This window comes from Amblyraja radiata, chromosome 1 (assembly GCF_010909765.2).
Source record: "Amblyraja radiata isolate CabotCenter1 chromosome 1, sAmbRad1.1.pri, whole genome shotgun sequence".
Taxonomy (NCBI): Eukaryota; Metazoa; Chordata; class Chondrichthyes; order Rajiformes; family Rajidae; genus Amblyraja; species Amblyraja radiata.
In genome coordinates, this window is record NC_045956.1 from 183,799,740 (window position 1) to 183,943,918 (window position 144,179).

The following is a 144,179-nucleotide window of genomic DNA, read 5'->3' on the forward strand; positions in this document are numbered from 1 at the left end:
GGCTGTGGAGGCCAAAGTGGATGTATTTAAGGCAGAGATAGATAGATTCTTGATTAGTACGGGTGTCAGGGGTTATGGGGAGCAGGCAGGAGAATGGGGTTAGGAGGGGAAGATAGATCAGCCATGATTGAATGGCGGAGTAGACTTGATGGGCCGAATGGCCTAATTCTACTCCTGTCACTCATGACCTTATGACTTCAGCGAGACTTGGTTCGATATAAATGTTGCATGAAAAACTACTGCTTGATACTCATTTTATTATGTTCTCTTGATGGTGTATTTATCAGACTGAAAATCACCTCTGCGTTTACCAGACACGAAATCACCGCTACTAACAGGTGGGTGTTCAAGGATTAATGGACACAGTGCAAACAATAGAGGGTATTAACACCATTGTGTTTGTACTCTGCAAGTGAAGGAATGCTGCCCTTTAATGCAAGAGGGATTAGTGTACTAAACTCTTGTTACGAGCGTAGAGGACTTTAGCCAGGCCACACCCCGAGCGATGCGCAGTTTTGGTTTTCTTATTTATGGACGGGAACGCTTGCATTGAAGCTCTTGGAAGGCTTACCAGGTCTGAGTCCTCAAGTTAAGAGATAACACTGTCGTTTATTAGTACGGGTGTCAGGGGTTATGGGGAGAATGGGGTTAGGAGGGAGAGATATATCAGACATGACTGAATGGTGGAGCAGACTTGATGGGCCGAATGGCCCAATTTTGCTTCTATCACTTCTGAACTTTCGGAAGAGGGGATCTTATTGAGATGTTAATAGACAATAGGTGCAGGAAGAGTAGGCTATTCGGTCCTTCGAGCCAGCACCGCCATTCAATGTTACAATGGCGGGACTGTCATATGCTGAGAGAATGGAGCGGCTGGGCTTGTACACTCTGGAGTTTAGAAGGATGAGAGGGAATCTCATTGAAACATATAAGATTGTTAAGGGCTTGGACACACTAGAGGCAGGAAACATGTTCCCGATGTTGGGGGAGTCCAGAACCAGGGGCCACAGTTTAAGAATAAGGAGTAAGCCATTTAGAACGGAGACGAGGAAACACGTTTTCTCACAGAGTGGAGAGTCTGTGGAATTCTCTGCCTCAGAGGGCGGTGGAGGCCGGTTCTCTGGATGCTTTCAAGAGAGAGCTAGATAGCAGAGTCAGGGGATATGGGGAGAAGGCAGGAACGGGGTACTGATTGGGGATGATCAGCCATGATCACATTGAATGGCGGTGCTGGCTCGAAGGGCCGAATGGCCTACTCCTGCACCTGTTGTCTATTGTCAATGTGATCATGGCTGATCATCCACAATCAGTACCCCGTTCCTGCCTTCTCCCCATATCCTTTAACTCCACTATCCCTAAGAACTCTATCTAACTCTTGAAAGCATCCACTGCCCTCTGAGGCAGAGAAGATATTAAGGTTCGTAGGGTCTTGACAAAGCTAAATGCTAAGAGGATGCTCTGCCTTGCGGACGAATGTAGAAGTTCTTTTTCACAATAAGGTGAGGAGAAGAATGTTCTACTTTCAGAGGGTAGTGGAATTTTATACTTCTCTGCCTCAGAGCTGTAGAGGCTAAGGCACTGAATCTATTCGAGGCTGTGACATAAGATACGGCAGATGCTGGAATCCTGAGCCAAAAGACATTTAGCAAGGTACATGGACAGGAAAGGTTGAGAAGGATATGGGCCAAACGCAGGCAGCTGGGACTAGTGTAGATGGGGCATCTTGGTCGGCGTGGGCAAGTTCCATCATAGAGTCTGTCTCCATGCTGTATGAGTTTCAAAAACAGAGTGCTGGAGGAGTTCAGCGGGTCAGGCAGCATCTGTGGAGGGAAATGGATGGGTGAGGCTTTGGGTTGAGATCTCTCTTCAGTCTTCAGCCAAAAGGTTGTCAGTCTATTCCCTCCATGGATGCTGCCTGACCTACTGAACTTCTTCCGGCACTTCTTTAGACTTTACAGCGCAAACATGGGCCCTTCGGCCCATCAAGTCCACACCAACCAGCGATCACACTAACACTATCCTACACACTAGGGTCAATTCACAATTTTACCTGAAGCCAATTAACTTACAAACCTGTACGTCTTTGGAGTGCGGGAGGAAACCGGACTACCCGGAGAAAACCCACGCAGGTCACTATTTTTTTCAGGTTCCTCCCTTGCCGGAGATGTGATTAATTTTTGGATCACATTCTCCCGGCTCTGCAGCCTACCATCACTGGAGCTGGAAGCCTCCTCGGACTGTCGTGAGCCCCACCGCGGGGCGTGGACTTAACATCGGAGCTGATCCCTACCACCGCGGCCACCGCGGAATCAACACCAAGGGCTCGCAGGCTCGGGTGAGGCCGAGTCGGGAGCTCCAACGTCACGGAAGGTTCACTAGCCCCGACGCGAGGTTCGATCGCCTGGCGCGGGGGAGCTGACATCCCCCCCCAATGCAGGAGCTGATCGCCTCGACGCGGAGGGCCCGAACGCCGCCGGCTACGGTAGTCAAGATCGTTCATCAACGGGGGCTCGAGGCCCACGCCCGAGGAAGAACTAAGGGAAGTTCTTTATTTCGCCTTCCATCACAGTGAGAAATGTGCAGGAATCACTGCGATGGATGTTCATGTTAAAATGTGTTTTTAAGTGATCTGTTGCTTTTAATTGTATGACTGACCTGGCCAGTGAAATTCCTCGTATGTTGCAAAACATACTTGCCGAATAAAGTGTGATTCTGATTCTGATTCTTTCCAGAGGTGCTGCCTGACTGCCTGAGTTACTCCAGCATTTTGGGTCTATCTTCGAATGGCCTGTTTCCTTCCTCTACAGCTTCATGACTCTATAACTGCTCCTGCCCCTTCAGTGGCTGAGTGAGGCACGGTGTCGTCTGATGACCATCAAAGTGGGAACTCACCCCAAGGACGTGGCGTTCTGAACAGTTTAAGAACATATAGTCAAATTTTACATGTATCTGTCTGCACGGAGTTTATTGGGCACTGAGCCACATAAAATGAGCTTAAGAAATATAAAATCAATAAATATAACACAGCTGAAAATGCACAGCGGGTCTGTCAGCATCTAAATAAGAGAGATTTTAATATTTTCGTGCAGATCAATTCTCATATCAAATTAGTAGGTTAGGTTAGAAAATGTAGAAACAAAGAACTGCGCATGCTGGAATCTTGCGTGGAACACAAAGTTACTCAGCGGGTCAGGCAGCATCTCTGGAGGACATGGATAGGCGATGTTTGGTGTCGAGACCCTTGGTCTCCAAAATTGCAGTTTTGGTCTCCAAAATTGTGTGGAGTTTTGGTCTCCAAATTTGAGGAAGGACATTCTTGCTATTGAGGGCGTGCAGCGTAGGTTCACAAGGCTAATTCCCGGGATGGCGGGACTGTCATATGCTGAGAGAATGGAGCGGCTGGGCTTGTACACTCTGGAATTCAAAAGGATGAGAGGGAATCTTATTGAGACATGCAAGATTATTAATGGTTTGGACACGCTAGAGGCAGGAAACATGTTCCCAATGTTGGAGGAGTCCAGAATCAGGGGCCACAGATTAAGAATAAGGAGTAAGCCATTTAGAACGGAGATGGGGGAAACACTTTTTTCACGGAGAGTTGTGAATCTGTGGAATTCTCTGTCTCGGAGGGCGGTGGAGGCAGGTTCTCTAGATACTTTCAAGAGAGAGCTAGATTTGGCTCTTAAAGATAGCTAAAGGAGTCAGGGGATATGGGGAGAAGGCAGGAACGGGGTACTGATTGGGTGATGATCAGCCATGATCACTTTGAATGGCGGTGCTGGCTCGAAGGGCTGAATGGCCTACTCCTGCACCAATTGTCTACTGTCTATTCTTCAGAGAGTCAGGAGAAAGGGAAACTAGAGGTATGAAAACGTACAGAGCAATTCAGAGCTGGCACCGAAGAGCCAGAAGAGGTGGAGCCCTCAGATTATGAGCCCCACCTTTCCTGGGTCAACGCGGGCTCCATCCATCCTTGGGTATCGGTGCCGGCTCTGATTTCATACCTCTAGTTTCCAGCTCCCCTGACTCTCACTGAAGAAGGGTCTCGACATGAAACTTCACCTCTTCACCTATAGTGAGTCTGTGGAATTCTCTGCCTCAGAAGGCAGTGGAGGCCAATTCTCTGGATGCTTTCAAGAGAGAGTTTGATAGGGCTCCTAAAGATAGCGGAGTCAGGTGATATAGGGAGAAGGCGGGAACGGATGGTCAGCCATGATCACATTGAAAATGCGGTGCTGGCTCGAAGGGCCGAATGGCCTACTCTTGCACCTATTGTCTATTGTCCTTTTCTCCACAGATGCTGCTTGACCCGCTGAGTTACTCCAGCATTTTGTGTCTATCTCCTGACCCTAAATGTCATCTATCCATGTCCTCTAGAGATGCTGCCTGGCCCACTGCTTTCTCCAGCAGTTTTTGCTCTAGCGTGCCAGTAATATAAGAACCCAACATTTTGCAATGATGCTCATACATACACCTGCTGTGATTCTAGCATTTCCAGTTTCCTTCTTAAGTTGCCTTTGGAGTAATGGGGCTGTCCCACTGTGCGAGTTCATTCAAGAGCTCTCCCGAGTTAAAAAAAAAAAATCAAACTCGTGGTAAGCACGTAGAATGAACGTAGCGGGTACGTCGGAGCTCGGGGACGTCTCTTAGCGGCTCGTAACGCTAACGGCAGGTACTCGGGAAACGCGGTAAGCTCGGGAAGACTCGTGAAGATTTTTCAACATGTTGACAAATGTCCACGAGAGCCCCGAGTACCTACGAGTGGCCATTACCGTAAATCTCCGAGTTCGAATCAGGGCAAACTCGGGAGAACTCTTTGAATGAACTCGTACAGTGGGACAGGGCTTTCACTCGGGAAACGTAAAGGGACACAGCGAAGGATGACTTATCTGTGACACCAAAACACTTCCAAACAAAATGTGGTCAGCGGATATCCTGCAGACAGAATCAACGTCTTTTTTGGTTGGATGAGGGACCTCCATCGATGGCTGTGAAGCGGTGGACGGTCTTCGAGGGAAACAAGCGCGTAAACTCAGGCATCCTTCACTTGGCACGCTTCAAGGTCTGGCCCCAGGTCCACAGCTCCTCAACGACCTGCCGGCAGAGATGGCCATGTTCGTAAGTCAAAGGAGCAGAATTAGGCCATTCGGCCCATCGTCCACTCCACCATAGAGAGGAATACTGCAGGTCTGAAGAAGGTTCTCGAACCCGAAACGTTACCTATTTCCTTCGCTCCATAGATCCTGCCTCACCCGCTGAGTTTCTCCAGCATTTTTGTCCACACACACACACACGTGTACACACACACACACACACACACACAGGCACACACACACACGCACACACACAGACACACACACACACACACACACATAGATCTATATATATATTACAAAAACTTTCATCTTGTCTGTGTGTGCGCGTGCATGTGATTCGTGGCCTGAATTACGCCAAAATGGCACAGGATAGCGCTACAATTGTTGGACCACCTTACACCACTGTCCTGTGGTGTGTTGTATCAAGTTTCGTTCAGGTTGATGGTATATTTTACAAGTTATTCACATTTAAAACTTTAAAAGTTTGACTTTTGACTTATCTTCTCAGTGTCAAAAATCAAAATCCAATTGCTGGCCCTGCCCGCAACAATGTTGCAATCACAGAACACCGAGTCCTGGCAGCAAGTTTTTAAAGTTTAAAACGAGGAGGGGGAGGGAGTGCTGGGGGAAGCAGGGGAAGTGCAATTCTTGTTTAAAGTCCTGGCAGCAAGTGCAATTGCACTTTTTAAAAAAGTTTATAAAGAGGGAGTCTGAAGAGGAAGGGGAGGGAGTACCGGGGGATAAGGGGAAATGAGCCACCCCTGCGCAGTTGGGGCTATGGGTGAGTGGTGGAATATTGCGTTGGGGGAATGGGTTGCGTTGGGGGAACGGGTGAGTGGTGGAATATTGCATTGGGGGAACGAGTTGTGTTGGGGGACCAGGCTTCCCGTGTGACAGGGACCCAACGAGTCCCACTTGGTATATAAAATGCACGCACACACACACACACACACACATATATTAATCCATACACATACAAACACACACTCACATACATACAAATAAAAAACACCAAAATGCACTCTGTCCAGCTGAAAATCATCTTTCCCATAGTAAATTCAGTTTGATTTGACTTGAGTTGCCTTTGCCTAGTGTGTTTGATCCACCTTTGGAAACAAACAATGAAAGCTAAACAATTGTGTACTGAAAATAAGACCTGGGAATTCTCTTCACATTTGAATTTAAGGACCAATGTCGGCCCCTGCTCGTGGGACCCGGCGGACCGCGGCCTGCAGGGGGAGCCGCAGAGCCGGCCCCTGGTCGTCCCCTGAAGACCAGAGACCATGAGGATGGAGTCAATGACGACGGACACGAGGGGCGAGGCCGGTGGGAGAGGAGAGGGAACCGGGGTCTGGCCCTTCCCGCCCTCGAGGTCGGCTCCCACCCTTCGGGGAACAAAGGTGGGCGGGCGAGGAGAGGACAGGGACGTGAGTTCACTGGTCGATCCACACGTCCAAGGAAGGTGACGGCTGGAGGCCCCGCAGCAGCCTGGGGCTCGCCTGGATCGGGCACCGCTCGTAACAACTGGAGCACGGTCTGGACTTGGATAATGGCGCCAGAACATGGCGCCTCTTGCAAGCAGGATGAGTGGTCTATTTCTTTATACTTTGCTTATCGAGGATGTGGTTAGGTATGGCAACAATGTACAGCTGCTCCCCGATTTACGATGCTTCGACTTGCGATATTTCGACGTTACGATCGGCAAACGCTCAACCACGGCAGCAAGCCGCACGTCGCGTCCGATCACGTGATCGCAACGTATTAAATGCGTTTTCGACGCGTTATTTTCGGTTTACGATGGGTTTATCGGTACGTAACCCCATCGCAGGTCGAGGAGCAGCTGCACTGGATGTTTGTAAGAAGAGAGTTTGTAAGCGGCTGCACATGTGAATAAAAGCAACATTGAAGTGGTCAATTTCTCCCTTCCCACCCAAACCACCCCCTCTCCTGGCACTTTCCCTTGGAACTGCAGGAAATTGCTACACTTGTTGCTTTACCTCCCCCTTTGACTCCATTCAAGGACCCAAGCAGTCTTTCCAGGTGCGGCACAGGTTCACCTGCACCTCCTCCAACCTCATCTATTGCATTCGCTGCTCTAGGTGTCAACTGCTCTACATCGGTGAGACCAAGCGCAGGCTTGGCGATCGCTTCGCCCAACACCTCCGCTCGGTTCTCAATAACCAACCTGATCTCCCGGAGGCTCAGCACTTCAACTCCCCCTCCCATTCCATATCTGACCTCTCTGTTCTGGGCCTCCTCCATGGCCAGAGTGAGTCCCACTATAAATTGGAGGAGCAGCACCTCATATTTTGCTTGGGTAGTTTACACCCCAGCGGTATGAACATTGACTTCTCCAATTTCAGGTAGTCCTTGCTTTCTCCCTCCTTCCCCTCCCCTTCCCAGCTCTCCCACAGCCCACTGTCTCCGCCTCTTCCTTTCTTCTTCCCGCCCCCCCACCCCCACCTCCACATCAGTCTGAAGAAGGGTCTCGACCCGAAACGTCGCCTATTTCCTTAGCTCCATAGATGCTGCCTCACCCGCTGAGCTTCTCCAGCATTTTTGTCTACCATTGAAGTATTGAAGTTACTTACTTTTTGATCTTCGAATCGGAACGAGCTTTTTACAAAGTTTTGAAACTTCTGCATGGTCTTCGGTAGGTGCTGCCCCTGGAAAGCAACATCAAACCAGGTCCGTGACACACGGAACACAACAAAGATCATAAGGCATCGGAGCAGAACTAGGCCATTCAGCCCATCTAGTCTATTCTGCCATTTAATCATGAACCATCCTTCTAACAACTAGAGCAGTCCTGAGCTACTATCCACCTCATTGGAGATTCTAGGACTATCTTTGATTGAACTTTACTGGACTTCATCTTGCACTAAATGTCAAATTATAAAAGGACTTGACAAGCTAGATGCAGGAAAAATGTTCCCAATGTTGGCCGTGTCCAGAACCAGGGGCCACAGTCTTAGAATAAAGGGGAGGCCATTTAAGACTGAGGCGAGAAAAAACTTTTTCACCCAGAGAGTTGTGAATTTGTGGAATTCCCTGCCACAGAGGGCAGTGGAGGCCAAGTCACTGGATGGATTTAAGAGAGAGTTAGATAGAGCTCTGGGGGCTAGTGGAGTCAGGGGATATGGGGAGAAGGCAGGCACGGATTATTGATTGGGGACGATCAGCCATGATCACAATGAATGGCGGTGCTGGCTCGAAGGGCCGAATGTCCTCCTCCTGCACCTATTTTCTATGTTTCTATGTTTCTATGACGGTGCGCACTTTCAAGCTTCTGTACACTCTGCAAGATGGCAGCAGGGAGAAGAACATGTGCCTCCAGTAATGTCTGAAGAAGGGTCCCAACCCGAAACGTTGTCTATCTTTTATCCCCACAGATGCTGACAATGATCAATAGGTAGACAAAAGTGCTGGAGAAACTCAGCGGGTGCGGCAGCATCTATGGAGCGAAGGGAATAGGCAACGTTTCGGGCCAAAACCTTCAGACAATAGGGACAGTCTTGGCAGTCGAACCCAATTTCTATTTTTCTATGAGACAAGAGAGTTTTATTGTCATGTGTCCCAGATAGGACAATGAAATTCTTGCTTGCTGCAGCACAACAGAATATGTAAACATAATACAGAACAGGAGATAAACTTTCAGTATGTCTACATACCATATATATACACAATAAATAAACAGATAAAGTGCAAAAGGCTGTTATTGTTCAGAGTTTGTTTGATGTCGTGTTTAGTAGCCTGATGGCTGTGGGGAAGTAGCTGTTCCTGAATCTGGATGTTCCAAATTCCAAGCTCCTGTATCTTCTTCAGACTGAAGAAGGGTCTCGACCTGAAACGTCACCCATTCCTTCTCTCCAGAGATGCTGCCTGTCCCACTGAGTTACTCCAGCATTTTGTGTCTACCTTTGATTTACACCAGCACCTGCAGTTCTTCCCTAAACTAAACTGATGTTCCAGCTCTTGACATGTAGACTTCTAGGCCAAGCCAATACAGATGCTTTGTCCACATCTGTACATGTGACAATTAAACCAAACTTAAGGATGTTAAAGGTTGCGGAGTCAGGGGTTATGGGAAGTGCAGCGTAGGTTGAGGGAGTGCAGCGTAGGTTTACAAGTTTAATACCGGGATGGCGGGACTGTCATATGCTGAGAGAATAGAGCGGCTGGGCTTGTACACTCTGGAGTTTAGTAGGATGAGAGGCAATCTTATTGAAACATATAAAATTATTAAGGGTTTGTTCAAGTGTTCAAGTGAATTTATTGTCATGTGTCCCTGTATAGGACAATGAAATATATAGACACGCTAGTGGCAGGAAACATGAACCGGGGGACACAGTTTAAGAATAAGGAGTAAGACATTTAGACGGAGATGAGGAAACACTTTTTCTCACAGAGAGTGGTGAGTCTGTGGAATTCTCTGCCTCAGGGGGGTGGTGGAGGCCGGTTCTCTGGATGCTTTCAAGAGAGAGTTAGATAGGGCTCTTAAAGATAGCGGAGTAAGGGGATATGGGGAGAAGGCAGGAACGGGGTACTGATTGGGGATGATCAGCCATGATCACATTGAATGGCGGTGCTGGCTCGATGGGCCGAGTGGCCTACTCCTGCACCTATTGTCTATTGTCAAACTCAACTGGAGTCAACGCAACAACTCACTCAACTGCAAATGCGGAATTACCACGAACAGCAGCATGAGCCAGGTAACACCTGAAACGTTGCCATGGGAGAGATGGAGGAATGGGCGAAGACTGCGGGAAGTTTTTTCAGCAGAAGGCCATGGACAGGTCACACAGTAGGTGGTGGAGCAGAGGTGCGGCAAACAGGAGCACCGAGAAAGAGGGAGGCTGATTTGGAAAAAGGTTGACCGGGAAAGTAGTGGAGCATTTGGGATGGGTGCAGGCAACTGGGAAAAGTGGGATGGGGAGGAGGGAGAAAGGCCTGGAAAAGGGTGGGGTGACGTGAGCGTGGAGTGGTAATAGACAATAGACAATAGGTGCAGGAGTAGGCCATTTGGCCCTTCGAGCCAGCACCGCCATTCAATGTGATCATGGCTGAGATCATGGTGGGAGAAAACGGGGAAGGAAGAGGGGTATCGGTAAAAGTTGGGGAGGGAAATCGGGAAAGGAGGGGGTGGGGAAATTTGTAATGGGGGGGGGAAGGGGGAGGATAATGGGACAGGAGAACGGGAAAGGAGAGGGGAATCGGAAAAGGGGGATAGGGTGATTGGGCAAGGGGGAGGGAGACAGAAAGAGAGAGGGAGGGAGATTAGGAAAGGAGGAGGATGGAGAGCGGGTAATGGGGAGCGAGAATTGGAAGAGCAAATATGTAAGGAGATTGCAGATATTAGTAGTAAGCACAAGGTAGTGATTGTGGGAGATTTCAACTTTCCACACATAGACTGGGAAACACATTCTGTAAATGGGCTGGATGGTTTGGAGTTTGTAAAATGTGTGCAGGATAGTTTTTTGCAGCAATACATAGAAGTACCTACTAGAGAAGGGGCAGTGCTGGACCTCCTGTTAGGAAATGAGACAGGTCAGGTGGCGGAGGTATGTGGTGGGGAACAGTTCGGGTCCAGTGATCACAATACCATTAGTTTCAATATAATTATGGAGAGGGTCAGAACTGGACCTAGGGTTGAGATTTTTGATTGGAGAAAGGCTAACTTTGAGGAGATGCGAAATGATTTAAAAGGAGTGAATTGGGACATTTTGTTTTATGGGAAGGATGTAGAAGAGAAATGGAGGACATTTAAAGGGGAAATTTTAAGAGTACAGAATCTTTATGTCCCTGTTCAGTTGAAAGGAAATAGTAAAAATTGGAAAGAGCCCTGGTTTTCAAGGGAAATTGGACACTTGGTTCGGAAAAAGAGAGAGATCTACAATAATTGTAGGCAGCATGGAGTGAATGAGGTGCTTGAGGAGTATAAAGAATGTAAAAAGAATCTTAAGAAAGAAATTAGAAAAGCTAAAAGAAGATATGAGGTTGCTTTGGCAAGTAAGGTGAAAGTAAATCCAAAGGGTTTCTACAGCTATATTAATAGCAAAAGGATAATGAGGGATAAAATTGGTCCATTAGAGAGTCAGAGTGGACAGCTATCTGCAGAGCCAAAAGAGATGGGGGAGATATTGAACAATTTCTTTTCTTCGGTATTCACCAAGGAGAAGGATATTGAATTATGTGAGGTAAGGGAAACAAGTAGAGTAGCTATGGAAACTATGAGATTCAAAGAAGAGGAAGTACTGACACTTTTGAAAAATATAAAAGTGGATAAGTCTCCAGGTCCTGACAGGATATTCCCTAGGACATTGAGGGAAGTTAGCGTAGAAATAGCAGGGGCTATGACAGAAATATTTCAATTGTCATTAGAAACGGGAATAGTGCCGGAGGATTGGCGTACTGCGCATGTTGTTCCATTGTTTCAAAAGGGTTCTAAGAGTAAATCTAGCAATTATAGACCTGTTAGTTTGACGTCAGTGGTGGGCAAATTAATGGAAAGGATACTTAGAGATAATATATATAAGCATCTGGATAAACAGGGTCTGATTAGGAACAGTCAACATGGATTTGTGCCTGGAAGGTCATGTTTGACTAAACTTCTTGAATTTTTTGTAGAGGTTACTCGGGAAATTGATGAGGTTAAAGCAGTGGATGTTGTCTATATGGACTTCAGTAAGGCCTTTGACAAGGTTCCTCATGGAAGGTTGGTTAAAAAGGTTAAATTGTTGGGTATTAATGGTGGAGTAGCAAGATGGATTCAACAGTGGCTGAATGGGAGATGCCAGAGAGTAATGGTGGATGGTTGTTTGTCAGGTTGGAGGCCAGTGACTAGTGGGGTGCCACAGGGATCTGTGTTGGGTCCACTGTTGTTTGTCATGTACATCAATGATCTGGATGATGGTGTGATAAATTGGATTAGTAAGTATGCAGATGATACTAAGATAGGTGGTGTTGTGGATAATGAAGTAGATTTTCAAAGTCTACAGAGAGATTTAGGCCATTTGGAAGCGTGGGCTGAAAGATGGCAGATGGAGTTTAATGCTGATAAGTGTGAGGTGCTGCATCTTGGCAGGACAAATCAAAATAGGACGTACATGGTAAATGATAGTGAGTTAAGGAATGCAGTTGAACAGAGGGATCTAGGAATATCTGTGCACAGTTCCTTGAAGGTGGAATCTCATGTAGATAGGGTGGTAAAGAAAGCTTTTGGTGTGCTGGCCTTTATAAATCAGAGCATTGAGTATAGAAGTTGGGATGTAATATTAAAATTGTACAAGGCATTGGTGAGGCCAATTCTGGAGTATGGTGTACAATTTTGGTCGCCTAATTATAGGAAGGATGTCAACAAAATAGAGAGAGTACAGAGGAGATTTACTAGAATGTTACCTGGGTTTCAGCAACTAAGTTACAGAGAAAGGTTGAACAAGTTAGGTCTTTATTCTTTGGAAGGTTAACCTTGAAGAAGGTTAAGGGGGGACTTGATAGAGGTCTTTAAAATGATGAGAGGGATAGACAGTTGACGTGGATAAGCTTTTCCTATTGAGAGTAGGGAAGCTTCAAACAAGAGGACATGACTTGAGAATTAAGGGACAGAAGTTTAGGGGTAACATGAGGGGGAACCTCTTTACTCAGAGAGTGGTGGCTTTGTGGAATGAGCTTCCAGTGGAAGTGGTGGAGGCAGGTTCGATTTTATCATTTAAAAATAAATTGGATAAGTATATGGACGGGAAGGGAATGGAGGGTTATGGTCTGAGTGCAGGTATATGGGACTAGGGAAGAATAAGTGTTCGGCACGGTCTAGAAGGGCCGAGATGGCCTGTTTCCGTGCTGTAATTGTTATATGGTTATATGGTAAGGAGAGGGAGAGAAATTGGGAAAGAGGGGGATGGAAAGCGGGAAAGGAGAGGGACTAAGATTGGGTAAGGAGATGGCGGCAGAGTGGGATAAGAGCGGGAGGAAGAGTGGGAAGGGGAGGTTGATTGGGAAAGGGGCGGAGAACTGTGGAGATTGGGAAAGGAGAAGGATGCAGATTGGGAAAGGAGGGGCAGTGGGGAACCGGGAAAGGAGGGGGGAAACCAGGAAAGGGGATTGGGGAGGGAGACCGGGGGAGCAGAGGATGTGGGTGAAAAATGTGAAAGTCTGTATGGTTGGCACAGATGCGGCATTACCAGAAATAGTTAACGCACAGAGTCTCAGGATTGCCCAGACTGTGGGATTCGAGAACCCTGCAGTTGTACAGGGCCCTAGTGAGACCACACCGGGAGTATTGTGCGCAGTTTTGGTCCCCTAAGTTGAGGAAGGACATTCTTGCTATTGAGGGAGTGCAGCGTAGGTTTACAAGGTTAATTCCAGGGATGGCGGGACTGTCATATGCTGAGAGAATGGAGCGGCTGGGCTTGTACACTGGAGTTTAGAACGATGAGAGGATATCTTATTGAAACATATAAGATTGTTAAGGGCTTGGACACGCTAGAGGCTGGAAACATGTTCCCGATGTTGGGAGAGTCCAGAACCAGGGGCCACAGTTTAAGAATAAGGGGTAAGCCATTTAGAACGGAGACGAGGAAACACCTTTTCTCACAGAGAGTTGTGAGTCTGTGGAATTCTCTGCCTCAGAGGGCGATGGAGGCAGGTTCTCTGGATGCTTTCAAGAGAGAGCTAGATAGGGCTCTTAAAAATAGTGGACTCAGGGGATATGGGGAGAAGGCAGGAACGGGGTACTGATTGGGGATGATCAGCCATGATCACATTGAATGGCAAGTGCTGATTCGAAGGGCCGAATGGCCTACTCCTGCACCTATTGTCTATTGACATCGGTTTAAGGTGAGAGGGGTGGGTGTATAGAATGAGCTGCCAGAGGAGGTAGTTGGGGCAGGGACTTTCACAACGTTTAAGAAATGTAGACAGATCTCAGTATATGGATAGGACAGGTTTAGTGGGATATGGATCAAATGCAGGCAGGTGGGACTAGTGTAGATGGGACATGTTGGTCTGTGTGTGGGTAAATTGGGCTGAAGGGCCTGTTTCTGTGCAGAATGACTCCGTGACTTGATATGAGGACGGACAAACCTGTCCTGGAGGCATCTGCACTCAAAGTGGAGCCTGCAAGCATCATAAAGAATCGGTCAGCTGGGCTTGTATACTCTGGATTTTAGAAGGATGAGAGGGTATCTTATAGAAACATATACAATTCTTAAGGTAGACAAAAGTGCTGGAGAAACTCAGCGGGTGCAGCAGCATCTGTGGAGCGAAAGAAATAGGCAACGTTTCGGGCCAAAACCCTTCTTCTTATACAATTCTTAAGGGATTGGACAGGAAAACCAGAACCAGGGGTCACAGTTTAGGAATAAGGGGTAGGCCATTTGGGACTGAGATGAGGAAAAACTTTTTCACCCAGAGAGTCGTGAATCTGTGGAATTCTCTGTCACAGAAGGCAGTGGAGGCCAATTCACTGGATGTTTACAAGACAGTTAGATATAGCTCTTAGGGTTAATGGAATCAATGGATTTGGTGGGAAAAGCAGGAACGGGGTACTGATTCTGGATGATCAGCCATGATCATATTGAATGGCGGTGCTGGCTTGAAGGGTCGATGGCCTACTCCTGCACCTACTTTCTATGTTTCTATGATTAAACTGGAACGGGTACAAATCCTGCTCACCAAAATATAAAGAAATGGCATTCCATTAAAGGCCACTCTTGAATAATATGGGGAGTTACCTTTTGAACAATGGTCTTCATTTTGGTTTTAATATCATCTACTGTGATTTCAGTCTTGGACGTTTTCACGGGCTTTAATTTGTCTTCTCGCTTTTTTGTGTTTTTTCCCGGAGTCTGCAACACAGAAAAATGTAACCAATATCATCCTTGCCCACAGACTGTTTAGGCCACATGTCAGTATAAACTCTGTCCTCTCCTGCTCCATCATCATTGCAGAACAGAACATTTTTTACACCTCCATAAAATATACCACCACATTTGGTTCAGTTTAGAGACACAGCGTGGGAACAGGCCATTCAGACCCACTGAGTCCGTGCCGACCAGCAATCACCCTGTAGAGAATATGCTGAGAATGTAGTGTGTACAAAGTGGTTCATTGGAGAGAATTATGGACTTAGCCCAGACCAATCCACAAACCAACCTCCCTTCCACTGACTCCCAACAACATTTCACACTGCCACGGTGGCGCAGCGGTAGAGTTGCTGCCTTATGCCCCTGTCCCACTTAGGAAACCTGAACGGAAACCTCTGGAGACTTTGCGCCCCACCCAAGGTTTCCGTGCGGTTCCCGGAGGTAGCAGGTGGTTGCCGGAGGTTGCAGGTAGTGGAAGCAGGTAGGGTAGACTGACAAAAACCTCCGGGAACCGCACGGAAACCTTGGGTGGGGTACAAAGTCTCCAGAGGTTTCCGTTCAGGTTTGCTAAGTGGGTCAGGGGCATAACAGAGAATGCAGCGCCGGAGACCCGGGTTCGATCCCGACTATGGGTGCTGCCTGTACAGAGTTTGTACGTTCTACCCGTGACCTGCGTGGGTTTTCTCCGAGATCTTCGGTATCCTACCACATTCCAAAGACGTACAGGTTTGTAGGTTCATTGGCTTGGTAAACATAGAAAGATAGAAAATAGATGCAGGAGGAGGCCATTCAACCCTTCGAGCCAGCACCGCCATTCATTGTGATCATGGCTGATTGTCCCCTATCAATAACCCGTGCCTGCCTTCTCCCCATATCCCTTGACTCCACTAGCCCCTAGAGCTCTATCTAACTCTCTCTTAAATTCATCCAGGTATAAATGTTTAAAAAAATATTATCCCTATTGGGTGTAGAATAGTGTTAATGTGCGGGGATCGCTGGTCAGCGCGGACCCGGTGGGCCGGAGGGCCTATTTCCGCGCTGTATCTCTAAACTAAAGGCTACCAACATAATCAAGGACACCGGTCACTCCCTCTTCTTCCCTCTCTCATCCGGCAAGAGGTACAGAAGAGTGAAAATGCACACTTCCAGATTCAGGGACAGTTTCTTCCCAGCTGTTAATAGGCAACTGAACCATCCTCCTTAGTTCATAAGTGATACAAGCAGTATGAGGCCGTTCGGCCCATCATGCCTACCCCGCCATTCAATCATGGCTGATCTATCTCTCCCTCCCAACCCCAACTCAGAGACCTACCCACCAGCAGAAACTTTCTTGAGCAAAACATAAAGTGCTGGAGCAACTCCAGTAACAGTGGTGCAGCGGTAGAGTTGCTCTATAACAGGGCCAGAGACCTGGGTTCGATCCTGACTACGGGTGCTGTCTGTACGGAGTTTGTACGTTCTCCGGGTTTGTTTTCCTCCGGGTGCTCCCATTTTCTCCCATACTCCAAAGACGTACAGGTTGGTAGATATTGTAAATTTCCCCTAGTGTGCAGGATAGTTGCAAGTATACGGGGATTAAGAAGGAACTGCAGATGCTGGAAAATCGAAGGTAGACAAAAGTGCTGGAGATACTCAGCGGGTGAAGCAGCATCTATGGAGAGAAGGAAATAGGTAACGAAACGTTGCCTATTTCCTTCGCTCCATAGATGCTGCTGCACCCGCTGAGTTTCTCCAGCACTTTTGACTACTATACGGGGATTGTTGATCGGCGCGGACTCGGTGGGACGAAGGGCCTGATTCCGCACTGTATCTCTAAACTATACTGAACCCAGCAGGTCAGGGAGCAGCTATCGAAGCAATCGACAGACGACATTTCGTGTTGGGACCCTTCTTCAGACCGACCTGAAACATTGCCAGTCAATACCGGCCACAGATGCTGCCTGGCCCGCTGAGTTACTCCTGAAGAAGGGTCTCGACCCCAAACGTCACCTCTTCCTTCGTTCCATAGATGCTGCCTCACCCGCTGAGTTCCTCCAGCATTTTTCATCTACCTTCGATTTTTCAAGCATCTGCAGTTCTTTCTTAAACGCTGAGTTACTCCGGCGCTTTGTGCTTGGCCCAGGATTCCCAAAAGCCTGCAGTTCCTCATGTCCCCCTGAACCTGGGTCACTGGAGTTGTGAGGCAGAAGCTCCTCGAACCCAACAAACCCCGAATGCAACTGAGTTTTGTTCAATGCTCCTTTCACCTTTGATACCTCCTGAAATACTGCTCTTTGTTCCTCATGCCGGCTATTCCATTATAATTTAGTTTTTTTTAATTTAAATTAATGAGAAACGGCCGGGCAGTTCACTGCGGCTTACGTTGTGCCTGACCCAACAAGAACTCTCTTCACTCGAAACCAAAAAGGACAAAAGACATTCCATTCCCTAATATGGCCATCACTCACCTGAACGGGTGAATTAATGACACTTTCTCTTTTTTTCTCTCTCAAAAAAATAGGAAAGTAATGGAGAGCCTTGAGAATTAACAACTCCGGGAAGACAAAAAAAAAATCCAGTTGAAAATGAATGCCTCGCATCAGTCTTACATCAGTCAGATCAAAGACAATGTTATTATAGGATACAGAAACCACATTCAAATCCCTCGGAAAGGTAGGTGGCTTAGAGCCAGAACGGGTAGATTTGGAGCCTTCAAAGAATCGTGACGTGGGGACAACACAAATTGTTTTTTTGTGCTTTTCCACCAGGTTTTAAGCCCCTTTGCAATGCCTCCTTGCCTTTGTTTTTCCGGCACTCCGGCACGCAGAAGATGTGTGGAGGGCCGAGGGGAATTCACTTTGCAGATCCACTGCTCAGTTCAGTTCCCTGTCACCTGTACCGGGGCACGGTGAAAAGCTTTTGTTGCATGCTCGCCAGCCAGTGGGAAAATTACAATCGACCCGTTTACAGTGTACACACCATACACACCATTTTGGTCTCCTAATCTGAGGAAAGACATTCTTGCCATAGAGGGTGTACAGAGTACAGAGTACAGAGAAGGTTCACCAGACTGATTCCTGGGATGTCAGGACTTTCATATGAAGAAAGACTGGATAGACTCGGTTTGTACTCGCTAGAATTTAGAAGATTGAGGGGGGATCTTATAGAAACTTACAAAATTCTTAAGGGGTTTGACAGGCTAGATGCAGGAAGATTGTTCCCGATGTTGGGGAAGTACAGAACAAGGGGTCACAGTTTAAGGATAAGGGGGAAATATTTTAGGACCGAGATGAGGAAAACTTTTTTCACACAGAGAGTGGTGAATCTGTGGAATTCTCTCCCGCAGAAGGTAGTTGAGGCCAGTTCATTGGCTATATTTAAGAGGGAGTTAGATGTAGCCCTTGTGGCTAAAGGGATCAGGGGGTATGGAGAGAAGGCAGGTACAGGATACTGAGTTGGATGATCAGCCATGATCATATTGAATGGCGGTGCAGGCTCGAAGGGCCGAATGGCCTACTCCTGCATCTATTTTCTATGTTTCTATAAGGGAATTAAGATTAATGCAAGGTAAAGCCAGCAAAGTCCGATCAAACGCAGTCCAAGGGCCACTAAAGGGGTGGATGGTAGTTCAGGAAAAGCTCTCTGGTTGTGGTAGGATTGTTCAGGTGCCCGATAACAGCTGGGAAGAAACTGTCCCCTATATCTAAAGGGGAGGGAATATTCAGGTGAGATGGGCCAGTGAACAGTCACAGACTTCTTCTGGGCAACCCCTTGGTTTCTTCATGCTATCCCACACACGCACGGGACAATTTACAATTTTACCGAAGCCAATTAATCGACAAACCTGCACGTCTTTGGAATGAAGAGATGCCCTTATTGAGATATATTAGATTCTAAGGTATCTTGACAAAGTGAAGTGTAGGAAGAAATTGCAGATGCTGGTTTAAACCAAAGTTAGACACAAAAAGCTGGAGTAACTCAGCGGGACAGGCAGCATCTCTGGCGAGAAGGAATGGGCGACGTTATGGGTCGAGACGTCAGTCTGGAGAAGGGTCTGGACCCGAAACGTCACCCATTCCTTCTCTCAAGAGATGCTTAGTTACTCCAGCTTTTTATATCTATCTAACTTATTTTAACCTTACTCACCTAACTCTGGGTGAAAAAGATTCCTTTCTGATCCCCTCCGAATCACTTACCCCTTACACCAAATCTATGTTCTCCAGTTTTATCCATGTCTGAAAAAGAAAATAGATCCCTACAATCTGCCTTATCTACAGTATATATATATATATTTATCACTGTTCACAAGTTCGATTGTCAGGTCGGGGGGAGTTCCCCCCCGCCACGGGTACCATGTAATCCCGTGCTACCCGCTCCATGGTCGGATAGTCGGCGACTAAACCGTCTTCCCCACCTGGTTTGCCAGGTGAGGAGGGGGCTGTGGACCCCCAGCAGGACCAAAAACAAGACCTGTCTAGCGAGCCGACGGCCATCCACACTTCAGTAGAAGTTGTGATCACTGTCGTACACGGCATTGTAAGGAATGATGATAAAGCACACACACACCAACATCCTAGACTTCCAGCGGCGGAAGTCCGCAGGAACTGGAGGACAGAGATGTGTGGTGCGTCCGTCACCGTTCCCGTCGGAAACCAGCGCCACTGCCTCGCTAATGTTTTCAACGGTGATGAATGAATGAATGAATGCACAAGTTCTAATTCATAGGAGGAGAATTAGGCCATTCGGCCTATCGAGTCTACGCCGCCATTCAATCATGGCTGATCTATCTCTCCCTCTTAACCCCATTCTCCTGCCTTCTCCAGATAACCCCTGACACCCGTACTAATCAAGTACCGGTCACCTTAACAAATATCCACTGACTTGGCCTCCACAGCCGTCTGTGACAATAGAAACATATAAAATAGGTGAAGGAGTAGGCCATTCGGCCCTTCGAGCCTGCACCGCCATTCAATATGATCATGGCTGATCATCCAACTCAGTATCCTGTACCTGCCTTCTCTCCATATCCCCTGATCCCTTTAGCCACAAGGGCCACATCTAACTCCCTCTTAAATATAGCCAATGAACTGGCCTCAACGACCTTCTGTGGCAGAGAATTCCACAGATTCACCACTCTCTGTGTGAAAAATGTTTTTCTCATCTTGGTCCTGGAGTTAGTTCCACAGATTCACCACCCTCTGACTAAAGAAATTTCCCCTCATCTCTTTCCTGAAGGTATTTCCTTTGGAAAGTATTTGATGCAGGTACATTTAAAAGACAACAACATTTAAAAGACATATGGACTACTACATGGATAGGAAAGGTTTAGAGGGATATGGGGCAAATGTGGGTAAATGTGACCAGCTTAGATGGGCTATCTAGGTTGGCACGGACTGAGTGAGCTGGGATAAAAGTGGCCTCTCTCCATGTTGTATGACTCGATGGATCTTGATCTCTTCCTGTCCAGTGAAAAAAGACGCAGCCTCTCCAGTCCCTCTTCACCACTGAAACACCCCAGCCCAGACAATGTCCTGCTGAATTTCCCCTGCACCCTCTCAAACGCTATCAGGTCCTTTCTATAGTGGGATGACTAAAACCATATGCAGGGGCGGCAGGCTGACTACGGGGTGCTGTATGTACGACTTTGTAGTGCGGGAGTAGCGGTACAACTGCTGCCTCACAGCGCCGGTGACCCGGGTTCGATCCTGACTACAGGTGCTGACTGTACCTCCTCCCCGTGACCTGCGTGGGTTCTCTCCTGGACCTTCGGTTTCCCCCCGCACTCCAAAGTCGTACAGGTCAGTCGGTTAATTGGCTTTTATATAAATGTAAATTGTCTCTAGTGTGTGTAGGACAATAGACAATAGGTGCAGGAGTAGGCCATTCGGCCCTTCAAGCCAGCACCGCCATTCTATGTGATCATGGCTGATCATCCCCAATCGGTACCCCGTTCCTGCCTTCTCCCCATATTCCCTCACTCTGCTATCTTCAAGAGCCCTATTTAGCTCTCTCTTGAAAGTATCCAGAGAACTGGCCTCCACCGCCCTCCGAGGCAAAGAATTCCACAGACTAGTCCACAGAGAGTGGTCCACAGACCACAGATAGTGTTAGTGTGCGGGGATCACCGGTCGGTGCAGACTTGGTGGGCCAAGGGGCCTGTTTCCACGCTGTACCTTTAAACTAAACTAAAAACGGCCAGGAACAGCCTTAAAAGGGACTTTCTTTAGCACCTTCCATTGAGAATGTTCCAGTGAGCAGTTGGAGGTTGTTCCAGCGTTAAAACATGGTAACGGAGTAGTGAACAAACTCTCACAAACGGATAACGATCAGACTGAATGATAAGGATCGGATAATATGATTTTATGGGAAGTGTTTGAAGCTCTTAAAAGCTGCTGTGTTATTAAATGATTTAGCAATGATTCTTGAAGAATGAAGGTCCTTGTACATCAGTCACTGAAAGTAAAGGGCCTTCCCCACTGTACGAAGTAAATCAAGAGTTCTCCCGAGTTTTCCCCTGATTCAAACTCGGAGAGTGTCCGTAGCGGGTACGTAGGAGTTTGTGGATGTCCCGTAGCGGCTCGTACGAGTAACGGTAGGTATTTGGGAAATCCGGTAAACTCGTGACGTTTTTTCAACACTGTGAAAAATGTCCACGAGTAAAAAAATACTCGTGATGAAAAAAATTGTTACTTTTTACTCGTACGAGCCGCTACGTGACACATCCACGAGCTACTACGGTCCCGCTACGGACAGTCTCAGAGTTCGAATCAGGGGAAAACTCGGGAGAACTCTTGAATTACCTTGTCAGTCGTACAGACCCTTAAGCATGCAGGTACAGCAAGCAGTGAAGAAAGCTATTGGCATACTATCCTCCTTTATATACTTGGCTATCTTACCTACGAGTCTGAAGGGTCTCGACCCGAAACGTCACCTATTCCTTCGCTCCATAGGTGCTGCCACTCCCGCTGAGTTTCTCCAGCATGTATGTCTACCTAGCAATGATTCTTTGTCATTGCCAAATCAGTCTGCTCCTACCCCGCGTCCACCAGCGGTCCCTGAACACTACCACTATCCGACACACACGTGGGACAATTTACAATTTTACCGAAGCCAATTAACCGACAAACCTGCACGCCTTTGGGGTGTGGGAGGAAACGCGGAGAAAACCCACGCAGGTCACGGGGAGAACGAACAAACTCCGTGCAGACAGCACCCGCAGTCAGGATCGATTCCGGGTCTCCGGCGCTGTGAGGCAGCAACTCTACCACTGCGCCTCCACCGTTCCTGTCCTTGCAGTCCCTGTTAACATTTCCGATTTCTATTTGGTACAAAACAAAGTAGGCCTGCAGAAGATTTTATACTGCAATGATCCAATTCAATGATTCAATAATATGTTATTGCCGCATGTAACTCGGCACAGTGTGAAATGCTCTGTTTCGCATACAACCCGGTAAAATCACACAGCGGACCTCACCATGGCAGTACACAAGAGTCACCATGTTTCTGGCACTAACAAAGTTGCAAAAGATGTAACAAAGATGCAATATCTTCAAACAGATGCTCCCCGATTTACGATGCTTCGACTTACGATATTGCCATTGCGCAAACGCTGGGCAACGGCAGCGAGCTGCAGCTCACCTCCGGCCACGTGATCAAATTATATTAAATGCGCTTTGGACTTGCGATATTTTCTTTTTTACGATGGGCTTATTGGAACGTAACCCCATCATAGGTCGAGGAGCAGCTGTACGTCAATAGGTTTATTATTTCCCGGGATGGCGGGACTGTCATATGCTGAGAGAATGGAGCAGCTGGGCTTGTACACTCTGGAGTTTAGAAGGATGAGAGGACATCTCATTGAAACATATAAGATTATTAAGGGTTTGGACACGCTAGAGGCAGGAAACATGTTCCCGATGTTGGGGGAGTCCAGAACCAGGGGCCACAGTTTAAGAATAAGGGGTAAGCCATTTAGAATGGAGACGAGGAAACACTTTTTCACACAGAGAGTGGTGAGTCTGTGGAATTTTCTGCCTAAGAGGGCAGTGGAGGCAGGTTCTCTGGATGCTTTCAAGAGAGAGCTAGATAGGGCTCTTGAAGATAGCGGAGTCAGGGGATATGGGGAGAAGGCAGGAACGGGGTACTGATTGGGGATGATCAGCCATGATCACATTGAATGGTGGTGCTGGCTCGAAGGGCCGAATGGCCTACTCCTGCACATATTGTCTATTGAACACACCTAGACCACCTCCTATCTACCTGCGCCCAATCCCTATCCCTCCTTCCCCTGCTTCTGTTGGTACCCATCCAAAAGTCACTTCAATGGCACTATCATATCGTATCTGCCTCCACCACCAACCCTGGCAGTGCGTTCCAGGCACCCACCGCCCGCTGTGTAAAAAAAAAAAAAGGTTGCCCTGCACATCTCCTTTAACACACACTATTCCACTGGCTCTGAAAGACAACCTTACACCCCCCTGTAGCAAGACTAACCAGGCAGTCACGCTCTGATTACTACATAGTTATTAGGGCAAGAGACATCTGAACACTGTGGTTAAAGAACTAAAAGAAGCATTATTCCGCAATTTGTCTCGCATAATCATTCCAAACTTAATTACATGATGCTAAAGGCTGGAATTCATTTCATGTGGTAAAAGGCTAAATACTGTGATGTAAACCCATGTAAGTTGTAATTCAATACAGTTGATTCTTGGTCAGCCAATAACCCGTTTGCCATGAGGATTTCTCCTCATCAAGAAACAAAACAGGTGACTTAACAGGGGATTTGAAACTACACCAGCAGATCGCATGTGGTTGTAAAATACTTGACAACTTCTTTGCTAATCTGTTTTAGCTGCAGTGGTAAAAGGGAAACGTAAATAAACAACTGGGAAAATGCCAAGATCAGCAGCGAGGGATATTCAGGTGGAATGTGAAAGGTGTGAGCGGGCAGCTTTGTGTTTGTTTCGTTTGAGAGATACAGCATGGATATAGGCCCTTCGGCCCGCCAGGTCCATGCAGACCATCGATGTTATATGGTTCTATGTTATCCCACTCTCACATCCACTTCATAGTTTAGCTTCTTATTGTCATGTGTACCGAGGTACAGGGAAAAGCTTTTGTTGTGTTCTCACCACTCAAAGGAAATGACTGTACTCGCTAGAATTTAGAAGATTGAGGGGGGATCTTATAGAAACTTACAAAATTCTTAAGGGGTTGGACAGGCTAGATGCAGGAAGACTGTTCCCGGTGTTGGGGAAGTCCAGAACAATGGGTCACAGTTTAAGGATAAGAGGGAAGTCTATTAGGACCGAGATGAGAAAAACATTTTTCACACAGAGAGCGGTGAATCTGTGGAATTCTCTGCCACAGAAGGTAGTTGAGGCCAGTTCATTGGCTATATTTAAGAGGGAGATAGATGTGGCCCTTGTGGCTAAAGGGATCAGGGGGTATGGAGAGAAGGCAGGGATGGGATACAGAGTTGGATGATCAGCCATGATCATATTGAATGGCGGTGCAGGCTCGAAGGGCCAAATGGCCTACTCCTGCACCTATTTTCTATGTTTCTATGTTTCTACAAGGAATTAGATAGGGCGGCACGGTGGCGCAGCGGGTTAAGCTGCTGCCTTACAGCGCCAGAGACCCGGGTTCGATCCTGACGACCGGTGCTGTAGGTACGGAGTTTGTACGTTATCCCCGTGACCGCGTGGATTTTTTCCTGCATAAAGGGCCTGTCCCACTTTGGCGTCATTTGCGTGACATCATTTAGGTGTCACGATGCACGCGTTGCGATGCGCGCATGGTGTGCATTACGCGTGCATGACGCGTGGTGACGTAGGTAGTAGCCCCAGGATTTTGGGATGTACAAAATCTTCGCGCGCCATCTGCGTGACGCGCAAATGACGCCCAGGTTGGACAGGCCCTTCAGTTTCCCCCCCACACTCCCAAGACGTCCAGGTTTGTAAGCTAATTGGCTCTGGTATAATTGCAAATTGTCCCTAGTGTATAGTGAACAGGGTGATCGAGGCTTGTCGAGGCGGACTTGGTGGGCCGAAGGGCCTGTTTCCATGCTGTATGTCTAAAGTCTAAAGTAAATCAAGCTGTCCACAGAGTACAGATAAAGAATAACATTCAGTGCAAGATAAATTCTGATGGAGTCTGATTAAAGATAGTTAAAAGTCTCCCATGAGATGGCAGGTCAGGACCACACTCTAGCTGGTGAGAGGAGCGTTCAGTTGCCTGGTGACAGCTGGGAAGAAACTGGCCCTGAATCTGGAGGTGTGTGTTTTCACACTTCAGTACCTCATGCCTGATGGGAGAGGGGAGAAGAGGGATTTTCTACACACTAAGGGCAATTTAAATAGGCCAATTAACCTATAAACCCACATGTGTTTGGGATGTGGGGGGAATACTGGAGCACCCGGAGGAAGCCCACACGGCCACAGAGAAAACATGGGGAACACAGGGAGACGAGGGATTAAAGGGCCTGTCCCATTTTGCGATTTTTTTCGGCGACTGCCAAGTTGTACGACACTCCGCGTCACCGTCACGTCAATCTACAAAACTCTGCGTCACCACAACACAAGAAGGTTACACCGAAGTATAATAATCACATTGGAAATGAACTTTTCTACAATAAATCTAGGGACCAATAACTTTTTAACGGATAAGTTGGCGCTTTATATACCCGCGTCACCGGCCGTCTCCCGCAGGGCAGCGTACGTTAGCGTGTGACAGGGCGCACGACATGATAAGGCACCCAGATGTCGCCTGAAGATGCTGAACTTTCCAAAATCCAGGGGCGACAGGGAGACACCGCGCGTCACTACATGCGTCACGCCGCGTCACGCCCCGACCACGCCGCGACAACCTCTTTTCAGGCTGTCGCCGAAAATGTCGCCCAAGTGGGACAGGCCCTTAACACTGCTTGGGGCTGGAGACTCGTAGAGGGCAGATTTCTATTACCGAAGGGCAACAGTGATGTTGTACATGCCTTCATTGGTCAGAGCATTGAATATGAGTCAGGAATTTATGTTGCAGCTCGATAAGACTTTGGTCGGGCCTTATTTGCAGTGTTGCCTACAGTTCTGGTTGGTCGCCCCATTATAGGAAGGATCTGAAGGCCAGCACCGCCATTCAATGTGATCATGGCTGATCATCCCCAATCGTGCCTTCTCCCCATATCCCCTGACTCTGCTATTTTTAAGAGCCCTATCTAGCTCTCTGGTGGAATCTTACGTTGAGGAACGTGTGCCGTTGGGGGCCCAGGCCTCCCAGCGGGGGCTATGGGTGAATGGTGGAATATTGCATTGGGGGAAAGGGTTGCGTTGGGGGAACAGGTGAGTGGTGGAATCTTACGTTGGGGAACGTGTGGCGTTGGGGGACCAGGCTTCACGTGTGACAGGGACCAACGGATCTTTGAAATATATAAGGGCCTTTAGGGCTTGGACAAACTAGAGGCAGGAAACATGTTCCTGATGTTGGGGGAGTCCAGAACCATGGGCCACAGTTTAAGAATAAGGAGTAAACCATTTAGAATGGAGACGAGGAAACACTTTTTCTCACAGAGAGTGGTGAGTCTGTGGAATTCTCTGCCTCAGAGGGCGGTGGAGGCAGGTTCTCTGGATGCTTTCAAGAGAGAGTTAGATAGGGCTCTTAAAGATAGCGGAGTCAGGGGATATGGGGAGAAGGCAGGAACGGGGTACTGATTGGGGATGATCAGCCATGATCACATTGAATGGCTCGAAGGGTCGAATGGCCTACTCCTGCACCGATTGTCTATTGTCTATATGATCACGGATCATAAAATCAGTACCCCGTTCCATCCTTTTCCCCATATCCCTTGATTCCCTTAGCCCTAAGAGCTAAATCTAACTCTCTTTTGACAACATCCAGTGAGTTGGCCTCCACTGCCTACTGTGGCAGAGAATTCCACAGATTCACAACTCTCTGGATGATGAAGTTTTTCCCCATCTCAGTCCTAAATGGCCTACCCCTTATTCTTAAACTGTGACCCCTGGTTCTGAACTCCCCCAACATCGGGAATATTTTTCTTGCACCTAGCCTGTCCAATCCTTAAATAATTTTATATGTTTCTACAAGATCCCCTTTCATCCCTCTAATATCTAGTAAATACAAGCCAAGTCGACCCATTCTTTCATCATATCCCTGGAATGAACCTGATGAACCTACGCTGCACTCCCTCAATAGCAATAACGTCCTTCCTCAAATTAAGAGACCAAAACTGCACACAATACTCCAGGTGCGGTCTCACCAGAGCCCTGTACAACCGCAGTAAGACCTCCTTGCTCCTAAACTCAAATCCTCTTGCAATGAAGGCCAACATGCCATTAGCTTTCTTCACCGCCTGCTGTACCTGCATGCTTACTATCAGTGACTGATGTACAAGCACACTCAGGTCTTGTTGCACCTCCCCTTTTCCTAATCTGACACCATTCAGATAATAATCTGCCTTCTTGTTCTTGCCACCAAATCATAATCATAATCATACTTTATTAGCCAAGTATGTTTTGCAACATTCAAGGAATTTGTTTTTCCCTACAGTCGTACCAATAAAAAGCAACAAAACACACAGCATTAGTGCAAAAAACAACAAGAAGCTGGTCAAACTGGTTAAACGAGCTAGCTCAGTGCTGGAGGGGAGAGTAGGCTCTGGGATGGATGTGCTTGAGAGGCGTATGAGGCACAAGGTGCAGGTCATCCTGAAAAACCCCGGGCATCCCCTCCATATAATTCTGGAGAGTCAAAAGAGCACTCGGAACAACAACCGGCTCCTCTCCCTGCCCTGTAGTACGGAGCGGTTCAGGAGATCCTTCACCCCTGCAGCCATTAGATTTTATAATTCGGACCGCTAGGCTGTAGGGGGATGCATTTTGCAATTTTTAATTTTTAATTGTTAATTATTGGTCTTTTTAAGTATTTATTGCTCTCAGGTAGTGTCCACATTGTATTCTATGTATTTTCTGTCTGCGTTCGTTTTGAATCTGTGGGTTTGTTGGTTGGGGGCTTCTGGACATCTGAATTTCCCTGAGGGGATCAATAAAGTATTTATTATTATTATTATTATTATTATTATAATTATTAAAATACATTTTCACATAAACATCCACCACAGTGACTCCTCCACATTCCTCACTGTGATGGAAGGCGAAAAAAAAAGTTCAATATCTTCCCTTCTTTGTTTTCTCGTGTTGGGGGCCTCGGGCCTTCCGTTGACGGGATGATCTTGGCTCCCGTAGCAGGCGGACGGGCCCTCCAAGTCGGGGCGATCAAGCTCCCGCATCAGGGGGATCTCACCTCCCCTGCGTCGGGGGATCGGACCCCGGGTCGGGGCTAGACAAGGGATCGCAGGCTCCGATGGTAAGTCCATGGCCCAGCGGTGGGGCTCAATGTCAGTCTTGAGCAAGGCCACCAGCCCCATGATGATAGGCCGCAGAGAGCGACCGGAGATACAATCCGGAAAACAATCGCATCTCCGGCAAGGTAATAGATTGAAACAAAGTTTCCCCCAACCCCCGACCCACCCCACGTAAAACAAACCAGAGAACATTAACACATACTTTTAAAACAAACTAAAAATAACAAAAAGACGAAAAGACAGACAGACTGTTGGCGAGGCTGCCATCGCTGACGGCGCCACCCGGTGGTCACCCTCACATTTATCTACATTGCACTGCATCTGCCATGCATCTGCCCACTCACCCAACCTGTCCAAGTCACCCTGCATCCTCATAACATCCTCATCGCAGCTCACACTGCCACCCAGCTTTGTGTCATCCGCAAACGTGGAGATGTCACATTTAATTCCCTCGTCAAAATCGTTAATATATATTGTAAATAACGGCGGTCCCAGCACCGAGCCTTGCGGCACCCCACTAGTCACTGCCTGCCATTCTGAAAAGGACCTGTTAATTCATACTCTTTGCTTCCTGTCTGCCAACCAGTTCTCTATCCACGTCAGCACTCTACCCCCAATACCCTGTGCTTTAATTTTGCCCACTGATCTCTTGTGTGTGACCTTGTCAAAGGCTTTTTGAAAATCCAGATACACCACATCCACTGGCTCTCCCTTCTTCATTTATCCATTAGGGATGGGTGATCAATGATGAATTACCAGTGATACCCAGATCCGAACATTGAATTAAAATAAAACTGAACAATCGTCACTGGGAATTCCATACCACCGGACACCAACAATTTTCATCCAGCGCAAGGATCACTGTGTGCTGAATATCTCACTTTAGTTAAGTTTATTGTCACGTGTACCGAGGTATAGTGAAAAACTTTTGTTGCGTGCTATCCAGTCAGTGGGAAACACAATACATGATTACAGTCGAGCCATTCACAGTGTGCAGATACATGTTAAGGGAATAACGTTTAGTGCAAGGTAAAGTCAGCAAAGTCCGATCAAGGATAGACCTCCAGTTTAAATTCCATTTGGAATATTTTGGAGGACCAAGAAACCAAGAACCAAGAACCAAGAGGGTCTCCAATGAGGTAGATAGTAGTTCAGGACGGCTCGCTGGTTGTGGTAGGATGGTTCAGTTGCCTGGTGGGCGGCGCGACTCTTGTCAGCAGCGGCCTCTGCAGTCCGTCTGTCTTTTATTGTTTTCTGTCTTGTTTCTATGTAGTTTTTATTGTTTTTTTTGTCGGGGTATGTGTGTGGGGGTGGGGTGGGGTGGGGGAACTTTAAGGTCTTTCCCCTGCACGGGAGACCCAACCTTTTCTTTGTCGGGTCTCCGTTGTCGTTGGGGCTGCAACGTTGAGCGGCCTCCAACAGGAAGACCTGGGGCTCCAGTCGCGGAGCTGCGGATTTACTCACCATCACGGAGCTGGCCAAGTCCGGAGCGGGTGGAGCTGTGGTGGAGCGCTGCTGTGACCCGACACCCGGAGATTCGGAAGCTTCAACCGCAGGTCTGTGGACAGTAATACCGGGAGCCCGCGGGTCCCTGGTGGGAGACCGCTTTCGGGGCTTCCGCAACGGCGACTTCTCCCGCCCGAGTTGCGGGGTTGAAGATTACCTGGAGCGGGGCCTACATCACCGCCCCGCGCAGCTTGGAATGGCCGTGGGACTTTGTGAGCGCCCGCCGGGGCTCCAACACCAAGACCCGGTGCGTGGCCTTGCATCACCCGGCGTGGCTTTAATGGCTGCGGGACATTTAACATCGCGCGCCGGGGGCTTTGACTCTGTCTTTGACTCTGACATGGGGGGGAGAGGGGAGTGCAGGGGAGAGATATGTTTTTTTTGCCTTCCTTCACAGCGAGGAGAAGATGCGCTGTGAAGGATGTTTGTGTAAATTGTGTTGGGTCTTGGGTCTTTTTTGTTTTGTATGTATGGCTGCAGAAACGGCATTTTGTTTGGACCTCAACGGGGTCCAAATGACAAATAAATGTATTGTATTGTATTGATAACAGCTGGGAAGAAACTGTCCCTGAATGGGAGCTAGTTAACTGCAGGTATTGTCACAGCGTTTCGAAAATATCTGCAACTCCAGTCACTGCGAGCGGTTACCCGATCAAGAGAGTTGTGAGTGTGGAATTCTCTGCCTCAGAGGGCGGTGGAGGCCGGTGCTATTGGATACAATAGACAATAGACAATAGGTGCAGGAGTAGGCCATTCGGCCCTTCGAGCCAGCACTGCCATTCAATGTGATCATGGCTGATCATCCCCAATCAGTACCCCGTTCCTGCCTTCTCCCCATATCCCCTGACTCCGCTATCTTTAAGAGCCCTATCTAGCTCTCTCTTGAAAGTATCCAGACAACCTGCCTCCACCGCCCTCTGAGGCAGAGAATTCCACAGACTCACAACTCTCTGTGAGAAAAAGTGTTTCCTCGTCTCCGTTCTAAATGGCTTACCCCTTATTCTTAAACTGTGGATCCTGGTTCTGGACTCCCCCAACATCGGGAACATGTTTCCTGCCTCCAGCGTGTCCAAACCCTTAACAATCTTATATGTTTCAATAAGATGCCCTCTCATCCTTCTAAACTCCAGAGTGTACAAGCCCAGCTGCTCCATTCTCTCAGCATATAACAGTCCCGCCATCCCGGGAATTAACCTTGTAAACCTAGGCTGCAAGAAGCCCCTCAATAGCAAGAATGTCCTTCCTAAAATTAGGGGACCAAAACTGCACACAATACTCCAGGTGTGGACTCACTCGGGGTCTGTGCAACAGCAAGAGAGAGCTAGATAGGGCTCTTAACGATAGCGGAGTCAGGGGATATGGGGAGAAGGCAGGAATGGGGTACTGATTGGGGATGATCAGCCATGATCACATTGAATGGCGGTGCTGGCTCGAAGGGCCGAATGGCCTACTCCTGCACCTATTGTCTATGTTTCTATGATTCAGGATAGCAATACGGCTTGTGGGGGGGTTGGTGAAGGAGGAAGAACCTACAAAGAGCAGCCTTTCGTGGACAGATCTGCAGACAGAGACAGCGCTTGTGATTTGCAGTCGGAAGCAGATGTTTGCTGATTATGGGTGTACACTTTAAGATAATGACAGGACAGCGTGTGTACAGTGGGGGCATTCTGCTGCTCCAAGAGACAGCAGGTTCCCGTTCCCACAGCTTTGAAAATTAACCTCCTCTCCTTTTATTTCAAAGCTGCCGATTGCTGGGCAAGATGAGGAAACAAAATCATCCAGGTAAATGAAAGGTGTTGACGCATCCCAAGCGATTTCTCACCGTTCATTTCATCCGCACTGCTGAAACCAGACAGCAATCAGAAAGCCCCCGCCTACTTAAATCAACGGTGAGAAATCCTTGGGATGCATCAAGTAGGTAGAGGGTATGAAGAAAAGATGAGGTACGAAGGTGAGTTAGCCAAGAATATAAAGGAGGATAGTAAAAGCTTCTTTAGGTATGTGAAGAGGCAAAAAATTGATGTTTGGGAAAAGATATAATAGGAATTTGAGGCAAGGAGCAGGAGTAGGCCATTCGGCCCTTCAAGCCTGCACCGCCATTCAATATGATCATGGCTGATCATCCAACTCAGTATTCTTCATACACATGTCAGGGGGGGAAGGGAATCATATATTTTTTTCCCCCGCCACCCCCCCCCCCGACATCAGTCTGAAGAAGGGTCTCGACCTGAAAAGTCGCCTATTCCTTCTCTCCATAGATGCTGCCTCACCTGCTGGGTTCCTCCAGCATTTATGTCTACCTTCGATTCTTCAAGCATCTGCAGTTCTTTCTTAAACAGGAATATGAGGGGTAACTCAAGGACCAGAGGGCATCGGTCCAAGGTGAAGGGAGAAAGATTTAATAGGAATCCGAGGGGTGACTTTTTCCCACAACGGGTGGTGGGTGTATGGAACGAGCTGCAAGAGGTGGTAGTTGAGGCTGGGACTATCCCAACGTTTAAGGAACAATAGACAATAGACAATAGGTGCAGGAGTAGGCCATTCGGCCCTTCGAGCCAGCACCGCCATTCAATGTGATCATGGCTGATCATCCCCAATCAGTACCCCGTTACTGCCTTCTCCCCATATCCCCTGACTCCGCTATTTTTAAGAGCCCTACCTAGCCCTCTCTTGAAAACATCCAGAGAACCTGCCTCCACTGCCCTCTGAGGCAGAGAATTCCACAGACTCACCACTCTCTGTAAGAAAAAGTGTTTCCTCGTCTCCGTTCTAAATGGCTTACTCCTTATTCTTAACAGTTAGACATGTACATGGATAGGACAGGTTTGGAGGGATATGGGCCAAATGCACGCAGGTGGAATTATGCAGCTAAGATGTTGGACGATGTAGGCTAGATGGGCTGAAGGGCCTGTTTCCACATTGTATCACTCTATGACTGGGCAAACCGACTTCAATGTAAACGTTTAAGAAGGTACTGCAGATGCTGTAAAATCGAAGGTAGATAAAAATTCTGGAGAAATTCAGTGGGTGAGGCAGCAGCTACGCGAAGGTAGACAAAAATGCTGGAGAAACTCAGAAATCTGAAGAAGGATCTCGACCCAAAACGTCGCCTATTTCCTTCGCTCCATAGATGCTGCCTCACCCGCTGAGTTTCTCCAGCATTTTTGTCTATCTTCAGCCTTTAAAGAGAGGGAGCTCTTTTTTTTAAATGTCAAGTTTAGATAGAGTTAGATAGAGGTCTTAAATATAGCGGAGTCAGGAGATATGGGGAAAAGGCAGGAACGGGGTACTGATTGGGGATGATCAGCCATGATCACATTGAATGGCGGTGCTGGCTCAAAGGACCAAATGGCCTACTCCTGCACCTATTGTCTATTGTCTATTATTAAATTGGCCTTTCACACATACCAAACTCCCTTCCATTGACTCCATCTACACTTCATGCTCAGAATTAAAGGGCGCTCTTTTAGAAAGGAGGTGAGGAGGAACATTTTTAGTTAGAGGGTAGTTAATCTGTGGAACTCATTGCCACAGAGGACTGCGGAGGTTTTATGTGTCATTCCTAACTGTCACTGTATATCGTTGTCACTTGTGGGTGGAGCACCAAGGCAAATTCCTTGTATGTGAATACTTGGCCAATAAGCTTATTCATTCATTCATTCTCTTCCAGTTTTCTCCCTCCTACTACAATTAATCTGAAGAAGGGTCGCAACCCAAAACGTCACCAATCCGTGTTCTCCAGAGATGGAATGGAATGCTTTTAATTGTCATTCAAACAACTTGGTTTGAATGAAATTGCATTTTCTACAGTTTTTACATTACAAAAAAAACCCAAGACCAACACTTAACACAGTTTACATAAACATCCATCACAGTGAATCTCCAACAACTCCTCAATGTGATGGAAGGCAAAGTCTTATCTCTTCCCTTTGTTCTTCTCCCGCGGTCTCTGCCATGATTGAATGGCGCAGTAGGTGCTGAATGTGCAGTACCACAGCATCACAAAATGCCCATCCTAATATGATGGGAACCCCTCACTCCCTAGGCTTGGACTCATAGAGTAATACAACGTGGAAACAGGCCCTTCTGCCCCAACTTGCCCATATAAACCAACATGTCCCATCTACACCAGTCTCACATTGGCCCATATCCCTCTAAACCTGACCTATCCATGTACCTGTCTAATTGTTTCTTAAACATTGCAATAGTCCCTGCCTTAGCTACTTCCTCTGGCAGCTCGCTCCATACACCCGCCACCCTTGGAATGCAAATGTTACCCCTCTGATTCCTATGAAATCTTTCCCTCTTCACCTTAAACCTAAGTCCTCTGGTTCTCGATTCCCCTGTTCTTGGCAAGAGACTCTGTGCATCTTCCACATCTATTCCTCTCATGGTTTTATACACCTCTATAAGATCACCCCTCATCCTCCTGCCCTCCAAAGAATAGTCCTAACCTGCTTACCTTGCCCCTATAGCTCAGGCCCTCGAGTCCTGGCAACATCATCATAAATCTTCTCCGCACCCTTTCCAGCTTGACAACATCTTTCCAATAACATGGTGCCCGGAACTGAACACAATACTCTAAATGCGGCCTCACCAACATCTTATGCAACTGCAACATGACCTCCCAAATTGTATAGTCAATGCACTGACTGATGAAGGCCAATGTGCCAAAAGCCCTTTTGTCCACCCTATCTACCTGTGACTAATGGGTGAGTCCAGGACCAGAGGTCATCGTCTCAGAATTAAAAGGCGTTCCTTTGGGAAGGAGGTGAGGAGGAATTTCTTTGGTCAGAGGGTGGTGAATTTGTGAAATTCTTTGCCACAGAAGGCGGTGGAGGCCGTTGATGGATATTTTTAAGGCAGAGAAAGATAGATTCTGGATAAACTGTACACTGCAAGGGCCAGGAAGCGAGCGGGTATGATCACCGTCTCGCCCTGGCCACAATCTTTATAGATTCTTGAAAGATACATTACTACGGGTGTCCAGGGTTATAGGGAGAAGGCAGGAGAATGGGGTTAGGAGGGAGAGATAGATCAGCCATGATTGAATGGCGCAGTAGACTTGATGGGTCGAATGGCCTCATAATGCACCGATCACATGACTTATGGCGCCACCTTCAAGCAACTGTGCACCTCTACTCCTAGATCCCTCTGCTCTACAACACTCCCCAGAGCCCTACCATTCAGAGTGTAGGATCCTGCCCATGTTAGACTTCCCAACATACTATGTACTACCTCCGACAAATATATCTTTGTACCTGTCGACCCACAATTGAAGTGGTCGAGGCACAAAACATTCCCAGCCGATCCAACATTCTTTACTTAAATCCGACTGTCCACTCTCAGTTTAGGCGGATCAGGCCACTAATCAGCGGATTCAGAAGAGGTACTGCAAAGCATCTTTCTGGGATTAGGGGCGAGCAGACAAAATAACTGTGAAGAATGCGAGATGAAAAGGGAAGGAAACTGCAGTTTGGTTTTGCATTTCAGTTTCAGCCACAGCTGGAAAGGGAGGAGGTATTCTGGTCGGCGCTGACCCCTGCAGGTCTTGGGGCTGGAGTTAAGCCAGCCTCCTGGTACCTTGATTAAAGGGACACTCTCACAAAAATAGCAGAGTCAGGGGATATGGGGAGAAGGCAGGAACGGGGTACTGATTGGGGATGATCAGCCTTGATCACATTGAATGGCGGTGCTGGCTCGAAGGGCCGAATGGCCTACTCCTGCACCTATTGTCTATTGTCTGTTCATTTCCCCCTCCCCCCCCCCCCCAAGCAGCCACTGGATCTAGGGTGGCACGGTGGCGCAGCGGTAGAGTTGCTGCCTCACAGCACCAGAGACCCGGGTTGGATTCTGACTACGGGTGCTGTCTGTACGGAGTTTGTACGTTCACTTCGTGACCTGCGTGGGTTTGCTCCGGTTTTCCTTCCGCATTCCAAAGACGTGCAGGTTTGCAGGCTAATTGGCTTTGGTGAAATTGTAAATTATCCCCAGTGTTGGTAGGATAGTGGTAGTGTGCGAGGATCACTGGGCGGGGAGGACTCGGAGGGCCGAAGGGCCTGTTTCCGCGCTATCTCTCTAAACAAAATCTGTGGGGGAATGAAATGCCGATATTTTGGGTTATAGACGATAGACAATAGACAATAGGTGCAGGAGTAGGCCATTCGGCCCTTTGAGCCAGCACCGCCATTCAATGTGATCATGGCTGATCATCCCCAATCAGTACCCCGTTCCTGCCTTCTCCCCATATCCCCTGACTCCGCTATTTTTAAGAGCCCTATCTAGCTCTCTCTTGAAAGTATCCAGAGAACCGGCCTCCACCGCCCTCTGAGGCAGAGAATTCCACAAGACTTACAACTCTCAGTGAGAAAAACCATCTAAATGGCTTGCACCTTATTCTTAAACTGTGGCCCCTGGTTCTGGACTCCCCCAACATCGGGAACATGTTTCCTGCCTCTAGCGTGTCCAAGCCCTTATTAATCTTATATGTTTCAATAAGATTATTATTGCTTCATGGTTCGTGGGCTGATCCAGTGGAAGGCTACAGATGGAGGCACTGCAGGAGCCTGGGGCTTACCTCTATCGGGAGGCGCTCCAGTAGTTTTTGGTCTTTGGAAATGGCTGCAAAACATGGCTGAGCCGCCATGTGTAAATATGCAAACAGAATTTCACTGAGCAGCTAGTTGCCCATGTGTCAAATAAAGTGCCATTGAATCAAGCGCCATTAAATAGGTCAGGTTTATTATAGTCACATGTACCCAAGGGGCAGTAAAAAGCTTTGCTTTGCATGCTATCCAAACACATCAGATGCACCATATATAGATAGAAACATAGACAATAGGTGCAGGAGTAGGCCATTCGGCCCTTCGAGCCTGCACCGCCATTCAATGTGATTATGGCTGATCATCCAACTCAGTATCCTGTACCTGCCTTCTCTCTATACCCCTGATCCCTTTAGCCACAAGGGCCACATCTAACTCCCTCTTAAATATAGCCAATGAACTGCCCTCAACTACCTTCTGTTGCAGAGAATTCCACAGATTCACCACTCACTGTGTAAAAAAAGATTTTCTCATCTCGGTCCTAAAAGACTTCCCCCTTATCCTTAAACTGTGACCCCTTGTTCTGGACTTCCCCAACATCGGGAACAATCTTCCTGCATCTAGCCTGTCCAACCCCTTAAGAATTTTGTAAGTTTCTATAAGATCCCCCCTCAATCTTCTAAATTCTAGCGAGTACAAGCCGAGTCTATCCATTCTTTCTTCATATGAAAGTCCTGCCATCCCAGGAAACAGTCTGGTGAACCTTCTCTGTGCTCCCTCTATGGGATACAATCAGTTCGAACTCAAATACGATAGGTTCAGCGAAGGGGGAGATACAGGGTGCAGCATATAGTTGTCAGCATTGTAGCGCTCCAGTTCCAGAGACAAAATCCAATGTCCGCAATGGGGTGGAGGTGAATCGAACACGACCCCAGCCTGGAGGGACGCCTGTTCAGAAGCCTGATAACATCAGGGAAAAAAGTCCCTGAGTCTGACGGTGTGCAGTTTCAAGCTTCTGTACCGTCTGCCAGATGGCAGTAGGGAGAAGAACATGTGCCTCCAGTAATGTCTGAAGAAGGGTCCCGACCCGAAACGTTGACTATCTTTTACCCCCACAGATGCTGACTTAATGATCAATAGGGACAGTCTTGGCAGTCGAACCCAATGCCCTCTTCAGTGTTCTTTTGTCGTGTGCTCATATCCATTCCAAATCCATTGGAATGTGGAATTCTCTGCCTCAGAGGGTGGTGGAGGCAGGTTCTCTGGATGCTTTCAAGAGAGAGCTAGATAGGGCTCTTAAAAATAGCGGAGTCAGGGGATATGGGGAGAAGGGGTACTGATTGTGGATGATCAGCCATGATCACATTGAATGGCGGTGCTGGCTCGAAGGGCCGAATGGCCTCCTCCTGCACCTATTGTCTATTGTCTATGAACAGTGCCGCATGGGCAGGTACTCTGGCTATTATCATCCTTATTCCAAGCACACCGAAGACACAGAAGTTTCATTTATACTGTGGCTTTGATAGAGTGTCATAAAGTCATACAGCGTGGAAACCGGCCCTTCGACCCAACTTGCCCACGCCGACCAACATGTCCCATCTACACCCGTCCCACCTGTCTGCGTTTAGCCCATATCCCTCTAAACCTACCCTATTCATGTACCTGTCTAAATTTATTGAATGTTGCCGATAGTACCTGCCGCAACTACCTCCTCCAGGCAGCTTGGTCCATACACCCGCCATGCTTTGTGTGAAAAAGTTAGTGTTCAAAAATAATAGGAGCAGAAATAGGTCATTCAGCCCATCGAGTCCAACAAATCTATCTTTCCCTCTTAACCCCATTCTCCTGCCTTCTCCCCATAACCCCTGACAGATGTACAAATCAAGAATCTATCCATCTCTGCCTTAAATATATCTATTGACGGCCTCCAGAGCCTTCTGTGGCAATGAAGAAGCCAGTCTGAAGAAGGGTTTCGTCCCGAAACGTTGCCTATTTCCTTCGCTCCATAGATGCTGCTGCACCCGCTGAGTTTCTCCAGCATTTTTGTCTACCTTCGATTTTCCAGCATCTGCAGTTCCTTCTTAAACACTCTGTAGCAATGATTCCCATTGACTAAAGAAATTAACTTGTCCACAGTCACCCCTCAGGCTCCTATTAAATCTTTGCTCCCTTATCTCAAACCTCTGTTTTCTGCTTCTCGATTCCTTACTCTGGGCATCTACCCGATCTATTCCTCTCATGATTTTGTGCGCATCCATAAGATCACCTTTCATGCTCCTTGTATATAACCAACTCAGCACAAGGAATCTGGCTGGTCTGGGTAATTATGCTAGATGGTCTCATCTCTACATCATACGTGAGATAAAACGATACGGATCTCCAAGGAGATGCCTGTGAGCTTTTAGCCAGCACTGCTTCCCAGCACAAAATCTTATCATGTCTTTCTGACATCTACGACCAAGTCCATTTCTAAACACAGCTGGCTAATTCCTTTCATTAATTCCTTTTCGTTGTTTAGGTGCCTCAGGCAGAAATCTTCTGAAGCTACAGGTATAATTTGTGTCTTCAGCTTTTTCCCAGCAGGTGACCAGCACAGTTGAGGGCCTGTCCCACTTTCACGACCTAATTCACGACCTCTGCCGAGTTTGCCCTTGTCTCATACTCGCAGCATGGTCGTCACAAGGTCATAGGAGGTCGTAGGTGGGTCGTAGCAGGTCGTGATGCTCGTCGTAGGTACTCGTGGCATCAGGTCGGTCGGGGCGTTTTTTCTAGCCTGATGAAAAATGTCCACGGGTAAAAAAGGTTGTTGATTAGGTCGTGAAAGTGGGGCAGGCCCTTTACATGTGGATAAATGGAGATCTTGAAGATAGACACAAAAAGCTGGAGTAACTCAGCGGGTCAGGCAGCATCTCTGGAGAGAAGGAATGGGTGATGTTTTTGGGTTGAGACCCTTCTTGGGGAGTGGAGTCAGGGGAGGGGGCGGAACAGAGATAGAATGTAGTCAGAGACAGTAAAGGGCCTGTCCTACCAGCATGTGATTGCATGCGTCTAGCGCGACCAAACGGAAGCGGAGTTCGCGCTAAGTGCGCGGTAAGTACGCGCTAAGTTCGCGCGTGATGTAATTTACATCAAACTCACCAATCAGCTGGGCAGGAGGCGGGCCGACTGAATTTGGACGTCGCACGGCGTCGAGCGGTGACGTCATCACGCAACGCCACGCTGGGCGGTAACGTCATCGTGCAACGCCACGCGCTAGGCATACACCGTCAAGACGCTGCGTACGACGTCAAGACGCTGTGTACGCCCTCAATGCACCTGCGGGCCGACAGGCTGTTGGCGCGCGGAATTTTCGAACAGTGAAAGATTTTCGGAGCCCCGTGCGATGTCGAGACCAGCCCCGCACAACACCGTACACCTCCGCCGATCGAAGTGGGACCGGCCCCGCGAGGCCGTACGCCTCAAGCGACCACGTTTGGTCGCGCTAGACGCATGCAGTCGCATGCTGGTGGGACAGGCCCTTAAGACTAGTGGGAGAACTGGGAAGGGGGGAGGGGATGGAGAGAGAAAACAAGGGGTGTCCGATGTTGGAGAAGTCAAGGTTCGTACCGTGTATAGTTCTGGTCACCGCACAAGAAGGATCTGATTGTATTATGATCGCGTGCAGAAGGGATTCACCAGGATGTTGATACAAGGAACTGTAGATACTGGAATCTAGAGTAAAACACAAAGTGCTGGAGGAACTCAGCGGGTCAGGCAGCAACCACGGGAGGAAATGAATCGGCGACCCTTGGGACCCTTCTTCGCCTGTCCATTCCCGCCCCAGATGCTGCCCGACCGGCTGAGTTCCTCCAGCACTTTGTGTTTTATTTTACCAGGATCTTCATAAGTTCATGTGATAGGAGCAGAATCAGGCCATTTGGCCCATCATGTCTACTCTACCATTCAATCATGGCTGATCTATCTTTCCCTCTCAACCCCATTTTCCTGCCTTCTCCCCATAACCCCTTACATCCGTACTAATCAAGTATCTGTCAATCTCTGCCTTAAAAATATCCACTGACTTGGCCTCCATAGGCTTCTGTGGCAATGAATTCCACAGATTCATTACCCACTCACTTAAGAAATTCCACCTTATCTTGCCTAGAAGGGAGGATTTTTTATGTAGAGATTCAATGGGCTTGGTTTACTCTCATTGGAACATCAGAGGCTCAGGTGTGGCCTTGCAGAGGCAATATGAGGAACATAGATAGCAGAGATTGCTAAAAACGTTTTCTGAGGGTGGGTGAGTCTAAAACTAGAGGCAGCATCTATGGAGCGAAGGAACAGGTGACGTTTCGCTCCATAGATGTTGCCTCACCCGCTGAGTTTCTCCAGCATTTTTGTCTCCCTTCGATTTTTCCAGCATTTGCAGTTCTTTCTTAAACACTACCACTGCACCACAGAGAGCATATTAACGTATGGCATCTCTGTGTGGCATCTCAGCTGCACGGAGGCGGAGAGGAGAGCTCTTCAGCGCGTCGTCCACAGAGCGCAGAAGATTATTGGGACACAGCTACCAGCCTTGGAGGGCATCTACCACACACGGTGCCTCAGGAAGGCCGTCAGCATCCACAAAGACTCCTCACACCCTTGTAATGGACTGTTCGAACTACTTCCCTCCGGCAGACGTTACAAGGCCTTCTACGCCCGCACCTCCAGACTCAGGAACAGCTTCATTCCCAGAGTTATAGCAGCTCTGAACCGGCCCTGCTGAGTGCCCCCCCCCCCCCCCTGGACTGTCTCCCTCGGATGGTCACGTCGCACATCGACACGACACAGACACATTTGCACTTTAGACTGTTTTGACTGTTTTACTGGAGGTTTTTTTAAATCATGTTTCTCTGGATATCTAAATTTTATTAGTTGTTTAAGTTATGACATCGGATGGAAGCTGCATACCAAATCTCGTTGCACTTATGTGCAATGACAATAAAATATATTATTATTATATTATTATTATTATTATTATTATTATTATTATTATTATTATTATTATTATTATTATTATTATTATTATTATTATTATTATTATTATAGGTTTCAGGTGAGAGGAGAGAAATTTGATGGAGATTGAGAGGCAAGTTTTCCAACAGAGGATAGTGGTAATATCACGACGAGCTACAGGAAGATGTGGTGGAGGTAGATAGAATATTATAACGTTCAAAAGACATCTGTACAGGTACATGTGTAGAAATGTGTACCTTTGAGACAGGGCAAATGGGATGAAGATGGGGCATCGTGGCCGGCCGGATTGGATGTGTTGGGTCGTGGGACTTGTTCTATGCAGTTATATCCCCTGACTCTAAATGGTATTTGGACAGGTGCTTGGACAAGAGACAGATAAGGGTGCAAATGTGTGCAAATGTGCTGGCTCCATGGTCGGCATGGACGACGAAGGCCGAAGGGCCTGTTTCTGTTCTGTACAACTCTACAACTCGAAACCAGATACAGAAGGTAATCAGGTAGTGAGCTTCAATCCCTTTCACTCTTTCACAGTCTGATGCATGATACACTCCTCGCTTTGACTTTTCATGGGGCTGCCTTTTTTTACATGCACCTTGTTCTTTCAAGACACATCATCACCAATTTACACCCATCCTACAATTTATTCTCCCCACATTCCCCTCAATCCCCGCAGCTTCTACACTTCACCCACACGCTCGTAAGATCATAAGATAGGAGCAGTGATAGGAGCAGAATTAGGCCATTCGGCTCATCAAGTCCACTCCGCCATTCAATCATGGCTGATCTATCTCTCCCTCCTAACCCCATTGTCCTGCCTTCACATAACCCGACACCCGTACTAATCAAGAATTTATCAATCTCTACTTTAAAAATATCCATTCACAGCCTCCGCAGAATTCTACAGCAATGAATTGCAGATTCACCACCCTCTGACTAAATAAATTCCTCCTCATCTTTCTAAAGATATTTAGAGAGATGAGGAGACATTTCTGAGGATATTACTGTGAGGATATTATTCTGAGGCTGCAAGAGGGCCAGGGCTAGGAACTGAATATTCAGGGTTATACGTCCTATCGAAAAGACAGATAGGTGAGCAGAGGGGGTGAGGCGGCTCTGTTGGTAAAGAATGAAATTCAGTCCCTAGCGAGGGGTGACATAGTCAGAAGATGTAGGGTCATTGTGGATTGAACTGAGAAATTGCAATGTTAAAAATACCCTAATGGGAGTTATCTGCATGCCCCCCAAACTGCAGCCTGGATATAGGGTGCAAGTTGCATCAGGAGTTAAAATTGGCAGGTACACAAAAATGCTGGAGAAACTCAGCGGGTGCAGCAGCATCTATGGAGCAAAGGAAATAAGCAACGTTTCGGGCCGAAACCTAAAATTGGCATGTCGCAAAGGTAATGCTACGGTTGTTATGGTAGATTTCAACATGCAGGTAAACTCTGAAAATCAGGTGGGTACTGGACCCCAAGAAAGGGAGTTTGTGGAGTGCCTCCAAAATAGATTCTTAGAGCAGCGAGTACTGGAGCCTACCAGGGAGAAGGCAATTCTGGATGTAGTGTTGTGTAATGAACCGGATTTGATAAGGGAACTCAAGGTAAAGGAACCATTACGAGGCAGTGACCATAATATGATACGTTTTAATCTACAATTTGAGAGTGAGAAGGTAAAATCGGAAGTGTCCATGCTACAGTTGAACAATGGGGACTATGGAGGCATGAGGGTGGAGCTGACCAAAGTTGACTGGAACGGGACCCTGGCAGGGATGATGGGGGAACAGCAATGACAGGTATTTCTGGGAATAATACAGAAGATGCAGGATTATTTCAATCCAAAGAGGAAGAAAGATTCTAAGGGGAGGAAGAGGTGACCGTGGCTGACAAGGGAAGTCAAGAACAGTATAAGAATAAAAGGGAAGACGTATAACATAGCAAAGATGAGCGGGAAGCCAGAGGATTGGGACACATTTAAAGAACAACAGAAGGTAACTAAAAAGGCAATACGGGGAGAAGGTGAGCTAGCCAAGAATATAAAGGAGGGTAGTAAAAGCTTCTTTAGGTATGTGAAGAGGAAAAAATTAGTTAAGTCAAATGTGGGTCCCTTGAAGACAGAAACAGGTGCATTTATTATGGGGAGCAAGGAAATGGCAGAGGAGTTGAACAGGTACTTTGGATCCGTCTTCACTAAAGAGGACACAAACAATCTCTCAGATGTACTAGTGGCCAGAGGACCTAGGGTGACGGAGGAACTGAAGGAAATTCACATTAGGCAGGAAATGGTGTTGGGTAGACTGATGGACTGAAGGCTGATAAATCCCCAGGGCCTGATGGTCTGCATCCCAGGATACATAAGGCGATGGCTCCAGAAATCGTGGATGCATTGGTGATCATTTTCCAGTGTATTATAGATTCAGGATCAGTTCCTGTGGATTGGAGGGTGGCTAATGTTATCCCACTTTTCAAGAAAGGAAGGAGAGAGAAAGCAGGGAATTATAGACCAGTTAGCTCTGTGCTGGGACCGCAGCTATTTACAATATACATTAATGATTTAGATGAAGGAATTAAAAGTAAGAAGAACAAATTTGCAGATGACACAAAGCTGGGTGGAAGTGTAAAAACGCACACCTCCAGATTCAGGGACAGTTTCTTCCCAGCTGTTATCCGGCTGTTATCCTACCACAACTAGATTGCAGTCCTGAACAACCATCTATCTCATTGGACGAAGGAATTAAATGTAACATCTCCAAGTTTGTGGATGACACAAAGCTGAGTGGCAATGTGAACTGTGAGGAGGATGCTATGAGGCTGCAGGGTGACTTGGATAGGTTGAGTGAGTGGGCAGATGCATGGCAGATGCAGTATAATGTGGATAAATGTGAGGTTATCCACTTTGGTGGCAAAAACAAGAAGGCAGATTATTATTTGAATGACGTCAGATTAGGAAAAGAGGAGGTGCAACGAGACCTGGGTGTACTTGTACATCAGTCACTGAAAGTAAGCTTGCAGGTAGTGAAGAAAGCAAATGGCATACTGGTCTTCATAGCAAGAGGATTTGAGTATAGGAGCAAGGAGGTCCCTGAACAGCCAGTACGGGCCCAGTGCCAACAAACGCTCATCTTATGTTAACCTACTCATTCCTGGGACCGTTCTCGCAAACCTCCTCTGGATCCTCTCCAGAGCCATCACATTCCTCCCTTGATTTTGGACCAGAACTGCTCACAATACTCTGAATGCGGTCTGACCAGCTCCTTATAAAGCCTCAGCATGACATCACTGTTAGAGCACTCACTCTGCTGCAGGTTAAACTTGAGATGTGCTTTCCCGACCCTTATTAACCTTTCGGTAAGCATTGCTGGGTCTCCGTGACTTGTGCATAGTTTGATATGCGGCTGGGGTTGTGATGACCTGCAATCACTCACCGCCGCTCACTGATACCCTGCTCTTGTTCACAAAGATGGGGCTGATCAGCCCAGTTGGGATCAGTCAAGGTGATTCCAAAGATTCAATTATACTTTATTGTCACATGTACCAAGGTACGATAAAATGCTTTGTTTCACATTCAACTTGGTAAAATCATAGCGTTTCAATAGACAATAGGTGCAGGAGTATTCCATTTGGCCCTTCGAGCCAGCACCGCCATTCAATGTGATCATGGTTGATCATCCCCAATCAGTACCCCGTCCCTGCCTTCTCCCCATATCCCGACTCCGCTATTTTTAAGAGCCATATCTAGCTCCATCTTGAAAGCATCCAGAGAACCTGCCTCCACCGCTCTCTGAGGCAGAGAATTCCACAGACTCACCACTCTCTGTGAGAAAAAATGTTTCTTCGTCTCCGTTTAAATGGCTTACTGCTTATTCTTAAACTGTGGCCCCTGGTTCTGGACCCCCCCCCCCAACATCGGGAACATGTTACCTGCCTCTAGTGTGTCCAAGCCCTTAACAATCTTATATGTGTCAATGAGCTCCAGAGTGTACAAGCCCAGCTGCTCCATTCTCTCAGCATATGACAGTCCCGCCATCCTGGGAATTAACCTTGTAAACCTACGCTGCACTCCCTCAATAGCAAGAATGTCTTTCCTCAAATTAGGAGACCAAAACTGCACACAATACTCCAGGTGTGGTCTCACTAGGGCTCTATACAACTGCTTAAGGACCTCTTTGCTCCTATATTCGGATTCTTCTTGTTATAAAGGGTGGGCCTGTATTCACTACTGTTTAGGATAAGGGGGGACCTCATTGAAACTTGCCGATTAGTGAAAGGCCTGGACAGAGAGGACGTGGACGTGGACGTCTAGGACCAGAGGGCACAGCCTCAGAATAAACTGCACCCAGAGAAAGCAAACTTTAAGAAACAATTAAACAGGTACGAATATAGCGCAGTGGGTTGAATATAGGGCAGGTTTGGAGGGATATAGGCCAAAAGCAGGCAGACGGGGCATGTTAGTTGGTGTGGGCAAGTTGGGCTGAAGGGCCTGTTTCCACATTGCACAACTCTATGGCTCTATAACTCTATGTACAGGTTATGGTGACCTGAACTGCATTCAGCTCCTTGATACACGTCTTTCTTACGCAGCTGAGGGAAATACTGTAATTTTATTTTTACCCCATTTCTAAATAATTTAAAATATGTGGAAATGAACAGGAGCAACTATGCTATATGTGCCCTCCCTCCCGAACAAAACCAAGTCTGTAGGCCTATCTACTTCAAAAGGGGGCTGTAATGGTAAGATGTCAGAATAAACAAGCCTGCAATTTATCTTCTTGTTTTTTGGTTTAATACTGTCCTTCCAAGTTATGGTAATTGGCCTTTTCCTCTGAGGCTTTCATGTGGCTTAAAGGGATTTCTGAAGAGTCGACACGTGATTCAGCCTTCAGACAGATTCCCACCGCTTCTCACACACACAATGAAAAACACTTGTCCAACTGGGATTAAGCACCGGATGACAGTGGCAAACCGGCAAAGCATTTTGCCGTGACTTAATGGCACCTTGCAATAGCCACAGCAGCGACTGGTGCATCGTGGCTTGGTTCGGCAACTTGAGCGCCCTGGAGAGGAAAAGACTACAAAAAGTAGTAAACATTGCCCAGTCCATCATCGGCTCTGACCTCCCCATCATCGAGGGGATCTATCACAGTCGCTGCCTCAAAAAGGCTTGCAGTATCATCAAGGACCTACACCATCCTGGCCACACACTCATCTCCCCGCTACCTTCAGGTAGAAGGTACAGGAGCCTGAAGACTGCAACGACCAGTTTCAGGAATAGCTGCTTCCCCACAGCCATCAGGATATTAAACTTGGCTCGGACAAAACTCTGAACATTAATAGCCCATTATCTGTTATTTGCACTTTATCAGTTTATTTATTCATGTATTGGTATATGGACACACTGATCTGTTTTGTAGTCAATGCCTACTATGTTCTGTTGTGCTGAAGCAAAGCAAGAATTTCATTGTCCTATCAGGGACACATGACAATAAACTCACTTGAACTTGAAGAATGAAAACAAAGGCCAAAGACCGGTTGAATTTTATGAGTCGGAAGGAATTGCAGATGCTGGTTTAAACCGGAGATCGACACAAAAAGATGGAGTGATTCAGCGGGTCAGGCAGCATCTCTGGAGAGAAGGAATCAGGTTGCTAAACACTTTAACTCCCCCTCCCATTCCCACACTGACCTTTCTGTCCTGGGCCTCCTCCAATGTCAGAGTGAGGCCCAGCGCAAATTGGAGGAGCAGCACCTCATATTTCGCTTGGGCAGCTTACAACACCTGTCCCTATGCCTACTCCTTGACTCCGTCCAAGGACCCCAACAGTCTTTTCAGGTGAGGCAGATGTTCACTTGCATCTCCCCCAAATCTCATCTACTGTATCTGTTGCTCCAGGTGTAGACTCCTATATATCAGCAAGACCAAGCGCAGGCTCGGCGATCGTTTCGCTGAACACCTCCGCTCAGTCCGCCTAAACCTACCTGATCTCCCGGTTGCTAAACACTTTAACTTCCCCTCCCATCCCCACACTGACCTCTCTGTCCTGGGCCTCCTCCATTGTCAGAGTGAGGCCCAGGGCAAATTGGAGGAACAGCACCTCATATTTCGCTTGGGCAGCTTACACCCCAGCGGTATGAACATTGACTTCTCTAACTTCAAGTAACGCTTGCTTTCCCTCTCTCTCCATCTCCCACCCTATTTACCCGACTAGTTTCACTGGCCTTCTGATTAATTTATTGATTGTATGCCTCCTTGTCACATTCCCCTCAGCTAAACATTCCACATTTCCGTATCATCGTCTGCTTTGATCTGTTGTTTTCACGCCTTACTCTTCCACATCTCTATGCCTCCCTCTCCCCAACTCTCAGTATGAAGAAGGGTCTCAACCTAAGTTGACATTCCCTGCATATCCATGCGCCTCTACAAAAGCCTCTGAAATACCACTATTAGAGTCATGGAGTGATGCAGTGTGGAAACAGGCCCTTCGGCCCAACTCGCCCACACTGGCCAACAATGTCCCAGCTGTACTAGTCCCACTTGCATGCACTTGGTCCATATCCCTCCAAATCTGTCCTATCCATGTACCTGTTTCTTAAACGATGGGATAGTCCCAGCCTCACCACTCTCTGTGAGAAAAAGTGTTTCCTCGTCTCCGTTCTAAATGGCTTACTCCTTATTCTTAAACTGTGGCCCCTGGTTCTGGACTCCCCCAACATCGGGAACATGTTTCCTGCCTCTAGTGTGTCCAAACCCTTAACAATCTTATATGTTTCAATGAGATTCCCTCTCATCCTTCTAAACTCCAGAGTGTACAAGCCCAGCTGCTCCATTCTCTCAGCATATGACAGTCCCGCCACCCCAAGAATTAACCTTGTAAACCTACGCTGCACTCTCTCAATAGCAAGAATGTCCTTCCTCAAATTAGGGGACCAAAACTGCACACAATACTCCAGGTGTGGTCTCACTAGGGCTCTGTATAACTGCAGGACCTCTTTGCTCCTATATTTGATTCCTCTTGTTATAAAGGCCAACGTGCCATTCGCTTTCTTCACTGCCTGCTGTACCTGCATGCTTACTTTCATAGACTGATGTACAAGGACCCCCAGATCCCATTTTACTTCCCCTTTTCCCTGTCCTCCTTTTTTCATCTGTGGTTGGGGCCATGAACCCTCCGTAGTCACAGATGTACAGGCCCTCTCGTCGGGATGATCCAAACTCCGACGTCGGGACGGCTGACCACACTCCGCGGCCTGGAGTGCCTGAATCGGCCACCCTCCCACCGGAGACCGCGACTTCAGGATGTTATAGGCCGCAAGGGATCCCAGGCCCAGTCACGCCCGCGGCTAGAAGTTCCGCAGACCACATCCGCACGACACTAAAGTCACCAGGCCCGCGATCGGAGCACTCCTTTCTGGCGATCCGGGCCCGGCCCCGGGAAAGGCCACTCCAATCCAAGCTGCCAATGTTGGGACTTCACAGGATACAAGAGCAACGACGGCACAGTGCCGCAGCGGTAGAATTGCTGCCTTACAGTGCCCGGGTTCGATCCTGACTATGGATGCTGCCTGCACGGATTTTGTACGTTTTCCCTGTGACCGCGTGTTTTCTCCAGGTGCTCCGCTTTCCTCCCACACTCCAAAGACGTACATGTTTGTAGGTTAATTGGCTTCAGTAAAATTGTAAATTGTCCCTAGTGTGTAGGGATGATCATTGGTCAGAACGGACTTGGTGGGCCTAAGGGCCTGTTTCCGCACTGTATCTCTAAACTTAAGGGCCTGTCCCATTTGGGCGTCATTTGCGCGTAATTTAGGCGACATGATTTACGCGTCATGACACACGACGCGTGCTTCGTGACGCACGCATGGTGCGTGGTGACGTAGGCAGTGAATTGCGGTCGCGCGCGGCGCCCCAGGATTTTGGAATATTCAAAATCTTCGCGTGCCATCTGCGTGACGCGCAAATGATGCCCAAGTGGGACAGGCCCTTAAAACTAAACCTGATTCCTACACTCAATGCCCCGACAAATGAAGGCAAGCATACCATGTGCCTATCTATTGTGTCACTTTCAGGGAGTTATGGACTTGGATCATATAACCATATAACAATTACAGCACGGAAACAGGCCATCTCGGCCCTACAAGTCCGTGCCGAACAATTATTTTCCCAAGATCCCAAGAGCCTTCTGCATTTCGATGCTGTTAAGGGTCTTGCCATTAATTGTATATTTTCCTCATACATTCGACCTCCCAAGGAACATTTCACACTTGCTTGGATTAAACTTCATTGAGAAGGTAGCGTTGAGTTTGAACTGAGAAGTTAAACGTCAATGAGAACAGTACAGAGCAAGAACAGGCCCTTCGGCCCACAATGTCAATGTCGAACATGATGCCAAGACCATCACATATCTACCTGCGCAAAACCCATAACCATTTAGAGGCAACACGTTGGCGCAGCAGTAGAGTTGCTGCCTTGCATCACCAGAGATCCGGGTCCGATCCTGACTCGGGGCCCTGTCTGCACGGAGTTTGTACGTTCTTCCCGTGACCACATGGGTTTTCCATGGGTGCTCCAGTTTCCTCCCATAATCCAAAGACGTGAGGGTTTGTAGGTTAATTGGCTTCGGTAAAAATAGTACCTCGCATGTAGGATAGTGATAGTGTACGGGATGATCGCTGGTCAGCGCGGACTCGGTGGGCTGCAGTGACTGTTTCCGCGCTGTATCTCTAAGCTGAACTAAATATCCCTTCATTTCTAAAAGTCTTTTACAAGTCATTAACATATCTGCTTCAATCGTGAATAAATTATAATCATGTCACAAATTATAACCATGAATAAATTACAATATTACTGATATCTATTAATTGTACAAAATCATGAGAGGAATAGGTCGGGTGGACGTACAGAGTCTCTTGAACAGAGTCGGGGAATCAAGAACCAGAGGACATAGGTTTAAGGTGAGGAGGGAAAGATTCGATAGGAAACTGAGGGGCAACTTTTTCACAGAGAGGATGATAGTAGCAATGTTACAAAATTTTGAGATTTTAAAAATCAAGTCTGTAATTTATCCCATCAGATAAAGCATAAAAATAAGTTTAATTTGACACCTAATTCACTTTCATATCTCAAGTATTTAAAAAGTTATGGCCATTTTCATACTCGGAAATGAGCATCTTGTTCCCTATTGATTTTCTATGGACATAACAAAAAAGTTGTGATCGTGAACAGTCAAAAGCCCATAACTTTCTTAAAAATTAAGAGAACTGAATGAAATTTTCAGTTATCATAGATTGAAGCATTCTGAAACAAATATAAAATAATCTTACTTGGATGACCTGAAATTAAAGCATATAATTAGTTAGTTACCTAATTGTAGCTAATTTCAGACTTCAATTACTAGATCTAAACATCTATCCATTTCTTAATAAATGATTAACATTTTTAAATAGCCTAAATGTCCAAATAATATTCACAAATAATTCACAATAAAACATGATTTTTAAATCTCATTTACATTAATTTATAGGCCAAATGGAAGGAATTCAGTGTTCAATTGCTGTAAATAAATGCCCATTTAAATCAGCTTTCCAGTGGGTCCCTGTGGAACGCGCTGGTTTAGAACGTTCACATTGCGGTAGATTTGTGCCCTCAAATGCCCAGAAAAATACTGCGCGATATAATGGGGCCAAATTGAGCTACTCGCAATAGTAAACTTTGTATAACGGGATCTTTAGAAGCCCTTTTTAATGTAAAAATATACAACCTTCCTTCTGCTATCTGCTTTATGAGACCCTTCGGTTGCTGGCGGTCGCGGGTTTAGAGATTGATTTTTAAACTACTATAACTATTATTCAAGGCCTTTAAACCTAATAATAGCTTTTGCGACGGGGTCTTCCAGCGATTTTTCGTTAATAATTAACTAGGCTGAACATCTTCGATTTGAACAGCCTAGAGAAAATCGCGTTTTAAACCCGCCCCCTCTAAACGGCGCCAAAATCGCGCACACCCGTAGCGGCAGATTTTCAAAGACGCTTCAGGTAGGCTTTGCAACATACCTAATGATAGGTGTATGGAACGAGCTGCTGGAGGAGGTAGTTGAGGAAGGGACTATCGCAATGTTTAAGAAACAGGTACATGGATAGGACAAGTTTAGAGGGATATGGGCCAAACGCAGGCAGGTGGGACTCATGTAGATGGGACATGTTGGTCGGCGTGGACAAATTGGGCCAAAGGGCCTGTTTCCACGCTGTAAGACTGACTATGTATTATTTATTATATACTTTTAATATATTAGATAATAGACAATTGGTGCAGGAATGGGCCATTCGGCCCTTCAAGCCAGCACCGCCATTCAATGTGATCATAGCTGATCATCCACAATCAGTTCCCCCCGTTACTGCCTTGTCCCCATATCCCATAACTCCGTTATCCCTAAGAGCCCTATCTAATTCTCTCTTGAAAGCATCCAGAGGATCAGCCTCCACTGCCCTCCGAGGCAGAGAATTCCACGTTATTATAGCATTAACGGGCCGATGAAGCTGCAGCAAATAAGAAATGTATTTTTCCATTGCCGGTACATAAGAGAATTAACCACTCTTGATGTTGTACAGTCTAGAGAATCACACACAGGCCAGGCTAGGTCAGGATAGTTAATTGTCCTTTTCTGAAGGTCGCTTCGTGAACCAGCCTGATTTTTGCAGCACAGTCATTGTTTTCAAGTTCAAGTTCCAGTTAACATTTATTGCCACTGTCGCCGTACAGCCATACAAATAAAAAGAACACAACACACGATAGAATTCAGCATGAACATCCCCACACAGCGGAATCAACGTTTCCCACTGTGAGGGAAGGCAGATTTATTTGATGACTTGAATTTCAATTCCTCAGTTGGTAGGCTGTGGGCCGAGCATCAAAAATGTGTCTAGACATCGGTTTTCGTGACCCACGTCAAGGAACTACATGAAATGTTCCACAGATTTAGATGAAATATAATTGAGAAGGAAGTCATAACTCGTCATTGCCAAAAGTTGCACATTCATTAATTAAACTAATTAGAAAATGAGATTGGGAAAGTAAGCACCATCTAGTGGCCAATGCCCATATTACACCATGGGCAGCCTATTTCCGTGTTGCAGTTCATTTAAACTATATATTATTATACCAATATATATATATATATATATATATATATATATATGACGTAAATATGACTGTAATCATATATAATTAAGTATAATTATATTATATAAAAATAATATCATGAATATAATTGTGATTGTTTTTTTAATGACACTATGGGGTGTGAATCTATTGACCAATGGTTCAGGACTCTGGGTATTGACTCAGTAACCTGATTCCATGTTACCCTGCCCACTGTTGTTATGCAGGAAATACTTCAGCCAGGATTCAAAATCAATGGCAGGATAATCCATTTGCGTTAGTCTTACGTAGAACAGAACAGCAAGGGAGCGAGTCGCACGACCCACCACATCTACATCTGCGCCTCCATTTAACAAATCCCATCTGCCTGCACATGGTCTATACCAAGGTTCCCGACCAGCAACGTCACCTATTCCTTTTCTGAGTTTGAGATTGGTTTTCCCCCGGTGTTGGGGGAGCCCAGAGCCAGGGGCCACAGTTTAAGAATAAGTGGTAGGCCATTTAGAACGGAGATGAGGAAACACTTTTTCATCGGGAGAGTTGTGAATCTGTGGAATTTTCTGCCTCAAAAGACAGTGGAGGTCAATTCTCTGGATGCTTTCAAGAGAGAGTTCGATAGAGCTCTTAACGATAGCGGAGTCACGGGACAGCACCCGTAGTCAGGATCGAACCCGGGTCTCTGGCGCTGTGAGGCAGCGACTCTACCTCTGCGCCACCGAGCAGTCCTCTATAATACGTTCAGTCTTTTACTGAGTAGCCTCCGAAATAATGATATGCTGGGATTTCCATTGCTTTCAAGACAGAGCTAGATAGGGCTCTTAAAAATAGCGGAGTCAGGGGATATGGGGAGAAGGCAGGAACGGGGTATTGATTGGGGATGATCAGCCATGATCACATTGAATGGCGGTGCTCGCTCGGAGGGCCGAATGGCCTACTCCTGCACCTATTGCCTATTGTCAGATCTTCGAGGTACAGTGAAAAGCTTTTATTGCGTGCCAACCAGCGAGCGGATTGTAATGCATGATTACAATCGAGCCGCCCACAGTGTACAGATACATGATAAAGGGAATAACGTGAATAACGTTTAGTGCAAGATAAAGCCAGCAAAGTCCGATCAAAGTTAGTCCGAGGGTCTCCAGTGAGATTGATAGTAGATCAGGGCTGCTCTCTATTTGTGGTAGGATGGTTCAGTTGCCTGATTACAGCGGGAAAGAAACTGTCCCTGAATCTGGAGGTGTGCTTTTTGCCCGATGGGAGAGGGGAGAATAAGGAGGGCCAGTGGTCACTGGAAGTGTCTTGAGAGTAGTCAGGTTTAACGTTGAAGAAGTACTGCAGGTACTGTCGTGTTTGAAGGCAGACAAATCTCCAGGGCCTGATCAGATATATCCAAGGATGTTGTGGGAAACTAGAGAGGAAATTGCGGGAGCCCTGGTTGAAATTTACGAGTCGTCCTTAAATACAGGAGAGGTGCCGGAAGATTGGAGGGTGGCAAATGTTGTGCCTCTTTTCAAGAAGGGCTGCAGGGATAATGCTGGGAACTGGAGGCCAGTGAGCTTAACATCTGTAGTTGGTAAGTTACTGGAGAGTATTGTGAGGGATAGGATATACAGGCATTTGGATGGGCAAGGGCTGATTAGGGACAGTCAGCATGGTTTTGTACGTGGGAGGCCGTGTCTCACAAATCTGATTGAGTTTTTTGAAGACGTGACCAAAAAGGTTGAAGAGGGCAGAGCTGTAGATGCTGTGCACATGGACATCAGTAAGGCGTTCAACAAGGTTCCGCATGGTAGGCTGCTCTGGAAGGTTAGATCGCATGGGATCCAAGGAGAGATAGCTGAATGGATAGCAAATTGGCTCCATGGAAGGAAGCAGAGGGTGATGGTGGAAGGTTGCTTCTCAGACTGGAGGCCTGTGACTAGTGGTGTGCCTCAGGGTTCGGTGCTGGGCCCGTTACTGTTTGTCATCTACATCAATGACTTGGATGAGAACATACAGGGCAAGATTAGCAAGTTTGCTGATGATACAAAAGTGAGTGGTTTTGCAGATAGTGAAGATGGTTGTGAACGATTGCAGCAGGATCTGGATCGATTGGCCGGATGGGCGGAGGAATGGTTGATGGAATTTAATACAGACAAATGTGAGGTGTTGCATTTTGGGACGTCGAACAAGGGCAGGACCTACACAGTAAATGGTAGGCCTCTGGGTGTAGAGCAGAGGGATCTAGGAGTACAGGTGCATGGTTTCTTGAAGGTTGAGTCGCAGGTAGATAAGGTGGTCAAAAAGGCTTTTGGCACTTTGGCCTTCATCAGTCAGAGTATTGAGTATAGAAGTTGGGAGGTCATGTTGCAGTTGGTGAGACCGTATTTAGGATATTGTGTTCAGTTCTGGGCACCATGTTATAGGAAACACATTGTCAAACTTGAAAGAGTTCAGAAAAGATTTACGAGGATTTTGCCAGGACTAGAGGGTGTGAGCTAAACTGAGAGGTTGAGCAGGCTGGATCTCTATTCCCTGGAGCGCAGGAGGATGAGGGGTGATCTTATAGAGGTGTATAAAATCATGAGAGGAATAGATCGGGTAGATGCAGAGAGTCTCTTGCCCAGAGTAGGGGAATCGAGGACCAGAGGACATAGGTTCAAGGTGAAGGGGAAAAGATTTAATAGGAATCCGAGGGGTAACTTTTTCACACAAAGGGTGGTGGGTGTATGGAACAAGCTGCCAAAGGAGGTAGTTGAGGCTGGGACTATCCCATCATTTAAGAAAAAGTTGGACAGGTACATGGATAGGACAGGTTTGGAGGGATATGGACCTCGTGTAGGCAAGTGGGACTAGTGTAGCTGGGACATTGTTGGCCGATGTGGGCGAGTTGGGCCGAAGGGCCTGTTTCCACACTCTATCACTCTATGACTAGGACTTCGGACCAACTTTTCCACGCCGATCAAGATGCCCCAACTACGCTAGTCCCACCTGTTTGCGTTTGGCCATATCCTTCTAAACCTTTTGACCATATCCGTGTACCTGCGCAAATGTCTATTAAATGTTGTGATAGTACCTTCTTCAACTATCTCTTCTGGCAGCTCGTTCCACATACCCACCACCCACTGTGAGGAAAAATGTTGTCCCTCGGCTTCCTATTAAATCATTCCCCCCCCCCCTCACCTTAAACCTATGTCCTCTGGTTCATGATTCCCCTACTCTGGGCAAGAGACTCAAGACTCAAAAAAAAATTTCACCCAGAGCGTTGTGAATTTGTGGAATTCCCTACCACAGAGGGCAGTGGAGGCCAAGTCACTGGATGGATTTAAGAGTGAATTAGATAGAGCTCTAGGGGCTAGTGGAATCAAGGGATATGGGGAGAAGGCAGGCACGGGTTATTGATTGGGTCGATCAGCCATGATCACGATGAATGGCGGTGCTGGCTGAAAATGCCGAATGGCCTCCTCCAGCACCTAGTTTCTATGTTTCTATGAGTCAAGAGAGTTTATTGTCATGTGTCCCAGATAGGACAATGAAATTCCTGCTTGCTGCAGCACAACAGAATCTGTGCGTCTACCTGATCTATTCCTCTCATGATTTTTTTTTGCACCTCATCCTCCTCATCTTTCTCCCCTCGTCTTTGACCTATGTCTTCTGATAATCTAGGTCTGAGCTTCTAAAAGCTGACCGAAACAAAAAAATAGAAGTTCGATAATCCAGGGAATATGGGTAGAGAAACTAGTCATGATACGGAGAGGGGGAGGAATGCAGAAAAATATGTGTCAAAGAGAAAGGATGAAACGAAACGAATGCCACTGCATTTACCTAGCGCTGTGCTTTGGCCCATGGGTGTGTCAGCTTCCCAGGTGTACTATTCAGTTTCTCGTCAAGCTTAGGCTTGGCTTTGACCTTTGTTGGTATCTCTTCTTAGAAAGATTTGATTTGAAAAGAAAGAAGATTAAAATAAAAAAAAGATCAAAAACACTCGCTTCGGTATGTGCGGAGGGGGGAGGGCCGGTGGGGAGAAAGGTGGATTACCGCAAACACTTGTGTGGGGATTAACTTTATAACTAGATATTTTTTTGAATACTTTCGTGAAGCGTAAAAATGTGTCCATAAATCCTCCTTTCTCATTTACCTGCTCCGTAATCTGGAATGAATAGAATGGGAAGAATGGGTTTGTCAAAGTAGCCACAGGAGGTGGCTCAGATATCCAATACCGTACTGTACATTTCATGAGTCCCAAAGGCATTTAAAAAAAACATTCAGCACACCTTAAAGGTAAGCTTTGACATCCAAAAGTGTCAGGGACAGTGGTCTGCCTTCCACAGTTTTATTTAAACAGTGTGAGTTTGATTTAATTTAGAGATACAGCATGGAAACAGTCTGAAGAAGGGTCTCGACCCAAAACGTCACCCACTCCTTCCCTCCAGAGATGCTGCTGCCTGCCTGTCCCGCTGAGTTACTCCAGCTCTTTGTGTCTATCTTCGATGGAAACAGGCCTTCGGCTTACCGAGTTTACACCGACCATAGACCTCCCGTTCACACTAGTTATAGACAATAGACAATAGGTGCAGAAGTAGGCCATTCGGCCCTTCGAGCCAGCACCGCCGTTCAATGTGATCATGGCTGATCATCCCCAATCAGTACCCCGTTCCTGCCTTCTCCCCATATCCCCTGACTCCGCTATCTTTAAGAGCCCTATCCAGCTCTCTCTTGAAAGTATCCAGAGAACCTGCCTCCACCGCCCTCTGAGGCAGAGAATTCCACAGACTCACCACTCTCTGTGAGAAAAAGTGTTTCCTCATCTCCGTTCTAAATGTCTTACTCCTTATTCTTAAACTGTGGCCCCTGGTTCTGGACAACATTGGGAAGATATTTCCTGCCACTAGCGTGTCCAAACCCTTAATAATAACCATATAACCATATATAACCATATAACAATTACAGCACGGAAACAGGCCATCTCGGCCCTACAAGTCCGTGCCGAACAATTATTTTCCCCTAGTCCCATCTACCTGCACTCAGACCATAACCCTCCATTCCTTTCCCATCCATATACCTATCCAATTTATTTTTAAATGATAAAATCGAACCAGCCTCCACCACTTCCACTGGAAGCTCATTCCACACAGCTACCACTCTCTGTAAAGAAGTTCCCCTCATGTTATCCCTAAACTTCTGTCCCTTAATTCTGAAGTCATGTCCTCTTGTTTGAATGTTCCCTACTCTCAATGGGAAAAGCTTGTCCACGTCAACTCTGTCTATCCCTCTCATCATTTTAAAGACCTCTATCAAGTCACCCTTTAACCTTACATGTTTCAATGAGATCACCTCTCATCCTTCTAAACTCCAGAGTGTACAAGCCCAGCTGATCCATTCTCTCAGCATATGACAGTCCCACCATCCCGGGAATTAACCTTGTAAACCTACGCTGCACTCCCTCAATAGCAAGAATGTCCTTCCTCAAATTAGGGGACCAAAACTGCAGAGTTCTATGCAATCCCATATTCTCATCCACTCCATTCACTCTAGGGACAATTTTCAGAGGACAATTAACCTACAAAGCCGCACGTCTTTGGGATGTGGGAGGAAATTGGAGCTTCCGGAGGAAGCTGCGCGGTCACAGATGGAGTGACTCCACACAGGCAGCACCACGAGGTCAGGATCAAATCTGCCAAGGCTGGTGAGCATGAGTTACATGGTGAGAATGGATAGACTGGAACTGTTTTCCTGGGATGCATCAGGGCTCCATCCAAGACAGCAAGAAATTGCAGAGAATTGTGGACGCAGCCCAGAACATCTCACAAACCAACCTCCTTTACAATGACTGCATTTAGACCTCACACTTCCTCAGCAAGGCCAGCAGCATAATCAAGGACCAATCTCACCTTGGCTACTCCCTCTTTGCCCATCTAGCAAAAGGTATAGAAGTGTAAAAACGCATACCTCCAAATTCAGGGACAATTTCTTCCCAGCTGTTATCAGGCAACTGAACTATCCTACCACAACCAGAGAGCAGCCCTGAACAACCATCTATCTCATTGGACGAAGGAATTAAATGTAACATCTCCAAGTATGCGGATGACACAAAGTTGAGTGGCAGCGTGAGCTGCGAGGACAATAGACAATAGACAATAGACAATAGTTGCAGGAGTAGACCATTCGGCCCTTCGAGCCAGCACCGCCAATCAATGTGATCATGGCTGATCATCCCCAATCAATACCCTGTCCCTGCCTTCTCCCCGTATCCCCTGACTGCTATTTTTAAGAGCCCTATCTAGCTCTCTCTTGAAAGCATCCAGAGAACCCGCCTCCACCGCCCTCTGAGGCAGATAATTCCACAGACTCACCAATCTCTGTGAAAAAAAGTGTTTCCTCGTCTCCGTTCTAAATGGCTTACTCCTTATTCTTAAACTGTGGCCCCTGGTTCTGGACTCCCCCAACATCGGCCTCTAGCAGGAAAAATGTTCCCCATGTTGAGGGAGTCCAGAACCAGGGGTCACGGTTTAAGAATAAGGGGTAGGCCTTTTAGTACTGAGATGAAGAAAATCGTTTTCACCCAGAGAGTTGTGAATCTGTGGAATTCTCTACCACAGAGGGCAGTGGAGGCCAATTCACTGGATGTTTTCAAGAGAGAGTTAGATGTAGTTCTTAGGGCTAACGGAATCAAGGGATATGGGGAGAAGGCAGGAACGTAGTATCAGCCATGATCTTATTGAATGGCAGTGCTGGCTCGAAAGTGCAAATGGCCGACTCCTGCACCTAGTGTCTATGTTTCATTTGAGACCATCAGATTATCTTTGATCAGACTTTACTAGCTTTATCTTGCACTATGCGTTATTCACATTGTCCCTTTATAATGTATCTGCACACAGTGGATGACTCGATTGTAATCACGTATTGACTTTCCGCTGACTGGTTAATGGTTATTCTAAAATAAACTAAAATCCTAGTCCTAGCCTGCTCACCTTCTCCCATTAGCTGGGCAGCACAGTGGCGCAGCAGTAGAGTTGATGTCTTACAGCGCTGGGGACCTGGGTTTGTTCCTGTCTGTGGATGCTATCTGCACAGAGTTTATATGTTCACCCTGTGACCGCGCGGCTTTTCTACGGGTGCTCTGATTTCCACCAAACGTTCCTGATTTCCTCCACACTTCAAAGACGTACAGGGTTCTGTAAATTGTCCCTAGAGTGTAGGATAGTGCTAGTGTTGAGGGTGATCATTCTTCTCCATGGATTGTCACCTTGTCGTGGTGGAGAAGCTTGTGTGGACCTGAGATCCTGAGAGCGGTGCCGCCTGGAGCTATGCTCCTGGTAGGGCCACCCATGGCGGTAAGGTCGAGGGGGAGGTTCCTGACAAAGAGTAATCCAACCAAGATCTCAACGGTGGAACAGGCGGAGGATGATGGCTGACCTTAGTGGAGCGTCACGACGGCTGGGAAGGCGGATGAAGGTTGCAGCAGAAAAGGGTCTCCGGTCGTCTTGGACTCCATGCCACTGGATCCTGACCCAGATCTGTCAAGGACCGTGGGGTGGCTGTCTGTGCACCAGTCTCCCCACGTTAAACAAAGTCACACACAGGCGTCCACCATGCGAGGACGGACAGTCGCACGCGTTTCAAGTGACCGCAGGTGATGATGACGGTGATCGCTGGTTGGTGCAGCTTTGGTGGGCCGAAGAGCCTGTTTTCATGCTGTATCTCAAAAGTAAAGTCAAAAGTCTGAAATGCTCAGGGCCTCAAATTCCGGCAACATTCTTGTAAATGTTCTCAACACCCTTTCCAGCTTAACAACAGTTTTCCTAAACAGGGAGACCAAAACTGAACACAATGCTCCAAATGTGGCCTCATCAATGTCTTGTACAACTGTAACATAATATCCCAACTTCAATACTCCGTATTCTGCTGGTGAAGGCCAATTTGCTGACCTTTCTTAACCACCCTATTAACCTGTGATGCCACTTTCAATGAGCGATGTAACTGCACTCCCTAGATCCCTCTGCTCTACAAAACTCCCTAGATCCCTGGCATTCACTGTGAAGGTCCTGATGTATTCAAGAGAGAGTTAAGGGCCTGTCCCACTGTACGAGTTTACCCAAGAGCTCTCCCGGATTAAAAAAAAAAAATCAAACTCGTGGTAAGTACGTAGAATGTGCGTAGCGGGTACGTCGGAGCTCGGGACATCTCTTAGCGGCTCGTAACGCTAAGGGCAGGTACTCGGGAAACGCGGTAAGCTCGTGAATTTTTTTCAACACGTTAAAAAATGTCCACGAGAGCCCCGATTACCTAGGAGCGGCCATTACCGTAATTCTCCGCGTTGGAATCATGGGAAACTGGGGAGAACTCTTGAATTACCTAGTACAGTGGGACAGGCCCTTTCGATGTAGCTCTTAGGGCCTAATGGAATCAAGGGATATGTGGAGAAAGCAGGAACGGAGTACTGATTTTGGATGATCAGCCATAATACCGGAAGTGGCGGCGCTGTGATACAGCTGCGGCTCGCCTGCAGTCTGTCTGTTTTTACTTTTTATGTTGTTTTTTTTTGTCTAGTTTAGTACATTTTTTGGTTATTAGGTGGTGTTATGTGTGTGGGGGGAGGGTAAAACAGAGCTTTCTGTCTCTCCCTTCGGGGGAATGCGACTTTTTGTCGTATTCCCCTTCTCTTCCCCCGTCTGCGCTGAGGCCTAATGGCGGAGCTGGCAGCCTCCAACCTGCGACCGACCTCGAGGGTCCGGAGGTAGAGCCAGCCAGGACTCACCAACGCGAGGCTGGCCGTCTTCGAGCTGTGGCGACGTCCGGGTAGCGGCACGACTCGGCGCTCCGGTGAGGGCGAACGGTGCGGAGCTGAGACACTCCTGTGCGGCCGGCACGGCTACTGGCTGGAAGGCGCTCCCGTGTGAGCAGCCTGGTGCGGGGCTGAGACGCTGCCGTGTGGGCGGACCGGCTCCCGGCTGGAAGGTGCTTCCGTGGGGGCAGCCTGGTGCGGGGCTGAGACGCTGCCTTGTGGGCGGCCCGGTGCGGAGCGGAGACGGTGCTACGGCGGCTGAGGCGGCAGCGACCTGGATCCGGGGCTCGGCCGCGGGCCAATGGAGGACAATGTCGGGAGCTCGCAGGTCACAGGCTGGTGCCTGTTTTCCGGAGCACCCGTTGCAACAGCTGCGGGCAGCTTTGACCACCCCCCGGGCCGCGGAGCTTGAACCGCGGACTGACTTACCATCGCCCGGTGGGGTATCGCCTCGGCGCAGAGGGAGAAGAGGAGGGAAGAGACAGTAACTCTAAGACTTTTGCCTCCATCACAGTGAGGAGGTGTTTGGTGAACTCACTGTGGTGGATGTTAATTTGTGTTTATTGTGTTTTGTTATTATTACATGTATGGCTGCAGGCAACAGCATTTCGTTCAGACCGAAAGGTCTGAATGACAAATAAAGGATTCAATTCAATAAAGCTGAATGACCTACTCCAGCACCTATTTTCTATGTTTCTATGCTTCCTGCCTAGGTTTGACTTCCAACACCTCACACTTATCTGTATTAATTAACCATCAACTATTTCTCAGCCCACCTGCCCAACTAATCAAGGTCCTGTTCCAATGTTTGACTACTATCCACAATGTCTCCCACGTTTCGTATCAAGACTTGGATTGTTTTTTTCTGGAACGCTGGAGTTTGCGGGGGAGATCTGCTGGTAGTTATAAAATCATGAGAGGCATATGAATAGGGTAGCCAGCAAGAACCATTTTACCTGGATGGGACAGTCAAATACTAGAGGTCATAACTTTAAGGTGAGAGGGGAAACATTTAAAGGGGACATGCGCAGCAACTTTATTACACCGAGGGCAGTGAGTGCATGGAATGCTCTGTCATGGTTGGTGGTTGAGGCAGATATGACAGTGGCGTTTAAGAGGTTTTTTACATGGACGTATGGTTATGCAGGGTAATGGAAGGATATGGATAATACACAGGTAGGTAAAGATGGTCCTGTTATCATGTTCGACATGGACATTGTGGGCCGAAGCACCTAGAGTCATAGAGTGATACAGTGTGGAAATAGGGCCTTCGGACCACTTGCCCACATTGGGCAACATGTCCCAGCTACACCAGTCCCAACTGCCAGCATTTGGTCAATATCCCTCCAAACCTGTCCTAGCCATGTACCTTTCTAACTGTTTCTTAAATGATGGGATAGTCCCAGCCTCAACTACCTCCTCTGGCAGCTTGTTCCATACCGAGCCTGCACCGCCATTCAATATGATCATGGCTGATCATCCAACTCAGTATCCTGTACCTGCCTTCTCTCCATAACACCTGATCCTTTTAGCCACAAGGGCCACATCTAACTCCCTCTTAAATATAGCCAATGAACTGGCCTCAACTACCTTCTGTGGCAGAGAGTTCCAGAGATTCACCACTCTCTGTATGAAAAATGTTTTTCTCATCTCGGTCCTAAAGGATTTCCCCCTTATCCTTAAACTGAGACCCCTTGTCCTGGACTTCCCCAACATCGGGAACAATCTTCCTGCATCTAGCCTGTCCAACCCCTTAAGAATTTTGTACGTTTCTATAAGATCCCCCCTCAATGTTCTAAATTCTAGCGAGTATAAGCCGAGTCTATCCAGTCTTTCTTCATATGAAAGTCCTGACATTCCAGGAATCAGTCTGGTGAACCTTCTCTGTACTCCCTCTATGGCAAGAATGTCTTTCCTCAGATTTGGAGACCAAAACTGTACAAAATACTCCAGGTGTGGTCTCACCAAGACCCTGTACAACTGCAGTAGAACCTCCCTGCTCCTATACTCAAATCCTTTTGCTATGAATGCTAACATACCATTCGCTTTATTCACTGCCTGCTGCACCTGCATGCCTACTTTTAATGACTGGTGTACCATGACACCCAGGTCTCGTTGCATCTCCCCTTTTCCTAGTCGGCCACCATTTAGATAATAGTCTACTTTCCTGTTTTTGCCACCAAAGTGGATAACCTCACATTTATCCACATTATACTGCATCTGCCATGCATTTGCCCACTCACCCAGCCTATCCACGTCACCTTGCAGCCTCCTAGCATCCTCCTCACAGCTAACACTGCCCCCCAGCTTCGTGTCATCCGCAAACTTGGAGATGTTGCATTCAATTCCCTCGTCCAAATCATTAATATATATTGTAAATAGCTGGGGTCCCAGCACTGAGCCTTGCGGTACCCCACTAGTCAATCCCTGCCATTCTGAAAAGGACCCGTTCACTCCTACTCTTTGCTTCCTGTTTGCTAGCCAGTTCTCTGTCCACATCAATACTGAACCCCCAATATCGTGTGCTTTAAGTTTGTATACTAATCTCTTATGTGGGACCTTGTTGAAAGCCTTCTGAAAGTCCAGATATAACACATCCACTGGTTCTCCCTTATCCACTTTACTAGTTACATCCTCGAAAAATTCTATAAGATTCGTCAGACATGATTTACTTTTCGTAAATCCATGCTGACTTTATCCAATGATTTCACCACTTTCCAAATGTGCTGCTATCCCATATTTAATAATCTGACTCCGGCAGATTATTTATGTCTTCCTTAGTGAAGACGGAACCAAAGTAGTTATTCATTTGGTCTGCCATGTCCTTGTTCCCCATGATCAATTCACCTGTTTCTGACTGCAACATTTGTTTTAACTAATCTCTTTCTCTTCACATATCTATAAAAACTTTTGCAGTCAGTTTTTATGTTCCCTGCCAGTTTTATTTTATAATCTATTTTCCCTTTCCTAATTAAGCCCTTTGTCCTCCTCTGCTGGACTCTGAATTTCTCCCAGTCCTCGGGTAGGCTGCTTTTTCTGGCTAATTTGTACGCTTCATCTTTTGTTTTGATAATATCCTTGATTTCCCTTGTTATCCACGGATGCACTACCTTCCCCGATTTATTCTTTTGCCAAACTGGGATGAACAATTGTTGTAGTTCATCCATGCAGCCACTTGTTCTGTATTGTTCTATGTTTTATATATGGAAGGGAGGGCCAAATGCAGGAAAATGGTTCTAGCCCACAATGCCAACTTGGAAGTTGAGGAGAGGGACGTTGGGTCTCGGGCTGATCCGGATGAAGGTGATGGAGGTAGGCCGGGCAGAAGCCTGGGGCTTACTTGGATTGGGAGCTGCTCCAGTAGGTCGAACGTGTGGGTGGACCGGATGTTGGAAATGGCGCCAGAACACGGGGGTGCCCGCATAGTGATAGGTGATAGGATAATAAGTGATTGGAGTAGCATTAGAACATAGAAACATAGAAAAATAGGTGCAGGAGTAGGCCATTCAGCCCTTCGAGCCAACACCACCATTCAATATGATCATGGCTGATCATCCAAAATCAGTACCCCATTCCTGCTTTCACCCCATATCTCTTGATTCCTTTAGCCCTAAAAGCTATATCTACCTCTCTCTTGAAAACATCCAAATAATTGGCCTCCACTGCCTTCTGTGGCAGAGAATTCCACAGATTCACACCTCTTCTCACCACAGTCCAAAATGGTCTACCCCTTATTCGTAAACTAATTAGGCCGTTTGGCCTATCAAGTCTATTCCGCTCTTCAATCATGGCTTATCTATCGAAGAGAGACACAAAAAGCTGGAGTAACTCAGCGGGACAGGCAGCATCTCTGGGGAGAAGGAATGGGTGACGTTTCGGGTCGAGACCCTTCTTCAGACTTCCCTCGCAACCCCATTCTCCTGGCTTCTTTCCATAATCCCTGACAACCATACTAATCGAGAATCTATCTATCTCTGCCTTAAAAATATCCATTGACTTGGCCTCCACAGTCTTCTGTGGCAAAGACAACTTCATTGTGTATAAGAAGGAACTGCAGATGCTGGAAAATCGAAGGTAGACAAAAGTGCTGGAGAAACTCAGCGGGTGCAGCAGCATCTATGGAGCGAAGGAAATAGGCAACGTTTCGGCTGTGTAGTTGCATGTGACAAATAAGGCACCATTGAAACCACTGTTTGGCATGGGCCAGTTGGGCCAAAGCGCCTGTTTCCATACTGTTTTAGTTCCATGACTTTATGGGCAACAGAGTCCTCTCCCGTCACCTGTGGAGCATCTATCCCCGGTAAGTGACATCTGTACGAAGAGATGATCAAATATATTGGGGGGACCTGCAGTCCTCACATTCCGTGCCATTTATCAAAGTAGTTAGTGACTGTAACGCAACGATTCCACTGGGGCGTATTAGGTCACGGACGGGGGTAATATAAATACAAGTTCTTGTTTTCCTTCTTCACACATTCAAGTGGAAATTTAAAACATTACCAATCGGCTTCAATAAAAATTGTCTGAAGAAAATGATATACGGCGCAGAAATGGCTATTAGTTTTGTTTGTAAAAAAAAGCTAATAGCCATGTCCAGCAGTCTAAAATTGTACGTTTCAATCGTTTAACTTGAGACAAGCTCCCAACCTGTTGAAATATATGGTTTTGAATTTAATCATATGGGTCCAGCTTTGTAATCTCTCCTTCGCTTTCAGTCAGTAATTCCCCAGTCGCTCTTCATGCCAAGAAAAAAAAAGGCGCAAGTGAACAAAGGGTGTTTTCTTTTCTCTCCCACCCCCCCAGCTGATGATATGGCCACATTCACTTCCAACTGGTGCTTTTGTTGGTCTCTCGGTGCACCTGGGCTTTTTATTTTCAACTCAAGAGATTAACGCACGAATGTCGCAGAGAGAAAGGAGGGGGGGGGGGGGGGGTGAAAAAAAAAGGTGGCTCTCTGTTGCAACACACCTAGCCTTAGATCAAAGCGCTGCCCGCGACCCCTCTATATGTTTCTGTGTGGGATTCCGCAGATGAGAAGAAGGGGAGGGGGAGGGGAGGGGGGGAAACAGAAGCGGCAAACATAAGCGTTACGCTCGCTCATTATGTGATCAGCTCGGGAACTTTCCGGAATCGTGTTTCACCCTGGGAATTGGGGGTCGCCGTCAAGCCTGGGAAGGGGGCGGCTTGACCCGTCGGGATGAGCGGCAAAGCTGTCCTCACCTCTCATGCCGAGTCAATAGCCGTCTGCACTGTCCGTTCTGAAGAAAGGTCCCGATTACAAAAATCAGCTCTCCATGTTCTCCGGAGATGCTGCCTGCGAATGGCATATTGGCCTTTATAACAAGAGGAATCGAATATAGGAGCAAAGAGGTCATAGAAACATAGAAAATAGGTGCAGGAGTAGGCCATTCGGCCCTTCGAGCCTGCACCGCCATTCAATATGATCATGGTTGATCATCCAACTCAGTATCCTGTACCTGCTTTATCTCCATACCCCCTGATCCTTTAGCCACAAGGGCCACATCTAACTCCCTCTTAAATATAGCCAATGAACTGGCCTCAACTACCTTCTGTGGCAGAGAATTCCACAGATTCACCGCTCTCTGTGTGAAAAATGTTTTTCTCATCTCGGTCCTAATAGACTTCCCTCTTTAGGAGAGCAAAACTGTACGCAATACTCCAGGTGTGGTCTCACCAAGACCCTGTACAACTGCAGTAGAACCTCCCCGCTCCTATACTCAAATCCTTTTGCTATGAATGCTAACATACCATTCGCTTTCTTCACTGCCTGCTGCACCTGCATGCCTACTTTCAATGACTGGTGTACCATGACACCCAGGTCTCGTTGCATCTCCCCTTTTCCTAATCGGCCACCATTCAGGTAATAGTCTACTTTCCTGTTTTTGCCACCAAAGTGGATAACCTCACATTTATCCACATTATACTGCATCTACCATGCATTTGCCCACTCACCCAGCCTTTTCCAAGTCATCTGGCAGGAAACATGTTCCCGATGTTGGGGGAGTCCAGAACCAGGGGCCACAGTTTAAGAATAAAGAGTAAGCCATTTAGAGTAAGCCTATTGTCTATTGACCCGCTGAGTTACCCCAGGACTGGGGTGGGAGATTGCAACCTTCACATGGTAGACTTCAGGAAGTCCAGGGGCGGCACGCACACACCCATCCACATTAACGGGACGGAGGTGGAACGTGTTTCTAGCTTCAGGTTCCTGGGAGTCAACATCTCCGATGACCTCTCTTGGACCCACAATACCTCAACTCTGATCAAGAAGGCTCACCAGCGTCTCTTCTTCCTGAGGAGACTGAAGAAGGTCCATCTGTCTCCTCAGATCCTGGTGAACTTCTACCGCTGCACCATCGAGAGCATCCTTACCAACTGCATCACAGTATGGTATGGCAACTGCTCTGTCTCCGACCGGAAGGCATTGCAGAGGGTGGTGAAAATTGCCCAACGCATCACCGGTTCCTCGCTCCCCTCCATTGAGTCTGTCCAAAGCAAGCGTTGTCTGTGGAGGGCGCTCAGCATCGCCAAGGACTGCTCTCACCCCAACCATGGACTGTTTACCCTCCTACCATCCGGGAGGCGCTACAGGTCTCTCCGTTGCCGAACCAGCAGGTCCAGGAACAGCTTCTTCCCGGCGGCTGTCACTCTAATCAACAACGTACCTCGGTGACTGCCAATCACCCCCCCCCCCCCCCCCCCAGGACACTTATTATTATTTATTCAAATCATTTGCTATGTCGCTCTTCCAGAGAGATGCTAAATGCATTTCGTTGTCTCTGTACTGTACACTGACAATGACAATTATAATTGAATCTGAATCTGAATCTGTACGCCCTGTTTCGACAAATGCAATCAACCCGACGTGCAAAATCCAATAAGATCAAATAGAACAAGTTATAGACAATAGACAATAGGTGCAGGAGTAGGCCATTCGGCCCTAGATCTAACTCGCTCTTGAAAACATCCAGTGAATTGGCCTCCACTGCCTTCTATGGCAGAGAATTCCACAGATTCACAACTCTGTGGGTGAAAATGCTTTTCCTCATCTCAGTCCCAAATGGCCTACCCCTTATTCTTATGTTTTCATGTTTTCCCACAGATGTGCAGGTGAGGGTCGTTGGGGACATGCTGAACTCCCTCAGCCTTCTTAAGGGCCTGTCCCACTTGGCCGTCATTTGCGCATAATTTACGCAACATAATTTACAAGTCATGACGCACGACGCATGATGCGCGCATGGTGCGCATTACGCGCGCATGGTGCGTGATGACATAGGCCGTGACACGCGGCCGCGCGCTGCGTCGTAGGATTTTGAGATGTCCAAAATCTTTGCGTGTCATCTGCGTGACGCGCAAATGACGGCCAAGTGGGACCGGCCCTTTAGGAAGTAGAAGTGTTGGTGTGTTTTCTTGAGCATTTAAAAGACTTTTGGACAGTCACATTGATAATGCACAGGTAGTAAAGGGCCTGTCCCACTCGGACGATTTTTTAGGCGACAACAAGCGACTAGGCTGTTGCCACATGGTCGCCGGGATGTTGCCTGTATGGCCGTGAGTCGTCTCCTCAGCCAAGTTAAACTGGTCTCATAATCCAGGGGTCGGCAACATATGGCCCCCGGGCCGAATGCGGCTCGTAACCCGAAATCATCCGGCCCGCAGGCATATTTATTTCTTCCGTAATCATCTGGCCCGCAGACTTCCGTCCTCTCCGGTACCTCCCGGGCCCGAGGACTCGCGGTGCCCAGGCACGGTGACGCAAGGCGGCCTGTGCTAGCGGCCGCAATGGCGGAGCCGCCGAGCTCTGGCTGTACCGCATCTTGCGCAAAGCCGCCGGCATGGCCGTGCACCTTCTGTGTCTGGGCTTCACTGTCGGGATCGGGGTTGTCAATAGGCCGGGGACGAGTGAGTGTGAGTATTTGAGCCACTGCCTTCAGGACGGAGCCAAGGCAATGGTCCGTAGGTTCGCCATGTTGGTGAGCGCCCGTAACTAGAGGCCAGTGCTCCGGGTGGCGACCTCGAAGGGGCGGGATCCATGTATACACGTGATAGATGTGGCCTGCCATCCGCTCACAGACATGCGTCCTGGTCCCATTGCAGAACAAGGTTGCCCACCCCTGTCCATTAAACTGCCCCCCTCTCACCTTATAGCTATGCCCCCCCAGTGTTGGACATTTCCACCCTGGGAAAAAGATTCACACTGTCTACACCAGTATTTCTCAACTGGGGTTCCCCAGAATGCTTGGGTTCCACGAGAGTTCGCTATGGGTTCCAAGAGAACGAGTGATACATAGGCTAATCATTTGTAAATGCATTGTTGTGTGATTTTTGTGTTTAATTTCATATTCGTAATTTTATTATACACGTGCGGCATATTCTTGGAAAATTCTTGGGTATTATAATAAAGTCTTCAACCTGTTGTATCATTTAAAAGTATAATAACCATAGGGAATATATTTAACGACGTCAATATGGAGCCAGTGTGACACTAGGTGCAGACCATTCGGCCCTTCGAGCCAGCACCACCATTCACTGTGATCATGGCTGATCATCCCCAATCAGTACCCCGTTCCTGCCTTCTCCCCATATCCCTTGACTCCACTATCCATGCTCTATCTAACTCTCTCTTGAAAGCATCCAGAGAATTGTCCTCCACGGCCCTCTGAGGCAGAGAAGGTACAGTCCCACATTCATCTCCGTTATATAGTAATTGTTTAATAGGGGTTCCCTGAGACATGAAAACCATTGCTAGGGTTCCACAAGGGTAAAAAGGTTGAGAAACACTGGTCGGCGCTATCTATGACTCCCATAATTTTATATACTTCTATCACGTCTCCCCTCAACCTCCGATGCCCAGAGAAAACAATCCAAGTCTATTTCACAATCCACTTCTCCTTGTATCTGAAACCCTCCAATGCAGACAGCATCCTGATAAATGAAACCCTTTAACCCAGGCAGCTTTCTGGTGATATTTTATGTTCACTGAAAATAACCCCTCTGTACTGATTTTGTTTTTTTAAATTTGAGTAGATTTGATTGATTAAAGTTAAATCTTCCTTTATATGTTATACGAAACATGCTGTCAAGCTTGTAAGGGCGCAGAGAATATTTACGAGGATGTTGCTGGACTCAAGGACCTGAGTTATAGGGAGAGGTTGGGCAGGCTGGGACTTTATTGGAGCACAGGAGGATGAGGGGTGATCTTATAGAGGTGTGCAAAAATCATGAGAGGAATAGATCGGGTAAATGGACGGAGTCTCTTGCCTCGTGTAGGGGAATCAAGAACCAGAAGAGATAGACAAAAGATGCTGGAGGAACTCAGCGGGTGAGGCGGCATCTATGGAGAGAAGGAATTGGCAACGTTTTGGGTCGAGACCTAGTCAGACTTAGTCTGAAGAAGGGTCTCAACCCGAAACGTTGCCAATTCCTTCTCTCCATAGATGCTGCCTCACCCAATGAGTTTCTCCAGTATTTTTTGTCTACCTTCGATTTTACCAACATCTGCAGTTCTTTCTTAATTAAGAACCAGAGGACATAGTTTAAAGTTGGGGAGAGGGGGGAGATTTAATAGAGGAGTAGCTTTTTCACTCAAAGGGTGGCGCCTCACCAGGGACTAACGTTACTGTACCATTCTACTGTTTTTTTCATAATTGCTGCTTTTTTTCCCTTTTCCCTTCCTCCCACAATATGCAATATGTAATATGTAAAAGAATATGTGATTCTGTTTCATTCTGTTTGTAGTTTGTTTGGTTGTTTGTTTTTTGCACAAAGTCCGCGAGCATTGCCACTTTTCATTTCACTGCACATCTCGTATGTGTATGTGACGAATAAACTTGAACTTGTGTATGGAACGAGCTGCCAGAGGAGGTAGTTGAGGCAGGAACTATCACATTGTTTAAGAAACAGTTGGACAGGTACACGGATAGGATAGGTTTAGAGGGGTATAGGCCAAACGCTGGGAGGTGGGACTAGTGCAGATGGGACATGTTGGTCAGTGAGCGCAAGTTAGGCCGACGGGCCAGTTTTGACGCTGTGTGACTATGACTCTCTAAGCTTCTGTAACGAACTGCTGTGTTAGTATGAATTGCACAAACATCTGATGTGAGATATCAACACACAAACCAGCTGACTCAGACCCCAAGATAGACACAAAAAGCTGGAATAACTTAGCGGGCCTGGCAGCATGTCTGGAGAAAAGAAATAGGTGGCGTTTCTGTTCATTACCCTTCTTCAGACCCAAAATGTCACCTATTCCTTTTCTCCAGAGATGCTGTCTGACCCGCTGAATTACTCCAGCTTTTTATGTCTATCTTCGGTTTAATCTGCAGTTCCTTCCTACACATTTTGCGACAGAGCCCAGGTTGACTCGGAGAGCCATGGATGACGATGCATTTCAGGAGATAAATTGGCAGGGGGGTGGAGGGGGGGGAGGGTCGGAGTAGGGAACGTTGCAGGAGATGCCTAATGAGGAAGGACATTCTTGCTATTGAGGGAGTGCAGCGTAGGTTTACAAGGTTAATTCCCAGGATGGCGGGACTGTCATACGCTGATAGAATGGAGCAGCTGGGCTTGTACACTCTGGAGTTTAGAAGGATGAGAGGGGATCTCATTGAAACATATAAGATTGTTAAGAGCCTAGAGGCAGGAAACGTGTTCCCGATGTTGGGGGAGTCCAGAACCACAGTTTAAGAATAAGGGGTAAGCCATTTAGAACGGAGACGAGGAAACACTTTTTCTCACAGAGAGTTGTGAGTCTGTGGAATTCTCTGCCTCAGAGGGCGGTGGAGGCAGGTTCTCTGGATACTTTCAAACGAGAGGTAGATAGGGCTCTTAAAGATAGCGGAGTCAGGGGATATGGGGAGAAGGCAGGAACGGGGTACTGATTGGGGATGATCAGCCATGATCACATTGAATGGCGGTGCTGGCTTGAAGGGCCGAATGGCCTACTCCTGTACCTGTTGTCTATTGTCTATTGACCTATCCAATCAAGGACTAAGGGACAAAGGTTTAAGGTAAGAGGGGAAAGATTTAATAGGAACCTGAGGGGAAACATTTTGACCTGGAGGGTAGAGGGTATGTGGAACTGATCTTTTGGCCACTGATTACCAAAGACCAGAATACAAACTGTGGTAACAGAGGCAACTGCACACCCTAGTGGCTGTATGGTGCAGGACACCTCACTGAACTTTATTTGTCACATGCACATACAAGATGTACAGTGAAATGAAAGTGGCAATGCCTGCGGGATTGTGCAAAACAACAGAACAACAGAACCAGTATTTATATATTTTTTAAAAGCCACAACAGTAATTACGCCTCAGTGAGATCAGAGTTTACAGTCCTAATGGCCTGTGAGAAGAAACTCCGTCTCATCCTCTCTGTTTTTCCTACATGGCAGCGGAGGCGCTTGCCTGAACGTAGCAGCTGGAACAGTCTGTTTCTGGGGTGGTTTGGGTCCTTCACTTAATTTAGTTTAGAGATACTGCGTGAAACAGGCCCTTCGCCAGCAGGTCCACGCCGACCAGCCGTATACCAGTTCTACCCGACACACTAGGGACAATTTACAGAAGCCAATTAACCCATAAACCTACACGTCTTTGGGGTGTGGGAGGAAACCAGAGCAGGCGGGGAAAACCCACGTGGTTTTCACAGGGAGAACATACAAACTCCGTACAGAGAGCACCCGTGTTCAGGATCAAACCCGGGTCTCTGGCGCTGTAAGGCAGAAACTTGTCAGATTTTATTAAAGGGCATTTTTATACATTTTGGTTTCACCATGTAGAAATTACAGCTGTGTTTATACATAGTCCCCCCATTTCAGGGCACCATAATGTTTGGGTCACATGGCTTCGCAGGTGTTTGTAATTGTTCATGTGTGTTTAAATGCCTCCTTAGTGCAGGTATAAGAGAGCTCTCAGCACCTAGTCTTTCCTCCAGTCTTTCCATCACCTTTGGAAACTTTTATTGCTGTTTATCAACATGAGGGCCAAGGTTGTGTCAATGAAAGTCAAAGAAGCCATTATGAGACTGAGAAACATGAATAAAACTGTTAAAGAGACATTAGCCAAACCTTCGGCTTACCAAAATCAACTGTTTGGAACATTATTAAGAAGAAAGAGAGCACTGGTGAGCTTACTAATCGCAAAGGGGCTGGCAGGCCAAGGAAGATCTAAAGTTGATGACAGAAGAATTCTCTCTATAATAAAGAAAAATCCCCAAACACCTGTCCGACAGATCAGAAATACTCTTCAGGAGTCAGGCGTCCAGATGAGTAGACAAGGCAAAAGTCCAGGTAAGTCCGGAATCGGTGCCTCCCCACCGGAGACCGCGGCTTCAGGTTGGTGTAGGCCGCAGGCCGGCGGTCGAAGATTTAAAGTTCCCGCCGTGCCGCAGCCAGAAGCACCGCTTCTTTCTCTCATGAATCTGGCTCTCCTATCTTTTCAGCTGGCGTGCGATTTTTCGTGACAATTTACTTCAATATTGTAAGACTTACTACAACACGGAAAAAGATCACTTGATCTATTAGGTACACAGTTTCTCAGCAGAGCAATCCAGTTAGTTCCATTTATCATCTTACGGGTGTCAGAGGTTATGGGGAGAAGGCAGGAAAATGGGATTAGGGAGAGATAGATCAGCCATGATCGAACGGCGGAGTAGACTTGATGGGCCGAATGGCCTAATTCTGCTCCTATCACTTATGATCGTATTTCCTCGTAGACCTGCAATATGTGGGGTCTCACATGCCAAACACCTCATAACATTGGACAGATACATGCAGAGGAAAGGTTGAGAGGGATATGGGCCAAACACTGGAAAATGGGACGAGCTTAGATGAGGCATCTTGGTTGGCATTGACGATTTGTGCTGAAAGGCTGTTTTTCTGCAGGATGACTCTATGCCCCTATGAAGTTAGATTCATAGTGTTTTACAGCATGGAAACATAGTCCGACATGGCCCAACTTGCTGCTGACAACCAACATGCTCCATCTACATAGTCCCACCTGCCTGCATTTAGCCCATCTATACTACTACTAAAACTCTCATCTTGACCACTTCCGGCCTGCGTTGTGTTTAAATTTGCGCAAAAACGGCAACCTATATCGCTAGGATTTTTTCGCCACCTTACTCACCGTTCTCCTCTGCTCCAAGCAGACCAAGTTTTGTTCAGATCGGTGGAACATTATAAAAGCTATGAAGGTTTAAATAATCATGAGATCAGCAGATTGGTCTTCTCGCCTGTCAGTCACCATGAAGGTAAGGCCCCTTCTGGCACCCGCGTGAGCATGTTCAGAAGCCGCCCAGATTAAAGCTGAAGCAGCAGAGTGTGGGCTGTGTTCCGCGGGCGGGTGCAGCGGCGGGTTGTGTTCACGGGCGGGGGCGGGCTGCGTTTTTTCCATTCCTTTTCTCCAGAGATGCTGCCTGTCCCACTGTGTTACTCCAGCATTTAGTGTCTATCTTTGGTGTCCCTTCCCATACAATGTAACTGTCCAAATGTCTTTTAAATGCTGTTATAGTCCCTGCCTCAACTACATCCTCTGGTAGCTCATTCCATATGACCACCACCCATATGACCACTTTACCATGAGTGATAAAGTTGCCTCTCAGGTTCGTATCAAATCTTGCCTGGCTCATGGTAAATATATGTCCTCTGGTTTTTAATTCCCCTACCCTTGGTAAAAGGTACCATTCACCCTCTTCCCCTCATGATTTTATACACCTCTGTGAGATGAGGACGTGTTACACAAACGTTTTTGACACCAGACCCTGATTCAGCTGCTGTTCAAAGTCTCCCAAGTCATTCATTTTAATGAGACGCACAGCAGCTATAATTTCCACCGAGCTCGATGAAGGACATGCCTTTATACGATGCGTTCGCTTGACGTCAAACCGTTCTAGAAATAGCAATGTTGTGATCAGCAAGCTCTTCTGCTTTGGTTGCATTTGTGAAGATGGGAATGTTACTGGGACACCAAATCTTGAGCACGAAACAATAGACAATAGACAATAGGTGCAGGAGTAGGCCATTTGGCCTTTCAAGCCAGCACTGCCATTCACTGTGATCATGGCTGATCATCCCCAATCAGTACCCCGTTCCTGCCTTCTCCCCATATCCCCTGAGTCCGCTATTTTTAAGAGCCCTATCTAGCTCTCTCTTGAAAGCATCCAGAGAACCTGCCTCCACCGCCCCCTGGAGAAAGGCAGAGAATTCCACACTCGCCACTCTCTGTGAGAAAAAGTGTTTCCTCGTCTACGTTCTAAATGGCTTACTCCTTACTTTTAAACTGTGACCCCTGGTTCTGGACTCCCCCAACATCGGGAACATGTTTCCTGCCTCTAGCGTGTCCAAGCCCTTAACAATCTTATGTTTCAATGAGATTCCCTCTCATCCTTCTAAACTCCAGAGTGAACAAGCCCAGCTGCTCCATTCTCTCAGCATATGACAGTCCCGCCATCCCGGGAATTAACCTTGTAAACCTACGCTGCACTCCCTCAATAGCAAGAATGTCCTTCCTCCAATTAGGGGACCAAAACTGCACACAATACTCCAGGTGTGGTCTCATTAGGGCTCTGTACAACTGCAGAAGGACCTCTTTGCTCCTATATCCCTCTTGTTATAAAGGCAAGATATTAAGTTATAAAGATGGATCCAGACGAGGTGGTTCATTGGCAGATGAGTCAGGTACGGGATGGAAAAGTGGATACAGCAAACAAGGTGGTACGTGGAGAACACAAAGGGGTGCAAATGGAAGGGTGACCATTTCCCTGCAAAAACTGCTTGACTTGCCGAGTTCCTCCAGCAGTTTAAAAGTAGAATCAAAGAACTGCACAAGTTGTTTACACAAAAGGACACAAAGTGCGAGACTAATGCACGTCCTATTTAGGAAACCTGAACGGAAACCTCTGGAGACTTTGCGCCCCACCCAAGGTTTCCGTGTGGTTCCCGGAGGTTTTTGTCAGTCTCCCTACCTGCTTCCACTACCTGTAACCTCCGGCAACCACCTGCAACCTCCGGGAACCGCACGGAAACCTTGGGTGGGGCGCAAAGTCTCCAGAGGATTCCGTTCAGGTTTCCTAAGTGGGACAGGGGCATTACTCAGTGGGCCAGGCAGTATCCCTGGAGAACATGAATAAGGTGACATTTAAGGCCGGGACCCAAAATTGCACACAGTGCTCCATGTTCCGGTCTCACCAGGGCCCTGTACAACTGCAGTAGGACCTCCTTGCTCCGAAGTTCAAATCCTCTCGCAATGGCCAACATGCCATTAGCTATCTTCACTGCCTAATCTGACACCATTCAGACAATAATCTGCCTTCCTGTTCTTACCACCAACGTGGATAACCTCACATTTATCCACATTAATTTGCATCTGTCATGCATCTGCCCACTAACCCAACCTATTCAAGTCACCCTGCAGCCTCATAGCATCCTCATCTCAGCTCACGCTGCCATTCAGCTTTATGTCATCCACAAACGTGGAGATGTCACATTTAATTCCCTCGTCTAAATCGTTAATATATATATTGTAAATAACTGGGGTCCCAGCACCGAGCCTTGCGGCACCCCACTAGTCACTGCCTGCCATTCTGAACAGGACCTGTTAATTCCTACTCTTGGCTTCCTGCTTGCCAACCAGTTCTCTATCCATGTAAATACCCTACCCCCAATACCATGTGCTCTAATTTTGCACACTAATCTCTTGAGTGGAACCTTGTCAAAGGCTTTTTGAAAGTCCAGATACAGCACATCCAAAGGCTCTCCCTTATCCATTCTACTTGTTACATCCTCAAATAATTCAAGTAGATTAGTCAAGCATGATTTCTCCTTCATAAATCCATGTTGAACTTTCCAAATGCGCTGCTATAACATCTTTAATAATCGACTCCAGCATCTTCCCCATTACCGATGCAAGGTCTATAATTCCCTGTTTTCTCTCTCACTCCTTTCTTAAAAAGTGGAGCTACATTGGCTACCCTCCAGTCCACAGGAACTGCAACATTGGAAAATGTACAAAACATTGGAAAATGATCACCAATGCATCCACGATTTCTAGGGCAACCTCCTTGAGCACTCTGGGATGCAGACCATCAGGCCCTGGGGCTTTATCTGCCTTCAGTCTCAACACCATCTACTGACTAATGTGGATTCCTTTCAGTTCTGGGAGATTGTTGTGTCTTCCTTAGTGAAGACAGAACCAAAGACTCGTTTAACTGTTCTGCCATTCTGGACACTTTCAAGAGAGAGTTCGATAGAGCTCTTAAAGATAGCGTAGTCAAGGGATATGGGGAGAAGGCAGGAACGGGGTACTGATTGTGGATGATCAGCCATGATCACATTGAATGGCGGTGCTGGCACGAAGGGCCGAATGGCCTACTCCTGCACCTATTATCTATTGTCTAATGTCTATTTCCGTTTTCCCTTTATAAATTCACCTGTCTCTGACTGTAAGGGACCTACATTTGACTTCCATCAGAGCTTAGAGCTCCCATCATCTCCTCTGATCACTGACTTGATCGTAGAGACACAAGATATTGTCCACACTAATTGCAGGGATTTGGCAAGCTATATATACAAAGAGTTATCTTAACTCACATTGACTGTTTTCTTTGGAGGAGTCTTTGCCATCTCCTCTTCATCATCATCCTCATCCTCTGCCACATCCTCGTCATCAGTATCTTCCTCCTCCTCCTCCTCCTCCTCTTCGCTGAAATGCAACACGGCAAATTCAGTGGGAGAAGATACATCACTGTATAAGATTGCTAGTAATTTGCAGTTCCATAATAGCTTCGGGCGGCGCAGTGGCACAGCAGTAGAGTCGCTGCTTTACGGAGCCAGAGACCCGGGTTCCATCCTGACTCCAGCTGCAGTCTGTACGGGATTTGAACGTTCTCCCCTTGTGACCATGTGGGCTTTCGCCAGGTACTCCAGATTCCCCCCCCACACTCCAAAGGTGTACAGGTTTGTACGTTAATTGGCTTAGATGGATTGGAAATTGTCCCAAGGTCATTAGATGGTGCTCGTGTACAGGGCAGGGGTGGGGAACGTTTCCATGGTGGAAGGCCGCATTAAGTTAGCTGTAATCTATAAGGCAGCATCCAAGAAACTGCAATTAGATATACTTCAAAATGTACATTAATTTGTTAAAATAGCCCTCATGACTTACTAATCTTTTAATTGTGGGCATCAGTCGGGGAGGATTATTTTGTTGAATCTTCTTTTACTCTTTGGTATTTTAAATACGTTCATTTTAAGATTAAAATAAAAATAATAAAAGACAAACAAAACATTAATAAAAAGAAAAAGATTTGTTCTACAAAATTTGGATTCATTCAAAAGGCCGCCCTTAATGGCCTAGAAGGCCGCATGTGGTCTTAAGGCCATAGGTTCCCCACCCCTGGTCGGCGCGGACTTGGTGGGCCGAAGGGTCTGTTTCCGCGCCGTAAGGGTCAAGAAGCGAGCGGGTACACTGTACACTGCAAGGGCCAGGAAACGAGCGGCTAAGATCACCTCTGACCCCTCCCACCCTGGCCACAAACTCTTTGAATCACATCCCTCTGGAAGGCGACTCCGGACTGTCAAAGCTGCCACAGCCAGACATAAAAACAGCTTTTTTTCCACGAGTAGTTGCTCTACTCAATAACCAAAAATCTGTAGCCTCTTTTTGCTCTGGTATTTTATTTAATTCAAATGTTTAAATTAGCATGTTTTATTATTAATATTTTATGTACCATTCTTAATTGTTACTGTATGTCATGTTTAAGAAAGAACTACAGATGCTGGAAAAATCGAAGGTAAACAAAAATGCTGGAGAAACTCAGCGGGAGAGGCCGCATCTATGGAGAGAAGGAATAGGTGACGTTTCGGGTCGAGACCCTTCTTCAGTCTGAAGGAGGGTATCGACCCGAAACGTCACCTATTCCTTCGCTCCATAGATGCCTCACCTGCTGAGTTTCTCTAGCATGTTTTTCTACAGTACTTCAGGTTGTCACGAGCGGAGCACCAAGGCAAATTCCTTGTATGTGAACATACTTGGCCAATAAACTTATGAATTAATTAATTAATTAATTAATTGATCTCTAAAGTCTAAATAGAGTGATGATTTTTTTCCCTCGTTGTGTTTTGCATTAATGCCTTGTTTTTTTTGTTGCAGTTCTCTTTCTCCTACAATTTTTACGAGTCATTTATGTATAATTTATTTCAGTACTTTGTCTTAGTTTATGTGCCTGTGATGCTGCTGTAAACAAGATATTAATTGTACCAGTACCCCACCGTACTTGTGCATATGACAATAAACTTGAGTTGCTGGCGAAATGCCGATTCAGTACGTTTTGAAACCAAAACATAGTACACTCGTAACACAAAAATTAGCAGAGTCCAACTCAATCTTGTAGGTTTAGACTTGTTGGATCTTGTAGGTTTAGACTTTTAGAGATACAGCCAGAAACAGGACCTGCCGCTCAACGAGTCGGCGCTGACCAGCAATCACCACATACACCAACACCATTTACAATATTACCAAAGCCAATTAACCTATGAATCTGCACGTCTTTGGAGCATGGGAGGAAAACCAGTAAAAAAAACACCGCGGCAACAGGGAGAATGTATAAACTCTGTACAGACAGCACCCATAGTCAGGAACGAGCCAGGATCTCTGGCGCTGTGAGGCAGCAGCTCTACCGCTGCGCCACTCTGTCACCCTGTAAATTGTGCAATTTATATATATACACACAACTGTGCAAGTTTATAATGAATACCTTTACAAACTTCACTGAGGGGCAAAGTTTATATGCTGGGCAACATCAGGCAGATAGTCAGAATCTTTATCCCAGGGTGGAAATATCCAAAACTAGAGGGCATAGGTATAAGGTGATCGGGGAGGGCGAGTTTAAATCCATTGAGTGGGGCACGTTTTATTAGACAGAGGGTGGTGAGTTCCTAGAACACGTTGCAGGGAGTGGTTGTGGAGGCGGATATGATAGTGACACTTAAGAGGCTTTTGGATAGGCACATGGATATGCAGAGAATGGAGGGATATGGGTTATGATAGGTCGATCAGAGCTGGTCTTGGCATCATGTTTTGCACAAGCATTGTGAGCAGAAGAGACAATAGACAATAGGTGCAGGAGTAGGCCATTCGGCCCTTCGAGCCAGCACTGCCATTCAATGTGATCATGGCTGATCATCCCCAATCAGTACCCCGTTCCTGCCTTCTCCCCATATCCCCTGACTCCGCTATTTTTAAGAGCCCTATCTAGCTCTCTCTTGAAAGCATCCAGAGAACCGGCCTCCACCGCCCTCTGTGGCGGAGAATTCCACAGAGAGCCCGTTCTTGTGCTGCACTTTTCGATGTTTACAACGCAAATCCCTCAGCAAACCTCCCCTCTACTCAGGCATTTGCATTTGTCCGTCCGTGGCAACACAAGCTCTGCAAGACTCTGCACTCCAGGACAGTCCTACGAGGTCTGGTCATATAGCAGCTATGGCAACAGAAGCCATCGGACTTGATTTCACAACCATCATTTGTCCATTGCCACCGTAGATGCTGTCTGACCCGCTAAGTTCCTCCAGCACGTTGGGTTTAGCTATTGATCCAGAAACATGAATTTCAATCTAATACAGCAGCTCGGGAATTTTAATTGAACAAACTAAATAAATCCGGAGTGTTAAGCTAGTAATTGTGACCATGAAACTAGAAATTGTTGGAAGAACAAATTATTTCGTTCTGTCAATGGGACTAGTTTAGGTAATGGAATGTTGGCCTTCATAACAAGAGGATTTCAGTATAGGAGTAAAGAGGTTCTTCTGCAGTTGTATAGGGCTCTGGTGAGACCACATCTGGAGTATTGTGTACAGTTTTGGTCTCCTAATTTGAGGAAGGACATCCTTGCGATTGAGGCAGTGCAGCGTAGGTTCACGAGATTGATCCCTGGAATGGCGGGACTGAGGTGAGAAAAAACTTTTTCACCCAGAGAGTTGTGAATTTATGGAATTCCCTGCCACAGAGGGCAGTGGAGGCCAAGTCACTGGATGGATTTAAGAGAGAGTTAGATAGAGCTCTAGGGGCTAGTGGAGTCAAGGGATATAGGGAGAAGGCAGGCACGGGTTTTTGATAGGGGACGATCAGCCATGATCACAATGAATGGCGGTGGTGGCTCGAAGGGCCGAATGGCCTCCTCCTACACCTATTTTCTATGTTTCTATGTAAAACATCTTGACCAGCATGGACTGGTTGGGTCGAAGGGCCTGTTTCTGTGCTGCTTGACTCTACATCATTTTCACAAATGTCTTTCACGGTACTTATCCAGTCTGACCTACAGATGGTCAGACCCAACGGTCTGAAAATGGGTCTCAACCTGTAACCATGTTCATCACCCATCCACATTCTCCTGAGGTGCTGCCTGACCTGCTGAGTTATTCCAGTATTTTATGTTCTACTCGTAGATTCCTAACTGATGTTCAAAATGGTTTAGACCTAAAGAATGGTCCATTGGGCTTATATTCACTGGAATTTAGGAGGATGAGAGGATATCTTACAGAAACATGTAAGATTCTTAAGGGATTCGACACTCTAGATGCAGGAAAATTGTTCCCGATGTTGGGGGAGTCCAGAATCAGGGGTCACAGTGTAAACATAAGGGGTAAGCCACTGAGATGAGGAAACACTTTTCTCACCCAGAGAGTTGTGAATCTGTAGAATTCTCTGCCACAGAAGACAGTGGAGGCCAATTCGCTGGATGTTTTCAAGAGAGAGTTAGATGTAGCTTTTAGGGCTAACAAAAGTAAGGGATATGGGGAGAAGGCAGGAACGGGGTACTGATTTTGGATGATCAGCCATGATCATATTGAATGGTGGTGCTGGCTCGAAAGGCCGAATGGCCTACTCCTGCACCTATTGTCTATCTTTCCATGACAATACATGATATTCATAAGAATAAATCTTGGAGTCATTTAGAATCATACAGTGTGGAAATCGGCCCTTTGACCCAACCTGCCCTCGCCAACCAACATGCCCCATCTACACTAGTCCCACGTAACTGCGTTTAGCCCATATCCCTCTAAACCTATCCTATATTTGTACCTGTTCAAATGTTTCTTAAATGTTGTGATAGTTTCTGCGTCAACTCTCTCTCGCAGCTCGTTATATACACCGACCACCCGTAATGTGAAGACGTAGCCCCTCAGGTTCCTATTAAATCTTTCGCCCCTCACCTTAAACATGCCCTCTGATTCCCGATTCCCCAACACTGGATAAAAGACTGTGAATTTATCCTATCTATTCATGATCTTGTACACTTTTATAGGATCGCCCCTCATCCTCCTGCGCTCCAAGGAATAAAGTCAAAGCCTGCTCAACCTCGCCCTTGTCCTGGCAACACCCTAGTAATTCTCTGCACCCTTTCCAGCTATTTAGCATTGTGGCTAAAGGGATCAGGGGGTATGGAGAGAAGGCAAGTACAGGATACTGAGTTAGATGATCAGCCATGATCATATTGAATGGCGGTGCAGGCTCGAAGGGCCGAATGGCCTACTCCTGCACCTATTTTCTATGTTTCTATGTTTAACAATATCTTTCCTATATCACGGTGACCAAAAACTGAACATAATACTCTAAATGGGGCCTCACCAATGGCTTGTCTAACTGTAACATAACCTCCTAACTTCTATACTCTACAGAAGATAGGCACAAAATGCTTGAGTAACTCAGCGGAATGGGCAGCATCTCTGGAGAGAAGGAATGGGAACATTTCGGGTCGAGACACTTCTTCAGAATGAATACTCAATACTGATGGAGGACATTGCACCAACATCTTGACACATGAATGTTTCTCGTACACTTGGCAAGTGTTTGAACCTGTGCTGGAGAAAAGAGGCATCCACAGTTCAAGTTGTCTGGTTTAGAACGGAAAGGGAAGAGTAACTCACTCCTCATCTTCATCATCATCCTCTTCATCATCAGCGTCATCTCCTTCATCGCTTTTACCTTTCGCTTTCGGTGACTTTTCTAACTTTGCAATTTTCTACAAACATAAAAGATGATTTCAATGCAAATGATTTTGATGAGAATGTACATGGCAAGATTAGCAAGTTTGCAGATGACACAAAAGTGTAGATAGTGAAGATGGTTTTTTTTCCAACTGTATCACTGCATGGCAAATTAATTTCACTGTACCTTGGTTGGTCCATGTGATGAATAAATTTGACTTTGACTTTGGTTGTGAAAAATTGCTGCAGGATCTTGATCAGCTGGACAAATGGGTTGATGGAATTTAATATATATGAATGTGAGCTGTTGCATTTTGGAAAGTTTTGGAGTGTTGTTGAGCAGAGGGATGTGGGAGGGATAGGGTGGTCAAAAAGGCTTTTGACAAATTGGCCTTCATCAGTCAGAGTATTGAGTATAGAAGCTGGGAGGTCGTGTTGCAGTTGCATAAGACATTGGTGAGTCTGCATTGTGCTCAGTTTTGGGCATTATGTTATAGAAAATATGTTGTCAAGCGGGAAAGGGTGCAGAGAAGATTAACAAGGATGTTGCCAGGACTCGAGGGCCTGAGCTACACGGAGAGGTCGTGCAACTAAGGACTCTACTCCTTGGAGAGCAGGAGGATGAGAAGTGATCTTATATAAAAATCATGAGAGGAATAGATCGTGAACGCACCCGATTAGGGGAATCGATAACCAGAGGACTTAGGTTTAAGACCGGGAAGGAAAAATTTAATAGGAACCTGACAGGTACCTTTTTCACACAAAGGGTGGTGGGTGTATGGAACGAGCAGCTGGATGAGGTAGTTGAGGTTGGTACTATCGCAACATTCTTGCTATTGAGGGAGTGCAGCATATTCTTGCTTTTGAGGGAGTGCAGCGTAGGTTTACAAGGTTAATTCCCGGGATGGCGGGACTGTCATATGCTGAGAGAATGGAGCAGCTGGGCTTGTACACTCTGGAGTTTAGAAGGATGAGAGGACATCTCATTGAACAATATAAGATTGTTAAGGGCTTGGACACGCTAGAGGCAGGAAATATATTCCCGATGTTGGGGGAGTCCAGAACCAGGGGCCACAGTTTAAGAATAAGGAGTAAGCCATTTAGAACGGAGACGAGGAAACACTTTTTCTCACAGAGCGTGGTGAGTCTGTGGAATTCTCTGCCTCAGAGGGCGGTGGAGGCAGGTTCTCTGGATGCTTTCAAGAGAGAGCTAGATAGGGCTCTTAAAAATAGCAGAGTCAGGGGATATGGGGAGAAGGCAGGAACGGGGTACTGATTGGGGATGATCAGCCATGATCACATTGAATGGCGGTGCTGACTCGAAGGGCCAAATGACCTACTCCTGCACCTATTGTCTATTATCTATTGTTTACGAAACATTTCAGTTCAGTTTTTCGACTGGATGCCAAATAATGATGAGACGGAGTACAGGAAAGAAGATTGGGAACATTGTGTCCTGGTGTGGAGACAACAACCTCTCTCTCAATGTCAGCAAGACAAAGGAGATAGTGATGGGCTTCAGGAAGTGAAGCGGTTCACACACCCCAGTCTGCATTGATGGTGCCGAAGTAGAGATGGTTGAAAGCTTCACATTTCTAGGGTTCAATCTCACCAACAACTTCTCCTGGACCACCCATACTGAAGCAACGACCAGGAAAGCACACCAACGCCTCTACTTCTTAGCAGGCTTAAGAAGTTTGGCATGTCCCCTACAACTCTCACCAACTTCTACAGATGCACCATAGAAATTATTTTATCAGGATGCATCACAGCTTGGTTTGGGAAAAACTCTATCCGAGACAGCGAATTGTGGACGTAGCCCAGATAATCACACTGGCTCCATCTATACCTCTTGTGACATTGGCTCCATCTATACCTCTTGCTGCCTCGGCAAGGCCACCAGCATAATCAAGGACGAGTCGCACTCTGGCCACTCCCTCTTCTCCCCTCCCATCAGGCAAAATGTACAGAAGTGCGAAAATGCACACAACCAGATACAGGAACAGTTTCTTCCCAGCTGTTATCAGGCAACTGAATCATCCTGCCACAACCAGAGAGCAGTCCTGAACTACTGTCTACCTCATTGGTGACGCTTGGACTACCCTTGATCGAACTTTGCTGGCTTTACCTCGCACTAAACGTTATCATGTATCTGTACACTGTAAATGGGTCGATTGTTATAGACAATAGACAATAGGTGCAGGAGCAAGCCATTCGGCCCTTCAAGCCAGCACCGCCATACAATGTGATCATGGCTGATCATCCACAATCAGTACCCCATTCCTGCCTTCTCCCCATATCCCGTGACTCCACTATCTTTAAGAGTGTTTCCTGCCTCTAGCGTGTCCAAACCCTGAATAATCTTATATGTTTCAATAAGATATCCTCTCATCCTTCTAAATTCCAGAATGTACAAGCCCAGCCGCTCCATTCTCTCAGCATATGACAGTCCCGCCATCCCGGGAATTAACCTTGTGAATCTACGCTGCGGTTCCGGATCCATATAACCAAGTCACTATTAATCCTAAAATAGACACAAAATGCTGGAGCACCTCAGCCAGACAGGCAGCATCTGGATAGAAGGAATGGGTGATGTTTTGGGTCGGGACCCTTGAGACTGAGAGTCAGGGGAGAGGGAGACACAGAGATAAGGAAGGGTAAGGTGTGAAAATGAGTGGGTATATGGAAAGAACTGCCAAAGGAGGTTGTTAAGGAAGGTATGATAACAACATTTCAGAGACATTGCAGTAGGTACATGGATAAGAAAGGTTTAGTGGGATATATGGACCAAATGTGTGCGAATGGGATAATTTTAGCTGGGGGATCTTGGTCGGCTTGGACGAGTGGGGCCAGAGCTGCTCCCATGCTGTAAGAAGACAGCATAAGGATTCAGCAGGATCCTTGTAAATCTCAATAATTTGGTACTCAGCATTTGAGAAGCCTAAAGCAACCCCGTAGAACTGCAACGCTCGGCGAAAACAAAAATCCAGTTAATACCAAGTTGCTCTTGCACGTCTCTCCATGAACCAGCTGTACTTCAAGATTGGCCAAGATTACGTGCATGCATCTCCCTTTAGCACGGCCCAACATTGTTGTTAGCCCGACAGGCATTCGGAAAAGTCGGAGTAAAATAGTGATTTATTTTTAATAAGAGGACATGTTCTCAGGAACCGCGGGGGAATCCATTCCCAGGGAGTGAACCATATTATCATCAACAACAGGCAAAAACATTTCAGGTCTTTAGGGGGCAAGATTGGGCACGCACGCTTTCGAGATGAGTAGCTGCAAGCACAGCATAATAAGTAAAGTGGATTTAATAGGGGTTTAAAATCACGAAGGGTTTCGGAAAGGTGTTTGCAACAGCAGGAGGATTGATACCAAGGACAACATTTTGAAGTGAGCTTCAGAACTCATGGAATCCTAGAGCCATACAGCATGGACACAGGTCCTCCGGTCTAATTTGTCCATGCCCCATCTACGCTAATCCCACCTGCCTGCGTTTGGCCCATATCCGTCTAAACCTGTCCTGTCCATGTACCTGTCTAAATGTCCCTGTCACCTTAAACCTAAGTCCTCTGTTTCTCGATTCCCCTACTCTGGGCATGTACCCAATCTATTAGTTGATTAGTTTAGATTAGTTTAGAGATACAGCGCGGAAATAAGCCCTTTGGCCCACCAAGTCCGCGCCGACCAGTGTTCCCCTCACACCAATACTATCCTACACACACCAGGAACCATTTACAATTTTACCGAAGCCAATTAGCCTACGAACCTGTACGTCTTTGGAGTGTGGGAGTAGGCAATAGGCAATAGACAAGAGGCGCTGGAGTACGCCATTCGGCCCTTCAAGCCAGCATGTTTACTGTGATCATGTCTGATCATCCACAATCAGTACTCCGTTCCTGCCTTCTCCCCATATCCCTTGACTCTGCTATCTTTAAGAGCTCCATCTAACTCTCTCTTGAAAGTATCCAGAGAACCGGCCTCCACCGCCCTCTGAAGCAGAGAATTCCACAGATTCACAACCCTCTGTGTGGAAAAGTTTTTCCTCATCTCCGTTCTAAATGGCTTGCCCCTTATTCTTAAACTGTGGCCCCTGATTCGGGAACATGTTTCCCGCCTCCAAAACCTTTAATAATCTCATATGTTTCAATGAGAACCCTTCTCATCTTTCGGAATTCCAGAGTGTACAAGCCCAGCTGCTGCAATATAGAAGCCCAGCCGTGTCAGGCAGCATCTCTGGAGAAAAGGAATAAGTGATATTTTGGGTCGAGACCCTTCTTCAGACTGAGAGTCACTCAGAGACATGTAAATATGTACACTAAAAAAAAACCCCACTAATAGCGCAAAAAGACAAAACCAATGTTCATACCTTTGCAGGTTGTTCTGCGGTGGAAGATGACTTGCGCTTCATAGGTTCTCTCCTGGCAGTGCCTTTCACCTGATCATCTTCGGATTCAGAATCTGAGTCGGGCACGCCTGCAAATTAAAAAAAATACTTACATAAATAATTATCCAAAATACATTTATGCGATCCTTAAGTATATGGGCACATCTCTCCAGAGATGCTGCCTGTCCCACTGAGTTACTCCAGCTTTTTGTGTCCATCTTGGGTACATGGGTACGTTGGTTTATTGTTGCAATGTGTACCGAGGTACAGTGAAAAGCTTTGTTGGACAGGCATTCCAAACAAATCAGGTAATACCATGTCAATCGCAAGTACAATACGATACGATGGCACTTTATTGTCAGACCGAGGTCTGATATTTGTTTTTGCATACTGCCATACAGTAAAATAAAGAACACAACACACAAATAGAGTCCAACATAAAACATCCCCACACAGCAGAATCGAAAAGTTTCCCACTGTGAGGGAAGGCACCAAAGTCAGTCATCTTCCTCTAATGTTCCTGATGGTCACCCGTGGTCGTGGCCTCCGGAGCCCTCCGCAGTCGCCGCTACGGGCGGCCCAACCGCTCAGGCCCGCTCGCCGGGATGATGGAACTCCGACGTAGGGACTGGAGGGCAACCTCCGCGGCTTGGACCTCTGAATCGGCCACCTCCTACCAGAGTCCGCGGCTCCCGACATCCCCAGGCTGAGCCGGGCGGAGATTCAACACTGGCGGCCCTCGGCAAAGGGGCCCAGTACTCCGCGATGTTGGAGTCAGCGCTGCCCGCGCTGGGGGCTCCGCGAACCACAGCTTTGCGATGTTGGAGCTCCGGAGCTTCAAACGGCGATCCAGGTAGGTATTGCCCGCTCCGCGGTGAATCCAGCGCCGTGCTGCCGAAGCCCTGGTCTCTGGTAGGAAAGGCCGCTCCGATCCAATGGTAGGCCGCAAGGAGGGGGGGCGAGGACGCATGTTTTACTGGCCTGGCATGGCCGAATACATCAACGACAATATGGCAGCTTGTGCTGTGTGCAATAGCATGGCACCTCTTCAACAAAAGCAACCACTTCTGCCACATCCTGTACCTGCGCACCCATGGTCTACAGTGGCAGCTGATTTATTTGAGTGGCACGGCAAGCAGTACCTGGTGCTTGTGGATTCGTATTCAGGATGGTTCGATATTGATTTTCTCAACAGCCCCACTTCCAGCGGCGTGATTTTGAAATTATCTCGTCATTTTTCCATCCATGGATCTCCAGGCAAGCTGTTGACTGACAATGGCAGCCAGTTCACCAGCCAACAATTCAGAGAGTTTGCCAGATGCTGGAATTTTCACCACATCACCAGCAGCCCTGAGTATCCACAGTCTAATGGGCTGGTTGAACAGGCTGTCCGGAGTGCGAAACAACTCATGGAGCGCTCTCACAGGGCCAAGTCTGATGTATTCCTAGATTTGCTCAACTTACGCAACATTTCTTGTGACCCTGCCTTGGGTTCCCCTGCTCAACGATTATTGTCAAGGCAGACCCGTACCTCGCTGCCCGTCGCAGAATAAACATTAATCCCACATGCCCTTCCACCTGAGGGTATTCAAACCAGGTTACGACAGAAGCGGGACATTCAAAAAAAATGGTTCGACAAGACGAGCAGGCCTCTGCCACCATTGACCAAAGGGCAGGCGGTCCGCTTACAGACTGACAAAGGCCATGAGCGTGTTGGAGTGATTTCTGGTCTAGCTTCGGAGCCACGCTCGTACATTGTTAGAACCGATGGCGGCACCTACGGACGAAACAGACAACATCTTCTGCCTGTGAAGGAGCCAATCCCTCCTCCTTATTATCCTGATCGTACAAGTTCATTTCAATCTGCATCTGGTGACCCTCATATGCTCTTGCCAGCACAGTTCCTCTGTCTGTTCCATCTTCGCCTGTGCCACAGTCTCCTGCTTCGACCCCAGAGACATTGGTCCACTCCCCCACGGTGCTGAAATCACCAAGTCTGTCCCCGTGGAAGAGGAATGGAGATGGCCTCTATCGTACACGTGCCGGTCGTGTTAGCAGGCCGGTCGTGAAGTATCCGGACTATGTTTGACTTTACATACGTTTGTCATCGGTTGTGATTTTCACTTTGCTTAGTTATTTATCCTTCTTTTTTAAGGATAAGGGGGAAATCTTTTAGGACCAAGATGAGAAAAACATTTTTCACACAAAGAGTGGTGAATCTGTGGAATTCTCTGCCACAGAAGGTAGTTGGGGCCAGTTCATTGGCTATATTTAAGAGGGAGTTAGATGTGGCCCTTGTGGCTAAAGGGGGTATGGAGAGAAGGCAGGTACAGGATACTGAGTTGGATGATCAGCCATGATTATATTGAATGGCGGTGCAGGCTCGAAGGGCCGAATGGCCTACTCCTGCACCTATTTTCTATGTTTCTATGGGTATAGTGCTATTGATTCTTTAAGAGGGGGGATGTAGATCAGTGGCTCATGTTATGAGTCATGCTTTTGTAGTTACGCCCATTAGCTTATTAGCGTCGCGATCTACTGCACTCCTCCGTATGATGTTAACTCTCAAGTAAGAGCTTGTAGTTGTTTATTCTAAATAAACAGTGTATAACCTGCCAAGATGTGAGGTCTTTATTATTACAAGGCCTCAAAATCAACAAGAGAGGACATGAGTTTAAGCTGAGGGGGAAAGATTTACCAGGAACCTGAGGAGCATGCTTTTTACACAAACTGTGATAGGTATTTGAAAAAAAGCTGTCGGAAGAGGTAGTTGAGGCAGGTACGATCACAACATTTAAATTTTTTTTGATAAGTAGGTCAGGATTAATATCGTTGGGGCATGTTGGTTGGCATGGACGTAGGGCCGAAGGGCCTGTCTCCACACTGTACGACTTCCATGACTCTATATGTCGTTCTTGTACAACTGTAATATGACATCCCAAATCTATACTCAATATCACTCTGTAAAGAGGCTGTGTATAAGATCATGAGGGGAATAGAAAGGACAAATGAGTCTCTTACCCAGAATAGCTATAGGGAAAGATGGGCAAAACAGGACTTTATTTCTTGGAGCACAGGAGGCTAAGTGATGATCTTATCGAGCTGTATAAAATCCTGAGGGGAATTGAGAGGGCGAATGCACAGATCCTTTACCCAGGATAAGGCAATCAACATCCAGATGACATAGGTTTAATATGAAGGGAAAGATTTAATATTGTACACTCTGGAGTTTAGAAGGATGAGAGGATTTCTTATTGAAACATATAAGATTATTAAGGGTTTGGACACTTTAGAGGCAGGAAACATGTTCCCAATGTTGGGGGAGTCCAGAACCAGGGGCCACAGTTTAAGAATAAGGGGTAAGCCATTTAGAACGGAGGCGAGGAAACACCTTTTCTCACAGAGAGTGGTGAGTCTGTGGAATTCTCTGCCTCGGTGGAGGCAGGTTCTCTGGATACTTTCAAGAGAGAGCTAGATAGGGCTCTTAAAGATAGCAGAGTCAGGGGATATGGGGAGAAGGCAGGAACGGGGTACTGATTGGGGATGATCAGCCATGATCACATTGAATGGCGGTGCTGGCTCGAAGGGCCAAATGGCCTACTCCTGCACCTATTGTCTATTAGGTGCAGGAATAATAGGAACCCGAGGGGTCACCTATTCACTCCGAAGGTGGTGATTATGCGGAACGAGCTGCCAAAGGTGACAGAAACTATAATAACAATTATAAGGCATTTAGACAGGAAAGGCTTAGAGGGATATGGGTAAAATACAGGCATTTATTTGCCTCTGTACTCCACAATTTGAGATTTGTAATAGAAAGTGGAAGTGGCGGCGCTGGGAACGGCGCTGGGAACGGCTGCGGCTCGCCTGCAGTCCGTTTGTCTTTTACTTTTTACTTTTTTGTGTTGTTTTTTTCGTTTTGTCTAGTTACGTTTTTGTTTTTTAGGTCGTGTTTATGTGGGGTGGGGGGTGAAACGGGGCTTGCTGTCTCTCCCTTCGGGGGAATACGACCTTTTTGTCGTATCCCCCTTCTCTGCCTCCGTCTACACTGAGGCCTAATGGCGGAGCTGGCGACCTCGGGACTCTGGAGGCAGCTGACAGGACTCGCCCTGAGCTCGCTCCCGTGAGGGTGGCCCAGCCCGGGGCTGGAACTGCGCTCTCGTGAGAGTGGCCTGGCGAGGGGCTGAGAGACTCTCCCGTGAGGGGCTGTGGCCCGTCGGAGTGGCCCAGCCCGAGGGAGAACGGCACTCCCGTCGGAGTGGCCCAGCCCGAGGGTGGAACGGCACTCCCGTCGGAGTGGCCCAGCCCGAGGGAGAACGGCACTCCCGTCGGAGTGGCCCAGCCCGAGGGAGGAGCGGCACTCCCGTCGGAGTGGCCCAGCCCGAGGGAGGAACGGCACTCCCGTCGGAGTGGCCCAGCCCGAGGGTGAACGGCACTCCCGTCGGAGTGGCCCAGCCCGAGGGAGAACGGTACTCACGTGAGGGCGATCCGGCTCGGGGCTGGAACGGTGCTCCGGTGGCTGGGACGGCGTTCTGGCGGCAGTGACCTGAGTCCTGGGTTCAGCCGCGGGCCAGCGGCTGCGTGTGCTGGACTGGAGGGCGGCAGCTTCGACCACCCCCGGGCCGCGGTGTTTGAACCGGCCCGTTTGCGGGGTTCGGTGAGCCGCGGGACTGTTGTGCCATCGCCCGGTGGGGAATCGCCTCAGCGCAGAGGGAGAAGAGGAGGGAAGAGACAGTAACCCTAAGATTTTTGCCTCCACCACAGTGAGGAGGTGCTTGGAGGATACACTGTGGTGGTGTTAATTTATGTTTATTGTTGTTTATTATTGTATGATTGTATGTATGACTGCAGGCACGAAATTTCGTTCAGACCGTAAGGTCTGAATGACAATAAAGGTATTCAATTCAATTCAATTCAAAAAGAAGCACATGTGGTTAAAGTGCACATTGTCAGATTTTAATAAAGGCCATTTTTATACATTTTGGTTTCACCATGTAGAAATTACAGCAGTGTTGATGCATTGTCCCCCCATTTCAGGGCACCATAATGTTTGGGACACAGCAATGTCATGTAAATGAAAGTAGTCATGTTTAGAATTTTATTTTGTTGCATATCCTTTGCATGCAATGACTGCTTGAAGTCTGCGATTCATGGACATCACCAGTTGCTGTGTGTCTTCTCTGGTGATGCTCTGCCGGGTCTGTATTGTTGCCATATTTAGCTAATGCTTGCTTTGGGGTCTAGTCCCTTTCAGTTTTCTCTTCAGCATATAAAAGGCATGTCAATGGCTTCAGATCGGGTGATTGACTTGGCCACTCAAGAGTTGACCATTTTTTAGCTTTGAAAAACTCCTTTGTTGCTTTAGCAGTATGTTTTGGATCATTGTCTTGCTGTAGAATGAACCACCGGCCAATGAGTTTAGAGGCATTTGGAAGTGCAGGGATTAGAGGTGTGTGGATCAAGTACAGGGAGATGAGATTGGTTTAACTTGGCATCATTTTCAGCACAAACAATGTGGGCCGAAATATCTGTTCCAGCACTGTACGGTTCTGCGTTCTAAGATCTGGATCGAAACTCAATTTATTTTAGCTGTAGTTCTTACAATTTACAGTTTAGTTTGTCACGTGTACTGAGGGACAGTGAAAAGCTTTTGTTGCGTGCTATCCCGTTAGCAGGAAGACAATGCATGATTACAATCGAGCCGTCTACAGTGTACAGGTACATGATAAAGGAATAACGGTTAGTGCCAGGTAAAGCCAGTAAAGTCCGGTCAAGGATAGACCCAGGGTCACCAACGAGGTAGATAGTATTTTAGACAACAGACAATAGATGCAGGAGTAGGCCATTCATCCCTTCGAGCCAGCACCGCCATTCAATGTGATCATGGCTGATCATCCCCAATCAGTACCCAGTTCCTGCCTTCTCCCCATATCCCCTGACTCCGCTATTTTTAAGAGCCCTATCTAGCTCTCTCTTGAAAGCATCCAGAGAACCTTGTAAACCTACGCTGCACTCCCTCAATAGCAAGAATGTCCTTCCTCAAATTAGGGGACCAAAACTGCATACAAGACTCCAGGTGTGGTCTCACTAGGGCTCTGCACAACTGCAGAAGGACGTCTTTGCTCCTATATTCGATTCCTCCTGTTATAAAGGCCAACATGCCATTCGTTTTCTTCAGTGCCTGCTGTACCCGCATGCTTACTTTCATAGACTGATGTACAAGGACCCCTAGATCCCATTGTACTTCCACTTTTCCCAACTTGACTCCATTTAGATAGTAATCTGCCTTTATGTTTTTGCTACCAAGTGGATTTTCTGTTTCTGTTTCAGTGGCCAGACTACAGCCCCTCCTGTCTTTGACCTGAATTGTTAGTAATTTCTCTTTCTTCCCACAGATGTAGGTAGAATTTAGATTTCAGACTTCCATAATTTTGCATTTTTTTTGTTATGTTTGATTTTCATTAAGGTTTCCCTCTCTGCAGGCTCTTTACACCCACAGAGAGATTGCATGTTCGATACACTACTGTGGCCATTTGTGCACCTAACCTCAGGTTTTTGGGTACAAAATTAAACTATCTCCAAAATCTGGAAAGCTCTTTGCAATAGTTACATCCGCTTCAAACAGAACCCGCTCCATTCACGTTTGCAATGATATGTGTAATGTTTCTGCAATGAAACACACTGACGCAATGTACCAGCACCCCTGAAAAGTTTTAAACTACATTTTCCAATATTATATAATTTTTATTTACATTTTAATTATTAGTTTATGTTCATAAGTTGTAGAATTCCCTGCCACAGGGGCCAGTGGAGGCGAAATCACTGGATGGATTTAAGAAAGAGTTAGATAGAGCTCTAGGGGCTAGTGGAATCAAGGGATATGGGGAGAAGGCAGGCACGGGTTATTGATAGGGGACGATCAGCCATGATCACAATGAATGGCGGTGCTGGCTCGAAGGGCCGAATGGCCGCCTCCTGCACCTATTTTCTATGTTTCTAAGTTACAGAAGCAAAATTAGGCCATTTGGCCCATCGTCTATTTCACCATTCAATCATGGCTGAATTATCTCTCCCTATTCTCCTGCCTTCTCCCCATAACCCCTGACACCCATACTGATCAAGAATCTATCTATCTCTGCCTTAAAAATATCCATTGACTTGGCCTCCTCAGGATTCTGTGGCAATGAATTCCGCAGATTCACCACCCTCTAAATAAATTTCCCCTCATCTCCTTCCTAAAAGAACGTCCTTTAATTCTGAGGCTGTGACCTATAGTCCTGGACTCACTAGTGGAACATCCTCTCCACATCCACTCTATCCAGGCCTTTCACTACTATATTAAAATTGATTAGTCACAAAATCAATATAGAAGAGGAGAATATATCGATGGAAATTGATAAATGTAGCTTAAAAGTGTATCGGCATAATTTTAGACAATAGACAGTTGGTGCAGGAGTAGGCCGTTCGGCCCATCGAGTCAGCATTTTGTCTACAAAACAAACTGCTGCATGCAACTCGGAACAGGTAGAGCAGGCAGTCTCACAGCGCCAGAGACCCAGGTTAATTCCTGACCTTAGGTGGTCTGTAAGGAGTTTGCATGTTCTGCCAGTGACAGCGAGGGTTTCCTCCGCGTACTCCAGTTTCCTCTCACATCCCAAAGATGTACAGATTTATAGGTTAACTGTAAATTGCCTAGTGTGTAGGGTGTGGAGGGAGAAAGTGGGAAAGCACGTAACTAGTGTTATCGGGTGATCAATGGTCGGTGTGGGCTCGGTGGGACGAATGGCCTGATTCCATAGTGCTTCTCCAAACTAAAGTAACTCTGCTTAGTAGTTTATTATTATTATAGACGATAGGTGCAGGAGTAGGTCATTCGGCTCTTCGAGCCAGCACTGCCACTCAATATGATCATGGCAGAGCTGCCAAGTTTTGTCTGAGCATTTCAGTATTCTTTTCTTTTTTTTAAATTTAATATTTTTATTAGAAGCAATGTACAGTGGTATAAACCATGGTATATAACATAATACATTTTGTGTACAACTTCTTGTTTTAAATGTAACGATATAAAAATAAGACGCAAGAAACTAGGAAAGATGAAGAGATTAAGGAAAGTAGTGATGTGTAGGCCCCAAAAGTTAACAATTGGTAATTTGAGGATAGAGAGAAAGAGCCCATAGAGATGTAGAAAAAAAGAGAAGACCAGAAAGGAAGAGCAAAAAAAAGAAATAGAAAAAAGGGGAAGAGAAGAGAAAAAAAAAGGAAAAGAAAAAACAGAACAGAAAAGGGATATACCTGCTTCATATCTTTCCACACCCCACCTAGTTCTGAAACGGTTAATTACCAGTTATGTTGCACCATATTATACGTAATAAATCGATGAAAGGCATTTCAGTATTCTAGTACCTGAAAATCAGTATTTTGCTGAGGAAATCAGTATTTTTACGCGGCGCCATTTTGCTGAAATGCTTTTTTATGTGCGGTCATACCCATGTAAGAGTACAAGCATGCATAACTTTGCTACCAATCGACACGTCTTCTACGCACCTTACTTGACAGTGCATTCATTGCCATCTCTTTGTATACAACTGCTTGAATAGTTGCTTCCTGCTTTTAGCACCAGATGATCATGTAGAAGCCATTTTGGAAGCCTCCATCTCCCTCCCTCTTTCTCTTTCTCTCCCTTTCTCTTCTTTTTTTCCTCCCTCCCTCCCCCTTGAGCCCACCCACCGTTCTGTAAAATGAAGGCCAATCCCAATGTAACTGCAATCCCACTGGTAACCTTTCACCACTAGGCTTATCCAAAATTCTACCACTGCCTGAAAAAATAATCAATGGCTCAACTTCCACTGCGAATGAGAATTCCAAAGACTCATTGTTATACAAGAATTTTCCTGAATAGTCTGTGACCCATAACGCTGTGGCCATAGTGCTATACGTAAAGCCCATTTCGCTATGTTTAAAGCCCATAACGCTCCAGCCGGTGGTGCTAAATTTAGTTCCCGCAGCGCTCCAGCCGATAGCTCTTCGTTTAAATTCCCACGCGTTAAACTGACAGCGCTCTGTTTAAACCTGGAGCGGGACAGGCAGCGACTCTGGAGAGAAGGAACGGGTGACATTTCTGGTCGAGACCCTTCTTCAGACTGAACTGAACTCCGTAGTTAAAATCCGTATTTAACACAAAATCGTACATCCGTATCCTAACCGCACTCCGTACAAAATACGGAAAATCCGTACTATTTGGCAGCTCTGCATGGCTGACCATCCACAATCAGTACCCCGTTCCTGCCTTCTCCCCATATCCCCCGACTCTGCTATCTTTAAGAGCTCTATCTAACTCTCTCTTGAAAGCATCCAGAGAATTGGCCTCCATTGCCTTCTGAGGCATAGAATTCCATAGATTCACAACCCTCTGTGTGAAAAAGGTTTTTCTCATCTTTTCTAAATGGCTTATCCCTTATTCTTAAACGGTGGTCCCTGGTTGTAGACTCATTGTCACATGTGCACACGAGGTGCAGTGAAAAGCTTCTGTTGAGTGCTATCCAAAGAAAATATTGTATGATTACAACAAGTTATAGATGACAGGTACTGCATTAACTGCAAGATAAAGTCTCCAATTCAAAGGTCTCCAATTAGGTAGATGGGAGATCACTTCAACTGCTGAGAGGATGCTTCAGTTGCTGGATGACAGCTGGGAAGCAAGTCTCTGAATCTGGAGGTGTAAGTTTTCAAACTTCTTTGCCTCTTGCCTGATAGCAAGTGGGGTGAAAAGAGAGTAGCGAGACTGGTCCTCGATTATGCTGCTGGCCTTGCCCAGGCAGCGTGAAGGTGTTGTTAAGTGGATTTTTAGAGATAAAAATTAATCTTTGCCTTTGGTTTAGGTTCACATGAAGAACCTTACACACCAGAAGAGATGGGCATGGAATAATACAGCAAAGCGACTGGCCCTTTGGCCTATAATGTCTGTGCTAGACATTATGCCAAGATGAACTAATCTCAGTTTTGATTAAAAGCATGTAAATTAAATCCATACACACTAAATCCATTGTAGACTTAAGAGCATTGCATAATAACGAGTCCATCAGTATATGTAGTGCAATTGTATTTATTTAGGACCTCTTTAATACTTCCATTTCAAAGACAGAGCATCCATCAGAGGAATTGCATTTGCTGTCCCTATAACGAGGGAAGATGACATGAGAGTAAAGACATCCCTCCCTCAATGGTTAATGGTTCCAAATGCTAGGATACTCACCCCTCCATGTACACGGGCAGCGCACAGCTTTGAGAGAATTTAACTGCTCACTGCCTTCCATGGATTGGCTTCAAGGGAAGCCCGGCCGACTGAAATAAAGCTGAGCAATAAATAACCTGCATCCAAAGGAAAGAGTGCAAACTATTCCTGGAAATTGACCCAAAAATGAAGGAAGCAAAATAAATAGCTTAATGTTAAAGCCTCCTTGTCGTGTGCTTTTTGTGAGTCCCTTTATTGTGCATGGCAACACCTCAGTACTTTGGTGCAAGGTCCATCATGTTCTCAAGCTCGTATCCAGATTCTATCGATGCTTCAAGATCCGATCCTTCGTTGAAGTTTTACCATCCGCCCATCGGTCTTTCAGATCCTAAACCAGGTGCTGATCTGCATCTTTCACCATCGGGCATGGCCATTCCAAATGTATCCAGCTCAAGCAAAGGAGCTAGAAACAGGGAATGCAATGGGGCCAACGGTTCTTTAAGTAGTGGTTGCATCAAATCTAAGCCAATCTGCAAACAGAAAATAACGGTCGTAAAAATGACGAACATGAATCAGAAAAAAAAAACTTCATTAATAATCTGTCAACAAAGCAAATGGGGCAAAAATACCGACAAAACTAAATGTTACCTCAATATATTATTCATTGAGTAATGCAATAGTTACACGACCACTTACCAAGATTATCCCCGATATGATCAGAATCCCAGGGACCATTTCCCTCCATGGTTTGCGTACTACCATGTCCTCTTTGGTCACAGAGACCTTGCGTTGAAGGGTCCTGGTCCGACATTGTTTCTTCATGCCTAGAGGTCGAACGAGAAGACTTTCATCCCAAATGAGTCCGAGCTGGAATCTTAAACATGTTCCAGGGTGAAAGGCCAATGTGAAAATCTACCGCCGGCATTAGTCCACCCAAGCATCAGTCCGAAGAAGGGTCCCGACCCAAAGAGTTCTCCAGGGATGCTGCCTGACCCGCTGAGTTACTCCACCATTTTCTGTCTTTCCACCCAAGCAGGTAACGGAAACGACATTTGAGACGGCTAGCATAGAGGAAAAGTAAGAAGCAAACGTTTTCTGCATTTCCAACATCAATTCAGAACAAGGGACCATAGTTTAAGAATAAGGGGCAAGTCATTAGAACGGAGACTTTTTCACACAGAGCGTTGTGAGTCTGTGGAGTTCTCTGAGGACGGTGGAAGCTAGTTCTCTGGATGCTTTCAAGAGAGAGCTAGATAGGGCTCTTAAAGATAGCGGAGTCAGGGGATATGAAGAGAAGGCAGGAACGGGATACTGATTGTGGATGATTGTTGTACTTCTGGTGGCGCTGGTGCCAGCAGCCTCCACCTTCATGTATCTTTTTGTTTTTATAGTTATGTTAAAGTGTGTTTTTATGTTTTTTTAACATGTCTTTATGTGGGGGAAGAGGGCACGGTAAGGGGGATACCGTCCTTCGGTCGCTTCCTGGAGAGGACGCGACTATTATTCGAGTCGCGTCCTCACCCCCCCAGCGGCCTACCTACCTGGATTGGCGCGGCCTTTCCTGCCGGGATCGACCAGAGCTCCAGCAGCTGCGGGACAGCGCTGTAACATCGCGGGGCTGGCGATGCCTTACGGGGGATCGCCGTCTGGAGCCCGGAGTGCTGGACCTGCTGCACCGACATCATGGAGCTGCGGTTTGCGGAGCTCCCAACGCGGGCGGCGCTGATCAACAACGCGGGGTCCTGCGACTCCGCCCGGCTCGGCCTGCGGACTCGGGAGCTGCGGACTCCGGCTGCGGGAGGCTGGCTGGACTATGGTGCCTTCCTCACCTTGGTGCCACTGTGTTATGTTGTGTCGTGGACTTTCTGTGTTTGTGCTTTTCTTTTTTTAATTCAATTTTATTTTTAATATGTTTTATTATTTATTATTTATTTATTTTTATGATACTGCCTGTAAGGAAAATTCATTTCGTTGTCTCTAATTGAGACAATGACAATAATTTTGAATACAATACAATGATCAGCCATGATCACATTGAATGGCGGTGCTGGCACCGAATGGCCTACTCCTGCACCATTGTCTATTGTTTATTGTCTATTGTCTAATCCCACCAAGATCATAGCTGACATGGACATACAACGCATAAGGAATTTTACACGGATACATTAATCAAATGGTTATTTTTTTAGGAGAAGGAGATAGGTTAAACACACACTCACCAATGATATGTTCCCCACTGATATAAATAGGACCAGAACCGGTCTTCAGGCGGAAACGGACTGGAGGAGACACTTCAAATCCACCCAGACCCATCTAGAAAAGACCAGCATTCAATATTTTAAATATAATACTCATTATCAAAAAGCAAAGTATTGGAGGAATCCACCAAATTCATTCACTTATACTTTATTATCACATGTATCTAGGTACAGTGAAATGCTGTGTTTTGCATACAACCCGGTAAATTCATGTAGCAGACCACACCTCAGCAGGTCAGGCATCATCAGTGTGGCACGGTGACGCAGCCGTAGAGTGCTCCCTTTCAGAGCCAAAGACCCGGGTTCGATCCCGAATACCGGTGCTTGTCTGAATGGAGTTTGTACATTCACCCATGACCTGTGTGGATTTTCCCTGGGATCTACGGTTTCCTGCCACAGGTCAATTGGCTTGGTAAAATTGTAAATTAATTGTCCCTAGTGTACGGAGGATAGTGTTAGTGTGCGGTGATCGCTGGTTGGCGCAAACTCGGTGGATCAAAGGGCTTGTTTCCGGGCTGTACCTCTAAATTAAACTGCGAGAAATGGATAGGCGACGTTTCAGATCGGGACCCGAAATGTCGCCCGTCTATTAGTCAGCCAGAGCGGAAACAGGCTCTTCGGCCTAACTTGGCCATGTTGCCCGAGCAGCTGAGTCACTCCAGCACTTCAAGTCTCAGAGGGCACAGGCTTAAGGTGAGAGGAGAGAGATTTGTAAGGCGATTCGAGGATGGTGGTTGCCTGAAACGAGTTGCCAGAGGAGTTGGGTACAATAACCAATTAATATCAATAATAAAGAACTATAGATGATGGTTCACACCAAAGATAAGACACTAAATGCTGGTAGACAAAAATGCTGGAGAAACTCAGCGGGTGAGGCAGCATCTATGGAGCGAAGGAAATAGGCAACATTTCGGGTCGAAACCCTTTCTGAGTTTCTCCAGCATTTTTGTCTACCTTCGATTTTCCAGCATCTGCAGTTCCTTCTTGAACACTAAATGCTGGAGTAGCTTAGCATGTCAGCATTTCTGTCAGTCTGAAGAAAGGTCCCAATCCGAAACATCACCTACCTGTTTTCTCCAATGATGCTGCCAGACCCGCTGAGACATTGGCTTTCATGGAAAGGTGCAGAAAAGATTTACGAGGATGTTGTCATGGCTCGAGGTCCTCAGCTATAGGGAGAGGTTTAGCAGCCAAGGATTTTATTCTTTTATACTTAGGAATTTATACTTTTTAAAAATTATACAATGGATAATTGGCCTCTGTAAATCCCCCCATGTCTGCAAGGTGTGGTTGAGAAAGTGGAATATACAACTAGTGTGAATGGGTGTGCGAAGGTCTCCATGGAACATGTTGACCGTTATGGGCCTGTCCCACTTAGGCAACTGCAGGAGACTATGTAGTCGCCACATGTTCGCGGGTGGTTACCGGGAAGTCGCCTTCATGGTCTGGGAACTAGTCGCGGCCTCATTATGGTCGCCGCAAATTTTTCAACATGTTGAAAAATTAGCGGCGACTGGAATGAAGCCGCCATGGAGAGTAGCGAGAATTCTCCCGTCGTTGGTGGGTCACCAGGAGGTCGAAGGTTCTCGTAGGCTGTAGCCGGTGCTGACCTGTGAATTTCATTGGTTCATTGGGGGGGAAAAAAAACCATAAGCAATAATTTTCAGAACCAAGGATAACCAATGTTAAAGGCCCACCGAACTTCACAGCCGTGTATCTCTGGCTTCTTTAAAGTTGTCTCCACTCCTTCTCTCCCCTCATCCTTTAAAGGACTCGCCGTACACTGTGCTTTAGCCATTTTAATAACAGCAGCAACCTTCCTATTCATCGCGGTGTGTGTGTGTCTACATCACCTTGGCTTTGCACCGTGTGAATTTCAGACCACCCCCCCCCCCCCACTTGCCCTGTCTCCCGCCTGCATAACGGGGTATGGGTGCGTGCGTGTGAAGCCAACCGTGCGGGTCTCTAACACTAAATTGTCAGACAGATGAAAACAAGGAGCAAATCTATTAATGTTTAATTGTACATAGCCTTATCACACCCAACAACAGATCATGTGTGGCGAGGTTGTATCTCTGGGGAAAAAGGATGGGTGACAGTCCTATGGCCTACCCGTAATGTCACCCATCATTTTTCTCCAGAGATGCTGACTGACCCGCTGAATTACTCCAGAACTTTGGCTATCTGCAGTATAAACCAGCACCTGCAGCTCCTTTCTACACAACAGGTGGACAGTGACTACTTTCTGGTGGACAGTGACACCGGGAGCCTGCTGGGAGACTGCTTTTCGGGGCTTCCGCAACGGCGACTTCTCCCGACCGAGTCGCGGGGTCGAGGAGTACCTGGAGCGGGGCCTGACATCGCCCGGCGCGGCTTCAACGGCTGCGGGACTTTGCTAGCGCCCGCCGGAGGCTCCAACAACAAGACCCGGAGCGCGGCCTTGCATCACCCGGCGCGGCGTTAATGGCCGCGGGACAATTGCCATCGCCCGCCGGGGGCTTTGACTCTGACATCGGGAGGGGAATGGGGAATGCAGGGGAGAGATAAGTTTTTTTGCCTTCCATCACAGCGAGGAGGAGATGCGCTGTGATGGATGTCTGTGTAAATTGTGTTGTGTCTTGGGTCTTTTTTTCTTGTGTGCATGACTGCAGAAACAACATTTCACTTGAGCCTCTATGAGGTTCAAGTGACAAATAAATTGTATTGTATTGTAGATCATATGTGGTTTGGACACAAAATGCTGTAGTAACTCAGCGGGACAGGCAGCGAGTCTGGAGAGAAGGAATGGGTGATGTTTCGGGTCGAGACCCTTCTTCATACTGGGTCTCGACCTGAATCGTTCCCCATTCCTACTCTCCAGAGATGCTGTATGTCCCGCTGAGTTACTCCAATATTTTGTGCCTACCCTTGATTTAAACCAGCATCTGCAGTTCTTTCGTACACATATGTGTTTTGGAGATGCAAGTAACGTCCTGAGCAAAACAAAGTGTTGCGTGGAGCAACTCAATGGATGAGGCAGCATCTGTGGAGGGAATGGAAAAATAATGTTTCGGGTTGGGATCCTTCTTCAGTCTCTGTCTTAAAAAGAGGTTTACTAATCCAAAGTGCAGAAGCAACTCATCAGGCCAGGCAGCATCGCTGGAGAACATGGTTAGGTGACGTTTTGGTCTGGGGCCCTTCTGCAGACTGATTGTGAGTGCGGTGAAATGACTGGGAGAGAGGGAGGCAGGAGAAAGCGTGGCAAGTTACAGGTGAATACGGGCAGATGGTTGAAAACAAAGACCAGAGCATAAAGCTGAAGGCGGGGTGGGAGATTGCAACCTTCACGTGGTCCGCCCTGTTTCGACGAATGCAATCAACCTGGCCTGCACAATCAAATAAGATCAAATAGAACAAGTTGTCCTACAACTTTAGGCTGTGCACGCTACACGCAAGAAGAAGAAAAACTGAAGGTGAGAGACAAAAGGATTGAATAGTTGGGAATTGTTGAAGCCGGGGAAGGAAATAGGCGAGAATCCAGTTGGGGGTAACAAGGTAAGAAAGTGGGTTGGAGGGGGTCACCGAAAATTGGAGTATTCAATGTTCACAAATGTCTTAAATATATCAAAACAAAGCCTTGTACCCTTGTATACAGATAAAAAGGCCACTTACTGAAGTCAGAACGGACGGTTTCAGAGATGTTAAGGGCATTTTAATCATTTTCCCATTGGCACTCATGGCTTCCAGCTCAATGACATGCAGTTCATCCTTCGTTTCTGGCCCCACACATACCTGCCAACATGGGAATGGGGAGCAGTTTCAAAAAGCAATTCAACAGTACACGTCAAATCCAGCTCCTTCCTGGAGCTTCACCAAAGCAGGAGGAATGAGAAATTCTCCAGCCTCAAGATCAAATACAACATCTACACATTTATAGAACACCGAACATAGACACAAAATGCTGGAGTAATTCAGCGGGTCGGGCAGCATCTCTGGAGGACATGAATAGGTGACATTTCGGTTCAGGACCCTTTTTCAGACATAGACCCTTCTTCAACTCTGCACTATAAAGATGATAAGGTCATAAGTCTGAACAAGGGTCTCGACCTGAAACGTCACCAATTCCTTTGCTCCATAGATGCTACCTCACCCGCTGAGTTTCTCCAGCATTTTTGTCCACCTTTGATATTTCCAGCATCTGCAGTTCTTTCTTAAACATAAGGTCATAAGTGATAGGAGTAGAATTTGGCCATTCGGCTCATCAAGTCTACTCCACCATTCAATCATGGCTGATCTACCGTTCCCTCTCAACCCCATTCTCCTGCCTTCTCCCCATCACCCGACACCCTTAATAATCAAGAATCTATCAATATCCACCTTAAACATATCAATTGACAGCCTGCACAACTGTCTGTGGCAATGAATTCCACAGATTCACCACACTCTCACTAGAGAAATTTCCTCCTCAACTCCTTTCTAAAGGTACGTCCTTTTATTCTGGGGCTGTGGCCTCAGAATAAAATTTCAGTCTCCAGTACATCCGCAGAAAGGAAAATGGGCAAAAGTTGTTGAATTGGGCAAAGTTTTTGGGCGGCACAGCGACGAAGCGGTAAAGTTGTTGCCTTACAGCGGCAGAGACCCGGGCTCGATCCCGACGACGGACGCCTCACGTCAGTACGGAGTTTTTACGTTCTCTCTATGACCCCGCAGGTTTTCACCAGGTGCTCCAGTTTCCTCCCACACTCCAAAGGCATACAGGTTTGGAGTTTAATTGGATTAGGTAAAATGGTAAATTGTCTGTAGTCTGTATAATCGTGCTAGTGTATGGGGTGTTCACTGGTCGGCGCGGACAGGGTGGACCGAAGGGCCTGTTTCCACGCTGTATCTCTAAAGTCTAAAAAAAAGTGGACATGGGCAAAGCTTTCCACTTCCCCCACAAGGAGCGGCGAGTGCCTGGAACACTCTGCCAGGCATGTTGGAGGAGGCAAACCTATAGTGGCTTTTCACCACTATCGTGATGATAGGTAGGTACATGGATGTGCAGGGAGTGGAGAGATGTGGATCAAGTGCAGGCAGAGGAGATTGGTTCAACTTGGTTTGGAACAGACAGTGGGCCGAAGAGCCTGTTCCGGTGCTGTACTGTTCTGGTTCTTAACCTGGTCAGTTGTTGGAAATGTGAATCTGCGGCTGTCAAGATATAGTTTGGGCTGGGGTGGGGGGGTGCGCTTTGGTCCAGGAATGAGCTGCTCAAGACTTTCCTGTTGCTCATCCTTGCCCAGCTCACTGTTCCTTTGGGCCTCCAAGTCGGTGCTTGTCCATCTGCTTGCTTCACTAGCAATATTGCACAAGAGCAACTTAATTAGAGGACTCGACACTATTTTTATTCTTTTCAGCGCTTTTTAATCTTTTCCCCATTTTAGCTAGAGCCAGGTGTCATTCCTCTGGCTAGACGTTAAATACTACTGCTTCTCTAACTTGTATCTCTCATTCCAAGACCTTAAATTTGTGGGCCACGCTTTTTGATTTTAGGCAATTTGAAAGCTCCTGTGATGCAACACTGGAGATAAGTGGATGAAAGTAGATTACATAGTGTGATCATTTTCACTTCAAAGGTGATAAAGTGCTCTAATTTGCCCTGTGGATTGTTGGGTAGCAATTTCTTGGTTCTTTGTAAAACACGAGCATGCTTTCTTTGCAATTCCAAACCGATTATTCTGACTAGTTGCATTTGATTTGTGCCTTTTATAGCATAGTCATCCAAAGGCCTTTTGTCTGAAGGAGGACTAGTACCGAGTCACAGAATGAGCTAAAAGCTTAACCACTGCAAAACCCTGTGAAGGACGATTAGTTATGGGAGGCAAAGGTCGACAAAAATGCTGGAGAATCTCAGCGGGTCGAGACCCTTCTTCAGACTGAAGAAGGGTCTCGACCAGAAACGTCACCTATTCCTTCGCTCCATAGATGTTGCCTCACCTGCTGAGTTTCTCCAGCATTTTTGTCTACCTTCGATTTTTCCAGCATCTGCAGTTCTTTCTTAAACAAGTTATGGAAGGCAAGTCGGCTGCCTGGGTAATTGGGATTTAGAAAAGCCAGGAGTTCAATAAAATGTTCTTGTAAGCTGGCAGGGGTGAAGGCAGTGACAATGTTTAGTTTAATTTAGAGATACAATGCGGGAACAGGCTCTTTGGCCCACTGCGGCCGTGGCGAACGGTGATCCCCGTACACTAGCATTATCCTATACATTAGGATCATATAAAATATTACCTAAACATACGAACCTATACATCTTTGGAGTGTTGGAGGAAACTGGAGCAGCTGGAGGAAGCCCATGCAGTCACGGGAAGAACGGACAAACTCCTTGCAGACAGCACCTGTAATCAAGGATTGAGCGCAGCAGGTCCCTGGCGCAAAGGTAGCAAATCTACCCCTGCACCACGTTTAGGAAGGCAAATGAATTAGTCATACACTGATACAATGTGGGAACAGGCCCTTCAGCCCGACTTGCCCACACTGGTCAACATGTCCCAGCTACAATAGACAATAGACAATATTTTTTTACACTAGTACCACCTGCCCCCTTTTGGTCCACATCCCTTCAAACCTATCCGTGTACCCAAGATAGACACAAAATGCTGGTGTAACTCAGCGGGACAGACATCATCTCCTGTCTGAGATGCTGCCAGTCCTGCAGAATTACTCCAGCATTTTTTGTCTATCTTCGATTTCAACCAGCATCTGCAGTTCTTTCCTACACATTCCATCCATATACCTGTGTTTCTTAAATGTTGGAATAGTCCTTGCCTCAACTACCTCCTATGGCAGCTTGTTCCATGCACCCACCACCGTTTGTGCGAAAAAGTTACCCCTCAGATTCCTATTAAATCTTTTCCCCTTCACCTTAAACCCATGTCCTCTGGTCCTCGATTCCCCTACTCTGGGCAAGAGACTCTGTGCATCTATCCGATCTATTCCTCTGATGATTTTATACAACTCAATAAGATCACCCCTCATCTTCCTGCGCTGCAAGGAATAGAGTGCCAGTCTGCTCAACCGCTCCCTGTAGCTCAGGCCCTCCAGTCCTGGCAACATCCTCGAAAATCTTCTCTGTGCCCTTTCCAGCTTGACAACATCTTGACACCTGCACTCAGAACAAGGTCAGGAGAGGGGAGACAGGTAGACTTTCCGATTGCACACACAGCTCACGATACTCACCGTTCTCAGGACCAGTTGGTGTGCCGTCGAATCATCCTGCACCTTGAACTTGTACTCTTTCTTTGATCCTTCCAGCATGCACCCTGCACAATGAGAATTTAAACTGTAAATATAATCAACTGCTCCCACCAACACATTTGGAAATTAGTGCACACATTAACTCTCGAGCCAATAGACAATAGGTTCAGGAGTAGGCCATTTGGCCCTCCGAGCCAGCACCGCCATTCAATGTGATCATGGCTGATCACCCCCATATCCCCTGACTCCGCTATTTTTAAGAGCCCTATCTAGCTCTCTCTTGAAAGCATCCAGAGAACCTGCCTCCACCGCCCCCTGAGGCAGAGAATTCCAGACTCACCACTCTCTGTGAGAAAAAGTGTTTCCTCGTCTCCGTTCTAAATGGCTTACTCCTTATTCTTAAACTGTGGTCCCTGGTTCTGGACTCCCCCAACATCGGGAACATGTTTCCTGCCTCTAGCGTGTCCAAGCCCTTAACAATCTGATATGTTTCAATGTTAATGTTGATTTAGGAAGGCTATGGCTGGTTTTTGAGTGGGGGGGCAAAAACATAATTGATGCAGATTCATTCCAAGTTTTAGCACGCCTTAGTGTATTAGAAATCACCATAGGAAGGTTGCAAGGAGTAGAACAGCTTTGAAAGTCAGTCAAAAGCCTGTCTGAAACTTACTGACTGGTCTTCCAGTGCAAGGAGCTATCCACTAGGGTCCCAACCAAAATGTCTGAAGAAGGGTCTCGACCCGAAACGTCACCCACTCCTTCTCTCCAGAGATGCTGCCTGTCCCGCCGAGTTACTCCAGCGTTTTGTGTCCATCTTCAGTTTAAACCAGCATCTGCAGTTCCTTCCTACACATGTTCTCCAGGGATGCTGCCTGATCCGGCAAGATATTCCAGCACTTTGGCGGCACAGTACGTGCAGCGTTGGAGTTGCTGCCTCACAGCGGCAGATACCCGGGTTCGATCCTGACTGCAGCTGCTGTCTGTCTGGAGTTTGCACGTACTCCCGGTGACGGCGTGAGTTTTCTCTGGGTGCTCCGGTTACTTCCCATATTCCAAAGACGTGCAGGTTTGCAGGTTAATTTGAAAAATTGAGACTCATGCTGTTCGAAGGTGAGTCTCGCAAATGAGTGCAATGTTCCTGCATTGCACCATGATCTATGAATAAACTGCATTATGTCATTTCAAAGTCTGTGAAAATTATCGTTTAGTTTGGAGATAAAGCAAGGAAACAGGCCCTTCGGCCCACCAAGTCCATGGCGACCATCAATTGCCCATTCACACTAGCTCCATGTTATCTGACATTGCCTCCACACTACAGTCAGGATCAAGTCCGGGACTCTGGCACTGTGAGGCAGCGGCTCTATCAGTTTAAGAAACAAATTGCTAAGAACAGGAAACCCATTTAGTGACACCGGCCGAGCATTAAGTGTTAACTAGAACAATAAAAGACTCTAAACACTTTTTCCAACGATCTAGCAAGTTTTTTTTCCCCACCCACTTGGAATTGAGCCTCAGATTTAAGCAATTTGAAAGGCAGAAACTGTAGAAATGAATGGATTTGTCAGCTCTAGAAACATGATCTTAGAGATTTATAAGAGCATGAGGGGAATAGATAGGGTAAAAGCAGACTCCTCAACCCATAGTAGGGAAATCAAGAACCAAAGTACAGACAATAGGTGCAGGAGTAGGCCATTCGGCCCTTCGAGCCAGCACTGCTATTCATTGTGATAATGTCTGATCATCCACAATCAGTACCCCGTTCCTGCCTTCTACCCATATCTCTATCTTTAAGTACTCTTGAAAACATCCAGTGAATTGGCCTCCACTGCCTTCTGAGGCAGAGAATTCCACAGATTGACAACTCTCTGGGTGAAAAAGTTTTTCGTCATCTCTGTTCTAAATGGTCTACCCCTTATTCTTAGACTGTGGCCCCTGGTTCTGGACTCCCCCAACATCGGGAACATGTTTCCTGCCTCCAGCTTGTCTAATCCCTTAATAATCATATGTTTCAATAAGATCCCCTCTCATAATCTAAATTCCAGTGTATACAAACCCAGTCGATCTATTCTTTCAACATATGACAGTCCCGCCATCCCGGGAGTTAACCTGGTGAACCTACACTGCACTCCATCAATAGCAAGAATGTCCTTCCTCAGATTTGGAGCCCAAAACTGCACACAATACCCCAGGTGTGGTCTCACTAGGGCCCTGTACAACTGCAGAAGGTGAGAGAGGGAAAACATTAACAGGAACCCGAGGGGGAACTTTGTCACACAGAGGGTGGTCTTCTTTTTCTTGCGAATGAAACATAAACCAAAGGAATAGTTAGATCTCAAGCCGGGTGTTCAGCAGCCAAGTTGTTGTCTCTGCGTCAATGTCTGCTAGGCCCCTGATCTCCATTTGGTGGGTGGTAGAGCGGGCACCCAGAGATGACATGGTTGGTTGTCTGTTGTTCTGCTCCGCATTCACAGGCTGGGCTCTGGCGGAGCCCGCATCTCCACATGCTGGCATTAAAACGCCCAACTCCGGTACGAAGTCTGTTGAGTATCACCCATGCTCCTCTGGGGAGGTCAGATCCTGGACAGCTTTTATCTGGTGAAGAGATGTAGCTGTGTAATGGAGATGAGGTTGTCTTTCACTCCTGTGACCACTTGGTGGTTATCCAGTGTGCTTTTGTCTCAGTTGTTGTTAGGACGTTGTTAGGAGAGGGTGGTGGAATACATGGAATGAGCTGCCAGAGGTCGTCGAGGCATGTACTATCGCAACATTTCAAAGCCATTTGGATAGGGATATAGATAGGAAAGGTTTAGAGGGAAATGCCCTAACACTGGCAGTGGGACTAGCGTAGATGGAGCATCTTGGTTGGATTGGGCAAGATGGGACGAAGGGCCTGATTCCGTGCAATGACCCTCAGTATTATTCACTGCCGGCAGATAGTTAAGATACAAGATTTTTCCCCTCTTGTTTTCTCGGTAGTACAACCAAATCTACAAGTTAGAACTTGAGAATGAATTCCACTGTCTGCATTATTAACATTTTGGCACGATTCTAAAAAGATTACTTAAGAGGTTAAATGAAGCTGGAGAAATCAATTTTGGCCCAAATAGGAGCACACCACCTCCCTCTAGTGAGGCAGTCACTAAATCAAACAGATCAGAAATGGATTACTTGTATCTTGCATCGTCCAACATCTAATCTCACCCACAAAAGCAGCAAAGTCAGAACACTGACCAAAACACAAAGAGTAGGAAGATAGGAAGAACTCAACAGGTCTGGCAGCAACCTTTTTCAATTTTAGAGTATAGCGCGCAGAAACTGTCTCTTCAGCCCACTGAGTCCGCACCGACCAACGATCCCCATACACTAGCACTATCCTACACACACCAGGGACAATTTTACAAACTCCAAACAGACGTGGTCAGGTTCCTGGTGCTGTAAGGCAGGAACTCTACCACTGCGCCGCCCAAGAATGAATAGACAACATTTTGGGTGGGGACCCTTCTTCAGACCGGAGTCTCCCTGCAACCAGACCGCAAAGTCCAAACCTCATGTCCATTCCCTCAGATGCCGTGTGTAGGAAGGAACTGCAGATGCTGGTTTATACCGAAGATAGACACAAAGTGCTGGGAGCATCTCAGCGGGTCAGGCAGCATCCCTGGAGAAAAGGAATAGGGAAATTAGAAGCCGACCCGCCACCTATTCCTTTTCTTCAGTGATGCTGTCTGACCCACTGTGTTACTCCAGCTTTTTGTGTCCACCCTCACAGATGCTGCCTCATTTGCTGAGTTCTTCCGGCACTTTACGTTTTGCTTAAGATTCCTACACCCGTGGTTTCCTGTAGGCCATAATATAAAATTATAAAAGGACTGGACAAGCTAGATGCAGGAAAAATGTTCCCAATGTTGGGAGAGTCCAGAACCAGGGCCCACAGTCCTAGAATAAAAGGGAGGTCATTTTTCACCCAGAGAGTTGTGAATTTATGGAATTCCCTGCCACAGAGGGCAGTGGAGGCCAAGTCAAGTCACATTTATTTATACAGCACATTTAAAAAAACAACTCTCGTTGGCCAAAGTGGTTTACATTTGTTATAAGAATAATATAAACAAACAAACTATATACATATAGCCCTCGCTCAGTGGACGTCAGGAAATGCTTGGGAGTATAGATACGTTTTTAGTCTTGACTTAAAGGAGTCGATGGAGGGAGCAGTTCTGATGGGAAGGGGGATGCTGTTCCACAGTCTAGGAGCTGCAACCGCAAAGGCATGATATTTGACTCAGCACTGAAATTTGACAAACAAGTCAATACCGTGGTAAAAGCTAGCTTCTTTCAGCTTCGGCCGATAGCTAAAAATAAAACAATTCCTCCACTTTGATGACCTCGAAAAGATCATCCACACATTTATCTCCTCCCGCCTAGATTACTGCAACTCTCTTTACACTGGCATCAGCCAATCCAAGTCACCGGATGGATTTAAGAGAAAGTTAGATAGAGCTCTAGGGGCTAGTGGAGTCATGGGATGGCAGGCACGGGTTATTGATAGGGGACGATCAGCCATGATCACAATGAATGGCGGTGCTGGCTCGAAGGGCCGAATGGCCTCCACCTGCACCTATTTTCTATGTTTCTACGTCTCCAATGTTCTCAGACCACTATCCTTCTTGAAACTGTTATGAACTTCATCAGAAGCTTCATGCATTGTACCAGCAGAGCAGTCTGAGGATTTCAATAACATATTAAAGCCTAACACTCAAAAAATATGTGACGACACATATGACTGCAGATGCTGGAATCTAGAGCAAAATACAAAGTGCTGGAAGAACTCTTGTAGGAAGGAACTGTAGATGCTGGTTTAAACCGAAGATAGACACAAAATGCTGGAGTAACTCAGCGGGACTGGCAGCATTTCTGGAGAGAAGGAACGGGTGACGTTTCGGGTCGAGACCCTTCTCCAGACTGAAGAAGCGCCTTGATCTCAAATGTCACCCATTCCTTCTATCCAGAGATGCTGGCTGTCCCGCTGAGTTACTCCAGCATTTTGTGTCCATCTTCGGTTTAAACCGGCATCTGCAGTTCCTTCCATGATCTCTATAATAATAATAATAACTTTATTTATAAAGCACTTTAAACAACTGCAGTTGCCACAAAGTGCTGTACATGAGAACTCATGGACAAAAAGCTATTACAAACCATTAAAAACCGTAAAACGAAGGACTATAAAAAACACACTAAAAATTAAAAGACATTAAAAGCACTAAGAACATGAGCAATGCCTCAGCCAGTGTCGAAAGCCAAAGAATAAAAATGTGTTTTTAGGGAGGATTTGAAGATGGACAGTGAGGGGGCCTGTCTGATGTGCAACGGCAAGGTGTTCCAGTGCCGGAGCAGCAACAGAAAAGGCTCTATCCCCTCTGAGCTTCCGCTTAGACCTTGGTACCTCAAGGAGCAGCTGATCAGCTGACCTGAGGCACCGGGCAGGAGCATATAGATGGAGCAGCTCAGAGAGGTAAGGCGCGGCAAGCCCATTCAACGATTTAAAAACAAATAAAAGAATTTTGAAATGAACTCGAAAGTGCACTGGGAGGCAGTGAAGGGAGGCTAAAATTGGCGTAATGTGCTCCCTCTTTCGAGTTCCGGTCAAAAGGCGAGCGGCAGCATTTTGAACAAGCTGGAGACGAGCCAATGAAGCTCGTGCGACTCCAGAGTAGAGTGCGTTACAGTAATCCAGCCTAGATGTAATAAAGGCATGGATTACTGTTTCAAAATGCTGCCGCTCGAGAATGGGCTTCACCTTTGCCAGCTTCCTTAGGTGAAAGAAGCTGGACTTAACCACCGCGCCTATTTGTTTATCTAGTTTAAAATCACCGTCCATCCTAAAACCCAGGTTCAAAACGGTTGGCTTTACAGACAATGCCAGTGGACCCAAGTCAACAAAGGGAGGTTCACGGCAGCCATTGGGGCCAAACAAAATCACCTCTCTTCTCTTCATTAAGTCCCAGAAAGTTTAAGGCCATCCAGGACTTAATGTCCTCAAGACAAGACAGAAGTGATTTTAGAGAATAGTCGTCTTCTTTCCTGAGTGGCATATATAACTGGCTATCATCTGCGTAAAAGTGAAAGGAGATGCCATGCCTTCTTAAAATTTAGCCCAGAGGAAGTAGGTATAAAGAGAAGAGCAGGGGCCCTAAAATTGAGCTGCCTGATCCGGCAAGATATTCCAGCACTTTGGCGGTGCGGCGGTGGAGTCGCTGCCTTACAGCGTCAGATACCCAGGTTCGATCCTGACTGCGGCTGCTGTCTGTCTGGAGTTTGCATGTTCTCAAGAGTCAAGAGTGTTTTATTGTCATGTCCCAGATAGGACAATGAAATTCTTGCTTGCTGCAGCACAACAGAATATTGTTCTCCCAGTCCTTCTCTCCAGAGGTGCTGCCTGTCCCAATGACAATAGGTGCAGGAGTAGGCCATTCGGCCCTTTGAGCCAGCACCGCCATTCAATGTGATCATGGCTGATCATCCCCAATCAGTACCCCGTTCCTGCCTTCTCCCCATATCCCCTGACCGCTATTTTTAAGCCCTATCTAGCTCCCTCTTGAAAGCATCCAGAGAACCTGCCTCCACCGCCCTCTGAGGCAGAGAATTCCACAGACTCACCACTCTCTGTGAGGAAAAAGTGTCTCCTCGTCTCCGTTCTAAATGGCTTACTCCTTATTCTTAAACTGTGGCCCCTGGTTCTGGACTCCCCCCAACATCAGGAATGTTTCCTGCCTATAGTGTGTCCTAAACAATCTTATATGTTTCAATTAGATGCCCTCTCATCCTTCTAAACTCCAGCTACTTACTTACACCAGCTTTGTGTCTACCTTCAATTTAAACCAACATCTGCAGTTCTTTCCTACACATTGCCATGGTAATTGGAGAGGGGGAGGGGAGAAATACGGTAGCGCCAGGGTAATTGGGGGGGGGGGGAATAGGGTAGCGCCAGGGTAATTGGGGGGGGGGAGTAGGGTAGCGCCAGGGTAATTGGGGGGGGGGGGGAATAGGGTAGCGCCAGGGTAATGGGGGGGGGGGGGGAGTAGGGTAGCGCCAGGGTAATTGGGGGGGGGGGGGGGGGAAATATGGTAGCGCCAGGGTAATGGGGGGGGGGGGGGAATAGGGTAGCGCCAGGGTAATTGAGGGGGGGAATAGGGTAGCGCCAGGTTAATTGGGGGGGGGGGGATAGGGTAGCGCCAGGGTAATTGGGGGGGGGGGGGGGGGGGAGTAGGGTAGCGCCAGGGTAATTGGGGGGTGGGGGGAGACTGTAGCGCCAGGGTCAAAATTTGGGTTGCGTGGTGAGGTTGGGGGAGGGAGGGAGGGAGGGAGGTCGGTCGGTCTACGGTCGACGACGACCAGCTGGGAGGGGGGGGGGGGATGAGGGGAGGAAGGAGTTACTGGGGGGAGAGTGGGTGGTAAAAGCTGAGGAGCCGCTCCGAGACGGCCCTCTTGAGGCCTTGGTCCTGTCGTGTCGTGTCTGGGCCGGGGCGGTCCGCCGCTTACCGAAGAGCCTCACGTTGGGGTTGGTGGGGCCCGGGGTGGCCGTGGCCGTGGCCGTGGCCGTGAGCGACCGCTCTCTCCGCTCCTCCATCATCGACGCCGCCGACCAACCGTCACCCGCTCGCTCCGCGCTCCAGCGCCCCCCCGCGGCCAGTCACCGTCTTGCCAACCACCCGCCCCCGCTCTGATTGACTCTCCGATGGACCAATCATGTCGCACTCCCGTGTGAGGGACTCCCCATTTGACCAATGGTAGTTCGTATCCCCTCACGTCCCTCGCCCTTACGTCAACACGTCGCCGTCCCCCCTCACGTCCCCCCCACACGTCTCCCGCCCTTACGTCATTACGTCATCACGTCCTCCCCCCCCCCTCACATGACAATAAAACGCCCTTGTGTTTAAGAAGGAACTGCAGGTTACTGAACATCCCAAAAGTTGATCTGGAGATATGGGAGGCAAAAAGGAGGAACAAAAATTCAGACCTAAAGACAGAATATCATAGCCATATAGATAATAGATACAGGGAACACCTCTTAATTTTCACAGATGGATCAAAGGATCCAGTAGCTGAAACAACAGGGGCGGCTGTGGTAGTCCAGGGGATGAATGTTGAGCTTTACAAAAGAACAAACAACTATTTGACAGTATATACAGTGGAACTGTACGCTATTTTGATGGCAGTTCGGTGGATGGAACAGATGCAACCATGTAAAGTAGTAATATGTAGCGACTCATTATCTGCAATCCAGAGTATTGGGTCTGGTGCATCCCATAGGCGGCCTGACTTAGTTTATGAAATCCTGCTACTATTAAGCCAAGTGACAAGGAGGGGCAGTGACGTGACTTTGTTGTGGGTCCCAGCACACATTGGTGTTCTAGGGAATGAAAAGGTGGATAAATTGGCAAAGGAGGCTGTAAAAAAAAGAAACATAGAGGTAAACTTACAACTATCCAAATCTGAAGGAAAACACATTGTGTGGAAGAAAATAAATCAGGAATGGCAACAATACTGGGAACAGGAGACAAAGGGGAGACAAAGGGGAGACACCTCTATTCGCTACAAAACAGAGTGGGCATTACAGCAAGAAGAGGGGGGAACAGGAGGAAACAGGTAGTATTAACAAGATTGAGGATAGGACACATCCACCTGAACAGCACATTAAAAATATTGGGAAAACACCCTACTGGGCTGTGTGAGGAATGCCATCAACCAGAAACAGTTCAGCATGCCCTAGTTGCATGTAGGAGATATGAGACAGAAAGAGGATTTACGATCATTGAAATGAGGAAAATTGGATTGACAGAAATATCAGTAAAGAACATTCTAGAGTGTGGAGGGAAAGGAAAAAGAATAAAGTTGTTGTTTGATTTCTTGAGGTCCTCTGGGCTTATAAAAAGGATCTAATATAAAGACATGAGTACTGTGGAATGAAGCCAGAAGGTGGCAGCAATGCAACATTGCGGATGCCGGCTGCCGTAAAACTCCAAAGAAGAAGTAGAAGAAGATTAAGAAGAAGGAGCTGCAGGATAAGGTAGCAAAAGTGGTAACAAAAAGAAGTAAGATTGATTTAAGTATTAACATAGGTAAAACTGAAATCAAAGACATTATTAAGCAAAGACTGAAGGAAAGATGGCAAAAGCAATGGGAGGAAGAGCGGAAAGGACGGTGGTTCTACAGAGTCCAGAGGAAAGTGGGAGAAATGAGATGTGCAGGAAAAAACAGAAAAGAGGAGACAGTAATTTCAAGAATCAGATTTGGACACACTAGTCTGAACAGTACACTTTTTATAATAGGCAAGCATAATACAGGCAGATGTGAATACTGTGGGCAAGAAGAGACAATAGAGCATGTCATTATACATTGTGAGAGGTATGAGGAAGAAAGAAGACAAATGAGTGAACGATTAAGAAAAGAAAAAGTACAATTTGATTTAATAGATATTTTACAAAATAATTCATATAAGTGCTATCAAATCATAATGCTTTTTCTCAGAGTAACCAATTTGTTTGGAAATATATAGGTTATTAGTTATATAAGTTATAATGTTATTTGATCCACACTCCATACCAGTTGATGGCGGTAATGCACTAAAAAGTTGTTTGCCAACCGCCAAAAAAAACCCACGTGGTCACGGGGAGAATGTCCCTGATTCTTCCTCTGTGAAGGAAAGTCAACCTTCTTTTCCCTAGGTTTGAATTGGCCCACCTTGTGTACTGTTGGCTCATAAACATAGACATAGACAGAAAATAGGTGCAGGAGGAGGCCAATCGGACCTTCGAGCCAGCACCGCCATTCATTGTGATCATGGCTGATCGTCCCCAATCAATAACCCGTGCCTGCCTTCTCCCCATATCCCTAAACTCCACTAGCCCCTAGAGCTCTATCTAACTCTCTTAAATCCATCCAGTGACTTGGCCTCCACTACCCTCTGTGGCAGGGAATTCCACAAATTCACAACTCTCTAGGTGAAAACGTTTTTTCTCACCTGTCTTAAATGGCCTCCCCTTTATTATAAGACTGTGGCCCTGGTTCTGGACTCGCCCCAACATTGGGAAATGTTTTCCTGCATCTAGCTTGTTCAGTCCTTTTATAATTTTATATGTTTTTATAACATATCCTCTCATCCTTCTAAACTCCAGTGAATACAAGCCTAATCTTCGCTGATGACCTCTTCGCCGATGACCTGCATTCTTGTCGCTGTTATCTCTGAGATCTACATATGTCCACAGTCTCCTGCAGTGTCAGTTTCCTCTTCTGAAAGAAGGGTTTCGGCCCGAAACGTTGCCTATTTCCTTCACTCCATAGATGCTGCTGCACCCGCTGAGTTTCTCCAGCATATTTGAGTACCTTCCTCTTCTGAAAGAGTGTCTTCCTAGTTGACTGGTCTGCAATACGACTGACGATTTAGCATTCATAGCAAAATGATTTGAGTATAGGAGCAGGGAGGTTCTACTGCAGTTGTACAGGGTCTTGGTGAGACCACACCTGGGGTATTGCGTGCAGTTTTGGTCTCCTAATCTGAGGAAGGACATTCTTGCCATAGAGAGAAGGTTCAAGTTCAAGTTCAAGTGAGTTTATTGTCATGTGTCCCTGATAGGACTATGAAATTCTTGCTTTGCTTCAGCACAACAGAACATAGTAGGCATTGACTACAACACATGAATAAATAAACTGATAGTGCAAATAACAGATAATGGGCTATTAATGTTCAGAGTTTTGTCCGAGCCAGGTTTATAGCCTGATGGCTGTGGGGAAGTAGCTATTCCTGAACCTGGTCGTTGCAGTCTTCAGGCTCCTGTACCTTCTACCTGATGGTAGCAGGGAGATGAGTGTGTGGCCAGGATGGTGTGGGTCTTTGATGATACTGCCAGCCTTTTTGAGGCAGCGACTGCGGTAAATCCCCTCGATGGAAGGAAGGTCAGAGCCGATGATGGACTGGGCAATGTTTATTACTTTTTGTTGTCTGATTTTGTAGTCTAATCAGCACCAGACTGATTCCTGGGATGTCAGGACTTTCATATGAGGAAAGACTGGATAGACTCGGCTTGTACTCGCTAGAATTTAGAAGATTGAGGGGGGATCTTATAGAAACTTACAAAATTCTTAAGGGGTTGGACAGGCTAGATGCAGGAAGATTGTTCCCGATGTTGGGGAAGTCCAGAACAAGGGGTCACAGCTTAAGGATAAAGGGGAAATCTTTTAGGACTGAGATGAGAAAAACATTTTTTAAACAGAGAGTGGTGAATCTCTGAAATTCTCTGCCACAGAATGTAGTTGAGGCCAGTTCATTGGCTATATTTAAGAGTGAGTTCATCTGTGGCCCTTGTGGCTAAAGGGATCAGGGGGTATGGAGAGAAAGCAGGTACAGGATACTGAGTTGGATGATTAGCCATGATCATATTGAGTGGCGGTGCAGGCTCGAAGGGCCGAATGGCCTACTCCTGCACCTATTTTCTATGTTTCTATGTTTCTACGATGCGATCTCGAATGAGGCTTTCTTTCAGGCAATCGCAGAAGTTGCATGTCTTAGCAAGCTCCTTCAGCTCTGCAACATACAATTCAACACTTTCCCCTGGTTTCTGGTCTTGTTTATTGAAAATGAATCTTTCATACATTTAATTCGTCTCTCCTATGATGATGGTAGACATCTTGTCGATGATGGCGTTCACATCCCTCATCTGCTACCGTTTCAAACATCAGGGTATTACGATTCGCAGTCCTTCCGGTCCAAGAGTATGCAGGAATATTAATTTTTGATACTGTTTCTCCCTCTTATCCAGTTCTGTTATTACTGCATAATTTTCGTACATTTGTTTAAACATTTTCCACTCTTCCACCCGGTTCTCTTTGAGCTTTAGATTAGGTGGTGGAGCCACATGGAAAGATGGACTGGCCTGCGCCATTTTGAAATATCAGCATATCCCCTCGCTCTTAATAGCTTTTGTATTGTTTAGCTGTAAGCACAACGCGCCACTGCATAATTTGCGTAATATTCTCTAATATCTTCTACTACTATCGAAAATATTTTTTTCATATAACGTGTGCTATCTTTAAGCAGTCTGCCACAGCACTGATTTACGCACTGCGTCTTATCTTTGTGTGCTCCCTGAGCATTGAAATTCCTGAAAGCTTTTCAAAGAATTTTTCTAATCATCACAGCGTCCATTTGATCCACAAGTCCTCACTTTCACCACGTTTTGATATGTGTCTGCTTACGATATAGTTAAAACTAGCATATATTAGACGGAGAAAAATGGCTCCACACACACTCGTGTTGGGATCAAAAGCAAGAATGATTTATTTCCAACTTAACGGTCACTGACTAATTTACATAATTATATGCGCAAGTCTGAGCATGAGTACAGCTCATATGCATAAATTATATGGATATTGTCACAGAGCCCCAACCTACGCAACCGCTCCCTTTAGTTCACACCCTCTAGTCCTGGCAACATCTTCTCTGCACCCTTTCCAGCTTGACAACATCAGACTCTGAACATGAAACACCACCCAAAGAGTCTAACGCGTTTCTTTTATTCCTCCATTGGGTGGCAGTGTCCCCTAAGTTACAGACACACTTCTGAAATATATTTTCTTCATCCGAGTTAAATTCGTCGTTTTAATTTTTTTGTAGCAACACTTTGGAATATAGTACAGGATTTTGCTTTGTCTTCAAAGTCAAAGTAAACTTTATTGTCAATTCAAATAATGCAACAAGTAGTTACACAGAGGATTGAAATTGCATTTCCCCATACTCCAAATGTGCAAGTAATATTTATAACACAGACAGACTATATACCAATAAAGATAGACAATGGACATATAGATTATATAAAATATTCACAGTGTGCCAGAGTGTAGTAAAAATTTGAGGTATGTTATTAAGGTGCAATAATAAAAGGTGCAATATAGAAAAGTGCAATTAGCATCCTGCAGACATTGAGTTAAAGTTATTTTGACAGTCAGTTGGTCTTTGTTTGTGTAATGTTCATGGAATTTTCTTGAGTGTGTTGAGTAGTCTGATGGCCTGAGGGAAAAAGCTGTTATTGAATCTGGTGATTTTGCTCCGCCTGCTGCGGTAGCGCTTGCCGGATGGTAGGAGGGTGAACAGTTTGTGTGCTGGGTGGGTGGTGTCTTTGATGATATTGGTTGCTCTCTTGCGACAGCGAGATGGGTATAAGTCCTGGATTGCTGGTTGGGGTGATCTGGTGATCTTCTCCGCTGTCCTCACCACTCTCTGTAGGGCCTTCTGGTCAGCAGCAGAGCAACTGCCATACCAGACTGAGAGACTGCTGGTAAGAATGCTCTCAATGGCACCCCTGTAAAAAGTGGTGAGGGCAGAAGGGGGGAGGTCGGCTCTCCTCATCCGTCGAACGAAGTGGAGGCGTTGCTGTGCTTTCTTGACTAGGGAGATGGTGTTGGTGGACCATCAAGTCTACACCAACATCAGACAGGCATTCAGAGCTGCTCCCCATCCCCACCTGGGGAACTCAGACCACCTCTCTGTCTTTCTGTTGGTGTGGACAGTTCCCTTTGAAGAGGATATCGACCATTTCATCAAACAATTAGACAGGCACATTGATAAGCTAGACAAAAATGCTGGAGAAACTCAACAGGTGAGGCAGCATCTATGGAGCGAAGGAAATAGGCAACGTTTCGGGTCTAGACCCTTCTTCAGACTCTGAAGTCTATCCAACTTTGCCCTGTAGCTGAAACCCTCTAATCCAGGCAGCATTCTGGTAAACCTCCTCTGCACCCTCTCTAAAGCTTCCACTACTTCCCTGTTTGCCTTGAAGTTCCGGAGAATGAGGGAGGGACCTGATAGAAGTATATCAACTTTTTCCCATTTTAAAAATGTCAAATACCACATCAATTATACCACCGGGTGGCGCTGCGATGTCAGCCTCACCAACAGTCTGTCTGTCCTTTCATCTTTTTTTTGTTATTTTTAGTGTTTTAAATGTTTGTGTTAATGTTCTCTGGTTTGTTTTATTTGGGGGGTGGGCGAGGGCTCGGGGAGGGGGTCGGGGGAAACTTTTTTTCAATCTCTTATCTTGCTGGAGATGCGATTGTTTTCCGGATCGTATATCCGGTCGCTCTGCGGCCTAACATCGTGGAGCCTGGGATCAACGTTCCAACCGCGGCCTGCAGATTTCACCATCGCGGAGCTTGCAGTCTCGGGTAGAGACCGGGCAGAGAGCTCCAGAGTCGCAGAAAGTTTTGACAAGCCCCGACCTGCGGTCCGATCGCCCGGCGCGGGGAACTGACATCCCCCTGATGCAGGAGCTTGATCGCCCCGATGCGGAGGGCCCAACCGCTGGCTACAGGAGCCAAGATTATCCCGTCAACAAAAAGCTCGAGGACCCCTGACCCTGAGAGGAAGAGATTGAACTTTTTTCGGCTTCCATCACAGCGAGGAATGCGGAGGAGTCACTGTGGTGGATGTTTATGTTAAAATTTATTTTGTATGCCTTGTTGCTTTTTATTGGTAGGACTGTATGGCAAAACAAATCCCTCGTATGTTATAAAACATACTTGGCTAATAAAGTTTCTTTGGCCCCCTTCGGTCATGGCTGACCATGGGTGTCTCCAGGGTGTTATTCCCTATATGGAGGACGCCTGTGCGTGACTTTGTTTAACGTGGGGAGACTGGTGCACAGACAGCCACCCCACGGTCCTTGACAGATCTGGGTCAGGATCCAGTGGCATGGAGTCCAAGACGACCGGAGACCCTTTTCTGCCGCAGCCTTCATCCGCCTTCCCAGCCGTTGTGACGCTCCACTAAGGTCAGCCATCGTCCTTCGCCTGTTCGTTGAGGTCTTGGTTGGATTGCTCTTTGTCAGAGACCTCCCCCTCGACCTTACCGCCATGGGTGGCCCTACCAGGAGCATAGACAGCTCCAGACGGCATCGCTCTCAGGATCTCAGGTCCACACAAGCTTCTCCACCACGACACGGTGACAATCCACGGAGAAGTATGATTATTATTATGATTATGAAATCAATCAAAGTCTGTCTGACCTCTCTATGCCTCCTCATCACCTCTGGCATTTCAGAGTAAAAAATGCAAGTCTGTCCAACCTGTTTGTGGCTAAAACCCACTAATCCTGGAATCATTCTGGTTAACCTCCTCAGCACCCTTTCCCTTACGCCTTATCATGATCTATACACTGTAAATGCATTGGTTTACAATCACGTATTGTCTTTCCACTGACTGGTTAGCTCGCAACAAAAAGCTTTTCACTGTACCTCGGTACACGTGACAATAAACTAACCTGACTGAACTGAAATCCCGCACATCCTTCCTGTAAAAGGGTGATCAGAACAACACACAATACTCCAAAGGCGGCCTGACCAAAGTCTGATAAAGCAGCATTGTGACTTCTTGACTCTTGTACTCAATGCCCCTAACTTTGTTTTGTTCTAGAAGCTTCCATGTGGGAGTAAATAGAAAGAGGATTAAGATCAGCTGGAGCTGAGGGGAAGCGACTTATAAATTCATGTCATAGAAACAGAATTAGGCCATTCGGCCCATCCAGTCTATACTACCATTCAATCATGGCTCATCTATCTTTCCCTCTCAACCCCATTCTCCTGCCTTCTCCCCATAACATTTGACAACCTTAATAGTCAAGAATCTGCCAATCTCTGCTTTAATTGTAATTGTAATTAATTTATTAAAAACATACAAGGAATTTGATTTGCTATAGTCATACCAAAAAATCACCAAGACCCACAACTACATAAAAATTAACATAAACATCCACCACGGTGCATTGTGATGGAAGGCAATAACATATCTTCTTCCCTCCTTTTCTGCTGCGGTCGGGGCAGTCGAACCCTCCGTAGTTGGGCGATCGATGCCCCCGCATCGGGGCGATTGGAGCTCCCGCGATCGGGACGGTCGAAGCTCCTGCGTCGGGTCGATCAAATCCCCCGCGTCAGGGCGATTGAAGCTCCCGCGATCGCGGTTGGAGCTCCCGAAGTCAGTCCCTAACCAAGGTACCGTGAGTTCCACGATGTTAAGTCCGCAGGCTCCCGCGTTTGGAGCTCCCGAAGTCGGTCCCTGACCAAGGAACCGCGAGCTCCACTATGTTAATTCCACAGTGCGGAATTGTGATTGTGGACTTTGGAAGGAGTAGGAGGGGGACCCACAGCCCCATTTATATCAATGGGTCGATGGTTGAAAGGGTCAAGAACTTCAAATTCCTGGGCGTGCACATCTCTGAAGATCTTTCCTGGTCCGAGAACACTAACGCAATTACCAAAAAAGCTCATCAGCGCCTCTACTTCCTGAGAAGATTACGGAGAGTCGGATTGTCAAGGAAGACTCTCTCTAACTTCTACAGGTGCACAGTCCAGAGCATGCTGACCGGTTGCATCGTGGCTTGGTTCGGCAATTTGAGCGCCCTGGAGAGGAAAAGACTACAAAAAGTAGTAAACACTGCCCAGTCCATCATCGGCTCTGACCTTCCTTCCATCGAGGGGATTTATCGCAGTCGCTGCCTCAAAAAGGCTGGCAGTATCATCAAAGACCCACACCATCCTGGCCACACACTCATCTCCCTGCTACCTTCAGGTAGAAGGTACAGGAGCCTGAAGACTGCAACAACCAGGTTCAGGAATAGCTACTTCCCCTCAGCCATCAGGCTATTAAACCTGGCTCGGACAAAACTCTGATTATTAGCAACCACTTTCTGTTATTTGCACTACCAGTTTATTTATTCATGTGTGTATATATTTATATCATGGTATATGGACACATTTATCTGTTTTCTAGTAAATGCCTACTATTTTCTGTGTGCTTAAGCAAAGCAAGAATTTCATTGTCCTATACAGGGACACATGACAATAAACTCACTTGAACTTGAACTTGAACTTGGACGGGGATACGATACGGAAAAGGTCGCATCTCCGTCGAGGTAAGAGTTACCCCCCACCCCCCATATAATACAAAACTAAAGATACACTAAAACATACATTTAACAACAGACTAAAAACAACAAAAAATGAGAAGGACAAGACAGACCGTTGGCGAGGCTGCCATCGTGCGTAACGCCCGGTGGACATTAGAAATACATTATGACTTGGCCTCCACAGCCGTCTGTGGCAATGACTTAAGCTATTAGCTCGATGTACTAGGAGTGAAAGGGAATTGGTTTTGAATGCTGCGTAATAGAAATTAAGAGGAACAAGCTTGCTGTATTTAAATATATGGAAATAAATGAAGAAATAAACAAATAAATACAAATGTGGACATTAAGACCATTAGAATTTGACTTAGCGGAAGGAAATTGGAAGAAGTTTATTCCGATGGCACTCTCTGCTTGGATGAAGCAAATGTTTATCTGGAGTCTTTCAAATAAAGTTTGTATTTAGTCAGCTGCATCCAAAACTTTAGAGTCATAGAGTGATACAGCGTGGAAACAGGCCCTTCGGCCCAACTTGCCCACACTTGCCAACATGTCCCAGCTACACTAGTCCCACCTGCGTGCATTTGGTCCATATTCCTCTAAACCTGTCTTATCCATGTACCTGTCTAACTGTTTCTTAAACATTGGGATAGTCCCAGCCTCAACTACCTCCTCTGGCAGCTCGTTCCATACACTGTGTGAAAAAGTTACTCCTCAGGTTCCTATTCAATCTTTCTCCCCTCACCTTCAACCTATGTCCTCTGGTTCTCGATTCCCCTACTCTGGGCAAGAGACACTGTGTTTTTCTCAATCTATTCTTCGTATAATTTTTGAGCACCTCTGTAACATCGCCACTTATCCTCCTGCGCTCCAAGGAATAGGGTCCAATCCTGCTTAGCCTCTCCCTCTGGCTCAGGCCATCGAGTTCTGGCAACATCCTTGTAAATGGCCTTCATAACAAGAGGAGTTGAGTATAGGAGCAAAGAGGCCACTCTGCAGTTATACAGAGCCCTAGTGAGACCACACCTGGAGTATTGTGTGCAGTTTTGGTCCCCTAATTTGAGGAAGGACATTCTTGCTATTGAGGGAATGCAGCGTAGGTTTACAAGGTTAATAACCAGGATGGGGGGGACTGTCATATGCTGAGAGAATGGAGCAGCTGGGCTTGTATACTCTAGAATTTAGAAGGATTAGAGGGGATCTTATTGAAACACATAAGATTATAAAGGGTTTGGACACGCTAGAGGCAGGAAACATGTTCCCGATGGTACACAAAAAAGCTGGAGAAACTCAGCGGGTGCAGCAGCATCTATGGAGCGAAGGAAATAGGCAACGTTTCGGACCGAAACCCTTCTTCAGACTTAAACAACATGTTCCCGATGTTGGGGGAGTCCAGAACTAGGGGCCACGGTTTAAGAATAAGGGGTAAGCCATTTAGAACGGAGACAAGGAAACGCTTTTTCTCACAGAGAGTGGTGAGTCTGTGGAATTCTCTGCCTCAGAGGGCGGTGGAGGCAGGTTCTCTGGATACTTTCAAGAGAGAGCTAGATAGGACTCTTAAAGACCCTTCTTCAGACTGGTCCTACACATATTTTTTTCTCAGCATCTAAATTCAGCTTCTCATATTTTATTTTAAACATCTGTTAAGATAGAGTCAGGGGATATGGGGAGAAGGCAGGAACAGGGAACTGATTTTGGATGATCAGCCATGATCACATTGAATGGCGGTGTTGGCTCGAAGGGCCGAATGGCCTACTCCTGCACCTATTGCCTATTGTCCAAACCTCCTCTGCGCACTGTCCAGCATGACAACGTCTCTCCTATAACACGGTGCCCAGAACTGAACACGATACTCTAAATGTGGCCTCACCAACATCGTATATAACTGCAACAGGACTTCAGCCACTTGCGAAAGCACCAGCATGTCGTACATCAAAACAGCAGCTTGGAGGAATTCAGAGAAAAGGGATCAGTTACGGCAATAGAGGGCTGTTGAGAAGATCAAAGGGAGATGTACATCAGGGGGAAATGCAGGCTGGAGGCTTCTCGCTGGGAAGAGACAGGTTGGTGAGAGGATGCCAGTGAACCGTGAACTTATCTGCAACAGGAGAAGTAAAGCAGGGAGCCACACTTTGAGTACGTGTTAGCAGAATATTTTAAACATGAAATCACCTCAGAGATGCCTGCAGGAAACTGGGGAGCGAGGAGAGTGTAAACAAGGAGTTTGAGTTTAGTTTATTGTCACGTACACCGAGGGACCGTGAAAAGCTTTTATGTTGCGTGCTATCCAGTCAGCGGAAAGACTATACATGATTACAATCAAGCCATCCACAGCAGTCAGACACAGGATGAAGGGAATAACGTTTAATGCAAGAGAAAGTCCAGTAAAGTCCCATCAAACATAGTCTGTTTAGTTTGTTTTAAATTTCAAAATAGACTTTATTCAGGTAATAAATATATATAATACATGAACCGTGCAAAAAAATTCATTTTCGGAGGCTATACAAATTGTTCAATACAGTCTATATACATTGCTCAAATTTCACAAAATTGTCCCCCTGCCTTGCCTCTCATGTGGCCCACCGGCGTGGAATCCCGAGTTGATGACCCTCCAGCAGCACTCGATGTCAGTCTCTGAATGTGTCCCTAGGACACATTTCTACCACCTGCAGGTCCCTACAGCACGGTGGGCGGCGCGACTTTCGTCAGCAGCGGCCTCTGCAGTCCGTCTGCGTTTTTATTATTTTATGTCTATGTTTTTATGTAGTTTTTGTTATTTTTTGTTGGGGTATGTGTGTGGGGGGGTGGGGGTGGTGTGGGGGGGAGGGGGTAACTTTTAAATCTCTCCCTGCACGGGAGACCCGACCTTTTCTTTGTCGGGCCTCCGTTGTCGTTGGGGCTGCAACGAGGAGCGGCCTCCAACAGGAAGACCGGGGGCTGTGGTGCCGACTACTCACCTCACCGTCGCGGAGCTGGCCGAGTCCAGAGCGGGTGGAGCTGTGGTGGACGCTGCTGCGGCCCGACTTCCGGAGATTCGGTGGCTGCAACTGTGGGTTTGGCGGACGGCGGCACCGGGAGCCCGCGGGTCCCTGGAGGGAGACCGCTTTTCGGGGCTTCCGTAACGACGACTTCTCCCGCCCGAGTTACGGGGTTGAAGAGCTCCTGGAGCGGAGCCTTACACCATCGCCCCGCGCGGCTTGGAATGGCCGCGGGACTGCGAGCGCACGCCGGGGGCTCCAACAACAAGATCCGGTGCGCGACCTTGCATCACCCGGCGTGGCTTTAATAGCCGCGGAACAATCGCCATCGCCCGCCGGGGGCTTTGACTTTGACTCTGACATGGGGGGGGGGGGGGAGTGCAGTGGAGAGATAAGTTTTTTTGGCCTTCCATCACAGCAATGTGATGGATGTTTATGTAAATTATGTTGTCTATTTGTTTGTAATGTATGGCTGCAGAAACGGCATTTCGTTTGGACCTCAAGGGGTCCAAATGACAATAAATTGAATTGTATTGTATTGTATTGTAGGAACAGTCCATAAATCACAGAGTCCTGGGCACCCGAAAAAGGGACCACATCACCCCGATTCTGGCCTATGTCCACTGGCTCCCTGTGCGGTTCCGAATAAATTTCAAGCTCCTTCTTTATGTTTACAAAGCCCTTAACGGGCTTGGCCCCACCTACATTAAAAGTCTGCTTACCCACCACACTATATTTAAGAGGGAGTTAAATGTGGCCCTTGTGGCTAAAGGGATCAGGGGTATGGAGAGAAGGCAGGTACAGGATACTGAGTAGATGATCAGCTATGATCATATCGAATGGCCTACTCCTGCACCTATTTTCTATGTTTCTATGTCTATGTTTCTACCACCTGCAGGTCCCTCAGATCGGCCGACTTGGGGTTACTGAACATCCCGCGGTCTAGGCATAAGCTCAGGGGCGACCGTGCCTTTGGGGTTGCAGCCCCTAGACTGTGGAACAGCATCCCTCTTCCCATCAGAACTGCCCCCTCCATCGACTCCTTTAAGTCGAGACTTAAAACTCATCTTTACTCTCAAGCCTTTCTTGACATCCTCTGAGGGAGGGCTATATGTATGTATTTATGTATGTACTTAATCTATGAACCAATGTTGTGTAACGTTAGTACCTCCACCAATGTAAAGCACTTTGGCCAACGAGAGTTGTTTTTTAAAAGTGCTATAGAAATAAAAGTGACTTGACTTGACTCTGTGATGGAACTGTTCCAAATAAACCGTGAAAGGGACCCTTGCAGACCTCTCCAGGTCTCGAATGAGGTAGATAGTAGCTCAGAAATGCTCTCTAGTTGGTGGGATAGTTCAGTTGCCTGATGGGTTGGGAGATTGCAACCTTCACGTGGTCCGCAATGTTTCGACGAATGCAATCAACCTGGCGCGCACAATCAAACAAGATCAAATAGAACAAGTTGTCCTACAACTTTATGCCATGCACGCCATCGGCAAGGAGAAATTGCCTGCTAACAGCTGGGAAGAAACTGTCCCTGAATCTGGAGGTGTGCGTTTTCACACTCCTGTACCTCGTGCCTGATGGGAGAGGGGAGAAGAGGGAGTGGCCGGGGTGAGACTGGTCCTTGATGATGCTGCTGGCCTTGCCGAGACAGCGTGAGGTGTAGATGGAGTCAATGGAAGGGGGGTTGGTTTGCGTGGTGGTCTGGGCTGCGTCCACAATGGTCTGCAATTTCTTGCGGTCATGGATGGAGTTGTTCCCAAGCCGTGTATCTGGAACCGTGGAAGCATGGAATTGCGGACACACACAAACCTAGTGCATCAAATCACACACCACAAGATTAACTAACAGGTTCTAGCCCAAGGTCATCGCCACTCTGAACTCTGTACTGAATATACAACCCCCTGTAGCCAATATTTTATACTGCTATAATACTATACTGTGGGGCGTAGGTCCCAAAATGAAAGCGAGGAGCCAGGTGTTTCAGGAGGTACCTTTAATAATGTCCTTCCAGGTAGCAGGGAAGTCCACGAGAAAGAGATGGCACCCAAACCCTTGCCTTTTATCCCTCTAGTTAAGGGCCGCCTCTGGACCCAACCATTCCCGTGCCGTGGGGTTTGATAGTTGGGATGCCCCGACCCTTGGGAGCCGCCCCCCCAGAACCGGAGGCACGAAACGCACCGGCGGGCACACAACCCGGCCAGACCGCGTATGGAAGTCAGCCGGCCCAGGGGCTGGCGGAGGCATAGGTGGAGGGGCAGGTGGAGGGACAGGTCGAGGGGCAGGTGGAGGGACAGGTGATGTGACAGGCATAGGGAGCCGTGAAGGGGGGTGCCCTCGAGGCCGAGGTTGGGCAACCAGCCGTTGGTCAATATCCAGATGTGCTGGCTTCAACCGGTCAATCGACACTGCCTCCGGCCGGCCCCCCATGTCCAACACAAAGGTCGTCTGCCCGTGAAATATTGCACTTCTGATTTGACAACGTTTTTCTTGCTGTTATTAGTTGTCATTTTTTAAAATCTGATACATTGGAGCTCCGCTCGGGCAGTGCGCCAGAAATGTTGTTGTATGTATTTACAATGACAATAAAGTATTATTATTACACTGGAAGGCAGACAAAAATGCTGGAGAAACTCAGCGGGTGAGGCAGCATCTATGGAGCAAAGGAATAGGTGACGTTTCGGGTCGAGACCCTCCTTCAGATTGAAGATGGTTCTCGACCCAAAACGTCACCTATTCCTTTGCGCCATAGATAATAATAATAATAATACATTTTATTTATGGGCGCCTTTCAAAAGTCTCAAGGACACCTTACAGAATTTAACAAGAGTAAAAAACATATAATCGGAGTAAGATAAATAATATAGACCAATCACCAATACACAAATTAAAGACAGAATTCGATCCAAAGACAAAAAAAATCAAAAACACAATGTAAAGAGAGAGCAGCGGCAGCTAAACCGCGCCAGCGTACACTCTCCCTTCCGACAGCCATCTTGGACATAAACTAAAATAATCACTTACACACAAAAAAACATCCCCCCACAATGGATACCACTGTGGGGGAAGGCACAATGTCCAGTCCCCATCCCCAGTTCTCCCAAAGTCAGACCTATTGAGGCCTCCGCTATTGCCTCTACGGAGGCCCGATGTTCCTGGCCGTTCTCGCTGGGTGGTGTTGCCCCGGCGTCGGGAGAGTCCTCTCAGTAGCAATGTTACAAAATTTTGAGATTTTAAAAATCAAGTCTGCAATTTATCCCATCAGATAAAGCATAAAAATAAGTTTAATTTGACACCTAATTCACTTTCATATCTCAAGTATTTAAAAAGTTATGGCCATTTTCATACTGGGAAATGAGCATCTTGTTCCCTATTGATTTTCTATGGACATAACAAAAAAGCTGTGATCGTGAACAGTCAAAAGCCCATAACTTTCTTAGAAATTAAGAGAACTGAATGAAATTTTCAGTTACCATAGATTGAAGCATTCTGAAACAAATATAAAATTATCTTACTTGGATGACCTGAAATTAAAGCATATAATTAGTTAGTTACCTAATTGTAGCTAATTTCAGACTTCAATTACTAGATCTAAACATCTATCCATTTCTTAATAAATGATTAACATTTTTAAATAGCCTAAATGTCCAAATAATATTCACAAATAATTCACAATAAAACATGATTTTTAAATCTCATTTACATTAATTTATAGACCAAATGGAAGGAATTTAGTGTTTAATTGCTGTAAATTAAAGTCCATTTAAATCAGCTTTCCAGTGGGTTCCTGTGAACGCGCTGGTTTAGAACGTTCACATTTCGGTAGATTTGTGCCTCAAATGCCCAGAAAAATACTGCGGGATATAATGGGCCCAAAATGAGCTACTCGCAATATTAAACTTTGTATAAAGGGATCTTTAGAAGCCCTTTTTAATGTAAAAATATACAGCCTACCTTCTGCTATTTGCTTTATGAGACCCTGCGGTTGCTGGTGTTCGCGGGTTTAGAGGTTGATTTTTAAACTACTATAACTATTATACGAGGCCTTTAAAACTAATAATAGCTTTTGCGACGGGGTCTTTCAGCGATTTTTCGTTAATAATTAACTAGGCTGAACATTTTCGATTTGAACAGCCTAGAGAAAATCGCGTTTTAAACCCGCCCCCCTCTAAACGGCGCCAAAATCGGGCACACCCGCAGCGACAGATTTTCAGCGACGCTTCAGGTAGGCTTTGCAACATACCTACTCTCAGCGGCTGGGCCACCTGGAACAGCCGCTTCCTTACCGGAGACCGCGGCTTCCGAAGCCGACAAGGCCGCGCCGGTTTGGAGCTCCCAGGCTCCTGATGTTGAAGTCGGCGCCGCCCGCTCCGCTCCGCAGACCCGCAGCCCGGAGGTGTTGAACTCGGCGGTCACAGCTCACCAGAGCTCCAGCGAGTCGATCCAGCGCGGCGACCCAGGCAAGGCATCGCCCGCTCCGCTCCGTGATAGCGCTCCAGCGCTGTGCCGCCACCGAAGCCGAGGTGCTGGGCGGTCCCCGCCAGGAAACGGCGCTCCACGCCCGCTGGTAGGCCACGAGGACGGGTCGACGGTGCTCACCCGCTGAGTTTCTCCAGCATTTTTGTCTGCCTTCCAGTGTAATAATAATACTTTATTGTCATTGTAAATACATGACAAAAAAAAGTGTTTTCCAGCATCTGCAGTTCTATCTTAAACATTTATTATTACACTGGTGTCTGGTGGCTTTGCTAATGCGTTGACAAAGCACAAATTGAACACGTGAATCTTTTTAGATTTAGTTTAGTTTAGAGATACAGTGTGGAAACAGGCCCTTCAACCCACCTAATCTGCATTGACCAGCGCTCACCCACCCGTACACGAGTTCCATCTTATCCCAGTTTGGCATCCTACTATGGAGGGGCAGTTTCCAGAAGTCAATCAACACACACGTCTTTGGAGTGTGTGGGGAATCAGAGAACTCGGAGAAAACCCACGTGGTCACAGGAAGAATGCACAAATTCTGTGCAGCACCCGCAGTCAGGATCGAACCCGGGCCTTCTGCGCAGTGAGGCCGCAACTCTACCGCTGAACCGCCGTGCTGACCCCTTGATGAGTTCAGTCTTTCGATCACATTACTCTGTTTACGACGCTCTGCTCATTTAAAAAAAAAAATTTTTATTTTTTATATAAATTTATTCAATTATTAAAAAATAATATTTACACTACAATAAAACAAGCCCGAACCCACCACCATAATACAATACAAACATGTAATAAACTACTATACAACTATGATACAATCCTTATTGAGGATACATTCAACACCCTGCGGAGCCCAGCGGTCCCGGAACTCCCTCAGGGTGCCCGCAGACAGGGCGTATTCCCTTTCTAATCCCACCCGGGCACGGACGTAACCCCGGAAAAGGGGCAGGCAGCTGGCTCGGGTAGAGCCCTCCACCGTCTGGCGCCGTGACTCGCGGATGGCCAGCTTGGCCAGGCCGACGCTCTGCTCATTGGGAGGTCTGGTCTAAGTGTACCTGCAAAAGGGAAATGGTCCTAAGCTACCATCTACCTCACTGGAGACCCTCGGACTATCTTTAACGTACTTTACTGGACTTTGTCTTGCACTAAACATTATTCCCTTTATCCTGTATCTATATTATCTTCCCATTTACTGGATAGCATGCAACAAACAAGCTTTTCACTGTACAGTAGACAATAGACAATAGGTGCAGGAGTAGGCCATTCGGCCCATTGAGCCAGCACCGCCATTCAATGTGATCATGGCTGATCATCCTCAATCAGTACCCCGTTCCTGCCTTCTCCCCATTTCCCCTGACTCCGCTCTCTTCAAGAGCCCTATCTAGCTCTCTCTTGAAAGTATCCAGAGAACCGGCCTCCACCGCCCACTGAGGCAGAGAATTCCACCTGGTGCCTGGCGATTACCTTAGGAGGGCACATCACCCGACGACGTACACAGGATTGAAGATAAATGGGGATACTGTGGATAGGGTGAGCTGCTTTAAATACCTGGGAGTCCACATCGCAGAGGCCAAGAAGGCATATGGTACGCTTGTTCTCATGGGCTGGGGCCACCACCACAGGTGGCACGTGGTGTTGTGCAGAGTAGCCGATGGGTCTGCTACGTTTCACATTATAGCTTGTTGATCTGTCTGAAGAAGGGTCTCGACCCGAAACGTCACCCATTCCCTCTCTCCAGGGATGCTGCCTGTCCCGCTGAGTTGCTCCAGCTTTTTATGTCTATTCTTCGATTAATGATCTGGATGATGGAATTGAAGGCTTTGTGGCCAAGCTTGCGGATGAAACGAAGACAGGTGGAGGGACCTTCTATGTACATCTATTTCCAACTCGGCCCTTCAGACCCACAATGTCATAAGGTCATAAGTGATAGGAGCTGAATTAGGCCACTTAGCCCATCAAGTCTACTCCGCCATTCAATCATGGCTGATCTGTCTCTCCCTCTCAACTCCATTCTTGCCTTCTCCCCATAACCTCTGACACCCGTACTAATACAAACTCTATCTATCTCTGACTTAAAAATATCCACTGACTTGCCTTCTGGTCTTTGACATTTCCACCCTTCGAAGAAGGTTATGGCTGTCTACCTTATCTATGCCTCTCATCATTTTATATGCTTGTATTAAATTGGTGAGTTGGCGGCGCGACTCACCCGTTGCAGCGGCCCCTACAGCCTGTCTGTCTTTTTTTTATTTTTTGTCTAGTTAAATGTAGTGTTTGGTGTTTTTTAATACTGGTTTTAAATGTGTATATGTGGGGGGCGGGGCAGGGGGAAACTATTTAAAATCTCTTCCCTGTCCGGGTCTCCGTTGTCGTTGGGGCCTAGCACCGTAGAGCGGCCTCCAACCTGAACGACCCGGGGGCTCGGGAGACTGCGGAGCTGCGGACTGCTCACCATCGTGGGGCTGGCCGGCCTTGGAGCGTGGGGAGCGGTGGTGACTCGCTGCTGCGACTCGACTCCTGGGGCTCGGAGGCTCCAGCAACGCAGCCGCAGGTCCGGTGGACTGTCGGGGACATCGGGAGCTCGCGGGTCCGGGGGGAGAGAGAGACCGCTTCCCGGAGCTCCCTCAACGCGACTTCTCCAGCCCGTGTCGCGGGGTTTGGAACGACCCGGAGCGGGGACGTACATCGCCCGGCGCGGCTTCATGGCCGTGGGACATTCCAGCGCCCGCCGGGGGTTCCAACCTTGTACTTTCAGACCGGGAGCGGGGCCGTAAATCTCCCCGCGCGGCCTAGGGACTTATCATCGCCCGCCTGGGGCTTGGACATCGGGAGAGAAATTGAGAGCAGGGGAGAGAAAAGACTTTGCCTTCCATCACAGTGGGTTCACTGTGATGGATGTTTGTGTGAACTTAATTGTGTGTATGTCTGTAGGACATTGTCTTTGTTTGTATGGATGTGGAAACGAAATTTCGTTTGAGTCTCACTGGGGCTCAAATGACAATAAATTTGTATTGTATTGTATTGTATTGTAAATCTCCCCTGCATGCTTGACTTGCTAGAGAAAATAACACAAGTGTTATAAGTCTTAAGGGGTTGGACAGGCTAGATGCAGGAAGATTGTTCCCGATGTTGAGGAAGTCCAGAACAAGGGGTCACAGTTTAAGGGTAAGGGGGAAATCTTTTAGGACTGAGATGAGAAAAACATTTTTCACACAGAGAGTGGTGAATCTGTGGAACTCTCTGCCACAGAAGGTAGTTGAGGCCAGTTCATTGGCTATATTTAAGAGGGAGTTAGATATGGCCCTTGTGGCTAAAGGGATCAGGGGGTATGGAGAGAAGGCAGGTACAGGATACTGAGTTGGATGACCAGCCATGATCATATAGATTGGCAGTGCAGGCTCGAAGGGCCGAATGGCCTACTCCTGTACCTATTTTCTATGTTTCTATGTTAGTCCAATCTCTCCTTAATAGCCTTAAGGGCCTGTCCCACTTGGTGATTTTTTCGGCGACTGCCGGCATCATTGAATGACGTGTCAGGTCACCGAAAAATCCGTGGCGTGACGCGGCGTGACGACGTATTGACGCTCGGTGTTTTTTCAAGTGTCGCAACATTTTTATTGTCGCCACTCGATTTTGAAATGTTCAAAATCTTTTGGCGACCCTGATATGACACCGGCAAAATGGCCAAGTGGGACAGGCCCTTCAATAATACTCTCCTTAATTAGTCTGAAGAAGGGTCTCGACCTGAAACATCACCCATTCCATCCCTCCAGAGATGCTGCCTGTCCCGCTGAGTCACCCCAGCGTTTGTGTCTATCCCACTTCTGACACCATGTAAATGAGACATTACACACGTGTAACTTCAAGGTAGTCTTTAATATACATTCAGACTTAACAACATATCAGTAGTCACTGACTCCAGCCTGCTACTGAACTGCGTAGCGGGAGAAGTGGGTGTTAGTATAAATGATACAGTAAGGCGGGATTAGTGATGCTAAGACATATATGATTGGTTGCATTCATAAACCATTCATAAATCATTCTCCTTAATAGCTAATGTCCTCTAATCCTGGCAGCATTTACTGTATAAGGATGAGGAGGGATCTTATTTAAACTTACCGATTAGTGAAAGGCCTGGATAGAGTGGATGTGGAGTGTGGAAGAGTCTAGGACCAGAGGGGCACAGCCTCAGCCTAGAGGACGTACCTTTAGAAAGGAGATGAGGAGGAATTTCTTTAGTCAGAGGGTGGTGAATCTGTGGAATTCATTGCCACAGACGGCTGTGGAGGCCAAGTCAATCTGTATTGACTAAGGTGTTGAAAGGTTATGGGGAGAAGACAGGAGAATGGGGTTGATAGGGAAAGATAGATTCCAAAATGGCGCCCAAGCCACGTGGCTCTGCTGGTCCCAGAAGTGAATCTGCAATAACTCATTGCCATCGCCCCACTCTTATGAACTTTCTTCCCAGCTGCAACGGAACCATCCTACCAACAACTAGAGAATGGTCCTGAGCTACTGTCTACCTCTATGAAGACCAACAAACTATCTTTTATCATAGAAACATAGAAACATAGAAATTAGGTGCAGGAGTAGGCCATTCGGCCCTTCGAGCCTGCACCGCCATTCAATATGATCATGGCTGATCATCCAACTCAGTATCCCGTACCTGCCTTCTCTCCATACCCCCTGATCCCCTTAGCCACAAGGGCCACATCTAACTCCCTCTTAAATATAGCCAATGAACTGGCCTCGACTACCCTCTGTGGCAGAGAGTTCCAGAGATTCACCACTCTCTGTGTGAAAAAAGTTATTCTCATCTCGGTTTTAAAGGATTTCCCCCTTATCCTTAAGCTGTGACCCCTTGTCCTGGACCCCTTGTCCTTATCGATCTTTACTTTGTTGCACTAAACGTTATCCCCTTTTTCCTGTATCTGTACACAGTGGATGGCTCCGTTGTAATCATGTATAGTCTTTCCGCTGACTGGTTTGCATGCAACAAAAAGCTGTACCTCAGTATACAAAACAATAAACTAAACTAGACCAAACTAAACTAAACTAAACTAAACTAAACTAAACGAAACTAAACTAAACTAAACTAAACTAAACTAAACTAAACTAAACTTAACTAAACTAAACTAGATCAGCCATGATTGAATGGCAGAGTAGACTTGATGGACCAAATGGTCTAATTCACACACAGGATGGCGCCGTCAGCGATGGCAGCCTCGCCAACAGTCTGTCTGTCTTTTCGTCTTTTAAAAAAATTTTTTAGTGTGTTTTAAAAGTTTGTGTTAATGTTCTCTGGTTTGTTTTATGTGGGTCGGGGGTTGGGGGAAACTTGTTTTCAATCACTTACCTTGCCAGAGATGCGATTGTTTTCCAGATTGTATCTCCGGTCGCTCTGCGGCCTAAAATCATGGAGCTGCGGGCCTTGCTCGGGACTGACTTTGAGCCCCACCGCGGGGCCGTGGACTTACCATCGGAGCCGATCCCTTGCCTGGGATCGACGCTCCTGCGGATTTCACCATCGAGGAGCTCTCAGTCTCGGGAAGCTCCAAACGATGCAGAAAGTTACAACCAGCCCCGGCCCGGGGTCCGATCGCCCGGCGCGGGGGAACTGAGATTCCCCCCCTCCCCCGATGCAAGAGCTTGATCGCCCCAACGTGAGGGCCAAAACGCCACTGGCTACGGGAGCCAAGATCGCTCCGTCGACAGAAGGCGGCTCAAGGCCCCCAACTGCGGGAGAACATAGAAAGGAAGAGATTAAACCTTTTTCCGCCTTCCATCACAGTGAGGGATGAGGAGGAGTCACTGTGGTGGATGTTTATCTTAAAATGTATATTGTGTGTTCTGGTGCTTTTATTTGTATGACTGGATGGCAAATCAAATTCATCGTGTTGAAATAATTACTTGACTAATAAAGTATGATTATGATTGTGATTATTATGATAAACTATTTCTGCACCCTCTCCAAAGCCTCCATATACTTTTTGTAATGAGGCGACCAGAACTGCACCCAATACTCCAGGGCAGCACTATATGGCACAGCAGTAGAACTGCTTCCTTACAGCGAAAGAGACCCAGGTTCGATCCTGACTATCGGTGCTGTCTGTACAGAGTTTGTACGTTCTCCCCGTGACCTGCTTGGCTTTTCCCCGGGTGCTCCGGTTTCTTCCAACACTCCAAAGACCTCCAGTTTGATAGATTAATTTGCTTGGTAAAATTGTAAACTGTGTCCCTAGTGTGTGTAGGATAGTGTTAGTGTGATAGTGTTAGAGAGCCACTAGGGGGCGCCACATTGCAGGCAGGCTCTGCCAACATTCTGTCTGTTTTTCTGTCTTTTTAAAATTTTCAGTCAGGTTTAAAAGTTTGTTTTGGAGATTTATTCGTCTTTTCTATGTGGGGGAGGGGGGTAGGGTAAGGGGGAAACCGTTTCCCAGTCACTTCCTGGCGAGGACTCGACTATTCTCCGAGTCGCGTCCTAGCCCCCCCTCCCCGCGGCCTACCACCTGGATTGGCGCGGCCTTTCCTGCCGGAGACCCGGACCAGAGCTTCAGCAGCGGCGGCGCAGCGCTGGATACATCGCAGAGCGGGCGATTGCTTACCCAGATCGCCGTTGAAGCTCCAGAGTGTTGGGCCTGCTGCTTCAATACAATATACAATACAATACAATTTATTTGTCATTTGAACCCCATTGAGGTTCAAACGAAATGTTGTTTCTGCAGTCATACACACAAGAAAGAACCAAGCCACAACACAATTTACACAAACATCCATCACAGCGCATCTCCTCCTCGCTGTGATGGAAGGCAAAAACTTATCTCTCCCCTGCACTCCCTGTCAGAGTCAAAGCCCCCGGCGGGCGATGGTAATTGTCCCACGGCCATTAACGCCGCGCCGGGTGATGCAAGGCCGCGCTCCGGGTCTTGTTGTTGGAGCCCCCGGCGTGCGCTAGCAAAATCCCGCAGCCATTCCAAGCCGCGCCGGGCGATGATGTAAGGCCCCGCTCCAGGTGATCTTCAACCCCACAACTCGGGTGGGTGAAGTCGCCGTTGCGGAAGCCCCGAAAAGCGGTCTCCCAGCAGGGACCCGCGGGCTCCCAGTGTTCCTGTCTGCCAGACCTGCGGTTGGAGCCTCCGAATCCCCGGGGTCGGGTCGCAGCAGCGCGCCACCACCGCTCCTCCCGCTCCGAACTCGGCCAGCTCCGCGATGGTGAGTAGGTCCGCAGCTCCGCGACTGGAGCCCCAGGTCGTACCTGCTGGAGGCCGCTCCACGGTGCTAGGCCCCAACGACAACGGAGACCCGACAGAGAAAAGATCTCCGTAGGGGATGCAGGGGATAGATTTTTAAAGGTTCCCCTACCCCCCGCCCCCCGCCCCCCACACACATACCCACACACATACACAAAACATGTTGAATCTCTGGGCAGTGATTCAACATGGCGGAGCTGTGGTTCGCGGAGCTTCCAGCGCGGGCGGCGCTGACTTCATCATCGCCGTGCCCTGGGGCCCTTTGCTGAGGGCCGCAAGCGTTGAATCTCCGCCCAGCGCGGCCTGTGGACTTCGGGAGATGCTGACTCCGGTAGGAAGTGGCCGATTCGGATATCCAAGCCGCTGAGGATGTCCTTCAGTCCCGACGTCAGACTTCCATCACCCCGGTGAGCGGGCCTGAACATCGGGCCGCACGTAGCGGCGACAGCGGGGAATTTGGGAGCCCCCCCCCGACCACGGGAGGACAACAGAGGAGGATTGTTGAATTTTGGAGCCTTCCCTCACAGTGGGAAACTTTGATCCCGCTGTGTGGGGATGTCTGTGATAAAGACTATCGTATTCTGTGCTCATTATTATTCATATGACTGTATTCCGACCACACATTTCACTGTACCAATTGGTACATGTGACAAATAAATATCTTTTGTATCTTGTGTGCGCGGATTGCTGGTCGGCGCGGACCCGGTGGGCTGAATGGCCTATATCTCTACACCAGTTTCCGTGCTATATCTCTACACCAGCGCTTCTTAAACTATTTCAGTGTCATTCACACTTGAGCCTTCATCAGAAATTATTCCTCCTTGTGTATCATAATCATATATAATTTATTTGTCACATGAGCAAAAAAACATAAATTAACTAATTCACCCCAAAATAATTTCATTCACCCTTGGATGAATTCGGCTTGTACACACTAGAATTTAAAAGATTGAGGGGGGATCTTATAGAAACTTAAAATTCTTAAGGGGTTGGACAGGCTAGATGCAGGAAAATTATTCCCGATGTTCGGGAAGTTCAGAACAAGGGGTCACAGTTTAAGGATAAGGGGGAAGTCTTTTAGGACCGAGAGAGAAAATCATTTTTTACACAGAGAGTGGTGAATTGTGGAATTCTCTGCCACAGAAGGTAGTTGAGGCCAGTTCATTGGCTAGATTTAAGAGGGAGTTAGATGTGGCCCTTGTGGCTAAATGGATCAGGGGCTATGGAGAGATCGCAGGGATGGGATATTGATTTGGATGATCAGCCATGATCATATTGAATGGCAGTGCAGGCTCGAAGGGCCGAATGGCCTATTCCTGCACCTATTTTCTATGTTTCTATGTTTCTATGGATGAACCATTCACCAGTTTGGTAGTTTGGTTTGAAAATGCTCTAAACAAAATGGAGAAAAAAACAAAAGTGGCCTCAGTTTTACAAAGCTGCAACATATCTTCCAGACCCAATATGGAAATCATTGTTTGAATAGCTGAAGGGTTAATTGAAATTAAAAATATGAGACTGATAGGTTTCTAGGTAAGGCTGCAGGGAAGGGTAGGTATTTAAGCATTTCAATGTCAAGCTATAATTGTCTAGAGGAACTGGTTCATCGACTAAACTTCCTCCTTCCTTGGGCCATACAAACCCTGTACCTCATTTCCCACCAAATATTTTAAGGTCCCCAGGAAGACGTCATGGAGGCATAGAGTGATACAGCGTGGAAACAGGCTCTTCAGCACAACTTGCCCACACCGATCCTGACCTCCCTACCATCGAGGCGATCTATCGCAGTCGCTGCCTCAAAAAGGCTGACAGCATCGTCAAGGATCCACACCATCCTGGCCACACACTCATCTCCCCGCTGCCTTCAGGTAGAAGGTACAGGAGCCTGAAGACTGCAACGAACAGGTTCAGGAATAGCAACTTCCCCACAGCCATCAGGCTATTAAACTCAACTTAAACAAAACTCTGAACATTAATAGCCCATTGTACTTTATCTGCTTATTTAGTGTATATATTATATATATATATATTCAATGGTATATGGACACACTGATCTGTTCGGTATTCATGCCTACTATATTCTGTTGTGCTGAAGCAAAGCAAGAATTTCATTGTCTTATCTGGAACACATGACAATAAACTCTCTTGAATCTTGAATCTTGACAGGCAGGTAGGACTAGAAACATAGAAACATAGAAAATAGGTGCAGGAGTAGGCCATTCGGCCCTTCGAGCCTGCACCGTAATTCAATATGATCATGGCTGATCTTCCAACTCAGTATCCTGTACCTGCCTTCTCTCCATACCCCCTGATCCCTTTAGCCACAAGGGCCACATCTAACTCCATCTTAAATATAGCCAATGAACTGGCCTCAACTATATTCTGTGGCAGAGAGTTCCACAGATTCACCACTCTCTGTGTAAAAAATGTTTTTTCTCATCTCAGTCCTAAAACATTTCCCCTTTATCCTTAAACTGTGACCCCTTGTTCTGGACTAGTCCAACATCGGGAACAATCTTCCTGCATCTAGCCTGTCCAACCCCTTAATGTTAGACTAGTGTAGATGGGACATGTAGCTGTAGATGTAGTGTAGATGACACGTGCCTCAGAGGGCGGTGGAGGCAGGTTCTCTGGATGCTTTCAAGAGAGAGCTAGATCGGGCTCTTAAAAATAGCGGTCAGGGGATATGGGGAGAAGGCAGGAACGGGGTACTGATTGGGGATGATCAGCCATGATCACATTGAATGGTGGTGCTGGCTCGAAGGGCCGAATGGCCTCCTCCTGCACCTATTGTCTTGTCTTTTCTCTATTGTCTATTGATGTTCCATCTATATTAGTCCCACCTATCTGCGCTTGGCCCATATCTCTCTAAACCTGTCCTATCCACGCACCTGTCTAACCATTTGTTAAACGTTATGAATCACAGTTCCTGCCTCAACGCGTTCCATACATTCACTACCATTTGTGCAAAAAGGTTACCCCTCAGTTTCCCATGAAATCTCGCCCCCCCCCTACACTACACTACATCCACATCTACATGTCCCATCTACACTAGTCCAACATTAAGGGGTTGGACAGACTAGATGCAGGAAGATTGTTCCCGATGTTGGGGAAGTCCAGAACAAGGGGTCACAGTTTAAGGATAAGGGGGAAATCTTTTAGGACCGAGATGAGAAAAACATTTTTCACACAGAGAGTGGTGAATCTCTGGAATTCTCTGCCACAGAATGTAGTTGAGGCCAGTTCATTGGCTATATTTAAGAGGGAGTTAGATGTGGCCCTTGTGGCTAAAGGGATCAGGGGGTATGGAGAGAAGGCAGGTACAGGATACTAAGTTGGATGATCAGCCATGATCATATAGATTGGCAGTGCAGGCTCGAAGGGCCGAATGACCTACTCCTGTACCTATTTTCTATATTTCTATGTTAGTCTCATCTCTCCTTAATAGCCTTAAGGGCCTGTCCCACTTGGCGATTTTTTCGGCGACTGCCGGCATCATTGAATGACGTGCCAGGTCACCGAAAAATCCGTGGCGTGACGCGGCGTGACGACGTATTGACGCTCGGTGTTTTTTCAAGTGTCGCAACATTTTTATTGTCGCCGCGGGATTTTGAAATGTTCAAAATCTTTTGGCGACCCTGATATGACACCGGCAAAATGGCCAAGTGGGACAGGCCCTTCAATAATACTCTCCTTAATTAGTCTGAAGAAGGGTCTCGACCTGAAACATCACCCATTCCTTCCCTCCAGAGATGCTGCCTGTCACCCCAGCGTTTTGTGTCTATCTTCTCCTTAATAGCTAATGCCCTCTAATCCTGGCAGCATTTACTGTATAAGGATGAGGAGGGATCTTATTTAAACTTACCAATTAGTGAAAGGCCTGGATAGAGTGGATGTGGAGTGTGGAAGAGTCTAGGACCAGAGGTCACAGCCTCAGAATGAAAGGAAGTACCTTTAGAAAGGAGATGAGGAGGAAATTCTTTGGTCAGAGGGTGGTGAATCTGTGGAATTCATTGCCACAGACGGCTGTGGAGGCCAAGTCATTCTGTATTTTTAAAGAGGAGATCGATAGGATCTTGATTAGGAAAGGTGTTGAAAGGTTATGGGGAGAAGGCAGGAGAATGGGGTTGATAGGGAAAGATGGGATCCAAAATGGCTCCCAAGCCAGGTGGCTCTGCTGGTCCCGGAAGTGAATCTGCAATAACTCATTGCCATTGCCCCACTCTTAAGAACTTTCTTCCCAACTTTTTTTCAATCACTTACCTTGCCGGAGATGCGATTGTTTTCCGGATCGTATCTCCGGTCGCTCTGCGGCCTATCATCATGGAGCTGGAGGCCTTGCTCGGGACTGACTCTGAGCCCCACCGTGGGGATGTGGACTTACCATCGGAGCCGATCCCTTGCCTGGGATCGAAGCTCCTGCGGATTTCACCATCGAGGAGCTCGCAGTCTCGGGTAGAGACCGACGTCGGGAAGCTCCAAACGACGAAGAAGGTTTCGACCAGCCCCGACCCGGGGTCCGATCGCCCGGCGCTGGGGAGCTGAGATTCCCCCCCGATGCAAGAGCTTGATCGCCCCAACGCGAGGGCCTAAACGCCACCGGCTACGCGAGCCAAGATCACCCCGTCAACAGAGGCGACCAGAGCTGCACCCAATACTCCAGGGCAGCACTATCGCACAGCAGTAGAATTGCTTCCTTACAGCGAAAGAGACCCAGGTTCGATCCTGACTACGAGTGCTGTTTATACGGAGTTTGTATGTTCTCCCCGTGACCTGAGTGGGTTTTCCCCGGGTGCTCCGGTTTCCTCCAACACTCCAAAGGCATACAGTTTTATAGATTATAATTTGCTTGGTAAAATTGTAAATTGTCCCTAGTGTGTGTAGGATAGTGTTAGTGTTAGTGTTAGTGTTAGTGTTAGTGTTAGTGTTAGTGTTAGAAGGCCACTAGGAGGCGCCGCATTGCTGGCAGCCTCTGCCAACATTCTGTCTGTTTTTCTGTCTTTTTTTAATTTTTAGTCAGTTTTAAAAGTTTGTTTTGGAGATTTCTTTAGCTTTTCTATGTGGGGGAGGGGGGTAGGGTAAGGGGGAAACCGTTTCCCAGTCACTTCCTGGCGAGGATGCGATTATTCTCCGAGTCGCGTCCTCGCCCCCCCTCC

At 47.0% G+C, this 144,179-nt stretch overlaps 1 protein-coding gene across 1 annotated transcript; it reads right to left on the reverse strand.

The window, feature by feature from the left end:
- Positions 1-4,733: 4,733 nt before the first annotated feature.
- LOC116982605 (nucleophosmin-like) lies at positions 4,734-115,038 on the reverse strand. The gene is made up of 10 exons (XM_033035893.1): positions 114,899-115,038; positions 107,348-107,430; positions 103,808-103,927; positions 100,118-100,211; positions 87,650-87,756; positions 83,218-83,312; positions 77,887-77,998; positions 14,828-14,941; positions 7,688-7,762; positions 4,734-5,094 (listed from the first exon to the last, which is right to left on the reverse strand). The coding sequence occupies exons 1-10, from the start codon at positions 114,987-114,989 to the stop codon at positions 5,044-5,046; spliced, it is 942 nt and encodes a 313-aa protein (XP_032891784.1). The 5' UTR covers positions 114,990-115,038; the 3' UTR covers positions 4,734-5,043.
- Positions 115,039-144,179: the final 29,141 nt, after the last annotated feature.

Excerpts from the sequence above, each read along its gene's own strand:
- LOC116982605 (XM_033035893.1), bottom strand. The coding sequence starts at position 114,989 with ATGATGGAGGAGCGGAGAGAGCGGTCGCTCACGGCCACGGCCACGGCC. Across the intron at positions 103,928-107,347 it reads ACCAACTGGTCCTGAGAACG|GTATGTGTGGGGCCAGAAAC; the intron begins GTGAGTATCGTG and ends CCATGTTGGCAG. Across the intron at positions 77,999-83,217 it reads GATGATGATGAAGATGAGGA|CGAAGAGGAGGAGGAGGAGG; the intron begins GTGAGTTACTCT and ends GTTGCATTTCAG.